The sequence below is a fragment of the Taudactylus pleione genome, unplaced genomic scaffold, assembly GCF_031769625.1.
Source record: "Taudactylus pleione unplaced genomic scaffold, aTauple2 ptg000171l, whole genome shotgun sequence".
Lineage (NCBI taxonomy): Eukaryota > Metazoa > Chordata > Amphibia > Anura > Myobatrachidae > Taudactylus > Taudactylus pleione.
Window position 1 is genome coordinate 1,715,355 of NW_028284573.1, and position 144,179 is coordinate 1,859,533.

Genomic DNA, 144,179 nt, shown 5'->3' on the forward strand with positions numbered 1-144,179 from the left:
TCAGGCTTTTACATAAACACAAATCTATTACCATATTTACAAAGCCGAATATAAGATAAATTATAATGACTGTATAGCACAATTATAAATAGAGATGAGCGGGTTCGGTTTCCAGAGATCCGAACCCACCCGTATTTAGCAGAACCGAGTCGTATCCAAGCAGGCTCGGAGTTTCCCGCCTGACTCGGATCTCGAGACCGAGGCAAAATGATAGAGTCTGAAATCACGCGGTTCGCAGAGCTTTCGTCTCTATGATCAATGTAGTATATAAGGGACCACACGACGGACGCCATTTCACTCCGGCTGTGGAGACTGAACAGGGAGGGTGGGTAGTTTAGGGCTGGGAGAGGTGCTGGTGCTGTCTGCTGTGTCCTGGGCTGGTGACTGCTGATCCATTCTGGGCTGGTGCCTGTGACAGCTGTCACTGTGCTGTCTGCTGTGTCCATCTGGGCTGTCTGTGCTGTCTGCTGTGTCCTGGGCTGGTGACTGCTGACCCATTCTGGGCTGGTGCCTGTGACAGCTGTCACTGTGCTGTTTGCTGTGTCCTGGGCTGTCTGTGCTGTCTGCTGTGTCCTGGGCTGTTGCTGATCCATCTGGGCTGTCTGTGCTGTCTGCTGTGTCCTGGGTTGTTGCTGATCCATCTGGGCTGTTGCTGATCCATCTGGGCTGTCTGTGCTGTCTGCTGTGTCCTGGGCTGGTGTTTACATGTCTGCTGTGTCCATCTGGGCTGGTGCAGAACTGCAGATACATCTGGGCTAGTGCTGTGTCCATCTGGGCCCAAGTTCTGGACTAAAAAAACATATATATATAATAATAAAAAAAAAAAAAAAATCAATCAAATTGTCTTTTATATTTGCGTGCAGTGGCGGGCTGGGCCGGGGGGCAGGGTGCCATGTGCCCCCCGGGCTGCAGCGTCATGCGGGCCACGGGCAGTCTGTGTCACTGTGACACAGGCTGCACCGCGTGTGTAGCGCTGACTGGACGGAGTTCGGTCAGCGCTACACAAGCGACAAACACACAGCCGCCGGCTCCGGCAGCTGTGTGTTTGATCAGCAGCCAATCAGAGTCTGTCAGACTCTCATTAGCTGCTGCTGCGCCCACTGCGGGAGCCGCTCCATCTTCCGGCTCCCGCAGTGGGTAATGGGAGAGGCGTCATGACGTCATATGACGTCTCTCCCATAATGCAGAGTGGCCCAGCCCGGGAGGACAGACGGAGGAGTGGATGGCGGCGGCGGGAGCGGGGATTCAGGTAAGTGTTTTTTTATTTTTTTTTATATTACGTGTGTCTACTGGGGGAGGTCTGGCACTACAAGGAGGAGACCACTGCTGGGGGCACTACAAAGGGGGGACAACTACTACTGGGGGCACTACAAGGGGGGGGCTACTACTGGGGTCACTGCAAGGAGGGGGGACTACTACTACTGGGGGCACTACAAGGGGGGACTATTACTACTGGGGGCACTACAAAGGGGGGGGACTACTACTACTGGGGGCACTACAAGGGGGGGACTACTACTCCTGGGGGCACTACAAGGGGGGCTACTACTACTGGGGGCACTACAAAGGGGAGGGACTACTACTACTGGGGGGCACTACAAGGGGGGGACTACTACTGGCAGCACCGCAAGGGGGGGACTACTACTACTGGGGTCACTGCAAGGGGGGGACTACTACTACTGGGGGCACTACAAAGGGGGGGACTACTACTACTGGGGGCACTACAAAGGGGGGACTACTACTACTGGGCTCACTACAAGGGGGGGACTACTACTACTGGGGGCACTACAAGGGGGGGACTACTACTGCAGCACTGCAAGGGGGGACTACTACTACTGGGGACACTACAAGGGGGGGACTACTACTACTGGGGGCACTACAAGGGGGGCTACAACAACTGGGGGCACTACAAGGGGGGCACTACTGTGGTGGACTACTACTAGGGGCACTACAAGGGGAGGGGACTACTACTCGGGGCACTGCATAGGGGGGAGGGGACTACTACTAGGGGCACTACATAGGGGGGAGGGGACTACCACTGGGGGCACTGCATCGAGGGACCACTGCTGGGGGATCTATATAAAGGGCAATACTGGGGGTACAGCATAGGGGGAAGACTACAACTGGGGCCACTATTTAAGGGGCACTGCATAAGGGTTACCACTATTGGGGGCACTGCATTGGGGGTGGTCTGCTACTGGGGGCACTATATAAGGGGCACTGCATAGGGGGGGCCACTATTGGGGGCTCTATATAAAGGGCTTACTACTGGGGCCACAAGGGGCACTGCACAGGGGGGGGCACTACTGGGGGCACTATATAAGGGGCTTACTACTGGGGGCACATGGGGGCACTGCATAGGGAGGATCACTACTGGGTGCACTACTGGAGGCCTGCATGGGTGTCCTCTCCTGTGGCACAGGGGGGCACTGCATATGGGCACTACAACAGGGTGCTGCCCCTAATCTTTATTTTTACCTTACATTAATCCCATATGGACCCGCCTCCTCCCTAGAACACTTGAGGGGGGGGCGCCGTAGCACGCATGGTCTTCGGGCACCCTGGCTACACGCTACTCCTCTTCCAGGGCCGCCTGCATGCATTTGCCCCCCAGGCTAAAAGTTGCCAGCCAGCCCGTTTGTGTGTGTGTGTGCGTATTAGGCTTTACCGCAGTACCGCACAAGATCCAGCCAGCCACGCAAGTCGCAACCTAGTGCTGCCCGACTTCAGCCGTGATCAATCTGTACCCTGGGCCCAAGTTCTTGAGCATAAAAAAATGTAAATCAATTGTCTTTTTTTTGTCTAATATTTTTGTGTGTGCGCACGACTGCACGTGTGTGAGTTATGTAACCGCACGTTGGCTACACTATTGGTGATTGTGACACTGCTTCAAGACCGCAGAAAATATGGAGGGCTGTCACATGACAGGAGAGCAAGGCCAAGAACCACATGTTGTAGCAGCCGCCAGCAGTGCAAGGCCGTCAACTTCCTCGTCCTCTATGAAGGCCCATGCCCCAGGGCTTAAGTCACACCATCGGTATGGTAAAGCTACTTGTACTGAAGTTAAGCGCAAAAAATTGAAAGGAAATTTGCCTTTAGATAAACAAAAAATTGGCAATATGCCATTCACTACACGAAGTGGCAAGGAAAGGATAAGGCCTTGGCCTTTCTTTAGGAAGACCACTGATTCTGATAGCCCTTTGGAAAAACAACTGTGTGCCCTGAGAAATCGAAATCACAAATCCCCGAGGAGAGTGCAAGTGTGTCCGCGGTTACCATGTGTGAGCCAGACCTAAATACTATTGTACTGGAGGATCCTCCAAGTTCCAACATTTGTGTGCCCTCTGTAAATGTGGGGAAGGGCAGTCAACATCTTGCAGACGTAGTCAGTGAGGATGCTTCTGTGGAATTGCACATGGAGGAGGATATTTTAGTAGTTGAAGATGCCAAGGATGATGAGGATGTTGATGATGAAGATGTTGGTGATGAGGATGTTGATGCCGAGAATGTCCTTTGTCTAAGTAAGGCAACAGCTGTTGCCCATGGATTGAAAAAGCCAAAGCCCATTGTTGTCATGCCGGGGCAAAAGACAAAAAAATCCACTTCTCATGTGTGGAATTATTTAATCCCCAATCCGGACAACAGTTGTCAAGTCATATGTAACCATTGCAAAGCAAGAGTGAGTAGAGGGAGGGACCTAAATCACCTAGGAATCACCTCCTTGTTACGTCACTTGGAGCGCATTCATCAAATATCAAAGTGTACGTCGCCAAGTTCCAAAACTCAAAACGTAACAAGTCCAGTGTCACCTACCTGCTCCCTCTCTGTGGGATTCAAGTGCCTTCGATCTCTAACACCAACACCTGCATCATCATCAACATCCTCATTCGTGATCGGAAGTAATTTAAAAAAACAATTGACTATTAAACAGTCCTTTGATAGAGGAAGTAAGTATAACAGCTGTCACCCAGTTTCACAACGGATCACTGACGCCATGATGGCTGTGCTAGTATTAGATGGTGAAATAATAAAAAATGAGGATGATAGTGTGGAGGAAGTGCTTAAGGATGTGGTTTACGTAATTCAGCCACCAGTGGCAGCAGTTCTTGCTAATGATAAAAAAGCCAGAAAAGCCACGTCTTGGGTGTGGAATTATTTGAATCTAAATTCTGACAACAGTTGTGAAGGCATGTGTTCTATTTGTAAAGCCAAAGTTAGCAGAGGAAGGGACGTTAACCATCTAGGCACCTCCTCCTTGTTACGTCATTTGCAGCGAGTTCATGCAATTTGTTTAACAAAATTATAATTTGTAAATTAATAACAAGCAGTCCAGTATCAGCTACCAGCAGTTTGGACCAGCACATGCAATCTCCACCACCAACACCCTCATCATCAACCCCCTCATTAATAATTGAACGTAGTCCTTCCAAAAAAATTTTTTGTGGGGGGCCCAAACAAACAAAGGAGTTCATCCGCGAAAGTGTCAGTCCTAGTGGCTAACGTGCTTGGTTTGTTAAACTGTGCATGTCCTTTTTAATATCCCACATAGGAGCGTGTGGGAGGGACAATTCCATCTTGCACCTATTTCCTTTACATTTGGCACAATTTGGGGCATTGCCGACTTACATTATTATAGTTTATTAAACTGCCATCCTGTCTGCCACTGCTGTGTGGCAATGTTTCATAGATGTCCTATATTTTTTTAAACTGCCGTGCATTTGTGCTGTTGCTCAGTGGCGTAACTTCATCCCAGGTGCCCAGAGGCAAAATAAATGTTAGTGCCCCCGCCCCCCAAAAAAAATTACAATTAACCATGCCCCCCAGCACCTATGTCAGCCCCAGCTGCCGTCGCCCCCTATGCAGTTCCCCCAGTAGTGGTCCCCCTGTGCAGTGCCCTCTATAGAGGTCTCCCTATGCAGTGTTCGCCTACGTAGTGCCCCCCAGTAATGGTCCCCCTATGCAGTACCTCCAGTAGTTGTGCCCCTATGCAGTGCCCCTGGTAGTAAGGGCCCCTGTAGTGCCCCCAGTTGTAATGCCCTTGAAGTGCCCCCAGTAGTAAAGGCCCCTGTAGTGCCCCCAGTTGTAGTGCTCCCAATAGTTCCCCCAGTAGTAAGGCCCCTGTAGTGCCCCCAGTAGTAAGCCCCCTGTAGTGCCCCAAGTAATAAGTCCCTGTAGTGACCCTAGTAGTAAGCCCCCTGTAATGCCACCAGCAGTAAGCCCCCTGTAATGCCCCCAGTAGTAAGCCCTCTGTAGTGCCCCAAGTAATGTCCCTGTAGTGACCCCAGTAGTAGGCCCCCTGTAGTGCCCCAAGTAATAAGTCCCTGTAGTGACCCCAGTAGTAAGCCCCAGCAGAGCCCTCAGTAGTAAGCCCCAGTAATGCCCCCTGTAGTGAGCATCCCCCCGCGCACACGCACACACACACAAAAAAACAATACTTACTTTGAACCCCGCTCTAGTGATGCTGCCATCCATCCCCAGCGCCCGCTCCTCGGAACTATGTGTGTCATGACGTCACTCCCATAGTGCATTGCGGGACCCGGCAGCCAGAGCTCAGGAGTGAGCTCCGGCAGCCACTGGCGCCAGGGGGGGGGGAAGAGAAGGAGCCGGGCGCCCGCTGGTAGCACACTCAGCGGGCGCCCGGCATATGGAGGGTGCAGGGGGTGCTACCGCATCCCCTGCACCGCCCATAGTTACGCCAATGGAGGTGGAGCGCCGATCAGTGACGCTCCTTCTCCATGCAGTGCCCGGAGCGGCCGGGGGACAATGGAGCTAGGTGCCCCCTTCAGGGCTGGCGCCCGGCAGCAAATGACTCCATTGTCTCGGGGAGTTCCGCCACTGCTGTTGCTTACATTAGCCAGCCAGCTTGCTGCAGCCATTGGCCTATATTGGTGAAAAATAGTGAAATCAATATTGTGAGCTGTGAGGTGGTTAAAAATGCCTAGAAATGCCTGAAAATGATTGTTATTTAGGCTAATAATACCGTAGGAACAAAAACAGGCCCAAATTATGTGGTTTTAGCTGTTTATATCATTTTTTGGAAAAAATACAGATCCAAAACCAAAACCTAAAAACAAAACACAAAGGTAAAAAATCCAAAACCGGATTCAGATCCATAACCAGGGGAGATCCAGATCCAAAACCAAAACACGGGGGTCGGCGCACATCTCTAATTATAACACAATTCTTTAAACATATTATATAATATAAGCAAATAATAAAGGAAACATGTTTTGGACAACTTTTTTTTTCTGCTCTTCCTAGATTTTTTTTTTTTTGTTAATTCGCCCCAAGTGGCGGCTTCTGAGTCACACGGATCTCTCTTAACGAATGCAAATGGGGAGTTTTGTGCATGAAGCTCATGCGCAGATGTGAATGTATGCAGCTCTACGTATGTCTATCCTATTCTGAGTCCGACGTACGTATATGTCTTTCCGTGAAATAGTGCGTTTCAGGGCAGGAACTTGTGGTGACAATGCGAGGGCACGGAAACGCCCTTACTTCATACTTACCGACTTTGCTGTCAGGTCGGCAGAGAGGGGGCATAGAGGTCGGGAAAGTGAGCGGTACAGGGGGAGGCGTGGTGCCACAATCGCATCATCGAGGCCCCGCCCCCGCTATCCAGTGAAGAAAACAAAGGAATTATATTGTGGGAGGCGGGACTACGATGACACAATTCACAGCAAATTGCGTCATTGGACCCAACTGGACCGCCTACTTGTGCTCTTTAAGTGGGCGGCCGCAGCGGGATGCACTCGGTTGGAGGGGGGCGTGGGGGGATCCGGGCAGTGCGGGAGACTTGACTACTTTTCCGGGTGGCCGGGAGCACCACCCAATTTTCGGGAGAGTAGACAAGTACGCCTTAATTATGGTACCGTGGTGGGTGTGTATTAATAACTCTGTGAGCTTCTGCGTCTGCCCACATCAGCCAACCTGTGCTAGGAGTGGCTGGAGGCGCAGGACAAGCCACCAGCATGTGCCTGGTGGGCACAAGGCCACAGCCCCTTTTGTGCGCGAGGGGTCAGTAGGTGCCGTACAGGGTGCCACCACGCGTTGTGACGCCTCGGCCAGGGGGTAAATGTTTCATCGTGTGGCATTACCTGTGGCTTCTCCTATAGTATATGAAATGGCAGGGTACTCTGTCCAGCAGTTTCTATTTTTCACATGTAAAAAAATCAGGATGGTGATTTGCGACACGTTGGGATTTGGAATGGCGGTTTTCTGGCGCATTTGCTTCATTTAATCCAGTTTCAATGGAGTTTATTCTATTAAATGAACTGTATATTATTACAGCTATTGGTGTAAAAGTTTTACTTGTGCATTGATTTACGTTACATTCATACCTGCTGCTATACTTCGTTCTTGCTGATATGAAATGATAATAAATATATGTGGTTAGGTAACTATGAGATCATGGGTAGAACTACATACATACATTTATGATGGGTGAAATATACTGCATTTATTACCATAACCATTGCTGGGACAGCCACATATATATGTGGATTTATTATGTTGTTTACGCACCATTTTGTCTCCAGTTCCAGGGCCTATTGGGGGGAGCAGGTGTCACCTAAGCCGAGTCCTATTTAGGAATTGTCCTCATTTATGCAACTATGAGGGGTGAAAAACAATTAAATGCTCTAATATGAATTCTACAAATGAACAAAGGATAATGCCGCCGACCTCACTGGACCCTGCATCTAGCCCTGCTTTTCCTTTGTAAAAATTATTATATATAAAAGAGATATCTATCGTTTCTTGGGCCCTATGCCTGCGTCATACCTTAATTATATAAAATACATATATTTGTTTTCTGACACCTGGGGGAACTAATATTTTTTTAAAATATTTTCATAATTCTACCAAAAGCAAAACCTCTCTGTGTCCTGATCCGAGCAGTGTGACACTCCCCAGGCACACGCCGTAGTTAGGAATTATTCTTGGCTTAACGGACACTTGGAAAACTTGGGAAATTTGTTTGGATCACGAAGGTATAAGACAATGGGGTAGGCAACCTGTGGCACTCCGGTATGTAGTCAGGAAGCCGGCTTCCCGACTGTCAAATCCCGGCATGGGACTAATGATAGGTGTCGAAATCTCAACGCCTATCATTATCCACCCGCCGAAGTCCCGACGCCTGGTATACCGAACGAAGGTAAGCCGGGCGTCGGGACCTCTTAGCCTCGGTAGGGGGGGTTAGGTTTAGGGACTCCCGGGCAGACTTAGAGTCAGGCACCCCCCCCGGGAGGGTTAGGGTTAGGCAAGGGGAAGGGGGTTTAAAGTTAGGCACCCCCCCCCAGGAGGGTTAGGGTTAGGCTAAGGGAAGGGGGTTTAAGGTTAGGCACCCCTCCCCCCGGGAGGGTTAGGGTTAGGCTAGGGGAAAGGGGTTTAAGGTTAGGCACCCCCCCCGGGAGGGTTAGGGTTAGGCTAGGGGAAGGGGGTTTAAGGTTAGGCAACCCCCGTGGGGAGGTTAGGGTTAGGCACCCAAGGGAGGGATAGGTTTAGGGTGTGGGGAGGGGGGTTAGGTTTAGGCACCCATGGGTGGAAGTTAGAGTTAAGCAGTAGGGGTAGAGGTTAGGGTTAGGCACCTCTAAGGGAGGGTTAGGGGGGGAAAGGGGAAGGGATAGCCTACTTATCTCCGCTGTCGGGATCTTAACCCATCAGGCGGGCGCCGTCCATATGTATTTCATACATACCGATTTCAGCACTCCAGCTGGTGAGGAACAATACATTTCAGCATACATGTCCTGCCACAAGTTTGCTGTTATGGCATGATACAACTGTGACAGGCCATGCTGAGATGTGTAGTCCCACAGCAGCAGGAGTGTCACAGGTTGACTTATAAATGCAAAGTTGTAACAAAATAAGCCCCGTCCACACAAATATGGTCAGGATTCACCCAACTATTATCGTACAGTAAAAATCATGGCCACTGCCCGGCTAGCAGAGAATGTCATGGGCCGACGCCGAGTACTTACTTAGCTGCCCTGGCGCAGGATCTCTGTCCCCACCACGTTGGTTCTCTGCTGCCGTCTCAGCGATCGCTTCCAGTGATGCTGTTGGCATTTGCTCTAGTACTCTCTGCTGGTGTGCCATACGGGCGTGGTATAAGAGCAGTGTTCTCCCCAGGCTGTTTTCTGCGGGCGCATCGCCCGGCAGAAACAGCCTACTGCCAGGCACTTTCCCCCGCCGACCCCGGCTGTGGAACGCTGGTCTCTGAAGTGACCGGAGGCTAAAGAAGCCTTCGATCGCTTCAGAGGCCAGCGTTCCCATTGATGCACTGCGCGGGTGATGTCATGACGTCACCCGCGACTTGAGGAGCCTACTCGCGCGCCTGCTGGATCTAGTTAGATCCAGTCAGCGCAAGGCAACGGTAGTAGGAGCGCGAGCGGCTAGCGGCCAGCAAGTAAAGGTAAGTGCTGGGCTGGGACCAGGGCCAGGACCAGTCTGGGGGCACTGCCTAAGGGGCCAGCCTGGGGGCACTGCATAAGGGCAAAGCTAAACTACAGGGGGCAATGCATAAAGGGGAAAACTACAGGGGTCACTGTATAAAGGGCACAAATACAGGGGGCACTGCATAAAGGGCACTTTTGACTGAGAGCCAGTGGGGGAGCAGCCTGAGACCTGTAGGGCTGGATTGGTAAGGGAGACCCCTTTTCCCGGCACGCGCATAATTGCGAAGGCCCCCACCCGGCTACTTTTTGATGCCACCCGGCTGGAAAAAATTTCTTGGGAGAACACTTAAGAGATAGACAGTAATTATATATAGACAATGTCTAGACTGACACCAGATGTTAGACAGACCATAGTTAGGCAAGGACAAAAGGTCGACAGGGAGAAAAGTCAGACACACTAAAGTTAGTCATGTAAAAAGGTCGACAGGTACAAAAGGTCGACAGGGTCAAAAGTTCAACATGGAAATGGTCAACACAAAAATGGTCGACAATTTTTTTCTTTCTTTTTTTAGCCCTAATCTTCACCCTAACCCTCCCCATGGTGCCTAACCCTAGCCATGGGCAGTAAGTGTCTAACCCTAACCCTCCAGTAAGTACCTAACCATAACCCTAAAAATAAATAAATAAAATATTGTCATCCATTTTTGTGCCGGGCACTGGAGTTGAGGATGCCAATTTTTGAGTATTTAAACATTCTGTAACCCCCGGAATGTACTGAGAGGGTGAACCTCTATTTTGGAATTGCACAAGCAGTCCCCATAGCCAACTGCCAAATTTACCAGACTCAGCTTGCCGATTGTGTAGCCTATAAGCTACTTCAGAACCCTCTCCAGTAACTAACACACTTGCACTCGGGCAGTCAGATGACCACTCACGCACATATAGCGAGGCAAGCCCGACCCTGGAAGCAAAGACATAGCCTAGCCTTCCTTTTCCAGGGATTGGCCCTTATCGGAGCACGTGTCCCTGTAAGATAATATTGATACATTATTGATAAATCATTTCTCATACAGTGGTAAGAAATTATGCTTATCGGGGCAAAAATGCAGGACCTGATAAATATGCGCATTAATGGCTTCCATGGTGAGAGAGGACCGGTGGATAAGTTTGAGCTGTTTTGCCTGCCGGTATATTTACACCCCCTCACCCTAACAGGCCATGCTACATAGCGCTGGTCTTCTAGGGGCACTCACACATGGGGATGCCTGGTCCATGCCAAGTAGCATTGTACCCCTCCTGGATCCTCTGGTCTGTGGGCACTAGGGATAGAATGTAAATACGTTCTCCTGTAGTTATTTTAGCTAAAAAATAGCGCCCACTTAGTGTTTTCTATGACTTATAGTGCCCCCTCATTTCTTGTTAAAATTATTATTGCTTCCATCTTATTATTGTTATAATTAATATTGCCTCCTTATTATTGTTATAATTAATAATACCCCTTTATTGTTGGTATCCAAGGGCTGCTCCAGGGTTAGCCGTGCCCTGTGCCGGATGGGTAAAATGCGCCCTATAGTCGCGTGCAGCGGAAATGGGGGTGTGACCTAATTACCATAGGCCACAACCCCCTAAGTGCCATTATTTGGAGGCGTGCCCGCATGGCATGCCTCCCGTGTAACGTCAGGCTGGGGGAGAGACCAGCAGTTCGTCACTAGCTGGGCTGCCCCCAGCCCTCGCCCAGCACTGAATGGATACCGCGTGCATCCATTCAGCTTCTCTGGTGTCTGGCACTGCGTGCCCAACCTCCCGACTAAACCACCCGTAGGACACTTCGGCCCATGGGTGCAACAGTGGGACAGTGCTGTCCCGCTGAAATCGGGATGTTGGGAGAGGTGCTCCCTCTATGGGGTGGTACCCTCGTTCGAAAGCACTGGTTGACCACCCCAAGAGCCGGCCCTGTTGGTATCAGTAAGTACGTACCTGCACTCCTCTTCTTTGCTTGATCCGACGTAATCTGTTGACTAAAAAGAAAATCTCCATTGCAGTGAGTCGGAGGCTCGGACCACCTACTCAGCCTGCCCTATGCGAAATGCGTTACCATCCAGTATTCCTGTCTACTTAATAGATGGGCAGCCAATGGGGAGTGGACTGTCACCTGTACCATTTCGGTGCTCTGGCCTTGTCCCAAAATCATAAATAGTAATTCAATAAAATATAATATTTCATTAAAGATTTTTGAAAACTGTTAACTGAATAAAAAAAGAAAATGTTTTTGTAGTTTAATTGTATAATGAGGTTTGAAGGCATTATTATTACTGAGCGTTACGTTTCTTTTTTCTATAGTAAGTTGAGCAGAGGGTGGCGCAGATACGGACAATTATGGTTATTTAAGGACATAAATATAAAGTGTTCAGTCTGTCATCAGCATGTTAGTAAGATCTTTGGACTTTCACCTCACGTGGGGCACTGTGCAGGAACTCCAGGGTGTGTGGCCGTCATATAACTGGTTATCTACTGTATTTTCCTGCTGCTGGTTCACATTTCCTTATAAGTTAAACAAGTACTTTGCCAATACTTACTGTCATACCCATGAAAATAAGGTGTCACTACCCAGATGAAGCTTTAATGCCGCCTATCCACTTGCCGATTAAAATGAGCGATTGAACGATATCGTTATCGTTCAATCGCTCATTAATCGTCCATGAATCGGGCACGTCGGAAACGACCAGTGATGCGCGCTCCCGCTGGTCGTTTTCGACATCAATCATCGCCTGAACATGCCGGTTAATCTGCCCATAACGACAGATAGGCCATGTTCAGGGGTAGAGGAACGACTGTACGGTTACAATGTTGAAATCGTACTGTCGCTCCACTATCTGCTAGTGGATACGCACCTTTAGTTGTTACATGATGTCTTCAGATGCTTTTTATAATCATTTCTGAAATAATGTAACTGATTTATTCTTGTTTCTGGAACTAGTCATAATGAAATTATACAGCAGAAAGGTGCAAAATACTGCGCAAAGCCGTAATTAGAGTTTTTGGTGCCCTGTACCAGAAAGAGCATTGGCGTCCCCCCCCTTATTTTTGAAACCGTGACATAAGACGCGCACCTGAAGGAGGGCCATGGCCTCATGGGGAAGCGCCAGGGAAGAGATAGGGGAGGCCAGGAGATGCTGGGGATAAATAGGGACATAATATAGTGCACCTGAGAGAGGGCCATGGCCTCATGGGGAAGCGCCAGGGAAGAGATAGGGGAGGCCAGGAGATGCTGGGGATAAATAGGGACATAATATAGTGCACCTGAGAGAGGGCCATGGCCTCATGGGGAAGGGTCAGGGAAGAGACAGGGGAGGCCAGGAGATGCTGGGGATAAATAGGGACATAATATAGTGCACCTGAGAGAGGGCCATGGCCTCATGGGGAAGCGCCAGGGAAGAGATAGAGGAGGCCAGGAGATGCTGGGGATAAATAGGGACATAATATAGTGCACCTGAGAGAGGGACATGGCCTCATGGGGAAGGGTCAGGGAAGAGACAGGGGAGGCCAGGAGATGCTGGGGATAAATAGGGACATAATATAGTGCACCTGATAGAGGGCCATGGCCTCATGGGGAAGGGCCAGGGAAGAGATAGGGGAGGCTAGGAGATGCTGGGGATAAATAGGGACATAATATAGTGCACCTGAGAGAGGGCCATGGCCTCATGGGGAAAGGCCGGGGAAGAGATAGGGGAGGCCAGGAGATGCTGGGGATAAATAGGGACACAATATAATGCATCTGAGAGAGGGCCATGGCCTCATGGGGAAGGGCCAGGGAAGAGATAGGGGAGGCCAGGAGATGCTGGGGATAAATAGGGACATAATATAGTGCACCTTAGAGAGGGCCATGGCCTCATGGGGAAGGGCCAGGGAAGAGATAGGGGAGGCCAGGAGATGCTGGGGATAAATAGGGACATAATATAGTGCACCTGAGAGAGGGCCATGGCCTCATGGGGAAGGGCCAGGGAAGAGATAGGGGAGGCTAGGAGATGCTGGGGATAAATAGGGACATAATATAGTGCACCTGAGAGAGGGCCATGGCCTCATGGGGAAGGGCCAGGGAAGAGATAGGGGAGGCCAGGAGATGCTGGGGATAAATAGGGACATAATATAGTGCACCTGAGAGAGGGCCATGGCCTCATGGGGAAGGGTCAGGGAAGAGACAGGGGAGGCCAGGAGATGCTGGGGATAAATAGGGACATAATATAGTGCACCTGATAGAGGGCCATGGCCTCATGGGGAAGGGCCAGGGAAGAGATAGGGGAGGCTAGGAGATGCTGGGGATAAATAGGGACATAATATAGTGCACCTGAGAGAGGGCCATGGCCTCATGGGGAAAGGCCGGGGAAGAGATAGGGGAGGCCAGGAGATGCTGGGGATAAATAGGGACACAATATATATAATGCATCTGAGAGAGGGCCATGGCCTCATGGGGAAGGGCCAGGGAAGAGATAGGGGAGGCCAGGAGATGCTGGGGATAAATAGGGACATAATATAGTGCACCTTAGAGAGGGCCATGGCCTCATGGGGAAGGGCCAGGGAAGAGATAGGGGAGGCCAGGAGATGCTGGGGATAAATAGGGACATAATATAGTGCACCTGAGAGAGGGCCATGGCCTCATGGGGAAGGGCCAGGGAAGAGATAGGGGAGGCTAGGAGATGCTGGGGATAAATAGGGACATAATACAGTGCACCTGAGAGAGGGCCATGGCCTCATGGGGAAGGGCCAGGGAAGAGATAGGGGAGGCCAGGAGATGCTGGGGATAAATAGGGACATAATATAGTGCACCTGAGAGAGGGCCATGGCCTCATGGGGAAGGGCCAGGGAAGAGATAGGGGAGGCCAGGAGATGCTGGGGATAACAGAAGAGGAAGTTACAAGTGAGGATGATAATAAACAGAAAATTGACAGATCCAAACAGCGCCCCCTGCCCTGCGGTGCCCTGTGCCATGGCACTGGTCTCACTACCCTAGTTACAGCCCTGCTACTGTGTACCACTGAGAACTGCCAGAAAATGGGCACTGGGCAGTACCAGACAAAATGAACAATACCTTGTGAACAGTAGGCGTTAGTTATAGCTGATGTTATGTCATGTGCCCATATTTGCACAATTGCAGTTGTTTTATGGGCAGCACATAGGCCTGTGAGCTACGATGGGCACCTGCGATAGGAGGACGGGTAGATTGGGAGTGATCCTTGATAAATGCAGATAAGCACTGAGTTGAAAAAAAAGAGATTTACATTTGTTGGATGGTATGTGAATAGATATTTCCCAGATCACACCTATAGTAGGCGCACCGTTTCATCCTCCCCTGTAAAATGTGACTGAATTTTCGTTGGCTGGTAACATGTTCCAAAATCCCAACACCGCATCTATACTTGTAATTGGTGGCACAAATATGACACATGTCATAATAACAGTCTTGGGGGTCTATTTACTAAACAGTGTTAGGAGAAGTGAAAAGTGATAAGGTGCCAGCCAATCAGCTCCCGACTGTCATTTTTCAAACACAGCCTGTGAGATGACAGTTGGGAGCTGATTGGCTGGCACTTATCACTTTTCACTTCTCCTAACACTGCTTAGTAAATAGACCCCAAAGTTACCTGTGTAGGAAGCAGATAGATATAGGGCCAAATGTAATAGGTAGTCTGTTTTAGTAACAGTATAAACTCGCACTTTCTCGCACTTTTAAAAAGTGCGAGTTTGTACTGAAACTCGCAAATTCAATAGCCTGCGAACTTTTCAGCTCGAGGCTACTGCATTTGCGAGTGCAGGCGAGTTTAGGACTATGTAAACTGACACCTTTTAATGCGAGTAGCATTAAAAGGTGCGAGTTTTAGAGAAGCCATCACAGATCAGTGAGATCCGTGATGGCTTCTGTGTGTATGTTTTATTAAAATTATACTTTCACAGTGTAAGTTTGTTTATTTACGTATTTCTTTAGTTGTGGAACTACAAGTGCCAGCGGGCCCGTAATGCCCCACATGCTGGTATTTGTGGTTCTCCAAATACCAGCATGCAGGGGAGGCTTGCTGGTACTTGTGGTTCTACAAATAAAGACAATATGGTAAATTTAATTTGACACTTTACACTTTACACTATCAACCCGGCACCCACCGCCCAAGGGTACTGGGGATAGCCCCGGGCTATCAGTCTAGGCCTGGGGTGCCCTGGAGAGGGGTACCCCTTTATTGGGGGGATACCCAACTCCCCAGGGATCCCCGGCCTGGACTGACTAGCAGTCAGGGATAATGCTTTGGCCGGGGAAACCGGTGAAAGGTTTTCCCTGGCTGTGGCATTATCCCCCTGCTAGAAAGAGTTCGGTGCTGGTTCAGGAATTTTCAGGGTACCCCTACTCGTTTTGTCCCCTGATTTTCCAGAACCAGGACCAGCTCAACAAAGCCCTGTGCTGGTTCTTAATATACAGGGGCCCCCTACGCATTTTGGCCCCTGTATTTTTAGAACCAGAACAGGCTTTATAAAGCCCAGGGCTGGTTATGCTTTTGGGGAGGGGGTGCAAGTCATTTTTTTTTATTTTATAACATTTAACATAAGTACACACAGAAAGTCAGAAACATGTACATATCTCATGGATACGTGCATGTTTCTGTGTTAATCTGACCTGCTCAGGATGTACTCGCTAGCCTGAAGCAGGTCTAATATTTGGGGACTTTTGGTAATCTTTTTTTTGCGAGTCTGAAACAGACACTCTATTACATTGGGCGAGTTGATTGTTTTCAATGTGAAAACATCTGGATGCGAATTTGAGAATGGAGAGTTTTAGTAACTCTGAAAAATGCGAGTTTTAATGAACAGACACCCTACTACATTGGAGAGTTTTGAAAAATTGCGAGTTTAGCACCAAACTCGCAATTTACCAAAACAGACTACCTATTACATTTGGCCCATAATCTGTGATTTGATATGACCTCATAAGTAACTTTCTTTTTTCCTGATGCCATAACATCATCAATATCAGCATTACCCAAATATTTAGTATTACTGTAACGAACGTTATAGGATGCAGTGACCATTAGCAACCAATGAAGCATTCACTTTCCTTACTGTAATATAGAGCAGAGGAAAAACAAGATTTCATTTCCAGGACTGGGATTATAAAAGGGAGACAATGAGGCTGAGGGGCTTATTCATCATATGAAAAATGGCACATTAACCATGCGGAAACGCTAGTTTCCGCATATTTAAGTAACTGGGCCGTTCATCATCAGGGGTCTGAATAGGAACACCTGATATTCAGTAAACTCTGAAAACGGAAAGTTTTTGGAGTTTGCCTCTGAGAACAAGCGCCATCTTCAGACCACGCTTATTCTCGTAGCCCCGCTCCTTCCTATGGGAAGAAGTTCCAGGGATGCGAAGAGGGATTCGAGCAGTGTCGACCATTTCTTTGTGCCGACATTTTGACCCTGTCGACCATTTGTACATGTCGGCCTTTTTACATGTCGACCATTAGTGTGTAAAATGTTGTCCCTGTCGACATTTTGACCCTCTCGACAATTTGTACTGTATCTGTCGACCTGACCTTTTTACATGTCTACAGTTAGTGTGTAAACTTTTGTCCCTGTCGACCTATTGACTGTCTAACACCTGGTGTCTGTCTAGACATTGTCGACCTTTTTACTTTAGATCTTTAGACCAGGTCCCTATTCAGACTAAATAGTGGCAGAAGTGAGTAAGTGACTATAGTTACAGATAAAGAGGTGTTTACCAGACACTAGTGAAGCTCAGGAAGAGAATTGCAGGGGCCTATAAGGTTAGAATAACTTATTAAAGCCAACACTCCCTTCCCCTGATACAGAACACTCCCTGGTTGGAGATAGAAGGGAGTGCCCTTATATAAGTGACACCTGCAGCTCTGAGACACCTGAGCCCGGCTGATCCTGCTCTGTGTGTGGTCACTATGGGGCTGTGGTCCCTTATATCATGGGCCTTCCTGCTGCTACTGGGCCTGGCTGCTGTCAGCTTCCTCCTGTACTGCGCTTACATCCAGTACATCCACATGAAGTACGACCACATCCCGGGGCCCCCCAGGGACAGGTGAGGGGTCTGCACTTTTATTTATTCTAGCACACACTGTAGATTATTATATAGGTTTATAATATTATATTAATACTTTAGCATTTATAACCTCACACGTCTATGTACATGACTTATATATACAGGGGCTGATGCCAAGTGTATAGTATGACAGGAGGCGCGATGTATCTTACATGAAGTCACACAAGTTCCCCTTGCGCATGCAGATTTGTATGGTTCCGCAACTTACACGCCTACTGGCGCCTAGATCGGCAGGACGTAGCATTTTAACGTAGGCTGAGTGCAATAAGGGGAACAGATGCAGAACGGGACAAAGACACCTGTGGAAAAGCTGTATTATTTGCGGGTGGTCGGGGTAGGTGCGAATAGCATACGATGATGTCGCCAGCGCTGGTGAACCACATGTGACTGACTTCCTTGCAAATGTTCAGCTGACGCCGTTTGGTCGATTTCTTAGTTGCCCACATTTTGGCTTCACACACTGCAGTTAAAGTGCAGAATATAACATTAAGTTAAGGGCCATATTTAATGTGGAGAAAAAAGTCCATTGCCGGACTCTTCGCCGTCATCGGAGGTTTTGCCGTCGAAAACTTATCGCGCGCGTCCCCGCGTATCCCCGTATTCAATTCCAAATTGGCGAAAACGGGAAGTCCTGTCATTTTTGGGAAAATCAGCCTGACACCCCCCTAAAGATGCTATGACATGGGGGTTCACTATGGGTACCTCCGATTAGCCCTGCTAAAGTTATTTGGGGTCTTTGAATGGTCTCAATAGCTGCTATTTAGCTTCTTTGTGAGAGTGGTGAAGAATAGCATTTAGCAATTTTTATGGGCCAAAATAAGTAGTCCCATCAAATTTGGTGTACATGAAAATGGGTGCAAGCATAGTTTCAAAGTCAAGCTTTAAAGTGCACCAACAAACGCAACTTCAGCAAGCACCTGCAATAAAAAAAAAAACCTCCCCCATACATGCAGACCCCCCCCCAAAAGGCTATTTCACTAGTTTTTGAAGTTGTACCCCCACTTTGAAACTTTTTGCCCACTTTATTCAAAGTGCTTTTTTGGGGTACCCTTTGTTGTTGTTTTTTTAGCGTTTTTTGACACAGTTAGCGTCAAGGGGGGTGTACAAAAGGTGCAGAGTGGTTTCCCCAACTCTGCACCCCAAAACCCCAAATCTGCACTTTTTTCTGCTGGGTATTCAAAGGCAAAACTTTTTTGCCTACTACTTTGCATTCCGTTATCGCACCAGCGAAAAGACGCTAAAATTGAATACAGGGATAAGTTAAATCGTCGAAAATTACGTCATCAGCGAAAAAGTTTTTCCCGAAAACGGCTTTTTCGCTCCAAATTGAATATGGCCCTAAGTGTGTGTATATGGTTCTTACAAGACAAAACGCAAAAATATCACAGCGCTGCAATAGGAAATATTCACACATTTCATTCAAAATAATCATGAGATAATATCGAATGGAAACAAACAGCCATGATTATAAATATAAAAAAATGATTTATTCAATAAGATAACCATTTGACTTTAAAAAAATGTATGCAGCACTATGAACTTATAAGCATGAAACCACTGATATCCTTAAATAATACAGATGGTGCTACACGTATTCACATTTGCAGATATAGGGCCATATTCAATTTGGAGCGAAAAGTCCATTGCCGTACTTTTCGCCGTCATCAGAGGTTTTGCGTTGAAAACTTATCGCGCGCGTCCCCGCGAAAACAAAATCGCCCAAAAGGCCTGTCGTTTTTGGGGAAATCAGCCTGACACCCCCTAAAGAAGCTCTAACATGGGGGTTCACTATCGTACCCCCGATTAGCCCTGCTAAAGGTATTTGGGGTCTTTGAATGGTCTCAATAGCTGCTACTTAGCGTTTTTGGGAGAGTGGTGAAGAATAGCATTTAGCAACTTTTTTGGCCAAAATAAGTAGTCTCATCAAATTTGGCGTACATGAAAATGGGTGCAAGCATCGTTCAGAATCACTAAAATCAAGCTTTAAAGTACACCAAAAAACGCACCTTCAGCAAGCACCTACAATAAAAAAAAAACCCTCCCCCATACTTGCAGACACCCCCAAAGGCTTTTTCGATAGTTTTGAAGTTGTACCACCACTTTTAAATTTTTTGCCCACTTTTTCAAAAGTGCTTTTTTGGGGTGTCCTTTGTGGTTTTGTTAGCGTTTTTTTTTTTTTACGCAGTTAGCGTCAAGGGGGGTGTACAAAGAGTGCAGAGTGGTTTCCGCACCTCTGCACCCCAAAACCACAACTCTGCCCTTTTTTCCGCTTGGTATTCATAGGTGAACCTTTTTCTCCTATTACATTGCATTGTGTTATCGTACCGGCGAAAAGACACCAAAACTGAATATGGGGATAAGTGAAATCGGCGAAAATGACGTCATCGGCGAAAAAGTTTTGCCGAAAATGGCTTTTTCACTCCAAATGGAATACGGCCCATAATCTTGCTTAATCGCTTAACTGAGGATTTTTTTCCCCAAAAAATCAGTCAGAAATTGTCTTTTTATTTATTAAATAAAGTTTAGAAAACATTAAAAAAAATATATATATATTTAAATATATTACTGAAAAAAAAAAAATATATATTAGATATACACCTAGGGGGTGTCTCACACTACCCCGTGTCCATAGGCCCCCATTGTAAATTTACTTCACACCCCCATTGGCAATAGACTCCGCCCCCTAATTGCAGAGATCAGCCAGATAGTGCTCGGTGGTAACTGATTTCTCCTCCTTGCTCATGCACTCCAGGATACCAGCATTCTGGGACACAATTCCGGGAGTGATGTTGGGGGTCAAAGACCACCGCACCACTGCCTGGGGGTCCCGAGAGTCAGAGGAGATCCATTCTGCACATGTGCACAGATCTCCCCTTCAAAAGCCGGGGGACGCAGTGGGGCGGCGCGGTCGCATGGGAGACGACCTTGTCAGCTGAAGCACCGCTGGCTGTGGTCGTATCCAATGCGTCAACACCATTTAGGTGGTTACAGGAAAAGGATTTGTATGTCACACATATGCAAAGGATGGAGCGTGTCCAGCACCACGTGTATTCTATAATAAGTGCGTGTAATATGTCAGACCCACCCACTGTAGGAGAACTAAGTATTTTATAATAACTAACGCTAAATCTTTGTGTGGTGTTTTCCTTTATAAACGCTTGGTGCAGGGGCGTCAGAACGGTGTTATGTTGAGGGGGTGTGCAGGAGGAGGAGGAGATGCAATATGCGTTTTTTAACTTAAAGACCCCCCATTACACCTCCTCTGTGCAGTGCTGGGGCCGTGCAGCCTATCGCTATAAAACACAGCCCATGACGTCCGCGGCCGCTGCTCCGCAGTCAGTGGTGCCTTTAAAACGTTTTCAGGGGGGGTGAGTCGCCCCCTTGCCCCCACCCCCCACCCCCGTTCCAACGCCTATGGCTTGGTTTAAACCATATATGCATCACCTGTGTAATAACCTGTGCTAGTGTTATATATGAGGCTGGTTTACGTTATTCTGTGTCACTCGTACTCTGCTCTTGAATATATATTATTGGTGCTTTATTTAACAGTTTCTTAATGGGACATTATCCAACAATATGGAAGCTGACCAAGAACAATGAAGTCATCTACGATTATTTCCTTAATTGGTAAGTGGAGATTCACTTCGTACATTACAGACTTTGGCACTAATGGACTCTGAGCCTGATCATTCAGCTTTGGGAATAGCCAGTAACTGTGCATCTTGGTAACACCATGCTGCACTGCAGGGGGGGCAGATGTAAGATGTGCAGAGAGAGTTACATTTAGGAGGGGTGTCCAAACTGAGAACAAAATGACAGTGGAAAAATAAAGCTGTCCAGCAGGTGTGGGCCACATGCAACAGCAGCCGGTATTTACCCCGCATGCAAACAATTATATGAATTTGCACCCTCGGCATTGCTACATGGTTTGTCCAATTACACAGTTACTTGCTCTATTCCCAAGTCTGAATCATGTTCCCTATTGGTTATTTGTAAAAAAAAAAAAAAAGGATCAATACATGTGAGATGTTAAGTGGACAGACAACAGCCTTCAAAGCTAACGGTAATAAGACACAGTTGGGCCTATTTATCAAAAATGATTTACAGAATATCCCCCGAAAACACAAACAAATGTAACATGGAGGGAGATCGGCAAAATCATCCGCGGTCCTTCCATTTCCGAAAGATTTACAAAGCATTCTGGAGTTCGACCCCAGCAGCTAACGCCATCTCCAAAGCCTGAATACTACACTGCGCAGACATTCCCAAGAGAGAGTTCCGACAGAGAAGTGAAATGATCGCTTAGTAAGCATCTCAGTATCTTCTTATGTGTAGCTGATTTTCTACCCATTAAGTATCCATTAATATCTCCTTTGTCTGTCGTAAATTAGATTAATAATCCATAGTAACATTGTGGGTCTGATTTTGAGTTGGGAGTACAACAAAATAAATAAAGTGACTTTGGGGTTAATTCAACATTGCACTTAAGTGCAATACTGAACACAGATTCCCGATTATGGTGGAATCTACAGGAGCACAGGACCCATTCTGCGAATGCGCACAACAGGTCCTGCGTGATCGCACGCAGTCCCTGCATTTAAGGGGTGGTGCAGTGACGGACGGCATTCCAGGAAACAGGGGCGTGCCGGCCCGGTTTTCCGGGAGTAGCAAGAACAGGATCTGTGTCCGCGGATCATAAGCTGAGGCTCACTCCGCAGGCCGGCGCCGTCCATCTTCGCGACCGATGGTCTCGATGGTTATTTCAGCCTGCGATCTCGGTCGCAGTGCTGGGATTGCAAATGCATACAGGGGGTGCATACAGGGGGTGTCATATAGGGGGTGTCGTACAGGGGGTGTCAGACACCTCCTGCTGCATTTGCATATTAGTAAGGACGGAATTGCAGAGCTGGTTGTGTGCAGCTTTGCAATTCCGTCCTAAGCTGAATCACCGCCTTTGAACTGTGGCAAAACCATGTTGCACTGTGGGTGGGACAGATGTAATATGTGCAGAGAGGTTTAGATTTTGGAGAGTGTGTCCAAAATGCCATCTGTATTGCAGTGTAAACATAAAGCTGTCCAGCATTTGTGGGCTACATGCAAAAGCAGCCAGTATTTACCCTGCATGACAAATGTAATAAATGTATTTGCACCTGTTGTATATTGCATCATGGTTTGTCCATATAGCAGAAGTGAATATAGTACAGGTTGAGTCTCCCATATCCAAATATTCTGAAATACGGAATAATTTTGGCATGACTGAGATAATGAAACCTTTGATTTTTGATGGTTCAATGTACACGAACTTTGTCTAAGGCACAAATTATTAAAAATATTGTATAAAATTACCTTCAGGCTGTGTGTATAAGGTGTATATGAAACATAAATGAATTTCATGTATGTACACAAACTTTGCTTGAGCAACAAAAATATTGAAAATATAGTATAAAATGACCTGCAGGCTGTGTGTATAGGTGTATATAATACATACATGCATTCTGTGTGTATATTTGGGTCACATTCCCAAGATATTTCATTATAATATGCAATTATTCCAAAATACGGAATATTCCGTTATCCAAAATACCCCTGGTCCCAAGCATATTGGATATGGGAGACTCAACCTGTATATTCAAATGCATAACTCCCAGGAGCAATAAAAAAAATTATTACATATTCTGTATGTGATCTGCAACATCTAACCGTCCTTTATTGTCCTAATAGCTCCCATCCCTTAGACAATGAAGCTGGAGACATGTATTCATAGCTTTGGAAGTGCTAAACTAGGACACAACCAGGTCTAACACTCGCACCTACGATAATGACCAATAGCAAGATGATGGGCCAAATGTAACAACCTGCGGGATAAGGATAGCGACCATGCCGCCTCCTCGGCCTTTGCACCCTGGGCGTGTCAAGGGCCGAATGCCCCTTTGTTAAGGCACTGGGTTATATATTCCTATTGGGACCAGTAGGAAATAAAATCTATGAATACATGTATTACCAAGCAATGTTACCGCATGTTTATTTCTAATTATTTAGGGTGGTAGAGTATGGCCCGGTTGTGCGCATCAATGGTTTCCACATTGTCTACGTACTTGTGGCTAGTCCTGATGGCATAAAGGTAAGTGCTGTCTCTGAGTCTACACTGGTAGAGAAAGAGACAAGACCCCGACAAGATCTGGAGTAAACAGAGGACATATCAGACATTATAGCTCAGGTGAGAGGAACCCAGAACCTGCGCACAGTATAACTCAAAAGAAACTCAGAGAATAACTGCAGAACACTAAAGAACAACAAAGTTGACCATACTTCCGCTATATGCCCAGGTCTCACCCCGATAGACCCATCTTATGCCAGTAGTATTTTTAATATGTGGTCCCCATATTAGTCCCCAAGTTCTCTTTGGAAATTAGGTCCATGGTTTGTATATGTGCCCCCCCATAAGTACTCCGTACCTGTCCTGCGCCAGCTATGGCGTCCCGGAGCACCACCTAACTTATCTCTAATGGTGCGTACACACTGGGCGATTAAAGTGGACGACTGAACGATAACGATATCGTTATCGTTCAGTCGTCCACTTTATCGTCCATTTTTAACACAAAAAAGATGAACGATGACGACGACGCGCGTTCCCGCGGGTCGTTCGTCATCCTCGTTCATCGGGCTGACATGCAGGCCAACCTGACGACCTCGTCAGGTTGCTGCATGTCAGGGAATGGGTGAGAGAGCCCGGCGCTGAACGATATCGCTAATGATATCGTTCAGCGGCTGTGCTCAATGTCATGAACAACATTGAGCACAGCCTGCCGGGGACACACTAGACGATATCGCTCAGGGAGCATATCGTCTAGTGTGTATGCACCTTATGTCGCAGTGTAAGAATAGATCTGGCCAGTATATACATATATCAGAGGGGGAGAGGCTATCTGTGGGTGCACGCAGTGTAAGAATAGAGCTGTCCAGTATATACATATATCAGAGGGGGAGAGGCTATCTGTGGGTGCACGCAGTGTAAGAATAGAGCTGGCCAGTATATACATATATCAGAGGGGGAGAGGCTATCTGTGGGTGCACACAATGTAAGAATAGATCTGGCCAGTATATACATATATCAGAGGGGGAGAGGCTATCTGTGGGTGCACACACTGTTGTATAATCAATGATAAAATGTAACATTTATGGGGTATGCATCAAAATTAGCAAAATATTTATCACCTATCAAGTCAGTGGATGTTAACCAGAATAATATTTAAAAATGTTTATAGCCTGAATGTTATTGGCATTATCATATAACATAAGCAAATAAGAGTAAAAAGTGAAAAAGAATAAAGAAATGTCGTGTTTTAGAAAAGTCTGTACCTTGTCCTCCAACATAGGCCCGTATTCAATTTGGAGCAAAAAGCCATTTTAGCGTGTTTTTGGCGAAAACTTTTCACCGATGACGTCATTTTCCCCAGTTTTGATTTTACCGCGTATTCAATTTGAAAGACTTTTCACCTAGGCGGAAAGTCAATGCAATGTAATAGGCGGAAAAGTTTCGCCTCTGATTAGCAGGCGGAAAAAAGTGCAGAATTGGGGTTTTGGGGTGCAGTGTTGCGGGAACCCCCCTGCAGCCTTCAGTCAGTCCACCAAAGGTAAACTGTGTCAAAAAATTTAAAAAAGACACACAAAATGTTGGGGGACAAAGATAAAAACTAGCGAACTTGACTCTGGGGGGGTCCCCAAGTATGCCCCAGGTGTTTTTTTCATTGCAGGGGTTTGCGGAAGGTGGATTTTTCACGATTTTTTCAACTTCATTTTAGCAACTTTATAATATGCTGACCCCCATTTTCATGTACCCCAAATTTGCTGAGATGTTATTTTCAGCAAAATATACTCCAGAATACTATTCTGCACCACTTATACAACAACGCTATTTAGCAGCTATTGAGCCCGTTTAAAAACACCAAATACCTTCAGCAAGTCAAATCGGGGGGTACCATAGTGAACCCCCATGTGAGAGCATCTTATGGGGGGTGTCAGGCTAATTTCCCCAAATCTGACAGGACTTTCCGCCTATTCAAGTGTCGCCGGGTCCCGTTTTCGTGTACTTCCATATTGAATACGGGGTAAAGCGGGCACACGCGATACTTTTCCGCCTGCAATACAGGCGAAAAGTCTGGGAGCCGAAAAAGTATTGCGGCTGAGCTCAAATTGAATACGGCTCCTAGATGTATACTGAATGGTCCTTAATTTGAATGGTATAATGTGATTATTACATTCAGAAATCCAACATATTAACTGCGGACGTAGCAGCTGTAACTAGGTAGTAACATGTTAGGTGGCGATTCAATTCAACGCAATGTTAATAGCATCGGGAAGGAGTTCCCAGCTATTCAATTGACCGCGCTAAGTCCTCCTGAGGTGCGGTCAGATATCCGACTTAAGTGCCGGCTGCGATGCTGCTTTCCAGCTGAGCGCGGTGCTAACAACATTGTGGTCGGCACTTTAGTCAGAGAATGCTGATTAGCGTGACTATACGCCCAGCTTAAGTCGTGGTAACCGGCATTCTCTGGCTGAAGTGGTTTTAGTCGCACTTAGCGCGCTCAATTGAATAGCTCCGGGACCAACTCCTTCCCTGGGGCTATTCAGCAATGCGCTGGAATGAATCGCCCCCATAGAATATACATAAAGACCGCAATAAATAGATATGAGTAACAATGTATTGTAACAATTCATTGTATCAGTGTATTAGTGGCTACATACTAAGGGGGTTATTGAACTAATGTGACATAAGGGTCTCAACAAATTGTAATATTTGCGATTCCCATACAGGTAATCTGCTATATGGGAATTTAGCTGTACAATCATTTTTGTAAAATAAATGTTCAATCTCTCTCTATTATAATATCAAAGCACTGATCACATAACAGCTTTTCCTTATTGTTGAGTTTGAACCCAGAACTTTGTAACTTTTGAAACACTGAATCCGTGTGACCTGTAACAGGGTGCGAGCAGACAATGTATCATTAATAAATCCCAGCTCTCTGTATCAGAGCTAATATTGAACGGGCGCCACTAACAATAGATACACTATACACCCCAATATCCATGTTTTCACAGGCAATATACATTTCAATAATATGTTTATCTCCACACTTGTGTCAAAATGTGCCGCTCCTAAGGGGATGATTCAGCTTAGGACGGAATTGCAAAGCTGCACACTACCAGCTCTGCAATTCCTTCCTTGCTAATATGCAAATGCAGCATTAGGTGTATGATGCCCCCTGTATGATGCCCCCTGTATGGCACCCTCTGTATGGCACCCCCTGTATGACGCCCCCTGTATGGCACCCCCTGTATGGCACCCCCTGTATGGCACCCCCTGTATGACGCCCCCTGTATGATGCCCCCTGTATGGCACCCCCTGTATGACGCCCCCTGTATGGCACCCCCTGTATGACGCCCCCTGTATGGCACCCCCTGTATGGCACCCCCTGTATGATGCCCCCTGTATGACGCCCCCTGTATGGCACACCCGTATGGCACCCCCTGTATGACAACCCCTGTATGGCACCCCCTGTATGACGCCCCCTGTATGACACCCACTGCTACATTTGCTATCCCAGCACCGCGGCCGAGGGATCAGCGATGATGGCCGGCTTGCAGGGCCAGGACACTGCGCCCGTGGATGCAGCCCCTGGCCTTGCCACTTCCGGAAAATGGGGCCAGCACACCCCGTTTCCGGGAACACCAGCCGCCCCCGCACCACCCCTTAAATGCCTCTGCTTGTCAATCAGGCAGAGGCATAGAAAGGTCTGCGTGCGGTCATTCAGAACCCGTTCTGCACATTCACAGAACGGGGTCCTGCACACGTGCACATTCCCGAGAATCGTGAATCTGGGTTCAGCATTACACTTGCGTGCAATGCTGAATTAGCCCCATACATCATATACTTTTCCATAAATGTTCCATAGCAGGGACAGTAGTATCAGTGTACCCCAGCGCTCCGTGCAGTGATAGTAGCTGTATTGTATGACGCCGATCCCGCCATCTTTATAAGCTCAGTCTGCCGCTCACAGTGGCGATATTACACCTAGCTGCTCTGTATCAGACCTTCCATCATAAAATGAATTTGAAAATGAGTTACAGTATTCTATTCACAGCCTGATCTCCAGCAGTACAAGTTGTTTTGTCTTTTTGAAAAAAATTTTTTTTTTAAATTATCTTAAATCCCGACATATATTTTGTTCTAGGAACTTTTGATGTCAACCAAACACCCAAAGGACAAATTTTATGAGGAAATATTTAACTTGTTTGGAGTCAGGTGAGTGATACCGTAGTCTGCGCTGCTCTGGCGCCATTGTTCAACTGCGCTGGGCCAGTTACACACACTGGGGCCGATGCACAGGTCAATGCAAGTCGGCTGTAATTGCTCGAGATGTGCAGGGAACTATTTACTAAACCTTTAATGGGAAAAAGTGGACGGAGGTAAAGTACCAGCCAATCAGAGCCTAACTGTCATGTCACAGGCTGTGTTTGAAAATGTCAGTTTGTAGCTGGTTGGTTGGCATTCTATCTCCGTCCAGGGGGTATATTTACTAAAGAGAGAGTTTTTAGAAGTGGAGGTGTTGCCCATAGGAATCAATCAGATTCTTCTTAACATTTAACTAGCACCTTGATAATAGCTAGAATCTGGTTGCTATGGACAACATCTCCACTTCTAAGCTCTCACTTTAGTAAATTTACCCCCAAGGCTTAGTACATAGACCTGTTTGGGCCTGATTCAGAGATGTACTCTAATAGCAAATAAAATATGCTAATGGCGCAGGAGGCGTCTTTTGTCAGCATAGCTGGTCCGAGTTCTGCATCCAAAGACGTAACATTGGATCGCAGGTTGCGATGGCTGCAATCATTGACCATCTCAGTAAATCTATGCTAACTCATAATGGCGGACAGAACTCCTCTGCCGTGGCCGGGAAATCTGCAACAGAAGACACAGACCCTGGCCTCGGCACTCCCACAAAAAGGATGTGACATGCCTCCGTTTTGGGGAACAGGGTCCGTCTCTGCCCATTCCCCGCCCTCAAACGGACTGGGTTCGCAGTGGTATGGCAGTACATGCGCATACGCAGTCCCCTAAACATCGTTCAATTGCGACCAACAGGGAATTGCGTACTTCTCAGGCCCTAAATGCATGTATATACAGTGCATCCGGAAAGTATTCACAGCACTTCACTTTTTCCATATTTTGTTATGTTATAGCCTTCTTCCAAAATGGAATAAATTCATTTTTGTCCTCAAAATTATACACACAATACCCTATAATGACAACGTGTAGAAAGTTTTGTTGCGATTTTTGCAAATTTAATTTAAAAAATAACAAAACTAAGAAATCACATGTACATAAGTATCACAGCCTTTGCTCAATACTTTGTTGATGCACCTTTGGCAGCAATTACAGCCTCTAGTCTTTTGAATATGATGCCACAAGCTTGGCACACCTATCTTTGGGCAGTTTCGCCCATTCCTCTTTGCAGCACCTCTCAAGCTCCATCAGGTTGGATGGGAAGCGTCGGTGCACAGCCATTTTCAGATCTCTCCAGAGATGTTCACTTGGATTCAAGTCTGGGCTCTGGCTGGGCCACTCAAAGACATTCACAGAGTTGTCCTGAAACACTCCTTTGATATCTTGGGTGCTTAGGGTCGTTGTCCTGCTGAAAGATGAACCTTCGCCCCAATCTGAGGTCAAGAGCGCTCTGGAGCAGGTTTTCATCCAGGATGTCTCTGTACATTGCTGCATTCATCTTTCCCTCAATCCTGACTAGCCTCCCAGTTCCTACCACTAAAAAACATCCCCACAGCATGATGCTGCCACCACCATGCTTCACTGTAGGGATGGTATTGGTCTGGTGATGAGCGGTGCCTGGTTTCCTCCAAACATAACACCTGGCTTTCACGCCAGAGTTCACTCTTTGTCTCATCAGACCAGAGTTTCTCATGGTCTGAAAGTCCTTCAGGTGCATTTTGGAAAACTCCAGACGGGCTGCCGTGTGCTTTTTACTAAGGAGTGGCTTCCGTCTGGCCACTCTACCATACAGGCTTGATTGGTGGATTGCTGCAGAGATGGTTGTCATTCTGGAAAGGTTCTCCTCTCTCCACAGAGGAATGCTGTAGCTCTGACAGAGTGACCATCGGGTTCTTGGTCACCTCCTTGACTAGGACCCTTCTCCCCTGATCGCTCAGTTTAGTCGGCTGGCCAACTCTTGGAAGAATCCTGGTGGTTCTGAACTTCTTCCATTTACGGATGATGGAGGCCACTGTGCTGATTGGTACCTTCATAGCAGCAGATATTTTTTTGTACCCTTCCCCAGATTTGTGCCTCGAGACAATCCTGCCTCGGAGGTCTACAGACAATTCCTTGGCCTTCATGCTTGGTTTGTGCGCTGACATGCGCTGTCAAGTGTGGGACCTTATAAAGAGTCAAATGTATGCCTTTTAAAATCATGTCCAATCAACTGAATTTACCACAGGTGGACTCCAATAAAGCTGTAGGAACATCTCAAGGATGATCAGTGGAAACAGGATGCACCTGAGCTCAATTTTGAGCTTCAAGGCAAAGGCTATGGATACTTATGTACATGTAATTTCTTAGTTTGTTTTTTTTGTTACTAAATTTGCAAAATCTCAAAAAAACGTTTTACAGGTTGTCATTATGGGGTATTGTGTGTAGAATTTTGAGGACAAAAATGAATTTATTCCATTTTGGAAAAAATTTTCAGACTGTCAGTTCCTGATTGGTTCTCTTGAATATCAGGTCATCCCACAGAAAAACTGCCTTCACTTCCAACTTTAAAGAGACATTATACTGATACGTAACTTATTTTAAAAATGTCTCCTGTTTCCTAGCGCTTGGTCCTGCTCACAAAATGGCATAGTCTTCAGTGTGTACATATTGGGAAATCTCGCTTTATATCAGCAATGATACACAGTAATCAGGTCATGCTTGCAATGTACTGAAAACTATATATAAAAATATGTTATAAATGAAGCATAATAAATAAAAAAAGAAACTTAAGTAATGGGGCCCATACAGCTGCGATGGATTGCCCCAATTCCCTGTTAGGCCGCAGTCGGGTGATCGGAGAAATCCAAAATGTTAGATAATCTCGATTTCCATATTCCAACCTGAAAATGGTCGGAATCAGCGAGTCAGGGATACTTAACATTTTGAATTTCCCCAATTATCCTGACGGATCGACGATCATCAATAGATCCTGACCGCCAGGATCCCAAGCACAGGCATCCCCTACCCAACCCATCATGGATAAACAAAATTTAAACATAAAGTCATCTTCACTGTTGTAGACAACAACGGTTATACGGAATAATAAATATACAAATATTTTAAAAACACAATAAAGTTAAATATCAGGCTTAAAAAATAAAGTTGAAAGAAATATGAAATTCTCACTTAAATCTGCAAAGCGTTTCGCAACACCTGCCTGCTTCCTCACAGCACCTCGCCACTTCCTCACAGCACCTGGCCGCTCCCTCACAGCGTCTGCACGCTCCCTCACGGCACCTGGCCGCTTCCTCACGGTGCCTACCCACTCCCTCACGGCACCTGGCCGCTCCTTCATGGCGCCTGGACGCTCCCTCACGGCGCCTAGCCCCTTCCCCTTCTCTGGACACAGGCTGTTCGACGCAGAGTCGGACAAGATTGTGGCTACCATGGCAGCCTTAAAATCTGCCTCTGCCATTTGCAGCTGCCCCTAAGCCTCTGGCCACTTCCTCACGCACCTGGCCGCTCACTCACAGCACCTGGCGGCTCCCTCACGGCACCTGGCCGCTCCCTCACGGCGCCTGGCCGCTCCCTCACGGCGCCTGGCCGCTCCCTCACGGCGCCTGGCCGCTTCCTCACAGCACCTGGCCGCTTCCTCAGGCAGTGTTGAATGAATGTAACTATTAAATAAATAGATTATTGATTATCAATTTTTTATTATGGGATCCCTGAACGCACCCGAGTGCGGGCGAGCCAGAGTTATATACATTTCATTTGTACCTACACTTATGACCGATGAGGTGTAACTGGGCTGTAATGGAAGATTCTCTTGTCTTAAATTTTAATGAGGATGTACCAATGTAAATGCAAGCTATGCATTTACATCCATATTTACAATTACAATTTACAATTACAATTACAATTATATGCCTGTTTGGAGGCGTGTCCTTTGCACCTAGTACAGTGCAATATGCACTGATGATGATGATAGTAGCACGGCGCACGCATAATTAATTGAAATGTACTTAAAATAAATATTACATTTGCTAGTTTTTCAGATTTCGTTTGTTTTGTCAGCTTACACAGTGTATTACTTTTTGTTTTAACTCTTTATGTTCACTATGGCAGATTCCTGGGGAAAGGATTACTGACTGACAGAGACTACGACCACTGGCACAAACAGCGAAGGTTCATGGAACCTGCGTTTAGCAGACCGTAAGTACAATAAGGAGGCAAACAAGAGCTATCTCTATTGTAGGACTGGCACAATGATCATTAATCTGCAACGGTCGTATCCTGAGAGGGTATTAAAAAGCAGTGAGCGACGCAGCATATTTATAGTGATTGGCACTTCAGAATCACACTTTCCTACTCACTGGTATGTGGTTCTAAGCAAAACCTGGGCTATTCCTGACACCCTGCAAGCCAAATACACCCTACAAGCCAAATACACCCTAATAGCCAAATACACCCTAATAGCCAAATGCACCCTACAAGCCAAATACACCCTAATAGCCAAATGCACCCTACAAGCCAAATACACCCTACAAGCCAAATATACCCTACAAGCCAAATGCACCCTACAAGCCAAATACACCCTACAAGCCAAATATACCCTACAAGCCAAATGCACCCTACAAGCCAAATACACCCTGCAAGCCAAATACACACTACAAGCCAAATACACTCTACAAGCCAAATGCACCCTGCAAACCAAATACACCCTAATAGCCAAATGCACCCTAATAGCCAAATACACCCTACAAGCCAAATACACCCTAATTGCCAAATACACCCTAATAGACAAATATACCCTAATAGCCAAATACACCCTACAAGCCAAATACACTCTACAAGCCAAATACACCCTACAACCCAAATACACCCTACAAACCAAATACACCCTACAAGCCAAATGCACCCTAATAGCCAAATACACCCTAATAGCCAAATGCACCCTAATAGCCAAATACACCCTACAAGCCAAATACACCCTAATAGCCAAATACACCCTAATAGACAAATATACCCTAATAGCCAAATACACCCTACAAGCCAAATACACCCTACAAGCCAAATACACCCTACAACCCAAATACACCCTACAAACCAAATACACCCTACAAGCCAAATACACCCTAATAGCCAAATACACCCTAATAGCCAAATGCACCCTACAAGCCAAATGCACTCTACAAGCCAAATCCACCATAATAGCCAAATCTACCCTAATAGCCAAATACACCCTAATAGCCAAATGCACCCTACAAGCCAAATCTACCCTAATAGCCAAATACACCCTAATAGCCAAATGCACCCTACAAGCCAAATCCACCCTAATAACCAAATCTACCCTAATAGCCAAATACACCCTAATAGCCAAATCCACCCTAATAGCCAAATCTACCCTAATAGCCAAATACACCCTACACGCCAAATACACCCTACAAGCCAAATCCACCCTACAACCCAAATACACCCTACAAGCGAAATACACCCTAATAGCCAAATACACCCTAATAGCCAAATCCACCCTACGAGCCAAATTCACCCTGATAGCCAAATGCACCCTACAAGCCAAATACACCCTAATAGCCAAATACACCCTACAAGCCAATGCACCCTACAATCCAAATACACCCTAATAGCCAAATGCACCCTACAAGCCAAATGCACCCTACAAGCCAAATGCACCCTACAACCCAAATACACCCTACAGGCCTAATACACCCTACAAGCCAAATACACCCTACAAGCCAAATACACCCTAATAGCCAAATGCACCCTACAAGCCAAATGCACTCTACAAGCCAAATACACCCTAATAGCCAAATCCACCCTACAAGCCAAATCCACTCTAAAGCCAAATGTACCCTATAAGCCAAACACACCCAACAAGCCAAATACACCCTACAAGCCAAATGCACCCTACAAGCCAAATGCAGGTGCCGTGACGGTGCTGCCCCCGGGGCCCTGTGCCCTGAGTGACAGACCCACTAACGCACCCCTAGTTCTCTCCCATTCCCCTTACACTTCTATCTGTCCTTGATTTCAAATGGTCAGAAAATAAAGTTCTCTCTGGTGCAGGTACCTGATGGGTCTGATGGGAACGTTCAATGAAAAGGCGGAGGAGCTAATGGAGAGACTCGCGGAGAAGGCAGAGAGGAAATCCGAGGTTAGAATGCATAACTTGCTGAACAGAGTGACTCTGGACGTGATTGCCAAGGTGAGATTCATGCACTTGTCTGTGCTGCTATGCAGACCTCAATCAGATGGGGCTAAGGGGGAGATGTACTAAGCCTTGGGGAGTGATAACGTGAGGAGAGATAAAGTACCAGCTAATCACCTCCTAACTGCCAAGTTACAGGCTGTATTTGAAAAATCACAGTTAGGAGCTGATTGGTTGGTACTTTATCTCTCTCCAATGCTTAGTACATCTACTCCTAAGACTCAAGTGGGCAGAGCTTTGAAAAATGGCCATGATCGGGTAAAAGTGGTCAGGATTGTGTGGGTGGGACACGGTTTTAGTGGATGGGGGGGTGGGGATTATTTTTGTCCTGAATATTGCAAAGTTGAGTAGTGTGCCATGAACTAAGGAACTGCAGCATAGGCTGCGAACGTCTAATGGAGCATACACACGTAGCGATCAGCCAGCGCTACAATATCGTTATGCACCCTCCATGGTGTGCTGGATGATCGTTATCGATCATCCAGCACACCACCTACTTACCGACGACTATAGCGACCCGCGATCAACGATCGTGGGTCCCTATAGTAACCTGCTCGATATCGAGCAAGTTGACCGGCATGCAAGGCCGATGGACGATATTGCTAAGGTTCATATGTGGCCGCACATCGCTGGTCGATGGCAAGTTGGTAGGGTCCATTTAAATGAGCGATTTGAATGATAACGATATCGATATCCTTACCGTTCTTTTAAATCGCTACGTGTGTACGCACCATAAGAGAGCTACAGAATCCTTGTGGTGCTATATATATATACGATAATAATAACTGGGTGCCTCATCTGCGCTATGCTGACCATACACAGTGCAGTATGTCAGCTGTGATGCCAGATAATTGAATTGGTCACTTAATGAACATATTGATGACTGCAGTTACAAGATTACCGCCATTGGTCAGTCTGTGTGTGATGTACCGACTGGTGCACCACTAGCACCAGGTTCAGGTGTGTTCGGAATACTTCGGTGGTCGATTTCCCCATAGCTAAGATAGGACACACCGTGACAGAGAGGCAAGCCTGTATTCCCCTTTTGCAGACACAATGACCAGTCAGGAGGGAAGGTGCAATGCAATTTTATTGCTGCCAATCAAAGAATAACAATTGATACAGGAAAGGTTACCATTCACAGTTTGAATGACATGAATTACACTTTTCAGTATAAAGGGGTTTACTTATTACCTCCCGTCCTCTACCGGTGACCCCAGCTGGCAAGCAAGTGTAACCATAAGTAAACACGATTTCTGCAGAACTTTACTTTCACTAAAAGCAAATGAGAGAACTGAACATGAAATCTGCGGGTCAAGATTGTATCAGTAGTGCACCAGCAACCTATAGCTTTGAAATACAATCCGTGCTAACGCTTCCTTTTGCTGAGAAAAACGTGGGAAAAATACATGCAGGTTAGGCTTGTATCAGTAGTGCATCAGCAGCCTATAGCTTTGAAATACAGTCTGTGTTAACGCTTCCTTTTGCTAAGAAAAACGTGGGAAAAACACATGTAGGTTAGGCTTGTATCAGTAGTGCGCCAGCAACCTATAGCTTTGAAATACAGTCTGTTTTAACGTTTCCTTTTGCTAAGAAAAACCGGAGAAAAACACATGTAGGTTAGGCTTGTATCAGTAGTGCACCAGCAGCCTATAGCTTTGAAATACAGTCTGTGTTAACGCTTCCTTTTGCTAAGAAAAACGTGGGAAAAACACATGTAGGTTAGGCTTGTATCAGTAGTGCACCAGCAGCCTATAGCTTTGAAATACAGTCTGTGTTAATGCTTCCTTTTGCTAAGAAAAATGTGGGAAAAACACATGTAGGTTAGGCTTGTATCAGTAGTGCGCCAGCAACCTATAGCTGTGAAATACAGTCTGTGCTGATAGCAGTAGTTCACCAGCAACTTGCAGTAATTTAAACAGTCTTTGAGCCTTGAGAAAAATAGGGACAACACTGAGGTTATGTTGATAGCAGTAGTTCACCAGCAAATTGCAATAATTTAACACAGTCTTTGAGCCTTGAGAAAATAGGGACAACACTGAGGCTATGCTGATAGCAGTAGTTCACCGGCAACTTGCAATAATGTAACACAGTCTTTGAGCCTTGAGAAAATAGGGACAATGCTGTGGCTATGCTGATAGCAGTAGTTCACCTGCAACTTGCAATAATTTAACACAGTCTTTGAGCCTTGAGAAAATAAGGACAACACTGAGGCTATGCTGATAGCAGTTCACCGGCAACTTGCAATAATTTAACAGTCTTTGGGCCTTGAGAAAATAGGGACAACAGTCCTCCTAAATGCCTATGCCACAAATTACTACCACCAGAATTGCCATCCGGGGTTACACAGGGCTAACTAAACAATTAATGTACATTACAGCACAGAAATTGACAAGGGTGAAAAATCACAGCTGACATGCATCTTGTGCTAAGAGATGATAGCAAAGGTGGTATACATTACATCAGCATGAATGTACTTTAAAACGGATACCGGCAACAAGCAGTGTATAAAAGTCACTTTACATTAACACCAATACCAGCAAGTGATCGAACATTTCATGGCAAGCAAAATAATAATCAGCATTGACAGCAATAACACAGCGAGCAGTGAACAGCTTTACAGAGTGTTATACCAGATAAAGGGCCACGGAGGGCCACTATCAACTACTTAATTGACACAAATGGCCAACACCGAACAGAGAAAAATACATATCAATAGCATTGCATTTAGTTTAAAGATAAACATAGGACATATTATACATCACCCACGGTGGCATCGGACATGAGCCGACACCCATAAATCACGTCCCCTCCCGGACATGAGCCAGAGGTTCACAGGAGAGAAATAACCACCAATACAAATCTTGGGGGGACAGAAGAGGAGACCTATCTTTCACTTCCCCCCTATTTTCACACTTTACCTCTTTAAGGCACTATCAATAAGAGGATAAATGGCAGGCTAGTATAAACTGAATAACCCCCTGTGTGGGCCTAAGAGTAGGTACTGGGCACAACTGCATGGCGAGAGCTTAGCAGAGGGAGGTCTGGTGTTCTTACCCCTGGCAGTGGCTGTTCAGCCCCTCCACGATGTCCAGGGAAACTCTGGGATGCTAGGCACCGCACCAGAGCTCCCAGCTGTAGACCTCCGGCAGGTATTTTACAAGGGGCCACAGGTGCAAAATCCCTTTCCACAGGGGCTCTGTCCGACAACCAAATAGCAGCAGGAGGAGTCCTGAAGCACTCTTCCTCTGGGGCTGTCTTTTCTTCTGCCTGTGCGGGTGCCAGCAGGGTTTTCGTCACTGGCGGGATCTTTTCCTCAGCTGGGGCTTCATCTGCGATGATGGAGCGACGAGACCTCCTTCCCAGGCAGCTCCTCTTCTCTCCCAGCATGCGCAGACTTCCACATGCGGCACCTCCTGATAACAGGCACTTAGGAAGGCAGTCCTTTACTCAGAGGGGACTTCTTTCAAAGCAGGGTTTCCTATGCAAGTCCCAAGGCAAGCTTCCTCCAGGGACTCGCATCCAGCATCAGAGCACCTCTCCGGGCAGGTTGGATAGGTAGTTTTCAGGGTTAATGTGAAGTCTGGTAATTGTAATTCAGGCAAACATATTTTTACAGATCCAAGGGCACTCCACAGCAACTCCTTACAGACAGCACACCAGGTGCAGTATTTGTAATCCAGGGTAAATGAGAGGGGTTACTGCTCCCCTATTTGTACAGATCCAGGGACAATCCACAGCAACTCCTTACAGACAGCACACCAGGTGCAGTATTTGTAATCCAGGGTAAATGAGAGGGGTTACTGCTCCCCTATTTGTACAGATCCAGGGACAATCCACAGCAACTCCTTACAGGCAGCATACCAGGTGCAGTATTTGTAATCCAGGGTAACACAGGGGGAAACTCTCCCCTATCGTATGACCAGACTCTGAGCACTCCACAGACAAATCCTCTCTGACTCAGCACTGACAGCCCTGGGGAGGGTATTTTATAAACTCTTCAATATTCTCCTCCCTGTCGGTCCGGCATCTATGAGTGGGCAGGGGGACCCCAGCAACAGGCCGCCTACAGGGATCACCCAGGCTACCAATCAATGGGGCAGGATTTTCCCTCCTAAATGGGTCGCAGACCAAGGGGCACTTTCTACCTCCCTGTCTGCACATGCTCAGTAAGGTTCAGGGAGAGCAGGGTCAGTCAAAGTTCACTATACCTCCCTATTATAAGGAATGGGGCTGCAGTATATCTATGTGTACATACATAAAAAAAATATTGGGGAACCCCTATTTGGGACACAAATATGGGGGTACCACATGTGCAAGGGGATATAAGCGGCTGGATTGAATTCAGTTTAACCATCTACATGTGTGGAAGCTGAATAACTATGTGTAGTCCTTGCAACTAGGGCCGGCTCTTGGGGTGTTCAAGCCAAATAGAGGGCACACCCCCTCCCAACATCCCGTTTTCAGCGGAACAGCACTCTGGCCCGTGGGTGGTCAAATCGGGAGGTTGGGCACCTCCAACGCCGCAGCTGTGACCCTGAGTAACTGAATGGATGCTGTGCGCATGCGCGTGGCAACCATTCAGTGAGGGGAAAGGGCTGAGGGAAGCCCAGCTAGTGACGATTGCAGAGCTCGCCCCCAGCCGGACGTTACACGGGAGACGTGCCATGCAGGCACGCCTCCAAGTAACGTCACTTAGGGAGCGTGACCTATGGTAATTAGAAAATGCCCCCATTTTTGCCGCACATCACTAGTAGGCACTTTCCCCAACTCCGGCACAGGGCGTCCGAACCCAGGAGCCGGCCCTGATTGTAACCCTGTCCCACCGCTGTAACTTATAACTTCTATGTCCACATGTAGTTTCAGATATACAAGGTAAATTGTAATTAAAATAAAATCAGACTTTATATGATTAGTATTGACACAATAGTCATGGTCATCGGAAGCCGATGGTTAGCAATCATCAATGGTCCCGGCTCAATGGAATTAGTTAGCCCATTTGATGCTGGGATTGTGATGTTTGCCAACCATCGCACGCCTCCTTCCGATGCCCATCCGATGGTGTGTATCTTCAGAGCAGCCAGGGACACCTTGTAGCGTTATCCGCAGCACAGCACCTTTTGTGCATGTTCGAAAACCTGATGACAACTGCGCATATGCAGCAAATAACCATCGATGTTTAAACTACTGATCATTACCTTGTGATGGCATCTTGCAATGGCCATCCTTACCTCACACGCACAAAATAGCTGTCACCTCCCCAGTACTGATAATGTGGGTGCACTTTAATTACTTAACCGTGGTCTCCAAATGGCCGTAATGGCGCCAGACCACACTACTCTCTCCTTGTACCCCTCAGACTGGTATTGATGGACCTCTCCGGGGAACTTTGTATTTGCAGCGACTTTAACACTCACACAGCCTGTTCCAAACAGAGAATAGTGCAGCTTTGGGTACACTACAGACATCACGACCACTGTAGACCCATTAACTGATGCGTACGCAGTGTTTCACTTCATCCTAAGTGGTCAGCGATCTACATACAGAATATGGGGTCTATTTAAAAAGCAGTGTTAGGAGACAGGGTGAAAAGTGATAAGGTGCCAGCCAATCAGCTCCCAACTGTCATTTTTCAAACACAGCCTGTGAGATGACAGTTGGGAGCTGATTGGCTGGCACCTTATCACTGTCTTTTCACTTTTCACTCTGTCTCCTAACACTGCTTAGTAAATAGACCCCTAAGTCTCTTGTTACTAGTCTAGTTATGTACTATATGAGTGCTGTGACTCATTGTACATTGCAACTTATTTAGACTATGGCCCTCATTCAGAGCCGCTCGTTAACAACAGTACGCTCGTTCCGAGCGATGTTTGCACATCTGCGCATGCGTACGCTTTTTAGTACGCATGCGCGAACCAGTCAGTGCGGCCGAAAATCCTTTGTACGCTATATAGCGAGTGCCTGCTATTTTGAGTGACAGAATGAGGCGTATGTGGGTGGTAACAGGGGAAGGTGCTTGAAAATGGGGAGTGGAGATCCGAACGCAGGCGTGCTTAAAGGTCAAAACGGGCGTTTTATGGGTGTGTATATTTAAAACAGCAGCGTCATTGACCACGTCACTGGGTTATTTTATAGCCAGAACTGCACGCAAATTTGTGGTAGCAAACACCAACCACAAGAATAGCGAGCAGTTCATACGCTGGTCGATGTACTCGATTAATCTAATAAATAGCGGACATGACGTAGGATGCGTGCGGCCAGGGGGCGTTTTTAACAAATAAACGAGCGTATGTTTTGCTCGTTCGTTCAGACTTAGAGGTGTGACCACACTGCAATGTGCGTACGGATCATTTAAATAGCCACCCCTTGATTTTAAACGAACGACCGCAAATAGCGTGCGGCTCTGAATGAGGGCCTATGTTAGCATGCACTAGGTCAAAACTTATTGCTCAGTGGGGGAGATGTATGAAGCTCAGAAGCGGCATCAGCGCATGTTATGTGCGCTGATACCGCTTCTTCCCGATGTATGATCGGGGGTCTCGGCGGTAAATGACAGAGGCGCTATGCGCCCCTGTCATTATCGGCGCTGCTATCTACAAGATAGCAGCGCCGATAGCCTGGGCCATGTATGAACAGTAAGATCGCCTGACCGTTCGGCCCGCTGTAGGACAGCTACAGCCTGGCGCTGCTCTATACAAACAGCACGGACAGCGCTGTCCCTGCTGCAATGGCTGCCAGCTCCAAGCTGCACGCGGGGATCTTGCGATAATTGTGAGATCCCGCGCATGCACAGTGGAGCCGGCCGGGACTGACACACAGTGCATCAGCACTAGGCTGATGCGCTGTGGTCTCTAGCGGGTAGCGCCGAAGGGGGGGTTAACGATCCACCTCTCCGGCCGATGAGATGTTCATACATCTCATCGGTAGTGCTTCCTGCTTCGCCTCAGTAAAGAGGCGAAGCGGGAAGCATTATAGTGGCACGTTAAGTGCGGCTATAATACATCTACCCCAATGAGAGTTAATTCTAAACCTGACAAAATGCAAACATCCACAGTTACCACCATCTTGACCTTCTAACCCAAAGGCTGCAGTAACATGAAATGTAGACCCTGCGCTAACTCTGCATTGCCAATTTTGACGCAATATAGAATTAAATTGCAGGGTGCAATTGGTGCAGAGGGGATCCTGTAAAGCCCCTATACACAGGTATAGGGTAACAATGAGGAGCAAAGCTCTTTCTTGCTTGTTATTGCAATAAGCCTGTGTCCCCATCCCCATACATGTCTATGGGTATAGTGATAAGCAGCAAGCTCTGGGGAAATCTGGCCCTGATTCAGAGCCGGTCACTCTGACAGAGCGCTCGCTCTGAATCAGGGCCGGGCTATTTTTATTTTTAGAACGGCCTCCTGGCCGCTCGCATAGCTGTGTGACCACCCACAGCTATAGCGAGCGGCCAGGAAGATGGTCGCGATGATCAAGACCATCGGGCTTGCGATGAGACCCTTCTGGTAGGGTCTCGTTGCCGCAAGCCCCAGAGAGATTTCGGCTCTAACAGAGCCAAAATCTCTCCCACTGACATCACTCGTGATGTCAGTGGGGCCGCCCCCAAACGGAGGCGTTCACATGGGAACACCTCAGTTTGGGCAGCCACTCCCCCAGCCCACCCACCAAAGGGGGCGTGCTGTCACTCAACATCGACAGCACGCCCCCTTTGGTACGAGACCCGGAGCGACGGATTGCCCGTCGCTATCCGGGTCTCGTGCATGCGCACGACGGAGCCGGCTCCGTCGTGCGCATGCGCTCTGGGCCACCATCGACCCGGTTGCGAGCACTCAGCGCTTGCGACCGGGTCTGAATCAGGCCCTCTGTTAGTAAATAGAGAAACGTTGAGAATAGACCTTTCTGGTCCAGTGGAAAAAAACAGAGCAAGAGCTTTTCCCTACTTAATAAATGCGCCACTTATTCAAATAAGATTCATGAGTGCAGAAATGCAGACAATCACGTTTGTATCTAATTTATTGTATACTGTTTCTTCATTGTCTTGTATGTTATGTTGTTGTGTGTTTTTCACAGGTGGCGTTTGATATTGACCTGAATTCCCTACACAATGATCAAACCCCTTTCCCAAGGGCCATTCTCATGGCTCTGAAAGGAATGGTTGTAATGAGAGATCCATTTGCACAGGTGTGTATATCTTATTACTTAAGGCCCCCATACATCAGAGATGGATTGCAGCAATCGTGCAATTTGCAATCGATTGTGTATAAAAATCTGCAATGTATGGGCTTCACAGATCGCAGATTGCAAACAAAAAGTGATTGGAATTGTTTAATCAGATTGTCCAACATGTTGGATTTCACAGATCGATTGGGGCTGTAGATTGCTAGTATATGGACATGGGCACTACGCTCGCAAGTGGGTCGATGTTCCCCACTGCGCATGCGCACGACAGAGGGAGCTCCGTCGTGCGCATGCGCGAGACCCGGGGAGCGACGGGCTTTCCATCGCTCCGGGTCTCGCACCAAAGGGGGCGTGCTGTCGATGTTGATTGACAGCACGCCCCCTTTGGTGGGCGTGCCGGGGGCGTGGGGCCAGACGGAGGCGTTCCCATGGGAACGCCTACCCTCTGAAGCCGGCCCCACTGACATCACTAGTGATGTCAGTGGGAGTGATTTTGGCTCTGATAGAGCCAAAATCACTCTAGGGCTTGTGGCAGGGAGACCCTACCGCAGGGTCTCCATCGCAAGTCCGATGGTCGCGATGGTCAAGACCATCGCGACCATCTTTTTGGCCGCTCGCATATGCTGTGGGTGGTCACCCACAGCTATACGAGCGTCCAGGAGGACGCTCCATTTTCATGGAGGAGGGCCCTGATTCAGAGCGAGCGCTCTGGTCAGAGCGTCCGGCTCTGAATCAGGCCCTTAACCAGCAGATTTGCAGACCGTTTCTAGCAAATTGATGGGCCTTTCAAGATTGCCAGATCTGTGTTTGCTGCAATCGATCTGCAAATCACTGAAAAAGATCTGTAGTGTATGGGCGCAGATTGCTCGATTGGGAAATCCTAAGATCGGGCAATAAATCTTCAAATTGTTCAATTGTGGTTTTCAGATTGCTGATGTATGGGGGCCTTCAGATTTAGATTGGCGTAGAGTATTTTAAACCAAACCATTGGAAATAATCCTTACCCTCTGTCCCATGCTCACTATCTACCCCATCTGTGTCACCCCTGTCTGTCTGCCCCTCCCCTTTAGGTTGTAAACTCCCACAAGCAGGGCCCTCTCCCCTCATGTGTTTCCCCTTCCCCTACTTACAAGTGTACTATCATCTACTGCATACGCCCTACAATGGCACTTAACCGTTGATAGTGTTCACTCTAGGTCCGGCGGCGGACAGGGTGCCAGACCTAGAGCTAAGGCACATCTGCGCACATTGGTGTCGCGCGTGCCTGAAAAGGGGGCGTGGCAAATGAAAAGGGGCGTGTGTTTATGACGCGTCCCGTTTTCGTCACTCTTGGGGGCGTGCCCAGCACTTACGGACATGCCGGGCAGCCCCCAAGCGCTGCGGTCACTGTGAATGGATGTGAAACAGCCTAGCGGGAACGCTACATTGATTTCTGACACCCTGCTGCTTATTTGGGTCTTACAACGGCTGTTGCAGCAATGTTTATATACCATGGACTTTTCATGCCATTTTCTGTTCTGTAAGTCACCGTTTTCATGCTCACTCATTTATTTATGTACTTTGTTAGGCGTTGTGGAACCCTTGTGGCACCGTATATTTAAAGTATTATAATATTAATAATATTATTATTACACAACTATTTGATTCCTGACTGAATAAGTTCCTGTGTCATCCACTGTATTCTAGTCTTCTAATGGTAAAAATGAGTTGCACCATTAATCTGCATTCTATTTTTATTTATAGATTCTTCCTTCAAAAAGAAAAGTTGTCCAAGAAATCCGGGACTCTGTCCTCCTGCTCCGTAACACAGGGAGGGACTGTATAGAGAAGAGGCAGAGGATGGTACAGGAGGGAGCAGAGGTCCCTGGGGATATACTGACACAGATACTCAGAGGAGGCGGTAGGTGTCTGTGAGATAATGACATACTCGGGTGCATGCAAAGATTCATTGTCATCCGTATATAAACTATAGCACGATAGTCCCTCTGTGCAGAACGCCCCCTTAGCTATTTATGATAATATATTTCTAGTGATCTGCAGAACATTTTGCTTTTATGTTATACTGATACATATTTAATTTTTTTCCAGAGCATCGCATTTGGAGACTAGGGATAATTGTAATATTGGATTTATTTTGGTTCGGCTATCTGTCTATATTTAACTACCTGGATTTACATGGCTGCCAAAATATGTCAGACCCTGGTATTAGGGAAGGGGGGGCGGGTTTCCAGTCAATAGATAGACATTAAAAAAGTTGACAATGTCTAGATAGACAACAGATGTTAGACAGGAAATAGGTCAACAGAAACAAAAGGTCGACATAGAAAAGGTCAACATGGATGAAGGTTGACATGTAGAAATATATGGCAGGGTTGACACAAAAATGGTTGACAGCTGGGAGCTGATTGGCTGGAGCACCATTATCTTACGCAACGAGTTTTAAAACTCGTTGCGTATGATAGAACTCATTGATGAATGAGCCCCTATATGTTCTGCCTATATAAATGCTCATTAGTTCAAACTTTTTTCCTAACCAATATGGTTGCAGTTTGGTCTTCTGCGCATGTGCTGCGCCATCTTGTCACTGTGTAATAGCTCCACAGTGGGACACGGACGTGTTCCACTTAGCTCCAGAGACCCTGCCCATTATCCTGCCTCATGTCCTGTATATACTGCGTATACTGTATGTCCTAGCCGCGCTACCAACATACATCACCGGCTGGTGCTCTGTATGCTCCGCTCCATCCAGATTACCAAGTGTGTAATTACGGCTGTACCAGTAACAGTAACCAGGGCCGGCTCCAAGGGTCAGAGCACCCTGTGCCGCCTCTTTATGGTGCGCCCCGACCGAAAATGGTGCGTGGCCTGATTACCACGTTATTTGGAGGCGCGCCCGCATGGCATGCCTACAAATAACGTCAGGCTGGGGGGACTCTCACTAGCTGGGCTTCCCCCCGCCTTCTCCCATCACTGAATTGATGCCACGTGCATTTGCGTAGCATCGATTCAGACTCCGGGGTCCGGCATAGCTGCGGCGGTGTGGGTCCTCAACCTCCCAATTTCACCACCCGCAGACCACTTCGGCTTACGGGTGGAACAGCGGGACAGTACTGTCCCATTGATATCGGGATGTTGGGGAGGGGTGCCGCCCTCTATGGGTGGCACCCCTGTGTGACCGCACTGGTTGAACACCCCTAGAGCCGGCCCTGCCAGTAACTACTACACTACAATAAACCTGTCACTGGGTGAATACCAGGACTGTCTGGTGTATCTGCAATTCCACTGGTGTCGCTATGTAACTGCATCCACCACCAAATAGCGCACACATATCCGATCTATAAAGAATTGTATAAGCTGCATAAATGATGCATAAATGATGCATAAAACGTGATATTTAGCAAAGTTTGAGCTCAATATTTCATCTCCATTCAATCAATGGGGGTAAATGTCATAGTCTGCGCAATGCAGGCGACGGCGAGCTCCTTTAAAAGGCAAAACCAATACATTTAAAGAAAAAAAAAAAAACTATATGGCATTGGAAATCATTATGTTTAATTTATCTGTGCTGGTCTGTATTCTGATTTCTTATATATAAAGGTGCGCATTGTGAGTCAGACGCAAAGCGAGCATGATGCCGCGGCAATCTGATTTATTAACTTATGCCAGTGTGAGTTTCCATAGGGCAAATGTGAGGGTCCATGTGGCATTACACAGCTGGAACACGCTCCGCCCGCTGTTTTACCGTCCACAGCCGCCATCATTAGTACCGGCGCGTGCACCAGCCCCTTGCTGGGTGCAAGAGACCCGTCAGATACAGACCTCCCTTGTCGCTACGTGCGACTCAGAATAACACAGAACCAAAGTGACAAGCCCACAACGCTCCTATGACACGCAACAAGAAGGAACAGCTCAGTGCGATCGCGTTGTCGCCACCCAGATGGCGCCCGGAAATGCCCATTTGATGGAAACGCAGATCTGGCCAAGTTCTGTCCGACTCAGAATCAGATGGGGACATGCAAACGATGTGTAAATTCTCATCTGTGCATGCGCGGTATACAAAAACTTGCTATTTGCATCCGTACAAAAAGATCCATCTGTGGTTTTCTGAGGACGCTCGGGGCAGTGCCGTACTTACTGGCGTTTGCGGCTCCGCCCCCTCGGCATGACGTCATGCACTCAGGGGGCCTGCACAGGGCGCAGTGCCTCCATGTTACAGCATTGGAATGTCCTATCAAAATCAAGACAAGTGGGCGGTATAAACCTATAGGGGTCTAGTTAATTAAGAGGAAAATATCCCCTGTGATAATTAAGGATAATTAAGGATTGAACTCGCTGCAAGTTTAATCCCAGTATTGGAGGCATTCATCATACCATCGATACTTCATTAACACTTCCGAAAAGCTGCATCATTTGCGGGGACAGCTTTTGGGAATAAGGGGGCTTTTCACCTGCTGCTTTGACTTTTCACAGCCTGTCTTGAAGCTGCGCATGCATGTAAAGAGACAGTGAAAAAGACGGAAGTGTCCAGGGCCCCTCCCCCCCGGTCTACCCCGCTGCCTGTGCCCTTACCCCCCTCCTGCTAGCACACTCGTCTGCTTGCTTCCTCCCGCTCGCACCCAGACAACCCTGCTGCCTGTCCCCTGATCCCCCGCCACCACAGAGCTGCAGCCACCAGGGGAGTCAGTAACCCCTGCTCAGACCTCCGCAGCCCTACAGCCTCAGTCCCCCGCTGCCGCTGCTGTGCCCCCACTCACAGGAGGAGAGCTCGGGGAGCCGGGGGGGAGCTTCAATAAGGTAAGAGGACACAGCAGGGAGGGGTCTTTTCAGATCCCTCTGCTGCATCTAGTGCTGTACGCCATCTCAGGATGGCGTACAGTGGGCCTCATTCAGTACGTATCACAATTGCGATCACAGGTGTGAAACTGCATGCAACGCAGCTGCGAAAATATGCTAATACCTGCCACAGCTCAGCCAGCATAAAGACGCCCATTGCTGCTTTCTCATATATGTTCAACCTCGCACTTCTGCGTATACATTGGTAACATCGATGCACATTGCTCCATCACGCACATTTACAGCAGGTCTGACCAGCCGCAGAAATTGCAAGGCTTTCACGCAGTGAGTACTCAAGCTGCGTAGGCAATCGCAGGGGATAATTTATGCACGCCCATAAAACGGCGTTAAAATGTACAGGAGGGCCTGCGTTTATCTGACACTCCCTCGTCGCCACCCCCAAACGGTGACAGGTTGTCACTCTGCAATGGACTCCTTTGTGCGTCCATAATCGCAATGCGATCGCTGCGCATCCTCAGTACGGCTTGTACGCATGCGCAATGGCAAACAATCGATCGACTGCATGCGTAATCGCTATTGCGTGCGCTGATGAATCAGGGCCAGTATAACCGTCACATTCCGAAAAAAATGGAACTTGATGAATAGTATAATTTCCGCATCCCCTTAGTATGGGAACTTTGGAAATTATCGGGAGACCATTGTAACCAGGAGATATCTGTGATATGAATGATGAATTACCCGGGCACTTCATTTCTGCAAAAATCTGTGAAAATCTTAATTTTTTCCCCTACTTTTGTAGAAATGAAGTGATGCTGAATAGACCCCTTAGTGTTTTACTAACTTACTCTGAAATACATTTTGATCATCATCCATATAAAAGTTTAATTTAATTTGACTACTATTTACCAACGTTGTTATACAACAGTATTGCCCGTATCAAAAGTATCGTACATGTGATACAACCTGACATATTGGCATGAACTGACCGGCAGTCCGAGTGTTACTCTCATGTCTGACTCCACTTTCCACAGCCCTGGAAGACGACTGCGACACCGAGGTCATGATAGACAACTTTGTCACTTTCTTCATCGCTGGTTTGTATTCAATAATACCGAAAAACAATGAGTATTTCCATGTATAGATGCCATACATGGTGCCATTGATAACTACACAGGTGGCACTGGTAGGTCATTATAATTATTTATAGTAGAGACAATGGGACTGGGGATGCATTCTCTCTGTTTCCTAAATTATATAACAGTGTTGTTCTTCAGGCCAGGAAACAACGGCCAATCAGTTGGCATTCGCTGTCCAGGAATTGGCGCTGCATCCTGAGATACTTCAAAAGTGAGTCCTTTATCATTAACTGTATATTGTACGGATACATTTAGACTCTGTATATCAGGCTTGGGTAACTTTAGTACCTTAGCTGTTGGGGAACTAGAAGTCTCAGTATACACAGGCTGGTAGGGTAGACTTTGTTTGCGTTCACCTCTAGCCACCTCCCAAGCCAACGCCCCGGGAACGCCCAACACTTTTACTTCCCATTTCTGAAACCTTCTGCCGCGATTGCGCCTTGGTGCCGTAGGGGTTTTCAGAATTTTGTGCACATCCGAACATATAATGAACATCTGCAGTGCATGCGAATGCATGCACCACAGAATCAGGTCTTTTATCTGCTATAGAAACAAAGTATAGGGGTCCTCTGCGCACTTAGGTGGCTGCTGTCGAAAAAAATCAAAGGTGGGTCACCTACCACCGAACTAGGCATTGGCAAAAGATCATATATGATAATGTCTAACTGCGCTCTACCTGTACCTTTAACATATACAATCAAAATCAATGAGGTAATACGAGAAAATAGATAACATTATAATGTACTATTATAATAAGACTCATAAGAAATAAGGGTCTCTATAAAAAAAAACCTTATCCCGGGTTTTATAATATATTATTTCTGTGTGTCCCCCAAATTTCTCCTCCCAAACAGGTCACTCTATGTGACGATCCTCAGAGGGGTGCGAGAAGGAAAAGAAGGACCAATAGTGTCGTTCATAAAGGTTTCTTTTGAATCCTCGGACCACTCTATCCTTCTCCTGCTATATTCTCCTTTCTCATGCACAGTCACGGTAATATGTGAATTCTGGTGCTTGTTGGACCACAAACATCAGCATGCCTTTCCAGTTAGTGGCTACCAGAGCAAGTAGTTCCAGAAAAGAAAAGAAAACTGAAGGTAAACTAGGGTAAAATCTTTTATTCTGCACTCAGTTGGAAGCAGCACCCACCCTAGTTTATAGAGTGGTCCGATGATTCAAAAAAAGCCTTTATGAACACGTCACCACACGTCTTATTGGAAGTAGGATACGTCCCTCCTTATCTGTGAAAACTTGTTTTCACACAGGTGTCCAGATAGTTTCTCCGAATACCACTTGTGGGAGATAGTGTCCCTTATATAAAGATTCCGTTATGAGAGTGTATGGTATGGTACAATCCATCACCTGATAGATTTATTACCACCTTGAGGTTATCCCCTGTTGAGAATAGGGATGTGCAGTCTCGGATTAGTTCGGATTTTCCCGCCAACTTCTGATTTTTTTCCGCCAGAAATCGGGTCTCAGAAAGTGGCAAAATATCATCTTTCATGGACAAACATCATCAATCCTGGACAAAAGTCCATGAAAGATGACGTTTGGCCTATTTCTGAGACCCGATTTGTGGCGGTAAAATCTGAATTTGGGGGGAAAATCCAAACTAATCCGAGTCCGCACATCCCTAGTTGAGAATAACCTACTACACTATTGCTGCTTCTTCTTTTCCTTTTCGCCCCTCTCTGAGGATCGTCACATAGAGTGACCTATTTGGGAGAAGAAATTTGGGGCACAGACAGAAATAATATATTTTTCGTCACACATCACAGATGAACTTGTGGATTAACAAAGAACTGTTGTAACTATTCTGCACACAGAATAGTAGTAAGTATTTATTATAAAAACCGGGATAAGGTTTTATTATAGAGACCCTTATTTCTTATGTATGACGTCATAGTACATTATAATGTTATATATAATTCTCTCGTATTACCTCATTGATTTTGATTGTATATGTTAAAGGTACAGGCAGAGCGCAGTTAGACCTTATCATATGATCTTTTATCTACCATGCCATTCAAGACTTGGGGGGATACTTCAGAAATCACTGCTAAATCTGGTTAGTTTAATACAGATTCCTGTTGCCGTTTTAAAACTCGGTCAAAGCCACCGATGACCGTTGGCTCACCATCACCGATGATGGTTTCTTTTGGTCTCCCAAATTCCCACGCTAGTCCTATCTCAGTAGGGATGTGGGGTAGCCTGGGGAAATGGAGCTAGTGGTTGTCCTTATTTTGTGCTGACCAGTCGTAGGAGATGGAGACTTGGTGTCACTTCATTGATAACCTGCTTTGATTGGCTCCTCCATATCGGGTAGAGAGGTTTTGGAAACGATAGGGGACAATGGCCCAATTGGTTGGGAAGGTTGATTACTTATCCCAGTTTAGACAGTTACTTGTCATACCATGTGGTTGTCCCGCCTATCGCTTCATGTACATGATCCCTATGCCGCACTCTGGGCCTGATTGTGACCCGGTCGCAAGAGCTGTGCGCTCGCAACTGGGTCGATGGTGAGCCAGTATGCATGCGCACAGTTTGTTCTGTATTTGCCAAGTTTCTGCGCATTGTCCCAACTAAATCTCTTTGGCTTAGCAGCGGGTTCTATAGAGTTCATTAATAATAACATTGTTCAATCTGCACTAAAACCATAGTAACCAATCAGAGAAATGCTTTTATTATCTCAATTGATGGATAAATTAACTGCTGATTGGTTGTTGGAGAGACCTGGTTAATACCTGTTTTTAACGCTGTTCCAGCATCCCTGCGTCACTACCCATAAGCAGCATACACTCACCAGCTGGTGAGCTGTATGGAACCCCATGTCACTCAATTCTGCTCCATCATCAGTATGCATGTAACAGTGAGTACGGCTGTACCTGTTATCTATCAATAAACCAACACCACTGGTTAAGTAACTGGGCTGTTCATAGAGTCAGCCGCTAGTGTGTGCCTACATAACTCTGCAATATCAACACACATCATTTCCAACAATAACACTGTAGCAGATTTGCATATTATAAGATAGCACATGGCCTAGGGAGCTCATATGTATTAAATGTTTTACTTATTACACTTAATAAATGAAAACTATTACAATGGAGTTTGGAAGAAACAAAAATCTGATTATTGGAAACGTTTTTTTTTTACTTCTGCAAAATCATACTTATAAAATGATAAAGTGTACATTGTGCATTTCAGGGCGAGGGCGGAGGTGGATGAGGTCATTGGTTCAAAACGAGACATTGAGTATGATGACCTAGGAAAACTAAAGTACCTATCCCAGGTAAGGTCATAGGGTTTATAACTGTACGGAGAATTCACAATGTCAGAATAAAGTTTATGCGGTGCATGACAATCTCCAACCATTTTGTAGCATGAAAACACTTTGAGAAGTATTTACAAAAAGAAAAGTCGTTTCCATTCATCAGTACTAGAAAAATTGCACTTATGGGGGTACTCAATTAGCCATGGGGTTTACTCCGTGACTAATTGCTAGTCAAAATAAATAGCCTTTTTCCTGCGCCGAATAATCGTGACTCACGTGCGGAAACCCACTGATTCCGCGTAAATTGCGGAATCAATGGGGTTTTTTCCCACGCACGAGCCCAATTTGGTGTTTTTTTCCACTGACTTTACCTCGCACCTCCATTGCTGCGAGGTTCAGTCAGACTGCGGGGACTCATGCGTGCTGGGTAATCCCAGCTAATTGAATAGCTCCAGCGCGGCAATAATTGAATACCCCCCTAATTAGACATTCTCTGTAGTGCTAAAAGTTTTCATAAATGTGTCAATTTTTGTCAGAAATAAATCTAGTTGATGCATAACAAATGTATTCTCAAATCAACACAGCTAAGAATTACAGCCAGCATTTTCTTTTTTTTAAAACAAACCTACTGCAGTACCACACTGGACCAGCAGGTGATGCAATAGCACTATATATTTCATTGTATACTAATAGTATTTATGAAAATAGTAACACCGCTAAGGGTCTATTCATCATCACTTAACCACTTAACTGACAAATTTTTTCCAAAAACCGCTCCGAAATTGTCGTTTTTTTTTTATGATTGAATTAGGTCAAGAACATCTTTTTAAAACTATTTCAAAGCTATTTTTTTTAAAACACCTTGGGCTCTATTTACTACAATCCGCATATTGAATGTGGATTGTAGTGTGATATTACCGAGTGAATTTGCATTGCGAATTCAGGCAATATCACAGGGATTTACTATAAATCCCTTGCAGGGACAGAGCTTGTGATAAAGCTCTGTCCCTGCGGATCCCATCCGCACTCTAGTCGTGGTATTTTCGGAAAAAATACAGCGACTAAGAGCCCACGCATGCGCCGACCCACCGTCGCTGCTACCCCCCACCGACGCTAAGCCCCGCCCCCCGCGATCCCCCCTCCCTTCATTACACTTACCTGCATCCTTCTGGCCTCCGGTGATCTTCTCCGGGCTTCCCGATCAGGTGATCTCCCATACTGCACTGGGACCCGATCACCTGATGACCGGGCCGCAGTGCACTATGGGAGACCAGCTGACCGGAGAGGAGCCATCACCGGAGGACCGATCACCGGTCCCTGGATTCAGGTAAGTAAAAAAAAAATGTTTCAATTTTTTTTTCTTTTTTTTACAGCAATCAGCTTGCGGTCTGTTTAGACCACATAGCTGATTACTGGTACCGGCTCCCGCCTCTGCTCTCCCCGTTAGACCCTGGATAACGCCACCTCCAGGTGGCATTATTATCACAGGGCTTCCCCCGGTATTTTTTTACAATTTTTTTACAATTTTTTACAATTTATTTTTAGTAACTCTGGTCGGATCACATTTCCCATTACAATTATGGGAAATGCGATCTGCTTTACTAAAAATAAATGATACTTAGGGGTTGGAGTAGAATTTTACTAATTCTACTCCAATTGCCCTGTAATAACTACAGGTGAAACTAAAATAATGTGAAAAGGGTGTGAAAACACCCTTTTTCACTTTATTTTAGTAAAAATAATGTTAATAAATAGAGCCCCATATGCCATAAAAATGTAAATTTTTATGGTATACTGTAGTTCTGGTCATTGACAGCTGTACCATCGATGGCCGATTGGTTCAACCATCGATATAAACAATCGATTGTTTAACATCGATAGGGGGGCTCCACACACACTATATATATGTATATATATATATAGTATATATGCACGCATACACACATATATATATATTGTATATACACAGTATATCTATATCCATGTCAAAAGATCACACGTGTATATATATATATATATATATATATATATACACACATATATATATATAGTGTGTGTATGTATGTATATATATATATATATATATATATATATATATATACACAGTGTGTACATATATACACAGTATATATATATATATATATATATATATATAAAACATACATATACATACACAGTATATATATATATATATATACTGTTTATATATGGCTTTGCTGTTTATATATGGGGTGGGGTTTGCAAAAATGGAGGAGGGAGAGAAGGGGTTGGCTCTTTGGCCAGCGGCTGCTCCCTCTACTATTTGCAGCCGCTGGGGAGCCGCTAACAGGGCGGTGGGTGGGGGGGCAGAGAAAAGATCAGCGCTGATAGCGCTACCTTCTATTTGCCCAGCGGCTGCTCTGTCTAGTTTGCAGCCGCCGGGCTGTTGCTAGTGGGGGTGGAGAGAGAAGGACAGCGCTGATAGCGCTGTCCTTCTCTGCCCGGCGGCTGCTCTGCTCTGCCATCAGCCGCCGGGCTGCTGCTAGCTCCGGAGGAGGGAGAGAAGGACAGTGCTGATAGCTGATAGTTATCACCCTTCTGCGGTATTGGCCACAACCTGTGCCATGCCCCCTGCCCAGGAATCTGAAATGACAAGGTGGTAACTCTACCCGCGTGTGACGATATATGAGGGGTGGGGAGGAGAGATGGGGGTGACTGCGGTTTGGTGTTTGCACTGTGGACTGTGGTGGCCACAAGAAAACAACTCAACCTATGTCCTTGTGTCCCAAGTACAGTGTGTTATGTACTGATAGGGGAGAGTGGAGCTTTCTTTTCCATTTTGTGCTATTACTGTCCCCTTTAGGCACAATGCAAGAAAACTCCCTGTAATAGCGCGTGCTTGCAACGCCAACAATATATCTGTTTTCCTCTTGAATTTTCACTGTCTATCCAGGTACTGAAAGAGACCCTGAGATTGTACCCCAGCGCCCCAGGAACCTCTCGGCTAATAGAAGATGATCTTGTTGTTGAAGGAATCAGGATTCCAAAACATACAACAGTGCTGGTAGGAAAAAAGTTACAATATATAATTATTATTATCCTTATTTATATGGCTCCACAAGGGCTCCGCAGCGCCTTACACAGTACAGAAGCCGTATGAACAAAACTAGACAAAAGGTGACTTAAGTGCAGAACATTGCAGGACACAGACATGGTTTATAAACATTGATCCAGCAGCCGTCATAATATCCAAATATGCCGCGGGGCGGCCGATCACAAAGGTTAGGTGCTGTTGTAGGCAGTAAGGAGATGATGATATAAATGAGAGAAGGAAAAGCACATGAGGGTAGAGGGCCCTGCTCGTGAGAGCTTACATTCTAATTTCCTTAAATGAAACCACAATATACCTGACCTCTATATATAACCACACTTGAGGATCTCATAAAGATCTTCCTTTCACTAAAATCACTAGTGCCATATAATGATTTTCACCAAATCATAGCAACCAATTGGATACTTGCTTTCATTGTCTAACTTGATCCTTACTGATAAAAGCGCATTGCTAATTGGTTGCTGTGGTTCAGTGGAAGTTTTGCAGCTAAATGCAATGTTGGAGATCTAAATCCAAATGGAAAGTATTGTTGCTGGTTAGGGATTCTGGGCACTAAGTGATGGGCATTGGTGCATATTTGTCTACTCTCCTGGAATGTCCATGAGGCACACTGGCATCTGGCCACTTCCCCATTGGCTTGGGGCTTCATGATGCGATTTGTGGTAAATTCAGTCACCCTGGCCCCACCCAACACTGCTTTAAATTGCATCAGTTGGTGGTTGGGCAGCTTTGACGCAAACTACCTCCTCACTCCATACACACCTCCCTCCAGAGGGCTTTTGATAAATGGAGGCAAGTATACTACAGTGACCCTGTACTATGTTTTTACTTTTTATTGGCTGGCTGCTAAGACACTGATAGCTTATTGGCTGGCTGCTGAGACACTCTGACGGCTTACTGACAGTCTGCTGAGACACTATGACAGCTTATTGGCTGGCTGCTGAGACACTATGACGGCTTATTGGCTGGCTGCTGAGACACTCTGACGGCTTACTGACAGTCTGCTGAGACACTATGACGGCTTATTGGCTGTCTGCTGAGACACTATGACGGCTTATTGGCTGGTTGCTGAGACACTATGACGGCTTATTGGCTGGCTGCTGAGACACTCTGACTGCTTATTGGCTGGCTGCTGAGACACTGACGGCTTATTGACTGGCTGCTGAGACACTATGACGGCTTATTGACTGGCTGCTGAGACACTCTGACTGCTTATTGGCTGGCTGCTGAGACACTGACGGCTTATTGGCTGGCTGCTGAGACACTATGACAGCTTATTGGCTGGCTGCTAAGACACTATGGCAGCTTATTGGCTGGCTGCTGAGACACTCTGACGGCTTATTGGCTGACTGCTAAGACACTATGACAGCTTATTGGCTGGCTGCTGAGACACTATGACGGCTTATTGGCTGGCTGCTGAGACACTATGACGGCTTCTTAGCTGGCTGCTAAGACACTATGGCAGCTTATTGGCTGGCTACTGAGACACTATGACAGCTTATTGGCTGGCTGCTAAGACACTATGACAGCTTATTGGCTGGCTGCTGAGACACTATGACAGCTTATTGGCTGGCTGCTAAGACACTATGACAGCTTATTGGCTGGCTGCTAAGACACTATGACAGCTTCTTAGCTGTCTGCTGAGACACTATGACGGTTTATTGGCTGGCTGCTGAGACACTCTGACGTCTTATTGGTTGGCTGCTGAGACACTATGATGGCTTATTGGCTGGCTTCTGAGAAACTATGACGGCTGATTGGCTGTCTGCTGAGACACTCTGACGGCTTATTGGCTGGCTGCTGAGACACTATGACGGTTTATTGGCTGTCTTCTGAGACACTATGACGGCTTATTGGCTGTCTGCTGAGACACTATGATGGTTTATTGGCTGGCTGCTGAGACACTCTGACGTCTTATTGGTTGGCTGCTGAGACACTATGATGGCTTATTGGCTGGCTTCTGAGAAACTATGACGGCTTATTGGTTGGCTGCTGAGACACTCTGATGGCTTATTGGCTGGCTGCTGAGACACTATGACGGTTTATTGGCTGTCTTCTGAGACACTATGACGGCTTATTGGCTGTCTGCTGAGACACTATGATGGTTTATTGGCTGGCTGCTGAGACACTCTGACGGCTTATTGGCTGTCTGCTGAAACAACATGACTTATTGGCTGGCTGCTGAGACACTGACGGCTTATTGACTGGCTGCTGAGACACTATCACGGCTTATTGGCTGGCTGCTGAGACACTCTGACTGCTTATTGGCTGGCTGCTGAGACACTGACGGCTTATTGGCTGGCTGCTGAGACACTATGACAGCTTATTGGCTGGTTGCTAAGACACTATGGCAGCTTATTGGCTGGCTGCTGAGACACTCTGACGGCTTATTGGCTGGCTGCTAAGACACTATGACAGCTTATTGGCTGGCTGCTGAGACACTATGAAGGCTTATTGGCTGGCTGCTGAGACACTATGATGGCTTCTTAGCTGGCTGCTAAGACACTATGGCAGCTTATTGGCTGGCTGCTGAGACACTATGACAGCTTATTGGCTGGCTGCTAAGACACTATGACAGCTTATTGGCTGGCTGCTGAGAAACTATGACAGCTTATTGGCTGGCTGCTAAGACACTATGACAGCTTATTGGCTGGCTGCTAAGACACTATGACAGCTTCTTAGCTGTCTGCTGAGACACTATCATGGCTTATTGGCTGGCTGCTGAGACACTCTGACGTCTTATTGGTTGGCTGCTGAGACACTATGATGGCTTATTGGCTGGCTTCTGAGACACTATGACGGCTTATTGGCTGTCTGCTGAGACACTCTGACGGCTTATTGGTTGGCTGCTGAGACACTCTGATGGCTTATTGGCTGGCTGCTGAGACACTATGACGGTTTATTGGCTGTCTTCTGAGACACTATGACGGCTTATTGGCTGTCTGCTGAGACACTATGATGGTTTATTGGCTGGCTGCTGAGACACTCTGACGGCTTATTGGCTGTCTGCTGAAACACCATGACCGCTTATTGGCTGTCTGCTGAGGCACTATGACGGCTTATTGGCTGTCTGCTGAGACACTATGACCGCTTATTGGCTGTCTGCTGAGACACTATGACCGCTTATTGGCTGTCTGCTGAGACACCATGACGGCTTATTGGCTGACTTCTGAGACACTCTGTTGGCTTATTGGCTGTCTGCTGAGACACTCTGACGGCTTATTGGCTGGCTGCTGAGACACTCTGACGTCTTATTGGCTGTCTTCTGAGACACTATGACGGCTTATTGGCTGTCTTCTGAGACACTCTGACGGCTTATTGGCTGTCTGCTGAGACACTCTGACGTCTTATTGGCTGTCTTCTGAGACACTATGACGGCTTATTGGCTGTCTGCTGAGACACTCTGATGGCTTATTGGTTGGCTGCTGAGACACTCTGATGGCTTATTGGCTGGCTGCTGAGACACTATGACGGTTTATTGGCTGTCTTCTGAGACACTATGACGGCTTATTGGCTGTCTGCTGAGACACTGTGACGGTTTATGGGCTGTCTGCTGAGACACTCTGTTGGCTTATTGGCTGTCTTCTGAGACACTCTGACGGCTTATTGGCTGTCTGCTGAGACACTATGACCGCTTATTGGCTGTCTGCTGAGACACTATGACGGCTTATTGGCTGTCTGCTGAGACACCATGACGGCTAATTGGCTGGCTGCTGAAACACTATGACGGCTTATTGGCTGGCTGCTGAGACACTATGACGGCTTATTGGCTGGCTGCTGAGACACTATGACGGCTTATTGGCTGGCTGCTGAGACACTATGACAGCTTATTGGCTGTCTGCTGAGACACTCTGTTGGCTTATTGGCTGTCTGCTGAGACACTATGACGGCTTATTGGCTGGCTGCTGAAACACTATGACGGCTTATAGGCTGGCTGCTGAGACACTATGACGGCTTATTGGCTGGCTGCTGAGACACTATGACGGCTTATTGGCTGTCTGCTGAGACACTCTGTTGGCTTATTGGCTGGCTGCTGAGACACTCTGTTGGCTTATTGGCTGTCTGCTGAGACACTATGACGGCTTATTGGCTGGCTGCTGAGACACTCTGTTGGCTTATTGGCTGGCTGCTGAGACACTCTGTTGGCTTATTGCCTGTCTGCTGAGACACTATGCCGGCTTATTGGCTGTCTGCTGAGACACTCTGTTGGCTTATTGGCTGTCTGCTGAGACACTCTGTTGGCTTATTGGCTGTCTGCTGAGACACTATGACGGCTTATTGGCTGTCTGCTGAGACACTCTGTTGGCTTATTGGCTGTCTGCTGAGACACTATGACCGCTTATTGGCTGTCTGCTGATACACTCTGTTGGCTTATTGGCTGTCTGCTGAGACACTATGACGGCTTATTGGCTGTCTACTGAGACACTCTGTTGGCTTATTGGCTGTCTGCTGAGACACTATGACGGCTTATTGGCTGTCTGCTGATACACTCTGTTGGCTTATTGACTGGCTGGTGAGACCCTCTGACGGCTTATTGGCTGTCTGCTGAGACACTATGATGGCTTATTGGCTGGCTGCTGAGACACTATGACAGCTTATTGGCTGGCTGCTGAGACACTATGACAGCTTATTGGCTGGCTGCTGAGACACTATGACAGCTTATTGGCTGGCTGCTAAGACACTATGACAGCTTCTTAGCTGTCTGCTGAGACACTATGACGGTTTATTGGCTGGCTGCTGAGACACTGACGTCTTATTGGTTGGCTGCTGAGACACTATGACGGCTTATTGGCTGGCTTCTGAGACACTCTGATGGCTTATTGGTTGGCTGCTGAGACACTCTGATGGCTTATTGGCTGGCTGCTGAGACACTATGACGGTTTATTGGCTGTCTTCTGAGACACTATAACGGCTTATTGGCTGTCTGCTGAGACACTATGATGGTTTATTGGCTGGCTGCTGAGACACTCTGACGGCTTATTGGCTGTCTGCTGAGACACCATGACCGCTTATTGGCTGTCAGCTGAGACACTATGATGGCTTATTGGCTGTCTTTTGAGACACTCTGAGGGCTTATTGGCTGTCTGCTGAGACACTATGACGACTTATTGGCTGTCTGCTGAGACACTATGACCGCTTATTGGCTGTCTGCTGAGACACTATGACCGCTTATTGGCTGTCTGCTGAGACACCATGATGGCTTATTGGCTGTCTTCTGAGACACTCTGACGGCTTATTGGCTGTCTGCTGAGACTCCAAGACCGCTTATTGGCTGTCTGCTGAGACACTATGACTGCTTATTGGCTGTCTGCTGAGACACTCTGACGTCTTATTGGCTGTCTGCTGAGACACTATGATGGCTTATTGGCTGTCTGCTGAAACACTCTGACGGCTTATTCGTTGGCTGCTGAGACACTCTGATGGTTTATTGGCTGGCTGCTGAGACACTATGACGGTTTATTGGCTGTCTTCTGAGACACTCTGACGGCTTATTGGCTATCTCCTGAGACACTCTGTTGGCTTATTGGCTGTCTTCTGAGACACTCTGACGGCTTATTGGCTGACTGCTAAGACACTATGACAGCTTATTGGCTGGCTGCTGAGACACTATGGCAGCTTATTGGCTGGCTGCTGAGACACTATGACAGCTTATTGGCTGGCTGCTAAGACACTATGACAGCTTATTGGCTGGCTGCTGAGACACTATGACAGCTTATTGGCTGGCTGCTAAGACACTATGACAGCTTCTTAGCTGTCTGCTGAGACACTATGACGGTTTATTGGCTGGCTGCTGAGACACTCTGACGTCTTATTGGTTGGCTGCTGAGACACTATGATGGCTTATTGGCTGGCTTCTGAGACACTATGACGGCTGATTGGCTGTCTGCTGAGACACTCTGACGGCTTATTGGTTGGCTGCTGAGACACTCTGATGGCTTATTGGCTGGCTGCTGAGACACTATGACGGTTTATTGGCTGTCTTCTGAGACACTATGACGGCTTATTGGCTGTCTGCTGAGACACTATGATGGTTTATTGGCTGGCTGCTGAGACACTCTGACGGCTTATTGGCTGTCTGCTGAAACACCATGACTTATTGGCTGGCTGCTGAGACACTGACGGCTTATTGACTGGCTGCTGAGACACTATCACGGCTTATTGGCTGGCTGCTGAGACACTCTGACTGCTTATTGGCTGGCTGCTGAGACACTGACGGCTTATTGGCTGGCTGCTGAGACACTATGACAGCTTATTGGCTGGTTGCTAAGACACTATGGCAGCTTATTGGCTGGCTGCTGAGACACTCTGACGGCTTATTGGCTGGCTGCTAAGACACTATGACAGCTTATTGGCTGGCTGCTGAGACACTATGAAGGCTTATTGGCTGGCTGCTGAGACACTATGATGGCTTCTTAGCTGGCTGCTAAGACACTATGGCAGCTTATTGGCTGGCTGCTGAGACACTATGACAGCTTATTGGCTGGCTGCTGAGAAACTATGACAGCTTATTGGCTGGCTGCTAAGACACTATGACAGCTTATTGGCTGGCTGCTAAGACACTATGACAGCTTCTTAGCTGTCTGCTGAGACACTATCATGGCTTATTGGCTGGCTGCTGAGACACTCTGACGTCTTATTGGTTGGCTGCTGAGACACTATGATGGCTTATTGGCTGGCTTCTGAGACACTATGACGGCTTATTGGCTGTCTGCTGAGACACTCTGACGGCTTATTGGTTGGCTGCTGAGACACTCTGACGGCTTATTGGCTGGCTGCTGAGACACTATGACGGTTTATTGGCTGTCTTCTGAGACACTATGACGGCTTATTGGCTGTCTGCTGAGACACTATGATGGTTTATTGGCTGGCTGCTGAGACACTCTGACGGCTTATTGGCTGTCTGCTGAAACACCATGACCGCTTATTGGCTGTCTGCTGAGGCACTATGACGGCTTATTGGCTGTCTGCTGAGACACTATGACCGCTTATTGGCTGTCTGCTGAGACACTATGACCGCTTATTGGCTGTCTGCTGAGACACCATGACGGCTTATTGGCTGTCTTCTGAGACACTCTGTTGGCTTATTGGCTGTCTGCTGAGACACTCTGACGGCTTATTGGCTCGCTGCTGAGACACTCTGACGTCTTATTGGCTGTCTTCTGAGACACTATGACGGCTTATTGGCTGTCTTCTGAGACACTCTGACGGCTTATTGGCTGTCTGCTGAGACACTCTGACGTCTTATTGGCTGTCTTCTGAGACACTATGACGGCTTATTGGCTGTCTGCTGAGACACTCTGATGGCTTATTGGTTGGCTGCTGAGACACTCTGATGGCTTATTGGCTGGCTGCTGAGACACTATGACGGTTTATTGGCTGTCTTCTGAGACACTATGACGGCTTATTGGCTGTCTGCTGAGACACTGTGACGGTTTATGGGCTGTCTGCTGAGACACTCTGTTGGCTTATTGGCTGTCTTCTGAGACACTCTGACGGCTTTTTGGCTGTCTGCTGAGACACTATGGCCGCTTATTGGCTGTCTGCTGAGACACTATGACGGCTTATTGGCTGTCTGCTGAGACACCATGACGGCTTATTGGCTGGCTGCTGAAACACTATGACGGCTTATTGGCTGGCTGCTGAGACACTATGACGGCTTATTGGCTGGCTGCTGAGACACTATGACGGCTTATTGGCTGTCTGCTGAGACACTATGACGGCTTATTGGCTGTCTGCTGAGACACTCTGTTGGCTTATTGGCTGTCTGCTGAGACACTATGATGGCTTATTGGCTGGCTGCTGAAACACTATGACGGCTTATAGGCTGGCTGCTGAGACACTATGACGGCTTATTGGCTGGCTGCTGAGACACTATGACGGCTTATTGGCTGTCTGCTGAGACACTCTGTTGGCTTATTGGCTGGCTGCTGAGACACTCTGTTGGCTTATTGGCTGTCTGCTGAGACACTATGACGGCTTATTGGCTGGCTGCTGAGACACTCTGTTGGCTTATTGGCTGGCTGCTGAGACACTCTGTTGGCTTATTGCCTGTCTGCTGAGACACTATGCCGGCTTATTGGCTGTCTGCTGAGACACTCTGTTGGCTTATTGGCTGTCTGCTGAGACACTCTGTTGGCTTATTGGCTGTCTGCTGAGACACTATGACGGCTTATTGGCTGTCTGCTGAGACACTCTGTTGGCTTATTGGCTGTCTGCTGAGACACTATGACCGCTTATTGGCTGTCTGCTGATACACTCTGTTGGCTTATTGGCTGTCTGCTGAGACACTATGACGGCTTATTGGCTGTCTACTGAGACACTCTGTTGGCTTATTGGCTGTCTGCTGAGACACTATGACGGCTTATTGGCTGTCTGCTGATACACTCTGTTGGCTTATTGACTGGCTGGTGAGACCCTCTGACGGCTTATTGGCTGTCTGCTGAGACACTATGACGGCTTATTGGCTGGCTGCTGAGACACTATGACAGCTTATTGGCTGGCTGCTGAGACACTATGACAGCTTATTGGCTGGCTGCTGAGACACTATGACAGCTTATTGGCTGGCTGCTAAGACACTATGACAGCTTCTTAGCTGTCTGCTGAGACACTATGACGGTTTATTGGCTGGCTGCTGAGACACTGACGTCTTATTGGTTGGCTGCTGAGACACTATGACGGCTTATTGGCTGGCTTCTGAGACACTCTGACGGCTTATTGGTTGGCTGCTGAGACACTCTGATGGCTTATTGGCTGGCTGCTGAGACACTATGACGGTTTATTGGCTGTCTTCTGAGACACTATGACGGCTTATTGGCTGTCTGCTGAGACACTATGATGGTTTATTGGCTGGCTGCTGAGACACTCTGACGGCTTATTGGCTGTCTGCTGAGACACCATGACCGCTTATTGGCTGTCTGCTGAGACACTATGATGGCTTATTGGCTGTCTTTTGAGACACTCTGAGGGCTTATTGGCTGTCTGCTGAGACACTATGACGGCTTATTGGCTGTCTGCTGAGACACTATGACCGCTTATTGGCTGTCTGCTGAGACACTATGACCGCTTATTGGCTGTCTGCTGAGACACCATGATGGCTTATTGGCTGTCTTCTGAGACACTCTGACGGCTTATTGGCTGTCTGCTGAGACTCCAAGACCGCTTATTGGCTGTCTGCTGAGACACTATGACTGCTTATTGGCTGTCTGCTGAGACACTCTGACGTCTTATTGGCTGTCTGCTGAGACACTATGATGGCTTATTGGCTGTCTGCTGAAACACTCTGACGGCTTATTCGTTGGCTGCTGAGACACTCTGATGGTTTATTGGCTGGCTGCTGAGACACTATGACGGTTTATTGGCTGTCTTCTGAGACACTCTGACGGCTTATTGGCTATCTCCTGAGACACTCTGTTGGCTTATTGGCTGTCTTCTGAGACACTCTGACGGCTTATTGGCTGGCTGCTGAGACACCATGACGGCTTATTGGCTGTCTGCTGAGACAACATGACGGCTTATTGGCTGGCTGCTGAAACACTATGATGGCTTATTGGCTGGCTGCTGAGACACTATGATGGCTTATTGGCTGGGTGCAGAGACACTATGACGGCTTATTGGCTGGCTGCTGAGACACTATGACGGCTTATTGGCTGTCTGCTGAGACACTCTGTTGGCTTATTGGCTGTCTGCTGAGACACTATGACGGCTTATTGGCTGGCTGCTGAGACACTATGACGGCTTATTGGCTGGCTGCTGAGACACTATGACGGCTTATTGGCTTGCTGCTGAGACACTATGACGGCTTATTATCTGTCTGCTGAGACACTCTGTTGGCTTATTGGCTGTCTGCTGAGACACTCTGTTGGCTTATTGGCTGTCTGCTGAGACACTATGACGGCTTATTGGCTGGCAGCTGAGACACTCTGTTGGCTTATTGGCTGTCTGCTGAGACACTCTGTTGGCTTATTGGCTGTCTGCTGAGACACTATGCCGGCTTATTGGCTGTCTGCTGAGACACTCTGTTGGCTTATTGGCTGTCTGCTGAGACACTCTGTTGGCTTATTGGCTGTCTGCTGAGACACTATGACGGCTTATTGGCCGTCTGCTGAGACACTCTGTTGGCTTATTGGCTGTCTGCTGAGACACTATGACCGCTTATTGGCTGTCTGCTGTTACACTCTGTTGGCTTATTGGCTGTCTGCTGAGACACTATGACGGCTTATTGGCTGTCTGCTGAGACACTCTGTTGGCTTATTGGCTATCTGCTGAGACACTATGACGGCTTATTGGCTGTCTGCTGATACACTCTGTTGGCTTATTGGCTGGCTGGTGAGACCCTCTGATGGCTTATTGGCTGTCTGCTGAGACACTATGACGGCTTATTGGCTGGCTGCTGAGACACTCTGCGTCTTATTGGTTGGCTGCTGAGACACTCTGATGGCTTATTGGCTGTCTGCTGAGACACTATGACGGCTTATTGGCTGGCTGCTGAGACACTGTGACGGCTTATTGGCTGTCTTCTGAGACACTGTGATGGTTTATTGGCTGGCTGCTGAGACACTGTGACGGCTTATTGGCTGTCTACTGAGACACTCTGACGGCATATTGGCTGGCTGCTGAGACACTATGATGGTTTATTGGCTGGCTGATGAGACACTGTGACGGCTTATTGGCTGTCTGCTGAGACACTCTGATGGCTTATTGGCTGGCTGCTGAGACACTATGACCGCTTATTGGCTGTCTGCTGAGACACTATGACGTCTTATTGGCTGGCTGCTGAGACACTCTATTGGCTTATTGGCTGGCTGCTGAGACACTATGACGGCTTATTGGCTGTCTGCTGAGACACTCTGTTGGCTTATTGGCTGTCTGCTGAGACACTCTGTTGGCTTATTGGCTGTCTGCTGAGACACTATGACGGCTTATTGGCTGTCTGCTGAGAAACTCTGTTGGCTTATTGGCTGTCTGCTGAGACACTCTGTTGGCTTATTGGCTGTCTGCTGCGACACTATGACCGCTTATTGGCTGTCTGCTGAGACACTATGACCGCTTATTGGCTGTCTGCTGAGACACTCTGTTGGCTTATTGGCTTGCTGCTGAGACACTATGACGGCTTATTGGCTGTCTGCTGAGACACAATGACGGCTTATTGGCTGTCTGCTGAGACACTATGACGGCTTATTGGCTGTCTGCTGAAACACCATGACGGCTTATTGGCTGTCTGCTGAGACACTATGACGGCTTATTGGCTGGCTGCTGAGACACCATGACGGCTTATTGGCTGGCTGCTGAAACAACATGACGGCTTATTGGCTGGCTGATGAGACACTCTGACGGCTTATTGGCTGGCTGCAGAGACACCATGATGGCTTATTGGCTGTCTGCTGAGAAACTATGACGGCTTATTGGCTGGCTGCTGAGACACTATGACGGCTTATTGGCTGGCTGCTGAGACACTATGACGGCTTATTGGCTGGCTGCTGAGACACTCTGATGGTTTATTGGCTGGCTGCTGAGACACTATGATGGCTTATTGGCTGGCAGCTGACATACCATGACGGCTTATTGGCTGGCTGCTGAGACACTCTGACGTCTTATTGGTTGGCTGCTGAGACACTCTGATGGTTTACTGGCTGTCTTCTGAGACACTCTGACGTCTTATTGGCTGTCTGCTGAGACACTATGATGGTTTATTGGTTGGCTGCTGAGACACTATGACGGCTTATTGGCTGGCCGCTGAAACACCATGACGGCTTATTGGCTGTCTGCTGAGACACTATGACGGCTTATTGGCTGGCTGCTGAGACACTATGACGGGTTATTGGCTGGCTGCTGAGACACTCTGTTGGCTTATTGGCTGGCTGCTGAGACACTATGACGGCTTATTGGCTGTCTGCTGAGACACTATGACGGCTTATTGGCAGTCTGCTGAGACACTATGACGGCTTATTAGTTGGCTGCTGAGACACCATGACGGCTTATTGGCTGGCTGCTGAAACACCATGACGGCTTATTGGCTGTCTGCTGAGACACTATGACGGCTTATTGGCTGTCTGCTGAGACACTATGACGGCTTATTGGCAGTCTGCTGAGACACTATGACGGCTTATTGGCTTTCTGCTGAGACACCATGACGGCTTATTCGTTGGCTGCTGAGACACCATGACGGCTTATTGGCTGGCTGCTGAAACACCATGACGTCTTATTGGCTGTCTGCTGAGACACTATGACGGTTTATTGGCTGGCTGCTGAGACACTTTGACGGCTTATTGGCTGGCTGCTGAGACACTCTGACGGCTTATTGGCTGGCTGCTGAGACACTCTGATGGCTTATTGGCTGGCTGCTGAGACACCATGACGGCTTATTGGCTGTCTGCTGAGACACTATGACGGCTTACTAGCTGCCTGCTGAGACACTATGACGGCTTATTGGCTGGCTGCTGAGACACTATGACGGCTTATAGGCTGGCTACTGAGACACTATGACGGCTTATTGGCTGGCTGCTGAGACACTCTGACGGCATATGGGCTGGCTGCTGAGACACTCTGACGGCATATTGGCTGGCTGCTGAGACACTATGACGGCTTATTGGCTAGCAGCTGAAATACCATGACGGCTTATTGGCTGGCTGCTGAGACACTCTGACGTCTTATTGGTTGGCTGCTGAGACACTCTGACGGTTTATTGGCTGTCTTCTGAGACACTCTGATGGTTTATTGGTTGGCTGCTGAGACACTATGACGGCTTATTGGCTGGCTGCTGAAACACCATGACGGCTTATTGGCTGTCTGCTGAGACACTATGACGGCTTATTGGCTGGCTGCTGAAACACCATGACGGCTTATTGGCTGGCTGCTGAGACACTATGACGGCTTATTGGCTGGCTGCTGAGACACTATGACGGCTTATTGGCTGTCTGCTGAGACACTATGACGGCTTATTGGCTGTCTGCTGAGACACTATGACGGCTTATTGGTTGGCTGCTGAGACACTATGACGGCTTATTGGCTGGCTGCTGAAACACCATGACGGCTTATTGGTTGTCTGCTGAGACACTATGACGGCTTATTGGCTGGCTGCTGAAACACCATGACGGCTTATTGGCTGGCTGCTGAGACACTATGACGGCTTGGCTTATTGGCTAGCTGCTGAAACACCATGACAGCTTATTGGCTGTCTGCTGAGACACTATGACAGCTTATTGGCTGTCTGCTGAGACACTCTGTTGGCTTATTGGCTGGCTGCTGAGACACTATGACGGCTTATTGGCTATCTGCTGAGACACTATGACGGCTTACTGGCTGTCTGCTGAGACACTCTGATGGCTTATTGGCTGTCTGCTGAGACACTATGACGGCTTATTGGCTTGCTGCTGAAACACTATGACGGTTTATAGGCTGGCTGCTGAGACACTATGACGGCTTATTGGCTGGCTGCTGAGACACTATGACGGCTTATTGGCTGTCTGCTGAGACACTATGACGGCTTATTGGCTGTCTGCTGAGACACTCTGTTGGCTTATTGGCTGTCTGCTGAGACACTATGACCACTTATTGGCTGTCTGCTGATACACTCTGTTGGCTTATTGGCTGTCTGCTGAGACACTATGACGGCTTATTGGCTGGCTGCTGAGACACTATGACAGCTTCTTAGCTGGCTGCTGAGACACTATGGCAGCTTATTGGCTGGCTGCTGAGACACTATGACAGCTTATTGGCTGGCTGCTGAGACACTATGACAGCTTATTGGCTGGCTGCTGAGACACTATGACAGCTTATTGGCTGGCTACTAAGACACTATGACAGCTTATTGGCTGGCTGCTAAGACACTATGACAGCTTCTTAGCTGTCTGCTGAGACACTATGACGGTTTATTGGTTGGCTGCTGAGACACTATGACGGCTTATTGGCTGGCTGCTGAGACACTATGACGGCTTATTGGCTTGCTGCTGAGACACTATGACGGCTTATTGGTTGGCTGCTGAGACACTCTGTTGGCTTATTGGCTGTCTGCTGAGACACTCTGTTGGCTTATTGGCTGTCTGCTGAGACACTATGACGGCTTATTGGCTGTCTGCTGAGACACTCTGTTGGCTTATTGGCTGTCTGCTGAGACACTCTGTTGCCTTATTGGCTGTCTGCTGAGACACTATGTCGTCTTATTGGCTGTCTGCTGAGACACTCTGTTGGCTTATTGGCTGTCTGCTGAGACACTCTGTTGGCTTATTGGCTATCTGCTGAGACACTATGACCGCTTATTGGCTGTCTGCTGATACTCTCTGTTGGCTTATTGGCTGTCTGCTGAGACACTATGATCGCTTATTGGCTGCCTGCTGAGACACTCTGTTGGCTTATTGGCTGTCTGCTGAGACACTATGACGGCTTATTGGCTGTCTGCTGATACACTCTGTTGGCTTATTTGCTGGCTGGTGATACCCTCTGATGGCTTATTGGCTGTCTGCTGAGACACTATGACGGCTTATTGGCTGGCTGCTGAGGCACTCTGCGTCTTATTGGTTGGCTGCTGAGACACTCTGATGGCTTATTGGCTGTCTGCTGAGACACTATGAAGGCTTATTGGCTGGCTGCTGAGACACTGTGACGGCTTATTGGCTGTCTTCTTAGACACTGTGATGGTTTATTGGCTGGCTGCTGAGACACTGTGACGGCTTATTGGCTGTCTGCAGAGACACTCTGATGGCTTATTGGCTGGCTGCTGAGACACTATGATGGTTTATTGGCTGGCTGCTGAGACACTGTGACGGCTTATTGGCTGTCTGCTGAGACACTCTGACGGCTTATTGGCTGTCTGCTGAGACACTATGACCGCTTATTGGCTGTCTGCTGAGACACTGTGACGTCTTATTGGCTGGCTGCTGAGACACTCTGTTGGCTTATTGGCTGGCTGCTGAGACACTATGACGGCTTATTGGCTATTTGCTGAGACACTCTGTTGGCTTATTGGCTGTCTGCTGAGACACTCTGTTGGCTTATTGGCTGTCTGCTGAGACACTATGACGGCTTATTGGCTGTCTGCTGAGACACTCTATTGGCTTATTGGCTGGCTGCTGAGACACTAAGACGGCTTATTGGCTGGCTGCTGAGACACTCTGTTGGCTTATTGGCTGTCTGCTGAGACACTCTGTTGGCTTATTGGCTGTCTGCTGCGACACTATGACCGCTTATTGGCTGTCTGCTGAGACACTATGACCGCTTATTGGCTGTCTGGTGAGACACTCTGTTGGCTTATTGGCTTGCTGCTGAGACACTATGACGGCTTATTGGCTGTCTGCTGAGACACCATGACGGCTTATTGGCTGTCTGCTGAGACACCATGACGGCTTATTGGCTGGCTGCTGAGACACCATGACGGCTTATTGGCTGGCTGCTGAGACACCATGACGGCTTATTGGCTGGCTGCTGAGACACTATGACGGCTTATTGGCTGGCTGCTGAGACACTATGACGGCTTATTGGCTGGCTGCTGAGACACTCTGATGGCTTATTGGCTGGCTGCTGAGACACCATGATGGCTTATTGGCTGTCTGCTGACAAACTATGACGGCTTATTGGCTGGCTGCTGAGACACTATGACGGCTTATTGGCTGGCTGCTGAGACACTATGACGGCTTATTGGCTGGCTGCTGAGACACTCTGACGGTTTATTGGCTGGTTGCTTAGACACTATGACGGCTTTTTGGCTGGCAGCTGAAATACCATGACGGCTTATTGGCTGGCTGCTGAGACACTCTGACGTCTTATTGGTTGGCTGCTGAGACACTCTGACGGTTTATTGGCTGTCTTCTGAGACACTCTGACGTCTTATTGGCTGTCTGCTGAGACACTATGACGGTTTATTGGTTGGCTGCTGAGACACTATGACGGCTTATTGGCTGGCTGCTGAAACACCATGACGGCTTATTGGCTGTCTGCTGAGACACCATGACGGCTTATTGGCTGGCTGCTGAAACACCATGACGGCTTATTGGCTGGCTGCTGAGACACTATGACGGCTTATTGGCTGGCTGCTGAGACACTCTGTTGGCTTATTGGCTGTCTGCTGAGACACTATGACGGCTTATTGGCTGTCTGCTGAGACACTATGACTGCTTATTGGCTGTCTGCTGAGACACCATGACGGCTTATTGGCTGTCTGCTGAGACACCATGACGGCTTATTGGTTGGCTGCTGAGACACCATGACGGCTTATTGGCTGTCTGCTGTGACACCATGACGGCTTATTGGCTGGCTGCTGAGACACCATGACGGCTTATTGGCTGGCTGCTGAGACACTCTGACGGCTTATTGGCTGGCTGCTGCTGAGACACCATGACGGCTTATTGGCTGTCTGCTGAGACACTATGACAGCTTATTGGCTGGCTGCTGAGACACTATGACGGCTTATTGGCTGGCTGCTGAGACACTCTGTTGGCTTATTGGCTGTCTGCTGTGACACTATGACCGCTTATTGGCTGTCTGCTGAGACACTATGACCGCTTATTGGCTGTCTGGTGAGACACTCTGTTGGCTTATTGGCTTGCTGCTGAGACACTATGACGGCTTATTGGCTGTCTGCTGAGACACCATGACGGCTTATTGGCTGTCTGCTGAGACACCATGACGGCTTATTGGCTGTCTGCTGAGACACCATGATGGCTTATTGGCTGGCTGCTGAGACACCATGATGGCTTATTGGCTGGCTGCTGAGACACCATGACGGCTTATTGGCTGGCTGCTGAGACACTATGACGGCTTATTGGCTGGCTGCTGAGACACTATGACGGCTTATTGGCTGGCTGCTGAGACACTCTGATGGCTTATTGGCTGGCTGCTGAGACACCATGATGGCTTATTGGCTGTCTGCTGACAAACTATGATGGCTTATTGGCTGGCTGCTGAGACACTATGACGGCTTATTGGCTGGCTGCTGAGACACTCTGACGGTTTATTGGCTGGTTGCTGAGACACTATGACGGCTTATTGGCTGGCAGCTGAAATACCATGACGGCTTATTGGCTGGCTGCTGAGACACTCTGACGTCTTATTGGTTGGCTGCTGAGACACTCTGACGGTTTATGGGCTGTCTTCTGAGACACTCTGACGTCTTATTGGCTGTCTGCTGAGACACTATGACGGCTTATTGGCTGGCTGCTGAAACACCATGACGGCTTATTGGCTGTCTGCTGAGACACCATGACGGCTTATTGGCTGGCTGCTGAAACACCATGACGGCTTATTGGCTGGCTGCTGAGACACTATGAGGGCTTATTGGCTGGCTGCTGAGACACTCTGTTGGCTTATTGGCTGGCTGCTGAGACACTATGACGGCTTATTGGCTGTCTGCTGAGACACCGTGACTGCTTATTGGCTGTCTGCTGAGACACCGTGACGGCTTATTGGCTGTCTGCTGAGACACCGTGACGGCTTATTGGCTGTCTGCTGAGACACCGTGACGGCTTATTGGTTGGCTGCTGAGACACCGTGACGGCTTATTGGCTGTCTGCTGAGACACCGTGACTGCTTATTGGCTGGCTGCTGAGACACCGTGACGGCTTATTGGCTGGCTGCTGAGACACCCTGACGGCTTATTGGCTGGCTGCTGCTGAGACACCATGACGGCTTATTGGCTGTCTGCTGAGACACCATGACGGCTTATTGGCTGGCTGCTGAGACACCATGACGGCTTATTGGCTGGCTGCTGAGACACTCTGACGGCTTATTGGCTGGCTGCTGCTGAGACACTATGACGGCTTATTTGCTGGCTGCTGAGACACTATGATGGCTTATTGGCTGGCTGCTGAGACACCATGACGGCTTATTGGCTGGCTGCTGAGACACTCTGACAGTTTATTGGCTGGCTGCTGAGACACTATGACGGCTTATTGGCTGGCAGCTGAAATACCATGACGGCTTATTGGCTGGCTGCTGAGACACTCTGACGTCTTATTGGTTGGCTGCTGAGACACTCTGATGGTTTATTGGCTGTCTTCTGAGACACTCTGACGTCTTATTGGCTGTCTGCTGAGACACTATGATGGTTTATTGGTTGGCTGCTGAAACACCATGACGGCTTATTGGCTGGCTGCTGAAACACCATGACGGCTTATTGGCTGTCTACTGAGACACTATGACGGCTTATTGGCTGGCTGCTGAAACACCATGACGGCTTATTGGCTGGCTGCTGAGACACTATGACGGCTTATTGGCTGGCTGCTGAGACACTATGATGGCTTATTGGCTGGCTGCTGAGACACTCTGATGTCTTATTGGTTAGCTGCTGAGACACTCTGATGGTTTATTGGCTGTCTTCTGAGACACTCTGACGTCTTATTGGTTGTCTGCTGAGACACTATGATGGTTAATTGGCTGGCTGCTGAGACACTCTGACGGCTTATTGGCTGGCTGCTGAGACACTATGACGGCTTGGCTTATTGGCTAGCTGCGGAAACACCATGACAGCTTATTGGCTGTCTGCTGAGACACTATGACAGCTTATTGGCTGTCTGCTAAGACACTCTGTTGGCTTCTTGGCTGGCTGCTGAGACACTATGACGGCTTATTGGCTGTCTGCTGAGACACTATGACGGCTTATTGGCTGGCTGCTGAGACACCATGACGGCTTATTGGCTGGCTGCTGAAACACCATGACGGCTTATTGGCTGGCTGCTGAGACACTATGACGGCTTATTGGCTGGCTGCTGAGACACTATGATGGCTTATTGGCTGGCTGCTGAGACACTCTGACGTCTTATTGGTTAGCTGCTGAGACACTCTGATGGTTTATTGGCTGTCTTCTGAGACACTCTGACGTCTTATTGGTTGTCTGCTGAGACACTATGATGGTTAATTGGCTGGCTGCTGAGACACTCTGACGGCTTATTGGCTGGCTGCTGAGACACTATGGCAGCTAATTGGCTGGCTGCTGAGACACTATGACGGCTTATTGGCTGGCTGCTGAGACACTCTGACGGCTTATTGGCTGTCTGCTGAGACAGTATGACCGCTTATTGGCTGGCTGCTGAAACACCATGACAGCTTATTGGCTGTCTGCTGAGACACTCTGTTGGCTTATTGGCTGGCTGCTGAGACACTATGACGGCTTATTGGCTGGCTGCTGAGACACCATGACGGCTTATTGGCTGGCTGCTGAAACACCATGACGGCTTATTGGCTGGCTGCTGAAACACCATGACGGCTTATTGGCTGGCTGCTGAGACACTATGACGGCTTATTGGCTGGCTGCTGAGACACTATGACGGCTTATTGGCTGGCTGCTGAGACACTATGACGGCTTATTGGCTGGCTGCTGAGACACTATGACGGCTTATTGGCTGGCTGCTGAGACAATCTGATGGCTGCTGAGAAACTCTGACGGCTTATTGGCTGTCTGCTGAGACACTATGACAGCTTATTGGTTGTCTGCTGAGACACTATGACGGCTTATTGGCTGTCTGCTGAGACACTCTGTTGGCTTATTGGCTGGCTGCTGAGACACTAAGACGGCTTATTGGCTGGCTGCTGAGACACTATGACGGCTTATTGGCTGTCTGCTGAGACACTCTGTTGGCTTATTGGCTGTCTGCTGAGACACTCTGTTGGCTTATTGGCTGTCTGCTGAAACACTATGACGGCTTATTGGCTGTCTGCTGAGACACTCTGTTGGCTTATTGGCTGGTTGCAGAGACACTATGACGGCTTATTGGCTGTCTGCTGAGACACTATGACGGCTTATTGGCTGGCTGCTGAGACACTATGACGGCTTATTGGCTGTCTGCTGAGACACTATGACAGCTTATTGGCTGGCTGCTGAGACACTATGACGGCTTATTGGCTGGCTGCTGAAACACCATGACGGCTTATTGGCTGGCTGCTGAGACACTATGACGGCTTATTGGCTGTCTGCTGAGACACTATGGTGGTTTATTGGCTGTCTGCTGAGACAATATGACTGCTGAGACACTCTGACGGCTTATTGGCTGGCTGCTGAGACACTATGACGGCTTATTGGCTGGCTGCTGAGACACTATGACGGCTTATTGGCTGTCTGCTGAGACACTATGACGGCTTATTGTTTGGCTGCTGAGACACTATGACGGCTTATTGGCTAGCTGCTGAAACACCATGACAGCTTATTGGCTGTCTGCTGAGACACTATGACAGCTTATTCGCTGGCTGCTGAGACACTATGACGGCTTATTGGCTGTCTGCTGAGACACTATGACGGCTTATTGGCTGTCTGCTGAGACACTATGACGGTTTATTGGCTGTCTGCTGAGACACTATGACGGCTTATTGGCTTGCTGCTGAGATACTATGACGGCTTATTGGCTGTCTGCTGAGACACTATGACGGCTTATTGGCTTGCTGCTGAGATACTATGACGGCTTATTGGCTGGCTGCTGAGACACTCTGACGGCTTATTGGCTGGCTCCTGAAACACCATGACGGCTTATTGGCTGGCTGCTGAGACACTCTGATGGCTTATTGGCTGGCTGCTGAGACACTATGACGGCTTATTGGCTGTCTGCTGAGACACCATGACGGCTTATTGGCTTGCTGCTGAGACACTCTGATGGCTTATTGGCTGGCTGCTGAGACACTATGACGGCTTATTGGCTGTCTGCAGGCATGCCTTGGCCTCTCTTCAGCCTGTTCAGCTCTGCTTTGTCCAGCGATTTTCAGGACTGACTGATATATCTGGCACTGCCACCTGTTGGATGAGGAGAGCTCTGCGCTGCCTCTAGCCATATTGCAAGCAGAGTCGGTAGTCTCAAGGACCCGCTGTCACTCTGTCAGGAGGTCTATCATCCGACATGTGCTATTGTGCATGAGCGGCTTCTGCGCGGTGTCCTTAGTGTATGGACGTGCCCCTGAGACTCCCAGCTACTTGTTCAACCATACAAGGCACCGCAAGTGCCCTGTACAACCACCACTTGTACTGTAGAGCACAGCGCCACACACCACTAGGGTGTATGCTCCAGCTATTTTTGGCACACAACAATGCCCAGCATACCCTTATCACTCCAAGCTGCATCCGGTGCTAAAACCGCCGTAAAACTGTTTAACCCTGTGTCCAAACCACTTGTTATTCTACCTGGTTAATAAACCTAAAACCTGGTTAAGCTGTTTCACGTGTGGACTAACCGCCACCAGCACCCCTGCTCACTTAACATCTGTATACACGTATGACCCCTTGTACTGCCCTCGTGTACTGCCTTTGGCTGGATATACTCTGCTAATTCCACTATCATAAACTGTATGGACAGGTGCTTCCGGGATAATGGGGTCTAATTACTAAGCTGTGTTAGGAGATAAAGGGAACGGAGGTAAGGTACCAGCCAATCAGCTCCTAACTGCCATGTCACAGGCTGTGTTTGAAAATTGACAGTTAGGAGCTGATTGGCTGGTACCTTATCACCGTTCACTTTATCTCCTAACAAAGCTTAGTAAATAGACCCCAATGTGTCATGAACATAACATTTATATTTAACCACTCACATCCCACTGTCCCGTAGTGTTTTTCTGTGGCACAGTGGATCACATCTGTGGCTTTCTGTCCCCTGTAGACCTACTCCTACGTCACTGGGAGGATGGAGCAGTTCTTTACAGATCCAGCCACCTTTGATCCGGACAGATTCAGTCGTAACGCCCCAAAGTGAGTTATGAAGGGAAACAGTCTGCGCTCACTAAAGTTTGTCACCTGTGTGTAGATTTTCTGTTCACCCATGTAGCAGCAGGAGCTGGCAGCATGTGCAGTATTGTATGACCTGGAACCGGAGGAAGAGGTCCTATATATGTGCCACTGCCTGTGTTCCTGTAACTGCAGAGGCTGCAGACCTCCCTACCAGCACACCTCCAGCCCCTAAGCACCTCTCCCCTACCATAACTGCAGTCATGTGACACACCTCCAGCCCCTAAGCACCTCTTCCCTACCATAACTGCAGTCATGTGACACACCACCAGCCCCTAAGCACTTGCACCTCTTCCCTATCGTAACTGCAGTCATGTGACACACCTCCAGCCCCTAAGCACCTCTCCCCTACCGTAACTGCAGTCATGTGACACACCTCCAGCCCCTAAGCACCTCTCCCCTACCGTAACTACAGTCATGTGACACACCTCCAGCCCCTAAGCACCTCTTCCCTACCATAACTGCAGTCATGTGACACACCACCAGCCCCTAAGCACCTCTCCCCTACCATAACTGCAGTCATGTGACACACCTCCAGCCCCTAAGCACCTCTTCCCTACCATAACTGCAGTCATGTGACACACCACCAGCCCTTAAGCACCTCTCCCCTACCATAACTGCAGTCATGTGACACACCTCCAGCCCCTAAGCACCTCTTCCCTACCATAACTGCAGTCATGTGACACACCACCAGCCCCTAAGCACCTCTCCCCTACCGTAACTACAGTCATGTGACACACCTCCAGCCCCTAAGCACCTCTCTCCTACCGTAACTGCAGTCATGTGACACACCGCCAGCCCCTAAGCACCTCTTCCCTACCATAACTGCAGTCATGTGACACACCACCAGCCCCTAAGCACCTCTCCCCTACCATAACTGCAGTCATGTGACACACCTCCAGCCCCTAAGCACCTCTTCCCTACCATAACTGCAGTCATGTGACACACCTCCAGCCCCTAAGCACCTCTTCCCTACCATAACTGCAGTCATGTGACACACCTCCAGCCCCTAAGCATCTCTTCCCTACCATAACTGCAGTCATGTGACACACCTCCAGCCCCTAAGCACCTCTTCCCTACCATAACTGCAGTCATGTGACACACCTCCAGCCCCTAAGTGAAACTGAAAATAATCAAGCCAGGTTTGCAGGTAGTGAACTGAAAATAATCAAGCCAGGTTTGCAGATAGTGAACTGAAGCGCAGGATGTCAGCAGGCTCAGGCACTCAGGTATGGGCAAGGGTGATGGAGGTAGCGGGGTAGTCCAGTGGGAACTAGGAGCTGACAGGCAGACTGGCAGACAGCGAATTCACAGGAACAGGAAAGCACAGAGAACTCCCTCTCAGCTAGGCTGAGATACACGTTGCACTGGCAAAGAAGGAAGGCACTGACCCTTCCTATATACCCCATGCCGTGCTGTTACTGGCCGGAGGGAACATGTGACTCACCAGGATTGGCCAGCCTCATCACATGGCCAGAAGGCAAGATGGCGGCGCCCATGCCAAACGGAACGGAGACGCCGCCAGGCCTCACCAGCGCAGAGTGACAACAGGGCCGCACAACAACGCGCGCAGCCAAAGCCCCCCGCCAGACACCAGCTCCACCACCAGACAGCCCGCGCCACAACGACCTCACAGGTAACACCCGCCTAGCGCCATGCTGAAATACCCTGGCCGTGACACTAAGCACCTCTCCCCTACCATAACTGCAGTCATGTGACACACCTCCAGCCCCTAAGCACCTCTCCCCTACCGTAACTGCAGTCATGTGACACCTCCAGCCCCTAAGCACCTCTTCCCTACCATAACTGCAGTCATGTGACACACCACCAGCCCCTAAGCACTTCTTCCCTACCATAACTACAGTCATGTGACACACCTCCAGCCCCTAAGCACCTCTCCCCTACCATAACTGCAGTCATGTGACACACCTCCAGCCCCTAAGCACCTCCTCCCTACCATAACTGCAGTCATGTGACACACCTCCAGCCCCTAAGCACCTCTTCCCTACCATAACTGCAGTCATGTGACACACCACCAGCCCCTAAGCACCTCTTCCCTACCATAACTGCAGTCATGTGACACACCACTAGCCCCTAAGCACCTCTTCCCTACCGTAACTAAGTCATGTGACACACCACCAGCCCCTAACCACCTCTTCCCTACCATAACTGCAGTCAGGAGGTAGGGATGCTGAGCACAGTGGTTAGTGTTACAGTGGTGCAGTGCCTTCTCCATCTGGAACTTCTAACGTGACTGAGCATGATCTGACCCTATTCACAGCTATGAGCGTCAGCATGGGCCTGGTCTGAAGGGAGAGGCAGTATCTCATGAGGGGGAAATCTCTCTATGAAAAGGGACATATCACTGTGCAAAGGGGGTGTCTGTGCTTTGACTGTATTTCTGTGTAAAGGGGGTGTCTCTGTGTAAAGAGGGTGTCTCTGTGCCGAGGGGGTGTCTCTAAGGGTATTTCCGTGCTTTGAGTATTTCTCTGCAAATGGGACGTGCTTTGAGGGTGTCTCTGTGCTTTGAGGGTGTCTCTGTGCTTTAAGGGTGCCTCTGTGCTGTACGGGTGTCTCTGTGCTGTGCGGGTGTCTACAGAGACTCTGGGCCTGATTCAGAGATGGACGCTAATGCGAGTGCAGTTGCAATTTTGTAAGCAACGCAGCTGCGAAAATATGCTAATGGTTGCAAAGATCACCTGAGCATAGAGACGCCCACTGCTGCCTTCTCGTCTGCGTACACTTTCACTTACTGGCGTAAATTTCGGTAAAATCGACACACATCGAGCCTCCATCTTGCCTTTGCGGAAGGTCGGACCAGTCGCAAACACTGCAGCTCTCCTGACATGCAGAGGACTCTCATGCTGCTCATGCAATCGCAGTGGCTAATTTATTATACACGCCCATGAAACAGCGTTCAAACGGTCAGACACGCCTGCGTTTTTCTGACCACCCCCTGTCCCCCGTTACCGCCCCCAATCGCTCACTACCTGTCAAGTGCATCCTCCGAGCAAACATAGGCCCTGATTCAGAGCCGCTCGTAAGCGGCCGCTCGTTCGTTCTGACCGATGTTCGCACATCTGCGCATGCGTATGGATTTTAATCCGCATGCGCGAACCAGTCAGTGCGGACGAAAATCGTTTGTTAGCTATATACGAATGCCTGCTATTTTGAGTGACAGAAGGAGGCGTATGTGGGTGGTAACAGGGGAAGGTGCTTGAAAACGGGGGAGTGGAATTAGAACGCAGGCGTGCTTAAAGGTCAAAACGGGCGTTTTAAGGGAGTGCATAATTAATACAGCAGCGTCATTGACCACATCACTTGGGGCCTGATTCAGAGCCGGACGCAATTAGCGCTCGCTCGTTCAGAAAAAGAGGGTGGCTATTCAAATGATCCGTTCGCTCTTTGCGGTCTGTTGACGCCTCCATATCTGAACGAGCGAACAAAACTTGCGGACGTTTATTTGAAAAATACGCCCCCTGGCCGCTCGCATCATATGTCATGTCCGCTATTTATTAGATTAATCGAGTACATCGAACAGCGTATGAACTGCTCGCTATTCTTGTGGTTGGTTTTTCCTACCACTATATTGCGAGCAGTTTTGACTATAAAACAACCAGGTGACGTGGTCAATGACGCTGCTGTTGTAATTATGCACACCCATAAAACGCCCGTTTTGACCTTTAAGCACGCCTGCGTTCTTAATTCCACTCCCCGTTTTCAAGCACCTTCCCCTGTTACCACCCACATACGCCTCATCCTGTCACTCAAAGTAGCAGGCATTCGTATATATAGCGAACAAACGATTTTTGGCCGCACTGACTGGTTCGCGCATGCGTATTATAAACCGTACGCATGCGCAGAAGTGCGAACATCGTTCGGAACGAGCGTACTGCTGCTTACGAGCGGCTCTGAATCAGGCCCTTGGTTTTTTTTTACTCAGAACTGCTCGCAAAATAGCGGTTGAAAAAACCAGCCACAAGAATAGCGAGCAGTTCATACGCTGTTCGATGTACTCGATTAATCTAATAAATAGCGGACATGACGTATGCTGCGAGCGGCAAGGGGGCGTATTTTTCAAAATTACAACCGCAAGTTTTGCTCGCTCGTTCAGACTTAGAGGCGTGAACAGACCGCAATTAGTGAACGGTTCATTTGAATAGCCAGCCCCTTGTTTTAGAACGAACGACCGCAAATAGCGAGCGGCTCTGAATGAGGGCCATAATCTCAAAGCAATTGCGGCGCATGCTCATTGCGACATATTCGCATGCGCATCGGCCAACAATTGCTCGATCTGCGTCCTTCTCTGAATCAGGCCTCCTGGCTCGAGCTGCTTCATGTTCTTGTTTTCAGATAATTTTTAAGTCTAATTCTGTATATACAGATCTGATTTATTTGTGTGCAAAATGTTGTTTCCTAACAGGCCGTACTTCACCTATTTCCCGTTTTCCCTCGGGCCGCGCTCGTGTATAGGACAGACATTTGCACAGGTATGTAATCATTCTGAATTGCAACGTTTATGCTTTGGGGCTTAAATATTATTATATCTGGAGGCAGAGAAATAACGGGACAGGTGCAGAGTTGAATGCAAATGAGTCTTGCAATGTGCGCACTCTATAGAGCTGAACATACGCACCTGTGTGTCATGTGGGGTTGTACGCTAGTCAGGCGCAATGCCGCTTGAAGCTGAAGGGAAGGTGGCAAGGGGCCGTTTCATGGGCGTGCTATGGGAGGGTCACGTTGCTACGTTCCCAATCGCAAATTCACAGCATCAGAGGCCATGATTAGTTGGATAAAAGGGGAGTAGTTAGATTAGACTCTCGTGCACCAAAGGAAGCCTGAGGTCATCATTTGCATATTCCCTCTATGGCAAGAGTGGCTGCGATGGCGGCTGCATTACCAGCCGTCTCTGAATCCCGATTCTTAGCAGCTGTCTGCCGTCGCTTTTCCCTATGGCCGTGGTATGGTACTCACTTTCATATGCTAATGTGACAATCGGACAAACTAAATAGCAAATCTGTGCCTCTGACAAGTGCAGATAGGCGTGGAAATACATTTAACCTTATTATTTGTGGGTGCTTGAGGTCACGCGCAAATACACAATGATGGCGATTGCGGTCACCTGATCTAGCAAACCACTTGTGATTGGCTGACTGTTATTGCAGCGCTGTAGGTGATAGGCGCTCTCATTGCTGTTTATACTTATGTTTCTGTGTGTATTTTTTGGCCATGTGTATATGATGTATTAGAATTTATTTTTATTTTTTTAAAGCCTAATATTATGCGTATTTCTCAAGCTAATCAAGTCTCCTTCTTCTAGCACAGCTCTGCAGAACTATTCCTAATGATGTAATAAGTGTAATAGATAAGCCCTATCGGACTCCTTATTTTCTTACTTGAATGCAGATGGAGGCCAAAGTCGTGATGGCGAAACTGCTGCAGAGGTTTGAGTTCCGGTTATTGGAGGGTCAGACGATCAGGATTCTGGATGCAGGAACTTTGCGCCCCATGGACGGAGTGAAGTGTCGTCTTACAGCCCGAGCAGAGCAGTAACGAAACAAAGAGTTGGCTTTCGATAAATATTGACGGATAACATTACTTTATTCATTATTACTATGATAGGTCTGATCTCGAAGCATTATACGTTAATCATATTTAAATAAAAAATAAAAAAAGTACAAATTACCTTTGAAGTTAACCGATTTGCTTCTGTGAGAGACTAAACTTCTTAATATTATATCTAAAAACCTGTTCAATTCTTTCAGTCATTATCAATGAAAAAACTACTGCCTTTACTGCAAAGAATCCTTTCCTGATGGAAAGATGTCCCTCTATTATCATGTTTTGTGCACTCCTCATTAATGGCCTTTTCTTCTTTGGGTGCCAGACGGCCCTCGTTTATTAAGTATCCAACTTGCCACAAGTTCTGGCGGTGGATATTTAAGTACCAGAGCAATTCAATATTGCTCTGGTGCGTAGAGAGCTGTCCCGAAAAACAGCTGTCCCCGTGATCAGTAACAAAGCTGGTGAAGGAGCAGCGTCAATTACCCCTCCAGAGCCGGCCTTCTGTTCACGTGTGACCTGAGGTAATGCGTGTGCACAGCCGCCGATCTCGCAGCGAGGAGGCGGTGGAGGGATCTTCACAGCCCTAGATCTCCTTCCTATAGGAAGAGGCGGGGCTAAGAGAACCAGCGCCATCTGAAGAGGGCTTTGGTTCCCATAGTTCCCGGAGTTTGCTGGAGAATAGGCGGCCCGACTGGGCCCATAATAATCAGTGGGTCTGTTACGTAAAACATGAGGAAACTGGAATTTCAGCATGTGTAACAGGCCCATTAGTGATGATGAATAGGTCCCATAGAATTTCATGCATCTCTCAAGATCTTAGCACCATAAAGGCCCTATTCTATTCCATGTAAATGAAAAGTAGGGCATTTAATCTCCTATAGGTCACTGGGTACATGTGGAAGTTGTACACCCAGGAATCTAAGAGCTTTACAATGAGTTTTCAGATTTTTTATATTTTTTTCTGCATTAAGAAAATTAGCATTTAGCAGTTAGATGCCTCAATATTCACCTCTCTTTGCGATCGGATTCACTTGCACCTGGGGACCAGGAGCCAAATAGAGCGACTGTAATATGATGTAACACATTGAGCAATGGATCACAATTGAAACCAGAGGAGGAATTTCCTTGGTAACACCATGAAAACCTGGGACTGCTCCTAGACTTTATTGTATGAAGAGAACCGTGACCAGACCGGTCAGTAACTATATCAGCCTGAGGTCACAGCAAGGACCCATTATGGCCCAGGAGCCCGTTAGAGCTAATTGTTAGGTGGTCCTGTAATAAGCTCTCACTCATCAGTGCTAGTTACACAATGACAGAGTTTTGGTGCTTTGAAGTCTCTGTACAATTGAGCTGCTTTTATTAACCCTTTCTCAACTGTAGGCTTCTTCGCTGCGCCTGTCAGGACCTTTGTGATGGAAGTGATGTGATAATAGCTGCTAGTACCATTAGCAGAGGCAATTACAGTGGATTGGAAGCTTACTGGGCTAGTGAATGGCTGGAAAAACATACACTAATATTGTTATTATGCACATTGAGTCACGTACAGAGGAAAAAAAACAAACGTACTACAGTGCAAAAACCAATCTAACGTGACTGAATTACAGGCGCTGCGCCATTTCCGCTGTTATACGCTGCCATGTGCAGCAATGTGATGTCTCTTCAGAGGCAGCCATTTCTTTCACATTTGACAGTAGGTAAATAAGGGAGGGACAAACTTTGTCCTTCCATACGGTGTCTTCTGGTTTTCCCAGTTGGTCCTCATCTCTGCACCCAAAACATACTCACTGACTCCTTGCTGGCCCCCTTAAGGAGATTTTGTGGGGAAGGTCCAGGGCTACAGTGTGGGGGGCTTGCAGAATGACATCATGGGGTAAGAGCCGAGACTAGAAGGATGCAAATCACTAGGAATTGTGCCGTCACACTTTGATCGTGGACGGGGTCCGGGAGGGCCGGCTACTATCCTGGGAGTCCAGGGGAACTCACCCTAGGGATCCGAGCGCCCCTGTCAATGTAATGGACTGGCGCCCCCTCCCCCCATAATTTCTGAATAATTACACTATACATTAAATAAGTACTTAAAATGTTTCTCCAGCTACCCCCTTCTGTTTCCCCAGCCAGCCCACATGTTTCATCAGCCATCCCCCTATGACTTGCCCCCAGTAGTAACCGCCTATGCTGCACTGCCCCCAGTAGTAGTTCCCCTTATACAGTGCCCCAGTAGTAATCCCCCCCTATGCTGCATTGCCCCCATTAGTAATCCCCCCATAAAGTGCCCCCAGTAGCGGCCCCTCCTATACAGTGCCCCCAGTAGCGGCCCCTCCTATACAGTGCCCCCAGTAGCGGCCCCTCCTATATAGTGCCCCCAGTAGCGGCCATCCCCCATATAAAGTGTCCCCAGTATCGGTCACCCCCTATGCAGTGCCCCCTACTAGCCAGCCCCCCCCCCCCCACTGTGCCATACACACACATAAAAAACCCCCCACAACTTACCTGATCCCCGCTCCTGCCGACGTCCGCCGCTGTCCACTCCTCCCGGCTCGCTCTGCACTATGGGAGAGACGTCATGAAGTCTCTCCCATCACCCGCTGTGGGGGGAGCCGGCTCCCTCGTGGACGCAGCAGCCAATGAGAGTCTGTCTGATACTCATTGGCTGGCTGCTATAACAAACACACAGCCGCCACTGTGTGTCTGTTACTGTGTAGGGCAGACCGCTCTCACTGCGGTCTGCCCTACACTTGTGGTAGCGGTGGCTGCACCGCCACTAGTTCCGGTGCTGGTAGTCCCGGCCTGATTCCACCCCTTGGCTGCTGGTGGCACTGCCGGACGGCGCCCCCCTTTGGCTGGTGCCCATGGCGAGGGCCATCCTGGCCAATGGGTAGATACGCCCCTGCTCACCAAACTTCCAGAGTCTCCTGGACATCCCAGAGAGTACTGTAGGTAACTATGACTGACTCTACCAAAATATACCATGTTTCTGTGTCTTTTTTCAGGAACTCATATACAGCTCGAAATAAAATAAACTAAGCGCCGGGGCAGCTTTGTGTACCTGTGCCAGAGGAGCTTACAATCTACGTTCCCTGCCACAGTCTGCCATCACGTCCCAATTCTCCACCATCTGTGCAGCAATCTGACTTCCGCTTCATTTTGCCATAATTAGATTTTGTTCTCTGCAAAATTAAACGATCTTCAATGCGTGCGGATTAGGGCAAACCTTAACATGTCCTCTATTCTGCTGGTGTCTGGGAGACGCCCTAATGTCACCGCCATCTTGGAAGCAGCAGTAGCTAATGCTTTAGTGGGAACCGATGGTCACTCAGAGGAGTAATCTGGAAAGTCACAGGTTAGTGCTCCGTGGCCCTGAGACAGAAAGGTCTGTCATTGTCCTCTTTATCTTCTGGACGGGTTTATTGGGCCTCACACAAGCACAGACTCTCCCTCCAGCGATGCATCACTCCTGTCTGCCTTACACTAACAGATGTCTGCTTTCCCTTTCTTACTAAGACAAAACCAAAAGCAGCTAAATCATAGTAATTCTAGTGATTACAGTAACACATGTGGCACGTGGTTGGGAAACGGCCACGCAGCGCTAGAGAAAGGGTAGGTTGGCGAGCCAGAGAACAGAGATTCTACCAAATGTAAATTCCAGCCTTATGTTACCTCGGTCAGACAGGATAGTGGTGGCAGCCGGCAGGCTAAGGGTTCTATTTACTAAGCAGTGTTAGGAGATGGAGTGAAAAGTGATAAGTGCCAGCCAATCAGCTCCCAACTGTCATCTCACAGGCTGTGTTTGAAAAATGAAAGCTAGGAGCTGACTGGCTGGCACCTTATCACTTTTCACTTGGCCAGAAAGAGCATTGGCGCCCCCCTTATTTTAAATAAGGAGATAACACACCTGAAAAAAAGCCATGGCCTCATGGGGAAGGGCTGGGGAAGAGATAGGGGAGGCCAGGAGATGCTGGGGATCAATAGGGACATAATATAGTGCACCTGAGAGAGGGCCATGGCCTCATGGGGAAGGGCCAGGGAAGAGATAGGGGAGGCCAGGAGATGCTGGGGATAAATAGGGACATAATATAGTGCACCTGAGAGAGGGCCATGGCCTCATGGGGAAGGGCCAGGGAAGAGATAGGGGAGGCCAGGAGATGCTGGGGATAAAAGAAGAGGAAGCTACAAGTGAGACTGATAATAAATAGAAAATTGACAGGTCCAAACAGCGCCCCCTGCCCTGCTGTGCCCTGTGCCATGGCACCGGTTGCACTACCCTAGTTACAGTCCTGAATAGCACCAACATTTAAAAAATAGGCCTCCTTATCCCAATCTGTCTGACATTAAGTTAATAGAGTTTTATGCTGGCCATACACTAGTGCGATTTCGGTCCGATTGCCTGATTTTAGACGCGTCTAATGATGAACCGTGTGGTAATCGTGTAGTATTTAGGTAGGATACGATCCGATGCATGCTCCTGCCGCTCTTAAAAAGTATTGTATGATCAGATGTGCAGCCCATATTATCTATCGTAATCGTATGCAGATCGTGCCGTGTATTTGTGCATTTTGAAGAAGTGTGTGTTCTTTCAATGACCTTCCTTCCTATACTGCAGATCAATCGTATCGTGAGATGTATGTACATCGTGTGTCAATCGTGCGGCCAGGACTGCCAGGGAGCTGCCGGGGAGTTCAAGGGAAATGGTAAGCTGAATCTCACCTTATGCTGGACGCACTAGTGTATAGCCAGCATAAGTTCAACAAAATGGCCTTCTCCCAAAAAAACACACTTACCTGCTCTCCAGTTGTGTGGATTGCGTTATTTGTTTCCTATTATAGTGGGTGAGCTGACCTACAGTGCCAATATGTTTCAGAAAAAGGTGACCCTAAAGCAAAACCCACATAAATATGGGAGAACGTACAGACTCCAGGCGGAATCGGTATGATTTACCGCCGGACCCATGCACGGCGGTTGGAATCCCGACAGCGGCATCCCGGCAGAGGAGGAAATCCTGATCGTCCAAGGTAAGTATTCTCTAACCTAATTCTACCCCCTAACCCTTCCTTAGGGGTGCCTAACCCTAACCTTCCCCCCAGTGCCTAACCCTAATCCCCTCTCTAAGTGCCTAAACCTAAACCCCCTTCCCCGCCGCCTAACCCTCACGGGGGGTGCCTGACCCTAACCCCCTCTTCCCCTAGCCTAAACCAAACTCTCGGGGGGAGTGGCCTAACCCTAGATCTCTCCGCGGCTATCCACGCTCGGTGCCCGGCGTCCCTTCGTTCGGGATACCGGGCGCCCGGTCTCCCGGCGTCAGTAAAATTACAGGCATCTAGATTTAGATACCTGTCATTTAACCCTTGCTGGGATTAAGCAGTTGGGAAGCCGGCTGTCGGGATTAGGTCCGCAGGCTTCCCAACTGCATACCCTCCAGGTGGATAGCGTCCCAAGCGTTCTGAGGGCCTGATTTACTACCGATCGCAACTGCGATTGCAATAGCGATTACACACGCAGTTCAACTGCGATAGTATGCTAATCCATTACATTACTTTACACATCTGTAATGTTTAGCAAGACTGCAAAACCATCGGTAACATGGAGTACCATCGCAGCCTCACTCACACTTGCACAAGCTCTGACCTTACTCTGAAATTACTCATTTACGCACGCCCCAGCAGTAGCGTTGAAACGCACTGGCACTCCAGCGTTTCACTGCCAACCCCCCCCCCCGTCACCACCCACAAACAGCACTTCCTGTCACTCACTGTGCGATGGGTCGGCGTAGTCACTGTGATCGCAGTCCAGATCGAAGTGACCAGTTCGCGCACGCACTCTGCGAAGCATGCGCAGATCGGCAATTGGTCGATTGCGTACGTATTAGCAACTGCGTTCCTTTCTGAATCAGGCCCTGAGGCAGCTATGCTTCCCCTGCGACAGGGGCTGGGGGTCTCCTACACAGGTGCCCCTGGATGAATGACTTGGGGTAAATTGGAATAACACTGGCAGCACATTTGCGCTGAAATTCATGTATCTATATGTACTTGATTCCTACGGGTTGAAGTAACAGCATAGATGTTATATATTTTGTTATTACATAAATAAGATATAATGAGCTCACTCTTCTTAGCACTTGGCCAAATATTATTGTGAAGATAAAATGCCATCATTATATAATCACTTGTATAAGTAGCTCCAGGGGATGACAGCAGCAGCATCCAACATGATTCACATGGAATGAGATCATGGGAGGTAACCATCCGGCATGAACCCGCAGCCGCGTCCGCCTGTAGTATAATAATGTTCGGGGATACAGCCTCTCCTAAACTATAGTGGGAGTTCTGCTGGTCTGGCACATAATACAGCCTCATGCACTGTAAGGAAATATAATATTTAGGGGATGTAGTTATGTGGCCGGTGGCCGTGATGACGCCCGTCCAAATCCCAACGTGGGAAGCCCGACAAGGGACTTAAGATAGGCATCAAAATACTGACATCTATCTTAATCCTGATGCCGGAACTCAGAAGGATGCCAGCGCGTCCTTAGTTGTTAGCCGCGGGGTGCGGGTGGTTAGGTTTAGGTAGCATATACATCGCAGGGCGCGAACCGGCCAGTGCAATCGGTACTGCGATGGCAGTGACTACGCAGACCCATCGCAGAGTGATTGACAGGAAGTGCCGTTTGTGGGTGGTAACGAGGGGATGATTGGCGAAATGCAGACGTGCCAGTGCGTTTGAACGCCGTTGCGGGGGCGTGCATAAATTAGCCACTGTGACGCCGTACGCAGCCTGAGCTTTGACTGCATACGGCAGCAGTTCCTGAGTAAGGTCAGAGCCTGTGCAAGTGTGCGTGAGGCTGCGATGGTACTCCATGTTACTGATGGTCTCTCAGTCTTGTGTAGTCACTGTGTGTGATGAGGTTAGTAATTCCTGAGTAAGGTCAGAGCCTGTGTAAGTGTGTGTGAGGCTGTGATGGTACTCCATGTTACTGATGGTCTCTCAGTCTTGTGTAGTCACTGTGTGTGATGAGGTTAGTAATTCCTGAGTAAGGTCAGAGCCTGTGCAAGTGTGCGTGAGGCTACGATGGTGCTCCATGTTACCGATGGTGTCACAGTCTTACTAAGGATTACGGATGTGTGTAAGGTAAAGTGGGCGTCCTTATGTTGTGCTGCATTGGCATAGCGATCGCAATGGATTAGCATATTATCGCAGTTGCGATCCTTACAGAATCAGGCCCATAGTGCACACATATTAACCGGTGCTTCCCAGAGTATTTAGTCATTCACACCCGTCTTTGCCTCGCCCATAATCTGTGCAGGCAGCTGGGATGTGTCCAGTAACATAGGCACAAGTATTACCCCTGGATTACGGCAGGGAATGTGGCCTGACAGTAGTAACTGCTAAAGCTACAAAAAATAATAACAAAAATTCTTTGGGGCGCTGTGAGCTGCAGGGGGGCGCTGTGAGCTGCAGGGGGGCGCTGTGAGCTGCAGGGGGGCGCTGTGAGCTCCTCAGCCAGGAGCAGATCCATGGGTGATGCGATCAGTGTGATCACTCTCCCCACGGGCCAGTCAGTCAAAGAAGAGGGATGATCATTGGTTGGTGAAACCATTGATGGTCATCCATTGCATAGCTGGTAACCATCAATGGCCACTTGCTATATCATGGTCATCCCTACTGCACACCTGACACACAGCATATACACTCAGCCACTAGGCGACGAGCCTCTGACGCACTGCGGCGTTGCAGCCTTAGACTCTCGGGATCACAGTTTTTGTTTTGATAGGGGGAGCCCATATCGTGCGGCCGGAGAGGGTTAGAGAGCGGTCATCTCGTTTTAATCTTTTTCACCACGTAAGTGACCATGGTGTATCTTACATTAGGTGACTAACTCGCGTGTGTTTGAACCAGAGACGGATTTAGACCTCATGGGGCCCTAGGCAAGATACCGACTTGGGGCCCCCCTTCCTCAAACAATCCTGTTCATAAATTACAGTAGGTGTCGCTGGAGCAAGATACACACATATTATATACACACGTCAGTATATACTGTATATATATATATATATATATATCAGGGGATAAAAAACGGCACTCGGAGACATCTTCATATGCAAAAATATGGTGTATTAGGAGCAATGTTTTGGGTTGTAACCGCCTTTGTCAAGCCCACACCACTCACTGTGACAGACAGACATAGAACACTTACCCCAATAAATACTCACATGGGTACATGCGTTCAGGGCCATCTCTTCCATTGGGCTTTTTGGGCAGTTGCCCAAGGGCCCGAAGCTTGTAGGGGTCCGCCAACCCACCCCCTGCAGCCACGGCCAGTTGGTAAATTTGTGATATTTTTATAAGCCGGCTGCTGGTGCTCTGTACTCTGATCTTTTACTTATTTTATGTCTGAGATTTTCAGCATTAAATGTATTCATGTGTATATCTTTGCAAATATGTGATTTTTCTTTTCATTTTGACCAAAGCTTAATCTGTCTTTTGCTCCTATGTTTATTTGTCTGAATGAGCTCTGACAGTGGAATGATATGAATATAATTATAAATACAGTCACCTGGAGGTCCCCACTTCTAAGGGAACACTGGGTCTCATTCAGACCCGCTCGCGAGCGCAGGACGCTCGCAAGCGGGTCGATGGTACCCAAATGCGCATGCGCACGACGGAGGGAGCTCCGTCGTGCGCATACGCGAGACCCGCATAACGACAGCCAAGCTGTCGCTCCGGGTCTCGCACCAAAGGGGGCGTGCTGTCGATGGTGAGTGACAGCACGCCCACCAAAGGGGCGTGGCTGCAAGACGGAGGCGTTCCCATGGGAACGCCTACCGTCTGAAGCCGGCCCCACTGACATCACTAGTGATATCAGTGGGAGTGATTTTGGCTCTGATAGAGCCAAAATCACTCCAGGGCTTGCGGTCACCGAGACCCTACCGCAGGGTCTCGTCGCAAGCCCGATGGTAGCGATGGTCTTGACCATCGCGACCATCATCATGGACGCTCGCATAAGCTGTGGGTGGTAACCCACAGCTATGCAAGCGTCCAAAAGGCCACTCCAAATTTAAATAGGACGGCCCTGATTCAGAGCGAGCGCTCTGGTCAGAGCGTCCGGCTCTGAATTAGGGCCACTGTTTGCACCAAATAAATGGTTTATCCTGTCAATATTTGCCTCCAAGACCTGATCAGCTCATGCAGCGAGTCTGGTACACACAGAGGTCAGTCTCAAAGGGGCTAATGACGGAGAAGAAAGCATGGACGGAATATAAAAGCACTTATCACCTACACACATCGGGAGCGGCCACTCATGGCCTTAAACAATATTTATCTGACTACTGCCTATAAAGATCCCTTGCAGTAAATGTGTGTTTACTTACAGATGATTGGTTCTTTTTTGGCTGGGATCTTCCAAGATCATATCTCAGAACGAGGCAAAGCGTCATCTTTCACGGACATCTCAGCACAGAAAAAGCACGTTGTGGCTTGTTATGAGATCCGAACTTTGGTTGGAAGATCCCAGCCAATACAGTACCACTCATGTCTAGTGTTTACAGAGCTGAGAGTGTCCTGACACCAGTCTTTGGGTGGCATGTTGGGTTTGCCAGCCTGTAGTTACTACCACTTTATATACTCTTGAGTTTCCCAAGTCCATGAAATGCGCTTGGGAATCCCGACCCTGTCCCACATCTGAGAATTATTTGGCCACAGACAAGAGAGAACCCTACCATGTTTCCTTGTAAACTTTTTGCAACCCGGACAATGCAGAGGACAAGGGATCACCAATTGCACATATAAGAAAGATGTTTTGGCAGCAGCATCGGAAGAAGTCTTTACTGTAAGGGGAGTTAAGCAGCGTAAATCTCCCCCACACACATGAGGTGATGATGGCAAATTCAGAACTACAAATTGGATTCTTACAAGAAACGTTATAGGTAACTATATTTATCAGAGGGCATTATAGACAGAGCCATTTGGAGATGGAGCTGAGTGATTTTTTTATCTACTGCACGTGTGTGATAATCTCTAAAGACCCGTCTGTCACATGCGTCACACAGAGTGCAGGCACAAGGGCGCTGTTGTGATTTAGATGCACCATATCAAAGATGTCTTGGAAAAGTGCCGGGCGGTCCTGGGGGGTGACAGGAGATGGCTTAGTAGACGCACAGAGATGGTCTGTATTACGGGCGTATTATGGAAGTGTCGCTGATAGCAGTTGCATACACTGATGCTCATTTGTTCACTGTGTAGGCCCCACACAGACGGAAAATCTGCCCCTGCCATAGAGCTGGTGCAAGTCGTGGTGGTACAGCTGATGGCGGCATCTAAAGACGCAACTGGAAAGTATAATGGTGACTGCGGACGCTGACCATGGCCGTCTCAGTCCTTGCCCATTCATACGCAGGGATGTACACCAGTGAAGGTCTTTGTAGCACCAATTACATAAAGTCGCAGACAAGCGACCACCAATAGACGCGGCCGTGGCTACGCCCACTTCTCAATCAGGCCCTATGGCAGTGACTAGCCCTGGAGATTTATTGGATTTTCCATTTTGGGCACTGAAAGAATTATTTTCCTCCTGTGAGGCGGAATTGGCAACTATCATACTGCGATCGTCTTGGCTTCCTCTGGAATAAAACAATTGAAATTTATTAAAGGTTGAATTTGATGGGACTGTGGAGCTCATTCAGACCCGTTCGCTAGATGCGTACGCTCGCTCATGGCGTATGGAAATTCGGCTGTGACAGCACAGCAGGCGATCGCATGGCAAGGCATAAGCACGCCCACTATGTCCTGGTGTGCGATCGCTTTGTGTATGTAGACGCCCACCACCCACTTGCGCACGTCATCTCCAGGAAGTGTATGCAACCATCGGTACATCGGGTACCATCGTAAGCGAACGCAATGCTTGAGGTTGACTATACCTTATCGTAAGCACTGCGAGCACTTCAGTGTGAAATACAACTAGGTGACGTGTACTATGACACTGCCTGTTAATTATGCACGCCTGTGAAACGGCGTTAAGACGCTCAGGCACGCCTGCGTTCGCACCTCCACTCCCCCGTTTCTAGTGGCCAGCCCCTGTCACCACCCACAAACAGCTTCTCCTGTCACTCTGCTGGGCAGTCTATGCGCAACGAGCGAACGCTTCCCGATCTCACTGGTTCGCGCATGCGCACTGCGATGCATATACATGCGCAGAATGCGAAAATCGTCCAGCTACGAACGAACGTTTCTTAGCAACCGGGTCTGAATCGAGCCCTGTGCCTTTTTTTTTTAACCTTTGTATGTGTCATGATAATCTGGCCACTAGGGGGCTCTGTTCACCTGGGACTTTGATTATATTATACCTCAGTCCAGTTGATCAAGTAACAGTCATAGGGGCATATTCAATTGGCATCGGGAGTTCACCCCGCGGCTAATTGTCGCGCTGATCCAATTCAATTAGGGGGGATAGTCCCCGAGGTCGGACTTTACCACGCACCTCATGGAGGTGTGCGGTAAAATCCACGTAACAACGGCCTAATGGGCCTCGCGCACGAATGAAAAACCACACTGATTCCGCAGTTTTTGCGGAATCTGTGTTTACGTGCACGAGTCCCGATTTTACGACGCGGCGGAAAACTATTTAATCGAATAGCTAATCCCCGCACCGCGGGACTTTGGGCCGGCAATTATTCGCAGGTGAACTCCCGCGGCTAATTGAATATGGCCCATAGAGGGTGATTCAATTGATCGCAATTTGAATAGCGCCGGGAAGGAGTTCCCGGAGCTATTCAATTACCATGATGTTAAGTCCGACTAAAGCATTTCTTCTCGCACCCTCCTGAAGGTGCGAGAAGATAACCGGCTAAAGTGCCAGCCGCGAGGCTGTTTTCTGGCCTAGCACGGCGCTAACAGCCTAACAGCCGGCACTTCAGTCAGAAAATGCTGGTTCTCGTGACTAAGGCCGGGATGTACTAAAGGAAAAAATGCAGTAAAAACCCAGTTTTCAGGGTTCTTACCGCATTTCCATATGTATTAAGCCCCGGCCGCTATTATCGGTGCAGAGGGTAAATGTCAGAAAAACCTGGCGTTACCCTATAGAAGCCTATGGGCTTCATACCGCATCCCTCACCCGATGCTTTGCCACCGCCACGCAGTCGCCCAGCGCTGGCCCCCACTCACCTTACTCTCCATGGTCACGGGCCGTGCTCCTCCTGGGTCCCCCACCTCATCCTCCTCCTAATCTTCCGGGTGTAGGGAGGAGGAGGAGGCCGGTGCTTCCGGCACAGGTCACCAGCAGGAAGTTCCCGGGGCTCGGAGGGGGCAGGGTCACACGCAGGCCCCCTAACCTGGCGTCGGCCTAATTCGCAAAGGGCAGCTCTAATCGCAAGAACTGTCCTTTGCGATACTAATCACATATGCTAGTACATATGCGATTAGTAAGGTTGAGGTGACTGGCGGTAAGTACACCGCAACCTTAGTACATCCCGGCCTAAACACCCAGCTTAAGGCACATGAACTGGCATTCTCCAACTTAAATGAGATTAGTCGGACTAAACAGCGCAGTGAATTGAATAGTTCCAGTACCACATTTTAATAAATGCAGATACTGTGTTTATGCTAATATATTCTGCTGAAGTTTAAATAAAAGGATTAATGAATAGGAGGGAGATGTATTAACGGCAAAAATGCGGTAAAACCCCCGAAAATGCAGTTTTCGGGGGTTTTACCGCATTCCCCGTATGTATTAAGCAGCAGAATGCGCTGCATTCTGCTGCTTTGCGTTGCTAGGTGACATTACCCAATAGAAGCCTATGGGCTTCTTAGCGCGACGCTTGGGGCTGGGAGCTTCCGGCTGTTAAACCCAGAAGTCCCTCTGCCCGGCAGCATTGCAAAGGATAGCTCTCATCGAGAGAGCTGTTCTTTGCGATATTCTTGGTACATACCGCGGTAATTAACCGTGGTATGTACGCAAAGTCGGGGGGGATGTACCGCATCGGCGATGTCGCTGATGATACATTTCCCCCTAGGTTACAATTCTTTGATAGGACAAAATTTATGTTTCATTAGACAATTCCTCCTGCTTACGTTTTTTTTTTTGTGTAATTACAACTTTATTTGTAGGTGACATAAAAACTATTGGTATCTTTATCACCAGGGATGTAATTAGGGGTGTGTGACCGCTGCCACCGTACATAACGCAAGGGCTCTGTAGGTGGCACCATCCCCGCCTCACAGTTCTTGCTCCTGGCTGGCACGGTGCCTGGAATGGTGTCCTGTGGATGGTCCGAATGGGCACACTGCGTTCTGTGCAACCAACCAGGCGTCTTCAGGACTCCCGGTCAGTGCAGCACTTACCGCTGCAGCCTTCCCCTGCCGTATTGTGCATCATGAAGTACATACCCTGTACCCATCCAATAAACTCACCGGCCAGCCTGAGTAAGCTCATACTTGCCTACCCTCCCGATTTGGTAGGGAGCCTCCTGAAAATCGTGTGCCACTCCCGGCCTCCAGCATGCTGCCGACCCCTCCTGCCCCCCTCTGTGATTACATGAGAATCCCCGGCAGCACCAACAACTGCTGGCCACGCCCCTCGATTTTGCCGCTCTGGATGCCCCCGCCAGAAGGGCAGCCAGAATGTCGGCATCTCTGAGTAAGCTCGGTCGCATATGCAGCAGGGGGTGTATTTACATATTAACAAGGATGACAAGCTGCTTGGGTGCAGCTTTGCAATTCCGTCCTAAGCTGAATCACCCCCTCAGCCCTTTAGTTGAAGAGAGTCGTCAGTCAAACTTGAGACAAAGAAAAGGTCGTGGAGTGCAAACACATGCATGTGCGCAGTGTGAAAAATCCTGAAGAGTCTCCCGTCTTGCAGGTACTGCTGTCAAATCCCTTCATCCCGCCGGCCGATCGTAAAGTGGGTGTAATGATGCTATTTGCGATATCTCATCATCGCAGCCCCAATTATTATGCGTTTCGCATTGCTCCGCTCCATCCCGTCCCCGCCCACACAAAGCTGGAAATACATGCAAAACATCAAGGGGGCTGAGACGCGATGACACGTATCGTGGTGCTCCGCCCCTTCCCACCCGCCTGCCTCCTCCCCCTCCCAGGCTCAGACTTGCCAAAGGCAGCAAGAGTGATTAAACCTTAAAACAAAAAAAACTAAAAAAGTCATAGAAACTTGAAATTAAATGAAAGTAATACAAAGGAGAAACCTGTCTTACTCTGCCGGCATGTCTTGTGGATCTGCATGTCAGTCTGTTAAATGTTTTCAAAGAGATGGACTAGCCTGACAGATAGAATTACACTTACATTAGACCCGTCTCCAGAATTCCTGCATCTGCTCTTATAATAAGAACACCTGGATTTTCTGACTTTTCCTGGGTCACAACCTGGCTGTTGCCTGCGGGGCGCAGGGGAAGGACATATGCGATCATGGATGCATACATCCTGGCATCCAGACTCCTTTTTGGACAAAAGACAAGAACAGTGTTATTCAGATAGTATTTAAGCACTTTTAGGGCCTGATTCAGACCCACTCGCGAGCGGCTGTCCGCTCGCAAGTGGGTCGATGTTATGCACTGAGCATGCGCACGACGGAGGGAGCTCCGTCGTGCGCATGCGCCAGACGCGACGAGCGAAGGAAAGTCCTTCGCTCGTTGTGTCCGATCAAAGGGGGCGTGCTGTCAATGTTGATTGACAGCACGCCCCCTTTGGTGGGCGTGCCGGGGGCGTGCCTCCCTGACGGGGGCGTTCCCACGGGAACGCCTCCCGTCAGAAGCCGGCCCACTGACATCACTAGTGATGTCAGTGGGAGTGATTTTGGCTGTGATAGAGCCAAAATCACTCCGGAGCTTGCGGTTGAAAACCTCAACCGCAGGCTCCGGCTCGCAATTTCGATGGTCGCGATGGTCTCGACCATCGCGGCCATCAAAAAGCACGCTCGTATAGCCTGTGGGTGGTGACCCACAGCTATACGAGCGTCCAGGAGGACGCTCCATGAAAATGGAGCCCGGCCCTCATTCAGAGCGTGCGCTCTGCTCAGAGCGTACGGCTCTGAATGAGGGCCTTAGTCCCACACGGTTCTTATCAAACGACTGACAGGAATAAGATAAGGTAAGGGCCCTGACTACCAGACAGCCTGAGGACAAAGCACATCAGGGGATTTTAGAGAAATAAGAGAAATGTGTTTATATAACTGCTTTATAAAATACATGTTTATGTCATGTGAATGTGACGACTGCACCGTGCGCTCTGTGGGGCTTATTCTAAGGCGGACGGATCTCTGCGCACGGAATGCTGAGTTTCTACATGCAGCGCATGCATGGGTGTGAATTTAAGCGTTTTTACTTATTTCCCTCCTATTCTTAGTCGTATGGAACTCAGGGGTCTATTTACTAAGCCTTGGCTGGAGATAAAGTGGACGGAGAAAAATTACCAGCCAACCAGCTCCTAACTGCCATGTCACAGGCTGTGTTTGAAAAATTACAATTAGGAGCTGATTGGTTTGGACTTTGGTCCTGATTCACTACGGAATGCAACTGCGAATGCAATAGCGATTACACACACAGTTCAACTGCGATACTATGCTGATCCATCGCGATCGCTATGCTGCCGCTGCACTACATAAGGACGCCCTCTTTACCTTACACACATCCGTAATGTTTAGCAAGACTACGAAACCATCGGTAACATGGAGTACCATCACAGCCTCACGCACACTTACACAGGCTATGACCTTACTCAGAAATTGCTAACCTCATCGCACGCTATCAGGCCTAAGACTGCGTAGGGAATCGCAGTGGATAATTTATGCACCCCCCTGCAACGCCGTTGAAATGCACTGGCACGCCTGCATTCACCCGGCCACTCCCCTGTTACCACCCACAAACGGCGCTTCCTGTCAATCACTCTGCGATGGGCTTGCGTAGTCACTGCGGTCGAAATCCTGATCGCAATGGCTTGTTCGAGCACTGTGATGCATCTGTATGTGCAGTACGCAACAATGGTCCGATTGCGTGCGTATTTGCAACTGCGTTCCTTGCTGAATCAGGCCCATTATGTGTAGTCACAACTTGTAAAAATAAAATAAAATAAAAATGTCTGCTGCACATTGCAGACCTCAGGTATGTAGAGACGAGTTTAGAGCCAGTCGATGAGTATGTACAGTACTTGCGGGTGGCTTAATGCCTTCCAAAGGCTTATTACCCGCGCTTCATTCACCATCAGCAATTTTCTAAATACTCTGCTTATATCTGGAAGGTACACAGAATGTGCCAAGGGCAAACAGTAAATAAATGTAATTAAAAAATCTGCGTGTAATGATTCACATGGGGACATACTGTGCTCTAAGCAAGAGTGATCTTATTCCGATTATGCCTGAATTCCTTATCTGATTACCTGTGGTTTATGTACAGCTGGAAACGAAATCACATGGAGACGACAAACGCCTTTACTCAACGCGGACCTGCTAGTGAGAACGTAGTGAGGAGACGATGCGCGGGGAGGCAAGGAATGGGGAACAGGGGAAATGTGGCTGTAAAGACAGTATTACAGACAGATAGAGGGGCTGATGAGGACATATTGGGGTCTCCAATCAGCTCCCAACTCTCATCTGTTTGAAAAATGAAAGTTGAGAGCTGATTGGCTGGAGCACCATTTATCATACACAGCGAGTTTTAAAACTTGCTGCGTATGATAAAACTCGTTGATAAATGGGCCCTTAAGGAGCGTATCCACTGGACGATTAAAATGAGCGATTGAACGACGACATCTTTATCGTTCAATCGCTCATTAATCGTTCATAAATCGTGCATTAAAATGTCGAAAAATTATCAGAGAAGCGCTGGTCGTTTTCGACATCTATCATCGCCTGAACATGCAGGCCAACCTGCCGATAACGACTGACTGTACATGTTTGGGGATGAGGGAGAGTGCCTGCACTGAATGACATATCATTCAGTGTAGGCACAGCAGCTCTGATTCAGACCCACTCGCTGTGGGCGTTTTTTTTTTCTCCTGCCGCTCGCAAAGCTGTGGTAGACCTCCTACAGCTTGTGCGAGCGGCATGGAGACCATCGCGATTATCGCTACTATCGGCCTGGGTACAAGACCCTGTGGCAGGGTCTAGGCTTCCGCAAGGCCAAGTGGACTACATGCTCCAATAGAGCAGGAAGTCCACTACTGACATCACTAGTGATGTTAGTAGATCCTTCCACAAACGCCAGGCGTTCCTAAGGAAATGCCTGCGTTTGTGCAGCCACCCCCCCTACCTGCCTACAAAATGGGGCGAGCTGTCACTCACCATCGACACCCGCCCCGTCTTGTAGCTAGGCCCCGTAGCGACTGAACTTCAGTCGCTCGGCGGGGCTCGCGCATGCGCACGCCGGACACAGAGCATGCGCAGTGGCCAAACATCGAGCCGCTCTCGAGCGGCTCTGAATCAGGCCCATTATCCACTGCACAGGATGGTGAACGACTGTACGATTACAATGTTGTAATCGTACAGTTGTTCCAATCTCGTCTAGTGGATACGCACCTTAAGTCTGCTCCTTTGTGTCCCGGAGCAATTCTGAGTCCTGGCTCCTTGGTGAACTTGGAAGCATCAAAGTGTCCGGCTTGGTATATAATAATAGATGTCCTCAGCTGATGCAGAAGTCCTATAAACTATAGCTGTAAATCAGTTCCATTGTGTTAAACTATTCCCGAACTTCCATCATGGTGCAAATATTCCTGTTGTCGCCGCCTCATATACTTTATTGCGAGCTCCTTGAACAAATGTTGTCATTTATTTTCTTATTGTGGGAAGTGTCGCAGCCCATCAGCGGGATTTGCAAACAAATGGGCCTGAGCACATCCGGGTGACAAATCGTGTGGTTATCTCATAGCAGATCCAGGACTTTGTTCTTCTCTTGTTTGCGGCGGAGATAATCCCTGTGTACAGTGGGTCCTGGGCTGTCTGCAAACAGACCTGCTCACCTGTACTAACACCTATACCAACACAGGTTTACGTACCTGACACAGCAGGATGTCAGAGAAATCAACCCTTTAGAAAGCTATGCACAGCAACGCTCTGCGAGCCGCTTCACTGCTCCTTTTGGAGCAGTGAGACAAGTGCGCATGCGTGACCTACACAGCGCGATGTCCGGTGGAAGGAGCCGGATCTCTTTTCGCGACCCGGGACTCCTTCCCATAGGAAAGGAGCGGGTAGCTGGAGCATTCGCCATCTGAAGATACTAGTGTATGGGGACAGCGGACCATTCCAGGAGAGGAAGGTAAGCAGGAGATATCTGTGATACTAGTGTATGGGGACAGCGGGCCATTCCGGGAGAGAAAGGTAAGCAGGATATATCTGTGATACTAGTGTATGGGGACAGCGGGCCATTCCGGGAGAGAAAGGTAAGCAGGATATATCTGTGATACTAGTGTATGGGGACATTGGCCATTCCAGGAGAGAAAGGTAAGCAGGATATATCTGTGATACTAGTGTATGGGGACATTGGCCATTCCGGGAGAGGAAGGTAAGCAGGAGATATCTGTGATACTAGTGTATGGGGACAGCGGGCCATTCCGGGAGAGACAGGTAAGCAGAAGATATCTGTGATACTAGTGTATTGGGACAGCGAGCTATTCCAGGAGAGGAAGGTAAGCAGGAGACATATGTGATACTAGTGTATGGGAACAGCGGGCCATTCCAGGAGAGGAAGATAAGTAGGAGATATCTGTGATACTAGTGTATAAGGACAGCGGGACATTCCGGGAGAGGAAGGTAAGCTGGAAATATCTGTGATACTAGTATATGAGGACAGCGGGCCATTCCCGGGAGAGGAAGGTAAGCAGGAGATATCTGTGATACTAGTGTATGAGGACAGCGGCCATTCCAGGAGAGGAAGGTAAGCAGGAGATATCTGTGATACTAGTGTATGGGGACAGCGGTCCATTCCGGGAGAGAAAGGTAAGTAGGAGATATCTGTGATACTAGTGTATGGGGACAGCGGGCCTTTCCGAGGGAGAGGAAGGTAAGCAGGAGATATCTGGATACTAGTGTATAAGGACAGCGGGACATACCGGGAGAGGAAAGTAAGCTGGAGATATCTTTGATACTAGTATATGAGGACAGCGGGCCATTCCCGGGAGAGAAAGGTAAGCAGGAGATATCTGTGATACTAGTGTATGAGGACAGCGGCCATTCCGTGAGAGGAAGGTAAGCAGGAGATATCTGTGATACTAGTGTATGGGGACAGCGGGCCATTCCGGGAGAGGAAGGTAAGCAGGAGATATCTGTGATACTAGTGTATGGGGACAGCGGGCCATTCCGGGAGAGGAAGGTAAGCAGGGGATATCTGTGATACTAGTGTATGGGGACAGCGGATCATTCCGGGAGAGGAAGGTAAGCAGGAGATATCTGTGATACTAGTATATGAGGACAGCGGGCCATTCCGGGAGAGGAAGGTAAGTAGGAGATATCTGTGATACTAGTGTATGAGGACAGCGGGACATTCCGGGAGAGGAAGGTAAGCAGGAGATATCTGTGATACTAGTGTATGAGGACAGCGGGACATTCCGGGAGAGGAAGGTAAGCAGGAGATATCTGTGATACTAGTATATGAGGACAGCGGGCCATTTCGGGAGAGGAAGGTAAGCAGGAGATATCTGTGATACTAGTGTATGGGGACAGCGGGACATTCCGGGAGAGGATGGTAAGCAGGAAGTATCTGTGATACTAGTGTATGGGGACAGCGGCCATTCCGGGAGAGGAAGGTAAGCAGGAGATATCTGTGATACTAGTGTATGAGGACAGCGGGCCATTCCGGGAGAGGAAGGTAAGCAGGAGATATCTGTGATACTAGTGTATGGGGACAGCGGCCATTCCGGGAGAGACAGGTAAGCAGGAGGTATCTGTGATACTAGTATTTGGGGACAGCGGCCATTCCGGGAGAGGAAGGTAAGCAGGAGATATCTATGATACTATTGTATGGCGACAACGGGCCATTCCGGGAGAGACAGGTAAGCAGGAGATATCTGTGATACTATTGTATGGCGACAACGGGCCATTCCGGGAGAGAAAGGTAAGCAGGAGATATCTGTGATAGCACTGTATGGGGACAGCGGGCCATTCCGGGAGAGGAAGGTAAGCAGGAGATATCTGTGATACTAGTGTATGGGGACAGCGGGCCATTCCGGGAGAAGAAGGTAAGCTGGAGATATCTGTGATACTAGTGTATGAGGACAGCGGGCCATTCCCGGGAGAGGAAGGTAAGCAGGAGATATCTGTGATACAAGTGTATGGGGACAGCGGCCATTCCGGGAGAGACAGGTAAGCAGGAGGTATCTGTGATACTAGTGTATGGGGACAGCGGCCATTCCGGGAGAGACAGGTAAGCAGGAGGTATCTGTGATACTAGTGTATGGGGACAGCGGCCATTCCGGGAGAGGAAGGTAAGCAGGAGATATCTGTGATACTAGTGTATGGGGACATTAGCCATTCCGAGAGAGACAGGTAAGCAGGAGATATCTGTGATACTAGTGTATGGGGACAGCGGCCATTCCATGAGAGGAAGGTAAGCAGGAGATATCTGTGATACTAGTGTATGGGGACATTGGCCATTCCGGGAGAGGAAGGTAAGCAGGAGATATCTGTGATACTAGTGTATGGGGACAGCGGCCCATTCCAGGAGAGGAAGGTAAGCAGGAGATATCTGTGATACTAGTGTATGGGGACAGCGGGCCATTCCGGGAGAGGAAGGTAAGCAGGAGATATCTGTGATACTAGTGTATGGGGACAGTGGGCCATTCCGGAGAGGAAGGTAAGCTACCTTCTTAATGAATGGCCCAGACACTTAATTTCTACAATTGCAGGTGAAAATGTGATGAATAGACCCCTATGTCACCCAGGGCAAATATCAAACTAGCCCCATGTCCTACTGGAAAACACAAAGGGTAACTTGCATATGTATGGGAGTAGGGTCCTTGCCCTGCTGGGCTCTGAGCAAATACCCCTTTTGCGGAATGGGTATGTAATGCCGGCTGTCACAATGCCTCCTGTCAAAATACTGACAGCGGCAGCCCGATGGTTGGTATCTAGACAGGAGTCGGGTAAGTATTCTTACCCTCCCCCCTTCTCCCCCTAACCCTCCCTTATAGCCTAACCCTACCCCTCCCCACCCCGCACCCTAACCTTCCCCGTTAGTGCCTTAACCTAACCCTCCCCCCTTAGTGCCTAACTCTAACCCCCCCAGTGGTGCCTAACCCTCCCCCCCAAAACCTTACCTTAATCCAGCTACTCTGCCTAAACCTAACACTCACCCCCGTGCGGCTAACGCTAAGGGAACCCCGGACTTTCCTCGTTCGGGCTGGTGTCCTACTGGATTCCGGCGTCGCAATTAAGATAGGCGTTGGTATTTTGCGGCTTATCTTAAGTCCCTTGTCGGACTTTCAGCGTCGGGATTCAGACCGATGGCATGCCGTCCGCCCAGGGGCGTCTTAAGAGAGGAGGGGGCCCGTGTGCACTCCCCATGCGGGGCCCCCTCCTCTCTCCCCAGTGGTCTAGAGTGTGCCTGGAGTCTACTGCGCATGCGCAGAACACCGGAAAAATGCCCGCGGTGGCCATTTTCCGGTGTTTTGAGCAGTGCTGACACCCGACGCGGGACCACGGACAGGTGAGTTTAAAATAATATGGGTACAGGGTGTGCGGTGCGGGGCCCCCCTGGACCAGGGGGCCCGTGTGCCCCACACACACTGCACCCATAATAGATACACCACTTTGTCCGCCGGTCTGATAACTATATCCCCCCTTTTGCCACTTTATTGAAATGTCCTTCGCTGTTTCTCTAGGCTGAATGACATTCCACTTATTGCAGCTTTGTATCTGCAGCCGAGACCACTTCTGGAAACTTGGACCCTATTATATAACCCACTAGGTCTCTGCTGCGCCAGCGTCATTGCCTTTGTAAATCATGGTGGTAACTGTTTACCTTTCAAAATTCAGCCTTATGGCCTGAGATGAAGTCATCTGTGTTATTCCTAACAGCCAATAAGGGCCCTGATTCACAGACGGACGCAATGGCGATTATTTTCACACAATGAGCGATTGTTTGCTATTGCGCATACGCAGCGATTGCAATACGGTTATGTTCATACAGAGGAGCCACTTGCAATGTGGGAGACAGGTAGTCAGCATTTGGGGGTGGAAACGAGGGTGGCGGTTAGAACGCAGGCGTGTTGGGACCGTTTATACACTGTTTCATGGGCGTGCGTAAATTAACCATTGCGTTCTCCTGTGCAGCATGAGACCTCTCTGCATGTCAGGCGAGACGCCGTGTTTGAGGCAGGTCAGATCAGACTTACCTGCTGCCTGGCTGCTCGATGTGCATCAATGTTCCCGATGTTTATGCTGTTGCACGTCGTTGGGCATATATGAGAATCCAGTAGTGGGCATCCCTATGCTCGTCAGCAGTGGGCGTCCCTATGCTCGGCAGCGGGGGGTATCCCTAGGCTCGGCAGCGGTGGGCATCCCTATCCTCGGCAGTGGTGGGCATCCCTATGCTCGGCAGCGGTGGGCGTCCCTATGCTCGGCAGCGGGGGGCATCCCTATGCTCGGCAGCAGGGGGCATCCCTATGCTCGGTAGCGGAGGGCATCCCTATGCTCGGTAGCGGTGGGCGTCCCTATGCTTGGCAGCAGTGGGCATCCGTATGATTGGCTAAGCCTTGGTAAGCATTAGCATATTTTAGTGACTGTGATCCGTGGGAGAATGCACTAGCGATTTTATTACCGTCCATCTCTGAATCAGGCCGAAGGTCTACAACCTATAAAGCAGCTGTTATAATACAAACAGCCAGTAGATGGCGACATATAAATCCACATGGGCAGAATTTTCTAAACTTTATGGTATTTTCAGCTCATCCCACATATGGATGCAAAATACGAATATAAAAATCCATAGTGTAAAATGGCGATCTGCAGAGCTGCAGCATCGGAACTGGACAGTCTAAGTGGGAGGGACGGGGGGCATAACGCAACAATTTCCATCATTGTGGCAGGAGCAGGGGCATGATGATACTTCACAGGAGAATTGAGCAGCAGCACGTGGGACAGTTGCCCACTATAGGGGAGCCGGGAGAACTCTCCCTAAATTTGGGGAGTCTTTCAGATATTCTGGGAGAGTGGGTAACTGTGCTGTGCTTGTTCCCAATTATAAAGGCGTATGGAATATGCTGGGCTTACATAAATATACGTTATTAATAATAATAAAAATAATAATAATAATTATAATAATAAAATAAATAATAATAATAATAAATAATAATAAAAATAATAATAACAGCCAAAGAAATAAATCTAGCTTTCGTGCAACCTTTGGTTATGAACTATGGGCCTGATTCAGATTTGGGAATAGAGTAAAGCTGGGTACAGCATCGACCCGGGTTACGCGTTCACACTGCATCACGAGCCCTTCTGGTGACCAGGGTTGAAATGCTGGGTCGCTCGACCTGGCCCTTTCACACTATACAGTAACCCGGGTTATTGCTGCTAGTGTAAAAGGGGTATTAGATTTGGGAGGGGTATGTCCAAACTGACATGTAAATTGTAGTGTAATAAAAGAACTGTCCAGCATGTGTGGGCTACATGCAACTGCAGCCGGTATTTACCCTGCATGCAAAAAAAATGAATGTATTTGCACCCCTTACATTGCAACATGGTTTGTCCAGGTGCACAGTTTCTTGCTATAACTTATGGTGCGTACACATGGGACAATCGTCAGCGATAACAATATCGCTGAACGATCTCCCTGCACCTTCCCGGTGTGCTGGATGATCGATATTGATCATCCAGCACACCACCAGCCCACCAACGACAATCGCGGGTCCCTATAGTAACCTGTTCGATGTCGACCAGGTTAGCCTGCCTGCTCGGCCGATGGACGATATCATCCATACGTGCCAGCACATCGCTGGTCGTTTGTGGGTTGGAAGGCACCAATAAATGCAAGATATGAATGATAACGATATGATCAATATCGTTATCGTTCATATCGTGCATTTTTATCGCAGCGTATGTGTACGCACCATTACTCTATTCCTAAATCTGAAACACGCCCTATGACACAATGCACTGAGAGTATCAATATCCTCAACCAGCCACAGCTGTACAGATTGCATTGTATGTGTTCAAACCGCATCCTGAGACTTGTGGTTCCACGGCAGCTGGAGATACCGCCAGCCTACTATAGTTTGTGTTTACTGATGAGCTTGCAGATTAGGAGCTCTCATATACCCAGTGTAAGTCAATTACCTCTGTGAATGGGAACACTGATAAGAGGGGGAGAGAGATGAGTAATGTGCTGCCTGTTATCTCTCAGGGTAATGACACAATGGGTCCTGCAGCCTGAAGCCCCTCACCCTGCCCAGCAGGTATTATCCGGGACAAAAGCCTGACCCTCCCCCATTACCTTCCTATTTAATACTACTAATGTATATTCACTGAATTAATTAAGGCACTTCCCAATTCATGTGCTAAGCAGGCAGGGTAATGGATTCTGCCAATGGTGTCTTTCATTACCTTCTCATTTAAGTAACTGGCTCTGTGAAGGACATACAGGAGTCAGTGTAATGGGTAACCTTCTGTTGATTCTGCAGTGGGATAAAACAATAGGACCTGAATGCACTAATTACACGATACATGACTAGGAATTACAGTAACTGGGAGCTTTTGTTCTATCCCACAATGCTGGACGGCAGTTGGTGGCACAGATGATATTAACATCATTAACATTTATTTATATCTCTGTCTCTCTGTTATTGTCCAGTCTTGCTTTATTACTGGATAAATGTTAGATCTTTATTTTACCCATCCGCATGTTTCAGAAGAATTTTTTGACAGCAGCGCTTTCGATCGTTGAATCCATATTTACTGGTTAGAGGATTGACACCCCCTCGGACAGCAGCTTTATCACATGGTTGGCGTTTTATAAGCGTGCACAGAAGCTGGCACATGCGGTGCCACAACGAGAACCCCCCCTCTCTGCCAGTACATGGACTACCCCGTTCGCCCCCCCCCCCCTCTGGGACATAGACTACTAACCAGAGGGAGGACGAGGTAGTCCATGGCCCTGCGGAGGGGGAGGTTCCCCTACGGCACCACCTGTGCCGGTTTCTGCGCACGCCTATGGCTGCCTTTACTCATTTCGACCTCTTGTTTTAGTGCCGCTTGTTGTTCCCAATTGTTAAGCACAAAGGAATATGCTGGTGATCTATGAGAAAATATTAATATATAAGTAAATAAAAGTGAAGGTTGGAATTGCCTTGGTTGTCCGGAGGCATTGGGAGCGGACCCGACATGAAGGGGGAGGAGGGGGCTGTGACGTGATGGGAGTAATAATGTTGTGCCTGGGTATGGCCTGACCTCTAAGTCCGTCTGAGACTTCAATTCCGTGGCCACAGCTACCCCCATCTAACCACCCACTGGAACATTCCCGATTGTCTAATATTAACTACACAGCAAACCCCGCGCCTCAAGCTCCAAATTCCATCTGATTTAAAGGACCGGACCGGTAAACGCTATATATATATATATATATATATATATATATATATACTGTATATATTTTCCCAACAAAGTTCTCACAGCATACCCACACTGCCCTCCCTTCTAGTGGGGTAAGTTTGTTACTCCATATGAAGAAGAAGCCCATCTTCATCTTCCGTTTTTATACCAGAGGGGAGGCAGTGGGGCAATTGCGGCTCTGCAGAGTATCTGCGCCCACACACAGAAGCTAAGGTGCGGCCGTCACGCGCTGCGAGTCTCCACCAAATAAGCCTCGTAGTGCAGCAGTGACACTCCCTGCCACCTCCGCGTTGGAAGACAAGGTGTGAGAGGGGCAGGCATTCCGAACATGTCACCCAAGTGTGACCAGCTGAGGACGGGCCTGTTGCTGCAGTGTTAGCCCAGCAGGCCTTCTCACTCTGTGCTACCGAGTACTGAGTAGGTCTCTCTAGAGTAGACCTTGCCCAGATTTCTTTTGTCCAACTGATAAGTCACACGTACTCTCACATCCCCAGCCCCAATTATTAATAAATTATGGTATTTGGACAACAAGAAATACTCTGGTCAGAATGACTCATACTTGTCTAACTTTGGGGAGCCCCAGTGTCAAAAACAGAATTTTTAGGAGGAGGGGTTCCCAAATGCTTGATTTTAGAGTGAGTGTGGCCAGTCTGTGAAGACGGCATCAATAGCACCAGCTTTAGTATGCATCATACAAAGTGTATTGTGTGTGGCATAAATAGGTTGGGTATGGGATGCAGGTGTCATGCTTGATACTGGAGTATTGGAAGCAGAGGTCCGAGGTTGTGGAAGGAATCGAAGGCGAGGAGTCTGAATATATGATCACCTCATCCACAGAGATTGGATGTTGACGAGACCTGATCAAAGGTGCAGAGTCTAACCTACTGGGAGGTGTTCACCAGTGACCCCACCAATCGGGATATTGAGTTTTACCTGCACCCAGCAAGCAGGTCGCAGTCCTTTGATCAGGTATCCAATATCCGTGGGAATGGAGACTCACACAGACGGTGGCCCGAGGAATGTGTCTCTAAAGAGACACTACTGCGTCAGGAGATGGTACTTGAGGTACCCACAAGTTGAGATGGTAAACACACTGTTGCACTAGGAGATGGTATGAGATCCACTGGCAGGGGTGTTCAGACGCACTGTTGCGCTGAGAGACAGCAATTGGGGTTGTCCACAGGCAGAGGTGATATGACGCACTGTTGTAGAGGTGGTATGATGCACTGTTGCACTGAGAAGTGGCACGGAGTGCACACAGGCAGAGGTGGTATGACGCACTGTTGCACTGAGAAGTGGCACGGAGTTGCACACAGGCAGAGATCGTATGACGCACTGTTGCACTGAGAAGTGGCATGGAGTGCACACAGGCAGAGGTGGTATGACGCACTGTTGCACTGAGAAGTGGCATGGAGTGCACACAGGCAGAGGTGGTATGACGCACTGTTGCACTGAGAAGTGGCACGGAGTGCACACAGGCAGAGGTGGTATGAAGCACTGTTGCACTGAGAAGTGGCACGGAGTTGCACATGGGCAGAGATGGTATGATGTACTGTTGCACTGAGAAGTGGCATGGAGTTGCACATGGGCAGAGATGGTATGACGCACTGTTGCACTGAGAAGTGGCACGGAGTTGCACACAAGCAGAGATGGTATGACGCACTGTTGCACTGAGAAGTGGCACGGAGTTGCACACAGGCAGAGATGGTATGACGCACCGTTGCACTGAGAAGTAGTACTTGCAAAGACTCGAGGGGAGCCACAAGGGAACCTGGAACGAGGACACGACTAGCATACACCAGAAATGACAAATGTTGTTCAGGCAACTTCCTGGAGTTCTGGGGCCAGATATTTACCCATAGGTAGCAGTTGATAGGAGGACAGCGTTAGCTGACCAAGACCATGCTACCATTGGTGGAGATACTGTCACATGAGAAGGACTGTCATGGCGGTGCCCATGATGAAAACCACAATCTCCAAGACACAGGGCCGCCCATGGAAACCCTAGCACCTAAGGCAGAATCCTCAGTGCAACGTGACAAAAACTTCAACAAAAAGTGTGTAGTAAGAGTCTCTGTGGACTATCTCCGTAGTCACAATAGGAGGGTTGCTTCGTTATGTTCAGGATGCTTTTTTCATGAAGGTCTCCTTAATCCCATGTCACTCACGTGCACATAAAAGAAAGGAAAAGAAAGGGACCTTCCTGGTGTATTACCATTTATTAAAGTAAGACATGTAAATACAAGACATATAAAATCCACCGTATTTTGATAAAAATCAAGGCGTACCGGAAAGTGGGGGTGTAGACAAAGTACACCAAAAGCGCTATAGGTAACCTCTATCAGGCAGGTGTTAGGATCTGTGTTTGTTGTGGACCCAGGGTGGTGACAGGAGCAGACACCGGAACAGATTTAAAGTGAAAAGTACATTGATTAATGTGGGTTGCAGATCGTTTTGGGACCCCCTGTTCCTGTTCCTCAGCAAGGACCCCTATAGCGCTTTTGGTGTACTTTGTCTACACCCCCACTTTCCGGTACGCCTTGATTTTTATCAAAATACGGTGGATTTTTTATGTCTTGTATTTACATGTCTTACTTTAATAAATGGTAATACACCAGGAAGGTCCCTTTCTTTTCCTTTCTTTTATGTGCACGTGAGTGACATGGGATTAAGGAGACCTTCATGAAAAAAGCATCCTGAACATAACGAAGCAACCCTCCTATTGTGACTACGGAGATAGTCCACAGAGACTCTTACTACACACTTTTTGTTGAAGTTTTTGTCACGTTGTATATGAGTATATAGTGGCAGCATTTATCATTCTAACTCTATGTCCTTGTTCTTTGTGCGCTCTGGTGACTACATTGTGTTTTATATATCTCTTTTGGGGTAATTTTAGGGATTACCTTTTGCCATCAGCAGCTGCCTACTGTGAAGCGCAGATCCATATATTTTTATTGTTTAGAATCCTCATTGCGTTATCCGCCGCACCCGACATCTAAACGCACGAGCAGTCAGGGGAAGGCGGTGCAGTGGTGAGTAAAGACCGATCCTAGGCTGAACCCTGATCCTAGGCTGAATCCTGGTGGTCAGAATCCCGACGCCGGCATCCTGACAGGGTTAGGGTACCGACACCTGTTGGTCGGTATCCTAACCCTCCCTTCCTGGGGCCTAAACCTAACCTCCCCTAGTGCCAAAACCTAACCATCCCCCCTAGTGGCTATCCCTAACTCTAGTGCCTAACCCTTAACCCTCTACCTAACCGCGCTACTTACCTCCATCCCTGCGGTCGGCATCATGACTGCATCCCTTTACAATTCCAGCATATACAGGACCAGCGATCACAGTAAGCCATTAGATGCGGCAGTAGGTCCATCCTGCCTGAGCTGAATGTTTTTATTTCAGATGTGGGCAACATTCCAGAGCATTGGAGCAAGTCCTGGAGTCTGGGGGAGCAGCAGAAGAACCCAGCACTGCCCTGGACATATATGTACATATTAGTATCCTTATGCACTGGATAGTGTATTATTAAACAGTATTAATAATGAATTCTATTGATGGTCGGGAAGCCGATGGACGGAATCTCGACCGTCGGCTTCCCGATTGTATAATCCCGGCAAGGGTTAAATGACAGGCGTCGAAATCCCGACACCTGTCATTTTCCCTACGCCGGGAGCTCGACACTGATCGAAGGTAAGCCGGACGCCGGGCGCGGACAGCCTCTGGGGGGGGAGGGTTAGGTTTAGGGTTCGGCCCCCACCCCGGAGGTTAGGTTTAGGCTAGGGGAAGGGAGGGTTAGGCACCCCCGGGGGGAGGTTAGGGTTAGGCTCCCTCCCTAGGGACTTAGGTTTAGGCGGCGGGGAAGGGGGGGCTAGGTTTAGGCACTTAGAGGGGGAATTAGGGTTAGGCATTTGGGGGGGAGGTTAGGGTTAGGCACCCCTAAGTGAGGGTTAGGGGGTAGAATAGGTTAGTCAATACTTACCTTTCGACCATGCGACCGGCGGTAAGTCATACTGAATCCCCCTAACAGTGCATGTTTTCCAGATCTCCTAGTTGGTGCACATGTGTATTTATTACTGACTGACACGTGTTAAAAGATCCACAGGTGGTGCTAATTATTTTATCTGGGATACTAAGAAGAACAGGCAACAATAGTAACATTCTATAACATTACTACTACTATTGTGGTCATGTTGTGGGCTGGGGAGGGGGGTTTCCAGGCAACCAGAACCCCCCCTTGCGTTTGCCTATGAGTTCTCCCAGAATTCTAGGAGAGCAAACATTCCACACGAAACCCCCTCCCCACCCCCCCCCATTGCCCCACACAATTCCCCGTACAGGATATCGGCAACTAGGAAATTATTGATGTTCTATTACACAGAATTTTTTACATCGCTCTTCCTTGTCCAGGATCTCCTATGGTGGGGGGGTCCCATAAAGTTGGCGATTTTTAAATGGTTAATGTTTCATCACGCGGATTTCATATACGTCAGCTCTGACTCTGCAGGTCACAAGCAAACGGCATGGGAACAACTGCAATATATTTAGATTTTTCTAGAACAAATAAATAGTCAAGAATAAAAGTAAATGAACTGCGCTAGATATGTCTATATAGCTGCTCAGTTAAAAAACATCAACTATGGAAAGGGAAAACGAGCGCTTGTGAATACTATATCGGGGAAAACAAAAAAGTTATCGGACAAACAAACAAACAAACAACTATAATACACTGAAACCATATGTTTAAGCTCTTTTAGGAGAAAATTGATGGCAGGTCCAAGCAAGCGTGCAGTGGTATATTAGTACCTAGGCAGGTACGAAACGCATTGGACCCCAGGGTTAGCGTGGAGGAAGAACAGTGAAGCATTACTGGACTACAACTTGACGATCTCCACGATCCGCTGACGTCATCCTGTGCCGCTGCTCACGACCACCGCTACCCCACTTATACCTTGTGCAGCTTCCCGTGTAGTGCAGACAACACAACACACTGCCAGCACTAGAAGCTACAGACAAAGGGCCTGATTCAGACCCACTCGCGAGCGGCTGTCCGCTCGCAAGTGGGTCGATGTTATGCACTGAGCATGCGCACGACGGAGGGAGCTCCGTCGTGCGCATGCGCCAGACGCGACGAGCGAAGGAAAGTCCTTCGCTCGTTGTGTCCGATCAAAGGGGGCGTGCTGTCAATGTTGATTGACAGCACGCCCCCTTTGGTGGGCGTGCCTCCCTGACGGGGGCGTTCCCACGGGAACGCCTCCCGCCAGAAGCCGGCCCACTGACATCACTAGTGATGTCAGTGGGAGTGATTTTGGCTCTGATAGAGCCAAAATCACTCCGGAGCTTGCGGTTGAAAACCTCAACCGCAGGCTCCGGCTCGCAATTTCGATGGTCGCGATGGTCTCGACCATCGCGGCCATCACAAAGCACGCTCGTATAGCCTGTGGGTGGTGACCCACAGCTATACGAGCGTCCAGGAGGACGCTCCATGAAAATGGAGCCCGGCCCTCATTCAGAGCGTGCGCTCTGCTCAGAGCGTACGGCTCTGAATGAGGGCCAAAGGTAGGGACAGCTAGGTCGCATTGGATCTAATATACCACTGCACGCTTGCTTGGACCTGCCATCAATTTTCTCCTAAAAGAGAGTAAACATATGGTTTCAGTGTTTTATGGTTGTTCGTTTGTTTGTTTGTTTGTCCAATAACTTTTTTGTTTTCCCCGATATAGTATTCACAAGCGCTCGTTTTCCCTTTCCAGATTAAATAAAGTTAACATCAATAAATTTTAAATCATCTTACATGAATTTATACATTCTGCTCTGTTGCATAAATTAGGTATATTTTTAATTGAAATAGAATATATATATTTTTTTATTTCCTGTGCCTTGATATTTTCTTGTTCCTTTCACTATTTGTATTAATAACAATTCCCATACACTAGAGCAGTACTGTCTGTCTGGGAGGTAATGCTGAAATAAAATAGTTTAAGTAACGAACAGCAAGTACAGTCCCACCAACAACACAGCGACTGCCCACTGGAACGTTGGCTCTCCCAGGTTTACCTTGGCGACAGTCATTCCGCAGAAGTGCTGTCCTGGAACCGTTAAAAATGCTTCCTGCGCCAACGTGGAAGGTTTTGAAAAAACAAAGAGGCACTTGGATGTTTGTCTGCAGAGAGAACAGCCAATGCATTGCTTATATAAAGAAAATGAATGGTAATGAAAAGTAATCCCCACAATATAGTTTACATACAAAGGGCCTGATTCAGCAAGTATCGCAGTTGCTAATACACACGCAATAGTCTGATTATTGCATTCTGCGCATGCATATGCAAACCAGCCACTGTGATTGGTAGTGCGATCGCAGAGGCTACGCAGACCCATCGCAGAGTGATTGACAGGAAGTGCCGTTTGTGGGTGGTGACAGGAGGGTGATCGGATGAACGCAGGCGTGCCAGTGTGTTTCAACGCTGTTGCAGGGGCGTGCATAAGTTATCCACTGCAAAGCCATACGCAGCCTGAGGAATCATAGCGTGCGCGGCTGTTAGCAATTTCTGAGTAAGATCCGGGCTTGTGTAAGTGTACGTATGGGTCCGATGGTACTCGATTGTACCGATGGTTTCTCTATTCTGCTAAGTATTACGGTTGTGCGTTTGGTAAAGTGGGCGTCCTTATGTAGTGCTGAGCTTGTATTGTGATTGCAGTGGTTTGGCTTTCTATCGCAGTTGAACAGCGTGCGTGCGCAGTATTGCGATCCGTAGTGAATCAGACCCAAAGACATGGGATATGTTACCAGATATCAGCATTGTGGCCGGAAGTGATATTTTCTAATCATTGAACAAACACTGACTTTGTCAAACACACAAATTATATTTTGGCATCCCTGACCCTAACTACATCACGTCTCGCTCATTATTATGTAAGAAGGTAAATGCTGCGTGACACGTGATTTACACGTACGGCTGGGGAATAACGGACCTGTGCGCTGGGTGCCAGCTATTGCAACGATAAAAAGACTGCAAAATATTTTATTATTTCATATATCAATTTTCTTTTCTCAGCGCTGCATAAACTACAAAAGAATAAACACAAATTCATTTAGCACAATTTTATTTAAACCTGTTTCTTTTGATAAAAAGATAATATATTATACATAGATTATACAGATTATACATATAACAGCCCCTCCCAGCAGGGCTCGGTGTAATGTGCATGCGTGACGGTCCGTCTGCACACGTGTATGACACGGGATCCCACAGTGCCTGGAAGGCTTTGCTGAAGCCGGGAGGGCACCGCCATCAATGGGTACAGCATCTAAAGATGGCGAGAACGATGCTGTGCCAAACAGCGGTAATCCGCTGTTTTTCTTGAATACAGAAAGGATGACATGACCCCTTTAGCGAACGCTAAAGTGGTTGTGCATCGTTAATCTATAGGACCCCTAGACTGTAATCTCCAGTGGGGCAGGGGCTGATGTGAAGAGCAAATTATCTCTTTACAGTACTGCATAAAATGTGTTATTTAATAGCATGGAGTTGTGTGCATCAATATGGTGGTACCCATTGTAACCGATCGGATGTTATCTTACATTTAAAAATCTACTAGAGAAAAGAAAGCTGCAATCTGATTGGTTGTCATGGGTTACAAAAAGTGTGCATTGAAAATGTTTCTGTAAGAGGTATTAAGTATGTAGATTTGGACATAATAATAATAATGATGATGATGATATATATGTCGCAACGTGCTCTCGGCTGTAGGGCATGATTAAGTCAGATTAATAGATGTACATGCAAGCGCTTGAAAATTTTAGCCTCTGGCCAGTAATTAAATGAGATTAAAGAATTAAACGATAACCTCCCAAACTAGCAATGATTAATAGTGTAACCACATCCTTTCCAACTGTTCCTACTAATCCTCTTACATTATGTCCCAATGTCCTGCCATCCATCCTCTCTACCCACCTGTGTACTCTGGGCGTTTTATTCTGACGTGTATTGAATAGGAGACCAGTAAAGGTCCTATAATGGGGATTGTCATCATGAAATGTCTACTCAGACCGTATCCCACCTGACACACGAAGATGTCTCTCTCATTAACGAAAATTTAATTATTTTAAAATGTTGACACCTAGGTGACCGTGGGATATAATTCCGGGCTTTTCCTTCCTCCAAGTATGTAAGCCGCTGATTCCACCCTATATATGTGAATAGGCCCCTAATGTACTCGGGTTATGCCGCCTTATTTTAATCCTCTTTGTTTTGCGTCAGTCATGTTTGATAGCTGGACCCCTATTTATGCCGTAAAACTATTTTGAATTCATGGATGTGAGAGGTTCCCAAATTCCATTCTAGGGTACATATAGTCACAAGGAGATACAGCTTGGCTGGTTCTATACATTCTGAGGCCCCAGAGCGATAGGGTGAGGTAATACTCATGTGACTGCACCGTCAGTTCTCTAGAAACTAGTCACCTCCGCTGTATGTACAACCGGACGGAGCCACAAACCCCAAAAAAATTGCGTGAAGAATTTTACGGGGGCCGTTCTTAAATCCGGGGTGAAGGCGACCGAGCTGAGAACAAGCTCTTCATTATACACAAAGTGGATCTTTAAGTGCCTTATAGGCCGCTAAGACATGAGGTGGGCCCGGGTATTAAGGGACGGGGCTTCTGGAGAGGGCATGGCCACTCCCTGTAGCGCTGTAAATTCCAATGGTTTGAGCAGCGTGAGGCGTGGTCATAGTTATACCTCTCCTGTCCCTACAGAGGTCCACGTCCGGGTCATTTCTACATGTGCTCCTGACTCTTGGGTGTGGTCATGGTTATACCTCTCCTGTCCCTACAGAGGTCCACGTCTGGGTCATTTCTACATGTGTTCCTGACTCTTGGGTGTGGTCATGGTTATACCTCTCCTGTCCCTACAGAGGTCCACGTCTGGGTCATTTCTACATGTGTTCCTGACTCTTGGGTGTGGTCTTGGTTATACCTCTCCTGTCCCTACAGAGGTCCACGTCTGGGTTATTTCTACATGTGTTCCTGACTCTTGGGTGTGGTCATGGTTATACCTCTCCTGTCCCTACAGAGGTCCACGTCCGGGTTATTTCTACATGTGTTCCTGACTCTTGGGTGTGGTCATGGTTATACCTCTCCTGTCCCTACAGAGGTCCACGTCCGGGTCATTTCTACATGTGTTCCTGACTCTTGGGTACAGTTGCACAAATATACATTTATTGCATGATTTACTGAGTGTAGTGTAAGAGATCACATCAAAAATAAAATGCTCAATAAAAACCATTTCACATTGGTAGCTGGGTACCAGCAAATGGCTGATGCCAGTGCATTTGGGCAACTGGAAAACTTTCATTTATCCCCACCAGCTTAAAGCCGCCAAGTTTATTTCAGAATTGAAAACAAGCTTCTCAGTAATGAACCAGCGACCTCTGTTCATGTCTCCCCTTTACACGTCCTCACAGTTCTGTTTATCCCCCAGTGGTTCGCCCCCAGCTCAACTTATTTTCAAGTGTTTGCCAACCTTGCCAGCTGGCAAATACGGCTTACTGCTGTCTGTCCAATACATTTTCCAGTGTCTGTAAACTGGGTTTACTGAAATAATGAAAGTTTATTTTACCATCGATAATTTAATTTAGCCGATGTTAATTAACTTACATCCTGTGGTAGAGAAGAGAAACAGAAGGGGGAGGAGAGGAAATAATGGTGAAATCAGCAACGGGGAATATTCACGGGGAAAAGCAATTAAACACATGCTATAATGGTGCCAGATTTCCCCGTCAGTAGGGTTGCCAGCCTCTTTAGGTAACATTTTCCATACAATTATCAGCGACGCTGTAACGATCAGAAGCATGAAATAGGTCTTTGCATACGAAAAGAATTTATTGTCATTTCAAATATTTATAAATATATTGTTACAGGGAACATCTTTCATTGAAAGTACGTTTTCTGCCTATAAGGCAATAAGTTATAGTATAAGGTAATACGACACCTACAGTACACACATACTCTATATGTAATATGTCATTGTATACAGGGAAAGTCAGTGCACAGTCCACGGGTTGGACTCGTGTACAGGAATTTAATTTAATTTTCCAGACCACTCCACTGGCACAAGCATCCTTTTCCCCAGAGAGTAACATTAGTGCCAGGGCATTTAATTAAACCTCCAAACTTTCTTTGCAGCAGGTATGTTCCCAAGAACTTTGGGGGGTAGGGAGGGGGTGGTCATTCTTAGTCTCGGTGCATGAGAGGACTCCTATACGCCCAACTCTTATGCACGCAGCCGAAAACATTTTTATGTGCGTTTGGTGCAGTTATGTAATACTATCATTATGAGGCATTAGGTAAATATGCTGTAAGGAATTTAGCATTGGTTTTTTATTCATTCCCTGCTGCCCCTCAGGTTGCCCCATGCTACAAACCCAAGCAGATTATCATTAGCACAGACTACTACAGGTTTATGCCATGTAAGACAGACACTGAGGGGTAAACTTACTAAGATGAGAGTTTTTAGAAGTGGAGATGTTGCCCATAGCAACCAATAAGATTCTAGCTATTATCTTCTAGAAGGTGCTAGATAAATTTTAAGTAGAATCTGACTGGTTGCTATGGGCAACACCTCCACTTCTAAAAACTCTCACTTTAGTAAATGTATCCCCCAAGAGTGATTTACTAACGCTGTGCATAAAGTGCAGTTACCATAGCAACTGGTCACCCAATAGCTTTAATGGAACTAGTGCAAATAGGACAATGGGACAAGATGGCTGACTTGTTGCTATTGGTTACTAAACGTTTACAATTGCCTACTTTGTTATTAAATAGCCCTCATTATAATCGGAGTATAGAAAGATGTAAAAGGCAGTTACAGAGTCCACTCTTTTCGGAACGATTCTGGTACATGGTCGCCATCTTGGTGGTAAATGGGACTTCTCTGTGAGCTAGTGCTCATCTACTTTGCCCAGCTGCAGTTTCTAGCAATACCCATGTTCTTCCTCTTTACATTTACCAACTTTTGAAATAAACGTCATATCTAGTCCATATGTATTCTGTCAGGATAGAAGCTCCAGCAACACTTTAATACACTGGTGGGCATCAGTCAGCCCTAGGGCCCCCAGCTCCTACCTGTGTTATTGTCAGACATGTTTGTTATAGCTGTAACCCTTGTGTAAAATGCCTGCTGATTTGTTATTACACATAAGTGGCTCTTTCTTTGATTAATTGTATTACTTCAACTTATAACTGAGATGAAGGGTAATGTTTGGCCCTTTGGAAGGTGACCGGGCAACCCATGTGGCCCCTGAGGTGTATCAGGTTGCCTGTCACTGCTCTAAATCATATCCAAATGTCACAGTTATGTAACCGAGCCGCAGCTCTTTCCATTTCCATTTCCCAGCAATTGCTTCACAAAGACATCGGCCCCTCGGAATTATATAATAATTGAAGCAGGCAATTGTCCCATAATGCTTCAGTGCACTGAGCGATGTTCCAGCGAGTGATACTTCATCCTTGTTGTATGTCCTGGACAGTGAGCGTTTCCCCGTCACCCCCATCGTTTCACGTAGGCGCAGGAGTCCTCATCGGGAACCAGTTGTGCTGAATTTCTTGTGAATGAGGCAAGATAACGACCTGTGTGGATAACATGAGATATCGTTACACTCAGAACTGGGGGTAATCACTTTACATTCACTCATAGGGGATCAAATCTTGTGTATTCATCACTTTTAGCAAAATAATAGATATAATTCATACCCTCAAGTGGAGGAGTGTATACATATATGCAAAGCTTGGAGAGTGATAAAGTAACAAGCAATCAGCTCCTGTTATTCTACAGCCTGTGTTTGAAAAATGACAGTTAGGAGCTGATTGGCTGGTAGTTTATCTCCATCCACTGTAACTCTCCCAAAGCATTGATAAATCTCTCCCACAGTCTTTGAAATGACAGATGCTGATTGGCTGCTCTGGGCAACGTCTATCTCTCTCCACGGCTCGATACATTTCCCCCAAAGTGAGCAAGTTCTTACTAAACACTCATTAACCGCTTGTCTGAAAAAGCCCCCCCCCCCAAAAACCAGGTATTCCCAACAAAAACATCCTGGACCCCAGCCCTGAGATCCCTATCAGTGCATTACAGGGACCTTATCTATTCCCGGCCTCTCTCACAGTCCTCAGTAACCCCTGTGACGGGGGCAGGGGGCACATGTAATGTGTTGCAGTGTTTCTGGACTAAGCACTTTCCCAAAGACCTAACAGTGTATACAATGAATTCCCAGATATCGTCACCACTACAAGCCCTGGGGCACATCACGTGCTGGCATTCAATAAAAGCCTTTATAATATAATCATAATGTCCCACTGCCGAGGCTGCATTTATCTGCAAGGACCATCGTACAGCCAGAGTATACCAGGGGGGAGATAACTGGTCAGATACGGGTCTTATGAGCAGAGAGATGCTGGGAACGTCAGCCGCAACAAACGGGAATGTACGGGGAACTTGCGCAATAAGGCTGGAGATCAACCGCAAACATAAAAAGGAAACTCTAGGCAAGGTACAAGCTGTATTTAGAAGAGTAAATAAGTTTGTCACTATCAGATTTGATGTAGAGAGGGACCCTGATGGGGGGGGGGTGTTAGTTTTTAGACGTCAGTTACTAGAGTTCGGGAATCTTGGTACATGTGTCGTTTTTAGGTCTGTTGATCCAAATGATGGAAAAACTGAGCGAAAAACAAAAACTGATTTTGCCTGAGGAGACTCGCTGCAGATTCTGCTTACAGATCACATGTTTCTATAACAGCCAAACATGGCCAAGAGTGCTATTGTCACGATCCCTAATACCAGCAACAGGTCATATTTTCCAGATTTATTTAATCGTGTAAAACAATTGAATTTATTTTGCTGGGCAAGTATTTATTCTTCCTTTTCCACAGACAGAAATCCTGAAAACATGTCCTGCTGGGAGAACTTGAGGACTGGATTTGAAAACCCTGATAAACATGTGTATGGTTAGCGGTAGGCACTATCACAGAGAAGTACATTAATATATTTAGTTTATGCTACACCTATTAGACTTACAAAGTAAGGACCAATACTGCAGCCCTAGGGTACGTACCGGTCCATGTCCTTTGCCGGCCAATAACGAAGCTCTGACAGTGAGGACGACGGCTGCAGAACTCCGCGGCCTCAGCCGCATTGTGCACAGACAGCAGACATCCCTGGTAGTGATAGGAAGACCAGCACCTGAAATCACCAGCACTTTCATTCATCCGAAATCCTCTCAGCACAGTATAGTCTGGGATATAAAGCACAATTTATGTCACTTATGTCATTAGTGTAACGTCTGCCGCACTGATCAGAGCTCATCTGTGTATAGGGGACTGTACTGCACCATATTAGCACCTGCCTTATGCCTACATGCCTCATGCTTACATGTTTTATGCCTACATGCCTCATGCTTACATGTTTTATGCCTACATGCCTCATGCTTACATATTTTATGCCTACATGCCTCATGCTTACATGTTTTATGCCTACATGCCTCATGCTTACATGTTTTATGCCTATATGCCTCATGCTTACATGTTTTATGCCTACATGCCTCATGCTTACATGTTGTATGCCTACATGCCTCAGGCTTACATGTTGTATGCCTACATGCCTCATGCTTACATGTTTTATGCCTACATGCCTCATGCTTACATGTTTTATGCCTACATGCCTCATGCTTGCATGTTTTATGCCTACATGCCTCATGCTTACATGTTTTATGCCTACATACTTCATGCTTACATGTTTTATGCCTACATGCCTCATACTTACGTGTTTTATGCCTACATGCCTCATGCTTACGTGTTTTATGCCTACATGCCTCATGCTTACGTGTTTTATGCCTATATGCCTCATGCTTACGTGTTTTATGCCTACATGCCTCATGCTTACATGTTTTATGCCTATATGCCTCATGCTTACATGTTTTATGCCTACATGCCTCATGCTTACATGTTTTATGCCTACATGCCTCATGCTTACATGTTTTATGCCTATATGCCTCATACTTACATGTTTTATGCCTACATGCCTCATGCTTACATGTTTTATGCCTACATGCCTCATGCTTACATGTTTTATGCCTACATGCCTCATCCTTACATATTTTATGCCTACATGCCTCATGCTTACATGTTTTATGCCTACATGCCTTATACCTACATGCCTTATACCTACATGCCTTATGCTTACATGTTTTATGCTTACATGCCTTATACCTACATGCCGTATGCTTACATGCCTTATGCCTACATGCCTTATACCTACAAACCTTATACCTACATGCCTTATGCTTACATGTTTTATGCTTACATGCCTTATACCTACATGCCGTATGCTTACATGCCTTATGCCTACATGCCTTATACCTACAAACCTTATACCTACATGCCTTATACTTACATGCCTTATGACTACATGCCTTATGCTTTCATGCATTATACCTCCATGCCTTATACCTCCATGCCTTATACCTACATGCCTTATACCTCCATGCCTTATACCTACATGCCTTATGCCTACATGCCTTATACCTACATGCCTTATGCCTACATGCCTTATACTTACATGCCTTATACCTACATGCCTTATACCTACATGCCTTATACTTACATGCCTTATGCCTACATGCCTTATACTTACATGCCTTATGCCTACATGCCTTATGCTTACATGTCTTATACCAACATGCCTTATGACTACATGCCTTATACCTCCATGCCTTATGCCTACATGCCTCATGTTTACATGTTTTATGCCTACATGCCTCATGCTTACATGGTAATGGGTGGGTAGGACTGCGCTCTGCTGTGTGGGCAGATGTGATATGTTAGTGGGCTGTAAGGTGTGCTATACGAGTGAGTGGGGCGCTGCACTTCCTGATCGCAGGCGCACCGGGTCCTGCGTAAAATTGGATATAGACGGTGGGGTACGGAAGGTGCGCTCGCCCTGTGGGTGCAATGATGATGGGGGAGTGTTGGACTGTGTATGTGGTTGCTAGTGTGTGTGGTGTGAATGAGTGGGGAGGGGTGGACCAAAGGAATGAGAGAGGCGGACACAAGGTGGGAGTAAATGGTTTTATTGGAGTAGTCACATTGCTTCTCCTATATAGTCCCGGGCAACAAGGTGGGTGTGGTGGTGGGTGGGAGGGGGGAGAGGGAAAAGATATTGGGTGTGGTGGGTGGGTGTAATCACCTGGCGGCGTCCCGCATGTGAATCAGAGTCTCGAAGTCTTATACCTACTGGTAGGTGTGGCCTGAAGTCGGTAGGCCATAGGTGTGTTGCGTTGCTGCAGTTCTTATTGGCTGAGTGGAGATGCTGCAGTGGTAAAGATGAGTAGCTGTTGTTTACGATGATCTCTTATTGTGCGGCGGTCAGCGACCGGGTGATGCTGGTGGTCGGGATGCAGCAGTGGGGGTAAGCTGCTTGTGGAAACTGCCGCTGGTGCTGGGTCACTGGTGTAAGGGGTCGGCTCCCCTGTAAGAGCCGGGGTGTGGTGTGAGTCACCCTTCTGGTAGGTAGATGGACTGCCCAGGACGGGCTCGAAGTGTAACACTTCTGCGGTAAGTATGGTTGGGGTGCAGGCGCTTGCACCAGCAAGTGCGGGGGTGGTGAGGATGGTACGGCTGGGGCCAACCGGAGGTCCCCATGGGGATAAGGAACTTCGGTGGGAGTAGGCCATGGGTCTGGAGTGTGGGCGTAGTGGGGTCCCCAACGCGTTTCAGCAGGGGTTCTGCCTTCTTCAAGGCATTTCCACTCAGCCAATAAGAACTGCAGCAACGCAACACCACTATGGCCTTACCGACTTCAGGCCACACCTACCGGTAGGTATTAGACTTCGAGACTCTGATTCACACGCGGGACGCCGCCAGGTGATTACACCCACCCACCACACCCAATATCTATTCCCTCTCCCCCCTCCCACCCACCGAGATGTCCTAGACCTAGACTGTCGACCATAGTGTCCAGCAGGGGTAACGTGCTAGTTAATTGAACCGCACGGAAAGGAGCCCCCTAAAAGGGTCGACCCACCTCCCCAGTCTCTCCCCCTCTCTCACCCACCACCACACCCACCTTGTGCCCGGGACTATATAGGAGAAGCACTGTGACTACTCCAATAAAACCATTTACTCCCACCTTGTGTCCGCCTCTCTCATTCGTTTGGTCCACCCCTCCCCACTCATTCACACCACACACACTAGCAACCACATACACAGTCCAACACTCCCCCATCATCATTGCACCCACAGGGCGAGCGCACCTTCCGTACCCCATCATCTACATGCTTACATGTTTTATGCGTACATGCCTTATGCTTACATGCCTTATACCAACATGCCTTATGCTTACATGCCTTATACCTACATGCCTTATCCTTACATGTTTTATGCCGACATGCCTTATGCTTACATGCCTTATGCCTACATGCCTTATGCTTACATGCCTTATGCCAACATTCCTTATACCTACATGCCTTATGCTTACATGCCTTATGCCTACATGCCTTATACTTACATGCCTTATGCCTACATGCCTTATACTTACATGCCTTATACCTACATGCCTTATACCTACATGCCTTATGACTACATGCCTTATACCTCCATGCCTTATACCTCCATGCCTTATACTTACATGCCTTATGCCTACATGCCTTATACTTACATGCCTTATACCTACATGCCTTATACCTACATGCCTTATACTTACATGCCTTATGCTTACATGTTTTATGCCTACATGCCTTATACTTACATGCCTTATACTTACATGCCTTATACTTACATGCCTTATCCTTACATGTTTTATGCTTACATGCCTTATACCTACATGCCTTATACTTACATGTCTTATGCCTACATGTTTTATGCTTACATGCCTTATGCCTACATGCCTTATGCCTACATGCCTTATACTTACAAGCCTTATAACTACATGTTTTATGCTTACATGCCTTATGCCTACATGTCTTATACTTACATGCCTTATACTTACATGCCTTATAACTACATGCCTTATAACTACATGCCTTATACTTACATGCCTTATACTTACATGCCTTATAACTACATGCCTTATACTTACATGTTTTATGCCTACATGCAGTATACTTACATGCCTTATAACTACATGCCTTATACTTACATGCCTTATACCTACATGCCTTATACTTACATGTTTTATGCCTACATGCCTTATGCCTACATGCCTTATACTTACATGCCTTATGCCTACATGCCTTATACTTACATGCCTTATAACTACATGCCTTATACTTACATGTTTTATGCCTACATGCCGTATACTTACATGCCTTATAACTACATGCCTTATACTTACATGCCTTATACCTACATGCCTTATACTTACATGTTTTATGCCTACATGCCTTATGCCTACATGCCTTATACTTACATGCCTTATGCCTACATGCCTTATACCTACATGCCTTATACCTACATGCCTTATACTTACATGTTTTATGCCTACATGCCTTATGCCTACATGCCTTATACTTACATGCCTTATGCCTACATGCCTTATACCTACATGCCTTATACCTACATGCCTTATGCTTACATGCCTTATGCCTACATGCCTTATACCTACATGCCTTATACTTACATGCCTTATGCCTACATGCCTTATACTTACATGCCTTATACCTACATGCCTTATACTTACATGCCTTATGCTTACATGTTTTATGCCTACATGCCTTATGCCTACATGCCTTATACTTACATGCCTTATACTTACATGCCTTATAACTACATGTTTTATGCTTACATGCCTTATACTTACATGCCTTATACTTACATGCCTTATACCTACATGCCTTATACTTACATGTTTTATGCCTACATGCCTTATACTTACATGCCTTATACCTACATGCCTTATACTTACATGCCTTATTCCAACATTCCTTATACCTACATGCCTTATGCTTATATGCCTTATGCCTACATGCCTTATACTTACATGCCTTATGCCTACATGCCTTATACTTACATGCCTTATACCTACATGCCTTATACTTACATGCCTTATGCTTACATGTTTTATGCCTACATGCCTTATGCCTACATGCCTTATACTTACATGCCTTATACTTACATGCCTTATAACTACATGTTTTATGCTTACATGCCTTATACTTACATGCCTTATACCTACATGCCTTATACTTACATGTTTTATGCCTACATGCCTTATACTTACATGCCTTATAACTACATGCCTTATACTTACATGCCTTATACCTACATGCCTTATACTTACATGTTTTATGCCTACATGCCTTATGCCTACATGCCTTATACCTACATGCCTTATACTTATATACCTTATGCTTACATGCCTTATGCCAACATTCCTTATACCTACATGCCTTATGCCTACATGCCTTATGCTTACATTTCTTATGCCTACATGCCTTATACTTACATGCCTTATACCTACATGCCTTATACCTACATGCCTTATACTTACATGCCTTATACCTACATGCCTTATACTTACATGCCTTATGCTTACATGTTTTATGCCTACATGCCTTATACTTACATGCCTTATAACTACATGTTTTATGCTTACATGCCTTATGCCTTACATGCCTTATAACTACATGCCTTATACCTACATACTTTATACTTACATGTTCTATGCCTACATGCCTTATACTTACATGCCTTATAACTACATGCCTTATACTTACATGTTTTATGCCTACATGCCTTATACTTACATGCCTTATAACTACATGCCTTATACTTACATGCCTTATACCTACATGCCTTATACTTACATGTTTTATGCCTACATGCCTTATGCCTACATGCCTTATACCTACATGCCTTATACTTACATGCCTTATGCTTACATGCCTTATGCCAACATTCCTTATACCTACATGCCTTATGCTTACATGCCTTATACCTACATGCCTTATACTTACATGCCTTATACTTACATGCCTTATACCTACATGCCTTATACCTACATGCCTTATACTTACATGCCTTATGCTTACATGTTTTATGCCTACATGCCTTATGCTTACATGCCTTATGTCTACATGCCTTATGCCTACATGCCTTATGCCTCCATGCCTTCAGCCTGCATGCCTTATACCGACATGCCTTATGCTTACATGCCTTATGCCGACATGCTTTCAAAACTACAACATAGAAATTATCCCCTAATTGATGTTACAGAAGCACTATAATTGTACAATACTATAAATGCCCTGAAATGGTACTTCCGCTGTTCATATCCCAGCTATGGCGATGTTCTGTTCTGGTACAAATAGGGCTGGATTGTGAGTTGGACGCTGCAGCACCCGTGTCTTTTGCCGGTCGCACTTTATAATGCGAAAGCTACTACAAAGCCCTTCCCTGGTGTAAAGCGACTAACACGCCCACTGCCAGTGTCTGCAGACGCTGATATCTCGTTAGACGCCACCATCGGCCGCAGCATCAAAACGTGCACCAGCCCTATAGATACTCAGCAATATAATGACTGCGAGATTGCGCTATATCCTGTAGTGCGGAAAGGTGAGAACCAGTCTTATATGGGCTACTGGGTACCTCACCTCTCAGGGTAGGGTTCTGGCTCCGATTCATCCCTGACTTGTAAAAATCCAATACAGCTTCAAACGCCTTCAGGGTTTCATGTATCCCAAAGCGTAAATCACCTGCAATAAAAGCTACATGAATGGGCCCATACATAACATACCATACATAACATACATACATAACATATACATAACATACCATACATATATATATATATACATATATATATAAAACATACATTACATACATAACATATACATACATAAAACATACATATACACATAACATACATGCATATATACATTCATACCATACATACATTACATGCATAACACATACATACATAACAAATACCATACATACATAACATACAATACATATATAACATACCATACATAACATATATACATTACATACCGTACATGCACATTTATATATATATATACACATACATATATACATTACATACATAACACATATATACATACATAACAAATACATACATACATAACATACATACATACATACATAACATACATACATAAAATACAATATATACATACATTACATACAGTATATACATACATTACATACATAACATACATATTGGGACACAACCAAACTGTTTCATCTAATACCTGTGGCATTCATGATATCCTGGAGCATAGGTCGAAGGGCAGGAGGTGAGGCATGAGGTAAGAGGTAAGTGAAGAAGAATCTGAAACATAAAATGAGGCATGTACGTTACTTATCCGAGAACTCCATTTTAGACAAAGGGAAACTGTCGCCAGAGCCCGTACAGAGCGCCCACTGCAGTAGCGGCCACTTTGTGCACCAGACCCATGGTTATGACTGACTAGGAACTAGCAACAAGACTGAGCCACGAGGCACTAGTGGATGAGGCACAGAGTGTCAAACTAATGCCTCTAAACTGATACTATAGGCTAAATATTGCCTAAGCAGCCACAGTGGAAACACCATGTATACTACAGTTTTTTTTCTTTAAAACCATATTTAAAGGCGTAGCTTCTGCCCGTCATTGTATCATTATATAATGTCTGTCAAATGAAAGCACTTTAATTAGTGCTTAGCTCAGAAGTTCCCAAACGCGGTCCTCGGGGGAACCCCAACAGCTCAGGTTTTACAGATATCCATGGTTGAGCACAGGTGGTTAAATCAAATTGACTGGGGCACTAATTAAGTCACCTGTGGTCAGGCATGGATATCTCTAACACCTGAACTGTTGGGGAGCCCTGAGGGCCAAGTTTGGGAACCTCTGGCTTAGCTGGAATCTAGAGCTACTACATATACCAGAGGAGTAATGCAGCTATTATACAGCCACTACCAGTACAATACAATAGTTATCCTCGCCTATTACCTGTATGCATTGTAGAGGTTCCTCTTCTCGTTGGCCCCTGTACACACCCCGGTGACGGAGCACGGGACAGCGAACGTTCTGGCGGGGAAGGTGAGGGCGCAGTCAGCGTCTCTGCTGCACGCCAGCTCTTCGCTGGTGGCGTCATCCATGTCCGTCACTTTCAGACTTCCGTTCACCAAGACGAACTGCCTGGGCTGGAAATCCAGAAGCGCGATGGATCCCATGGGGGAGGTGGCCAAATAATGCAGCAACTGCACCAATTCCAAACAGATCTGTCCGCAAGTGAGAGAGGTACAATGTTATGTAGGTTCCCTGTCCGTAGCATCGTGCAGCCCTGGCTGGTGACACAAGTACAGGGGGATCGTGGGTGTAGAGGAGCAGTAAGGTATATTGTGGGGTAGTATGGGCGCTGATAACTCTGTATTGGTCTATATTCAGCACCTGTTACAAAACTCCATATTTCAGGGGCTCATTCACTATTAGCAATACAGACCCTTTTCACTGGCATGTATAGAGTCATATAGTGTACAGTGTCAGGCAGGGGCTGTGGTCAGCATGTCTACAGTTAGAATGTAGACAGTCAAAATGTCGACTCAAGAATTACTAATTGTATTATGTTGACATGGTTAATATGCCGACACCTGCAAAATCTCAGTACACTTGAAATGTCAACACACAACATGTCTACATGGTCAAAATGTCGTCAATAGAAATGATAGGGTTAACGTTAGGGTTAGGGATAGTTTTAGAGTTAGCGTTAGGGTTAAGGTCAGCGTTAGAGTTAAGGTTAGTTAGGGTTAGCATTAGAGTTAAGGTCAGCGTTGGAGTTAGGGTTAGTTAAGGTCAGCATTAGGGTTAAGGTCAGCGTTAGAGTTAAGGTTAGTTAGGGTTAGCATCAGAGTTAAGGTCAGAGTCAAAGTTAAGGTTAGCATTAGGGTTAAAATTAGTGGTAGGATTAATGTTAAGGTAAGGATTAATGTTAGGGTTAGCATTAGGATTAAGGTCAGTGTTAACGAGTTAAGGTTAGTTAGGGCAACCATTACGGTTAAGGTCAGCGTTAGGATTAATGTTAGGGTAAGGATTAATGTTAGGGTTAGGATTAATGTTAGGGTAAGGATTAATGTTAGGGTAAGGATTAATGTTAGGGTTAGGATTAATGTTAGGGTAAGGATTAATGTTAAGGTAAGGATTAATGTTAGGGTTAGGATTAATGTTAGGGTAAGGATTAATGTTAGGGTAAGGATTAGTGTTAGGATAAGGATTAATATTAGGGTTAGTAATGTATTAGTGTTAATGTTAGAGTTAGGATTAATGTTAGGGTTAGGATTAATGTTAGGGATAATGTTAGGGTAAGGATTAATGTTAGGGTTAGGATTAGTGTTAGGATAAGGATTAATGTTAGGGGTAGTATTAGTGTTAATGTTAGAGTTAGGATTAATGTTAAAGAGTAAGGATTAATGTTAGGGTAAGGATTAATGTTAGAGTTAGGATTAATGTTATAGTTAGGATTAGTGTTAGGGTTAATGTTAGGGTAAGGATTAATGTTAGGGTTAGGATTAGTGTTAGGGTTAATGTTAGGGTAAGGATTAATGTTAGGGTTAGGATTAGTGTTAGGATAAGGATTAATGTTAGGGTTAGGATTAGTGTTAGGATAAGGATTAATGTTAGGGTTAGTATTAGTGTTAATGTTAGAGTTAGGATTAATGTTAGAGTAATGATTAATGTTCGGGTTAGGATTAGTGTTAGGGTTAGTGTTAGTATAAGGATTAATGTTAGGGTTAGTGTAGGATAAGGATTAATGTTAGGGTTAGTATTAGTGTTAATGTTAGAGTTAGGATTAATTTTAGAGTAAGGATTAATGTTAGAGTAAGGATTAATTTTAGGGTTAGGATTAGTGTTAGGGATAGTATTAGTGTTAGGGTTAGAGTTAGGATTAATGTTAGAGTAAGGATTAATTTTAGAGTAAGGATTAATGTTAGGGTTAGGATTAGTGTTAGGGTTAGAGTTAGGATTAATGTTAGAGTTAGTACTAATGTTAGAGTTAGGATTAATGTTAGAGTTAGTACTAATGTTAGAGTTAGGATTAATGTTAGGGTTAGGATTAGTGTGTCGACATTTTGAACATGCTAATTTTTTATGCTTGTTGACAATATCAACATGTTGACATCTCAATCGACATGGAGTATCTGTTGACACAATGTAGTATAAATTATGACTGCTGAGATTCTGAGGGCCAAATGTAAAAGGGTGAGAGTTTAGAAAATATCAGAGTATAGCAGTAATCTCTCAGACTTTTTAAACTCAGAGAACAGGAAAACTCACATTTTTTAGACTCAAAAAATCTCATCCAGATGTTTCCCATTTTGAAGATAAAACTGGACCAATGTGAGAGGTTACTGCTAAACTCCCATATATTGTAAACTCTCACCCTATTACATCTGGCCCCGAATGTCAACAAAACCTACTGAGCCCGGCAGGCAACATACTACATAAAAGACACGTATACCCTGACACAACACATAGGTCAGTATATAGTAGGTGTGAGCAGTATACAGCACCACAGGACAGTGCAGGTAACATACTACATAAAAGACACCTATACCCTGACACATCACATAGGGCAGTATATAGTAGGTGTGAGCAGTATACAGCACTACAGGACAGTGCAGGTAACAGACTACATAAAAGACACGTATACCCTGACACATCACATAGGGCAGTATATGGTAGGTGTGAGCAGTATACAGCACCACAGTATAGTGCAGGTAACATACTACATAAAAGACACCTATACCCTGACACAACACATAGGTCAGTATATAGTAGGTGTGAGCAGTATACAGCACTACAGGACAGTGCAGGTAACATACTACATAAAAGACACGTATACCCTGACACAACACATAGGGCAGTATATGGTAGGTGTGAGCAGTATACAGCACCACAGGACAGTGCAGGTAACAGACTACATAAAAGACACGTATACCCTGACACAACACATAGGGCAGTATATGGTAGGTGTGAGCAGTATACAGCACCACAGGACAGTGCAGGTAACATACTACATAAAAGACACCTATACCCTGACACATCACATAGGGCAGTATATAGTAGGTGTGAGCAGTATACAGCACCACAGGACAGTGCAGGTAACATACTACATAAAAGACACGTATACCCTGACACATCACATAGGTCAGTATATGGTAGGTGTGAGCAGTATACAGCACTACAGGACAGTGCAGGTAACAGACTACATAAAAGACACGTATACCCTGACACATCACATAGGGCAGTATATGGTAGGTGTGAGCAGTATACAGCACCACAGTATAGTGCAGGTAACATACTACATAAAAGACACCTATACCCTGACACAACACATAGGTCAGTATATAGTAGGTGTCAGCAGTATACAGCACTACAGGACAGTGCAGGTAACATACTACATAAAAGACACGTATACCCTGACACAACACATAGGGCAGTATATGGTAGGTGTGAGCAGTATACAGCACCACAGGACAGTGCAGGTAACAGACTACATAAAAGACACGTATACCCTGACACATCACATAGGGCAGTATATGGTAGGTGTGAGCAGTATACAGCACCACAGGACAGTGCAGGTAACATACTACATAAAAGACACGTATACCCTGACACATCACATAGGGCAGTATATGGTAGGTGTGAGCAGTATACAGCACCACAGTATAGTGCAGGTAACATACTACATAAAAGACACCTATACCCTGACACAACACATAGGTCAGTATATAGTAGGTGTGAGCAGTATACAGCACCACAGGACAGTGCAGGTAACATACTACATAAAAGACACGTATACCCTGACACAACACATAGGTCAGTATATAGTAGGTGTGAGCAGTATACAGCACCACAGGACAGTGCAGGCAGCATACTACATAAAAGACACGTATACCCTGACACAACACATAGGGCAGTATATGGTAGGTGTGAGCAGTATACAGCACCACAGGACAGTGCAAGCAGCATACTACATAAAAGACACCTATACCCTGTCACATCACATAGGGCAGTATATAGTAGGTGTGAGCAGTATACAGCACTACAGGACAGTGCAGGCAGCATACTACATAAAAGACACGTATACCCTGACACAACACATAGGTCAGTATATAGTAGGTGTGAGCAGTATACAGCACCACAGGACAGTGCAGGTAACATACTACATAAAAGACATGTATACCCTGACACAACACATAGGGCAGTATATGGTAGGTGTGAGCAGTATACAGGTAACATACTACATAAAAGACACGTATACCCTGACACAACACATAGGGCAGTATATGGTAGGTGTGAGCAGTATACAGCACTACAGGACAGTGCAGGTAACATACTACATAAAAGACACGTATACCCTGACACAACACATAGGGCAGTATATGGTAGGTGTGAGCAGTATACAGCACTACAGGACAGTGCAGGCAGCATACTACATAAAAGACACGTATACCCTGACACAACAAATAGGTCAGTATATAGTAGGTGTGAGCAGTATACAGCACCACAGGACAGTGCAGGCAGCATACTACATAAAAGACACGTATACCCTGACACAACACATAGGGCAGTATATGGTAGGTGTGAGCAGTATACAGGTAACATACTACATAAAAGACACGTATACCCTGACACATCACATAGGGCAGTATATGGTAGGTGTGAGCAGTATACAGCACCACAGGACAGTGCAGGTAACATACTACATAAAAGACACGTATACCCTGACACAACACATAGGGCAGTATATGGTAGGTGTGAGCAGTATACAGGTAACATACTACATAAAAGACACATATACCCTGACACAACACATAGGGCAGTATATGGTAGGTGTGAGCAGTATACAGCACCACAGGACAGTGCAGGTAACATACTACATAAAAGACACGTATACCCTGACACAACACATAGGGCAGTATATGGTAGGTGTGAGCAGTATACAGGTAACACACTACATAAAAGACACATATACCCTGACACAACACATAGGGCAGTATATGGTAGGTGTGAGCAGTATACAGCACCACAGGACAGTGCAGGTAACATACTACATAAAAGACACGTATACCCTGACACAACACATAGGGCAGTATATGGTAGGTGTGAGCAGTATACAGGTAACATACTACATAAAAGACACATATACCCTGACACAACACATAGGGCAGTATATGGTAGGTGTGAGCAGTATACAGCACCACAGGACAGTGCAGGTAACATACTACATAAAAGACGCATATACCCTGACACAACACATAGGGCAGTATATGGTAGGTGTGAGCAGTATACAGGTAACATACTACATAAAAGACACGTATACCCTGACACATCACATAGGGCAGTATATGGTAGGTGTGAGCAGTATACAGCACCACAGGACAGTGCAGGTAACATACTACATAAAAGACATGTATACCCTGACACAACACATAGGGCAGTATATGGTAGGTGTGAGCAGTATACAGGTAACATACTACATAAAAGACACATATACCCTGACACAACACATAGGGCAGTATATGGTAGGTGTGAGCAGTATACAGCACCACAGGACAGTGCAGGTAACATACTACATAAAAGACACGTATACCCTGACACAACACATAGGGCAGTATATGGTAGGTGTGAGCAGTATACAGCACCACAGGACAGTGCAGGTAACATACTACATAAAAGACACGTATACCCTGACACAACACATAGGTCAGTATATAGTAGGTGTGAGCAGTATACAGCACCACAGGACAGTGCAGGCAGCATACTACATAAAAGACACGTATACCCTGACACAACACATAGGGCAGTATATGGTAGGTGTGAGCAGTATACAGCACCACAGGACAGTGCAAGCAGCATACTACATAAAAGACACCTATACCCTGTCACATCACATAGGGCAGTATATAGTAGGTGTGAGCAGTATACAGCACTACAGGACAGTGCAGGCAGCATACTACATAAAAGACACGTATACCCTGACACAACACATAGGTCAGTATATAGTAGGTGTGAGCAGTATACAGCACCACAGGACAGTGCAGGTAACATACTACATAAAAGACATGTATACCCTGACACAACACATAGGGCAGTATATGGTAGGTGTGAGCAGTATACAGGTAACATACTACATAAAAGACACGTATACCCTGACACAACACATAGGGCAGTATATGGTAGGTGTGAGCAGTATACAGCACTACAGGACAGTGCAGGTAACATACTACATAAAAGACACGTATACCCTGACACAACACATAGGGCAGTATATGGTAGGTGTGAGCAGTATACAGCACTACAGGACAGTGCAGGCAGCATACTACATAAAAGACACGTATACCCTGACACAACAAATAGGTCAGTATATAGTAGGTGTGAGCAGTATACAGCACCACAGGACAGTGCAGGCAGCATACTACATAAAAGACACGTATACCCTGACACAACACATAGGGCAGTATATGGTAGGTGTGAGCAGTATACAGGTAACATACTACATAAAAGACACGTATACCCTGACACATCACATAGGGCAGTATATGGTAGGTGTGAGCAGTATACAGCACCACAGGACAGTGCAGGTAACATACTACATAAAAGACACGTATACCCTGACACAACACATAGGGCAGTATATGGTAGGTGTGAGCAGTATACAGGTAACATACTACATAAAAGACACATATACCCTGACACAACACATAGGGCAGTATATGGTAGGTGTGAGCAGTATACAGGTAACATACTACATAAAAGACACGTATACCCTGACACAACACATAGGGCAGTATATGGTAGGTGTGAGCAGTATACAGGTAACATACTACATAAAAGACACGTATACCCTGACACATCACATAGGGCAGTATATGGTAGGTGTGAGCAGTATACAGCACCACAGGACAGTGCAGGTAACATACTACATAAAAGACACATATACCCTGACACATCACATAGGGCAGTATATGGTAGGTGTGAGCAGTATACAGCACCACAGGACAGTGCAGGTAACATACTACATAAAAGACATGTATACCCTGACACAACACATAGGTCAGTATATGGTAGGTGTGAGCAGCAGTATACAGCACCACAGGACAGTGCAGGTAACATGCTACATAAAAGACACGTATACCCTGACACAACACATAGGGCAGTATATGGTAGGTGTGAGCAGTATACAGGTAACATACTACATAAAAGACACATATACCCTGACACATCACATAGGGCAGTATATGGTAGGTGTGAGCAGTATACAGGTAACATACTACATAAAAGACACATATACCCTGACACATCACATAGGGCAGTATATGGTAGGTGTGAGCAGTATACAGGTAACATACTACATAAAAGACACATATACCCTGACACAACACATAGGGCAGTATATGGTAGGTGTGAGCAGTATACAGGTAACATTCTACATAAAAGACGCTTATACCCTGACACATCACATAGGGCAGTATATAGTAGGTGTGAGCAGTATTGAGCACCACAGGACAGTGCAGGTAACATACTACATAAAAGACACATATAACCTGACACAACACATAGGGCAGTATATGGTAGGTGTGAGCAGTATACAGCACTACAGGACAGTGCAGGTAACATACTACATAAAAGACATGTATACCCTGACACAACACATAGGGCAGTATATGGTAGGTGTGAGCAGTATACAGGTAACATACTACATAAAAGACACGTATACCCTGACACATCACATAGGGCAGTATATGGTAGGTGTGAGCAGTATACAGGTAACATACTACATAAAAGACACATATACCCTGACACAACACATAGGGCAGTATATGGTAGGTGTGAGCAGTATACAGCACCACAGGACAGTGCAGGTAACATACTACATAAAAGACGCATATACCCTGACACAACACATAGGGCAGTATATGGTAGGTGTGAGCAGTATACAGGTAACATACTACATAAAAGACACATATACCCTGACACAACACATAGGGCAGTATATGGTAGGTGTGAGCAGTATACAGGTAACATACTACATAAAAGACACATATACCGTGACACAACACATAGGGCAGTATATGGTAGGTGTGAGCAGTATACAGGTAACATACTACATAAAAGACACATATACCCTGACACATCACATAGGGCAGTATATGGTAGGTGTGAGCAGTATACAGCACCACAGGACAGTGCAGGTAACATACTACATAAAAGACACGTATAACCTGACACATCACATAGGGCAGTATACGGTAGGTGTGAGCAGTATACAGCACCACAGGACAGTGCAGGTAACATACTACATAAAAGACACGTATACCCTGACACATCACATAGGGCAGTATATGGTAGGTGTGAGCAGTATACAGCACCACAGGACAGTGCAGGTAACATACTACATAAAAGACACGTATACCCTGACACAACACATAGGGCAGTATATGGTAGGTGTGAGCAGTATACAGCACCACAGGACAGTGCAGGTAACATACTACATAAAAGACGCATATACCCTGACACAACACATAGGGCAGTATATGGTAGGTGTGAGCAGTATACAGGTAACATACTACATAAAAGACACATATACCCTGACACAACACATAGGGCAGTATATGGTAGGTGTGAGCAGTATACAGGTAACATACTACATAAAAGACACATATACCCTGACACAACACATAGGGCAGTATATGGTAGGTGTGAGCAGTATACAGGTAACATACTACATAAAAGACACATATACCGTGACACAACACATAGGGCAGTATATGGTAGGTGTGAGCAGTATACAGGTAACATACTACATAAAAGACACATATACCCTGACACAACACATAGGGCAGTATATGGTAGGTGTGAGCAGTATACAGCACCACAGGACAGTGCAGGTAACATACTACATAAAAGACGCATATACCCTGACACAACACATAGGGCAGTATATGGTAGGTGTGAGCAGTATACAGGTAACATACTACATAAAAGACACATATACCCTGACACAACACATAGGGCAGTATATGGTAGGTGTGAGCAGTATACAGGTAACATACTACATAAAAGACACATATACCGTGACACAACACATAGGGCAGTATATGGTAGGTGTGAGCAGTATACAGGTAACATACTACATAAAAGACACATATACCCTGACACATCACATAGGGCAGTATATGGTAGGTGTGAGCAGTATACAGCACCACAGGACAGTGCAGGTAACATACTACATAAAAGACACGTATAACCTGACACATCACATAGGGCAGTATACGGTAGGTGTGAGCAGTATACAGCACCACAGGACAGTGCAGGTAACATACTACATAAAAGACACGTATACCCTGACACATCACATAGGGCAGTATATGGTAGGTGTGAGCAGTATACAGCACCACAGGACAGTGCAGGTAACATACTACATAAAAGACACGTATACCCTGACACAACACATAGGGCAGTATATGGTAGGTGTGAGCAGTATACAGCACCACAGGACAGTGCAGGTAACATACTACATAAAAGACGCATATACCCTGACACAACACATAGGGCAGTATATGGTAGGTGTGAGCAGTATACAGGTAACATACTACATAAAAGACACATATACCCTGACACAACACATAGGGCAGTATATGGTAGGTGTGAGCAGTATACAGGTAACATACTACATAAAAGACACATATACCCTGACACAACACATAGGGCAGTATATGGTAGGTGTGAGCAGTATACAGGTAACATGCTACATAAAAGACACATATACCGTGACACAACACATAGGGCAGTATATGGTAGGTGTGAGCAGTATACAGGTAACATACTACATAAAAGACACATATACCCTGACACAACACATAGGGCAGTATATGGTAGGTGTGAGCAGTATACAGGTAACATACTACATAAAAGACACATATACCCTGACACAACACATAGGGCAGTATATGGTAGGTGTGAGCAGTATACAGGTAACATACTACATAAAAGACACATATACCCTGACACATCACATAGGGCAGTATATGGTAGGTGTGAGCAGTATACAGCACCACAGGACAGTGCAGGTAACATACTACATAAAAGACACGTATAACCTGACACATCACATAGGGCAGTATACGGTAGGTGTGAGCAGTATACAGCACCACAGGACAGTGCAGGTAACATACTACATAAAAGACATGTATATCCTGACACATCACATAGGGCAGTATACGGTAGGTGTGAGCAGTATACAGCACCACAGGACAGTGCAGGTAACATACTACATAAAAGACACGTATACCCTGACACAACACATAGGGCAGTATATGGTAGGTGTGAGCAGTATACAGCACTACAGGACAGTGCAGGTAACATACTACATAAAAGACACGTATACCCTGATACATCACATAGGGCAGTATACGGTAGGTGTGAGCAGTATACAGCACCACAGGACAGTGCAGGTAACATGCTACATAAAAGACACGTATACCCTGACACATCACATAGGGCAGTATATGGTAGGTGTGAGCAGTATACAGCACCACAGGACAGTGCAGGTAACATACTACATAAAAGACACGTATACCCTGACACAACACATAGGGCAGTATATGGTAGGTGTGAGCAGTATACAGGTAACATACTACATAAAAGACACGTATACCCTGACACAACACATAGGGCAGTATATGGTAGGTGTGAGCAGTATACAGGTAACATACTACATAAAAGACACGTATACCCTGACACAACACATAGGGCAGTATATGGTAGGTGTGAGCAGTATACAGCACCACAGGACAGTGCAGGTAACATATGGGGCCAAATGTAATAGGGTGAGAGTTTAGAAAATGTGAGAGTTTAGCAGTAACCTCTCACATTGGTTGAGTTTTATCTTCAAAATGGGAAAACATCTGGAGGAGATTTTAAATCGTGAGAGATTTTTAAGCCTGAAAAAACATGCAAGTTCATTCTGTTACTTTGTTTTTGGACTCTATTACATTGGCAAAGTTTTAAAAGTGTCAGAGACTCTCACTTTTCTAAACTCTCACCCTATTACATTTGGCCCATAGAGGCTGATGCCCTGTTGGGGGATTATGTAATAGGTTCCTGAGATTACAGAGAGTTTCGCTGCCAAATTTAAAGTCGGCAACAAATATAAGCAAAACCAGCAACTCACTGCAATCCCGCCGGGTCCTTAATCCCGGAACCTATGACATCACTCCCTTGGTCTCAAGTGCAGAACGACCAAAATGTGTATGGCAGGCCTGGCCAACCTGAGGCTCTCCAGTTGTTGTGATACTACATGTCCCAGCATGCCCTACCAAAGTTTAGCTATTTTGGAATGCTAAAACTCTGACAGGACATGCTGGGATGTGTAGTTTCACAACAGCTGAAGAGAGCCCCAGGTTGGCCTAGGCCTGGCGTATGGCTCTGCATAGCCCGTACCAGAGTGCGCCCAGCTTTGGAGCATGCGCAGGGCGAATACAACCAAAGACACAGTCCCCAAATGGATGTATGTTCAACTCTGTGTCACAGAGAGGTATAAAGGGATGAGCAGCAATTGGAGGCACAAGGCACCACTAAAGAGGATTTTGTGCCAGTGCTTGCCCCATTTTGCGCCCTGTATTTGTACTGTACAGTGACTGGCTGGGTGATCTCTGACCTCTGACAGTCATTTAGGTAATGGGGGGGGGGGGGATCTCAGATGTCCTCTGTGACTGAGTGACTGAGCTGTGACCTGTGCCTGGCAGGGACACCTCCTGTGCTTAATCCCTTTTGCTCATTAACCATTTCACAGCTGGAGAGGGATGCACTGAGCTTAAAGGCATCACAGCCAGCCCCCAGCTTCCAGCAGGGGATGCGTTAATGTCGCCCAGCTGGGAAGTCACTGATACAATTCCTATTGTTTGCTTTTTTTTTCTTACTTTAAATCTCTCCTCCCAGGGGGTCTGAAGTAGCTGAAGCATATCAAGGGGGGACCCGAGTTCCAACATAGCTGTGACCCGAATGCCGGAGGATGGGCTCTCATCATAGCACTGGCCATGTAACTGCAGGGAGCAGAGAGAGAATTGTAATTACAATGCACATGAGAAGGTGGGGCTACAAACATCATTTACATTTAGAAAGCCCATTAGTGGACCTACGCATAGTGAAGGCCGCCATGCTGTGGACTGAAGTGGCATTAGTAAGAACTACACTAGAAATGAGTCACATTACTGAGGCACGAGGCACTGCTTCCTAGGGAGCTGAATGCTGGTCCCATTTTATACCTCTAAATGCCGCATAACAATGTCTAATCGGGGTCTACGCAGATGATGCCAGATGTTTATTCATTGTCCAGTAATTCACATAATTCTGTATCGTCCTGGCCCATTCACAGACAGCGATTACTCACGGCTTAGCCACTCACTCCACAGGCTGATGACAGCACGGTCACTATATTTTATACCTCTAAATGCCGCATAACAATGTCTAATCGGGGTCTACGCAGATGATGCCAGATGTTTATTCATTGTCCAGTAATTCACATAATTCTGTATTGTCCTGGCCCATTCACAGGCTGCGATTACTCACGGCTTAGCCACTCACTCCACAGGCTGATGACAGCACGGTCACTATATTTTATAACAACCTGTAAAATAACTTGTAACAAAGTAAGGTACTTGTGTACTTTACAAACTCATTGCAGAGAGAACCCAAGTGTCCTACACGCATTATTATTATCCATTATGGTAATGTCTAAATCCCCTTCACGGAGAGGACCCTGACGTCATCAGCCAGTGTCCAGCGTCATTCCCAGTGTCCAGCGTCATTCCCAGTGTCCAGCGTCATTCCCTACCATCCAAGTGGGCATAGAAGGGGGAATATAACCTTCTAGCGAGCCACCGAGCCGAAGCGTGGCGAGCGGACAACTTTCTTCTTTAGGTGGGGACAACTTTCTTCTTTAGGTGGGGATAACTTAAGTTTCGGTACATGTGCACGTAAAGTACACAAGTACCATTTAAAACATACATTGGGTTTTCTCTGCAGTGAGTCCGTAGAGTACACAAGTACCCAAAGTAATAAAGCTACAAATATTTGACAACCTAAAATGTCTGACAGTACAAAATTGGATATAGAGACAGAGCAGGGTGCTGCGCCCCTCCACACGTGATGTCAAGAAAGTAGAGCACTGCTCCAGGCACTGTGGAAGCCAAATGTAGGTGCTGTGGGGTACTCTGGCACAGCGAAGGTGTGGACCCCTGGGCCCTGTGCCCTGGTCCTGCTCGCGTACCCCTTGTTACAGCCTTGATATCACAGAGAATGGACTAGACTATGGGACAAATGCAGCGTTGAGCGTATGTCCGCCGTGCTTGGAAACAAATGCGTATAATCGCCTGTATGCCGAGTTACGTGTATTTCTGTGTTCGGACCTCCCCTAGGCGCACACGTGGCGTCAGAGCTGCCAGCGTTATCAGCGCAAACTTGCACTAGCCCTATTCTTAATGCAGAAGATCCATTGGGAAACGGGTAATCACAGGCACGCACAACTACGTGTAACCCGCAAATTCGTTGGCGCGCCCTCGCTGAACTTTTCTACGTACGGGCGCCCGATTACAGCCCAGATGCGGCTACTTATTGCCACAAGTGGAGATGTGAATGATTTGCCTAGCAAGCCGCAACGACTCGTGCTTGTATACATCAGGCCCCTGAGCAAGCGTAGTGTGCAAACACACAAGTTGCGCCCACTAAACTGACTTGCGCTTAACTCTGCACAGCCCCTCTACATTGATGCTGTACGGGTATTTCCAGGAGTGCGTAGCCCTAATACTATTCCGAAAATGACATAATCCGACCGGGTTTAAGGAGCTGCAAGGAGCTGGGGAGGCCTGATCTATACATATAGCAATTGGGATCTACAGGCTGGAAAAATCCCAGCTTTGGGAGCCCTGAGCATGTATTTGGTGAGGTAGCAGGCTCGGGTTTCTGGGTTTCTCCTGTAGAATGTGACACATGTAAAGTAGCCGGGCTCCATGTTTATCTAAGGAGCTGATGTGTGTGGTGAGGTCAGGTAGAGATGAGGCCGCTTGTTACAAATGTCCCCTGTGTCAGGTTCTGGTCACTTCCCACATTGGGCAATCTCAGGTCACTTAGCACCTTCCCTGCCATGTCCTGCTAATAGTATATTGTATTTTGCAGCATAAGGTCTGCTGTATGTACAGCCCGGCCCAGAGCTGAGTTTCACCAAAGAGCTGGCAATCTTATTTCTTATTTTTATTTTCAACAGTTCTAAATCTCTGATGTACCCCGATGAGTAGCAAATTTCCCTCTGGCTGCCCAAAGAAAGATTGGGTGGGATTTTCAGGCCTATTCATTACGAAATGATGGAAACTAGCCTAGCGGCAGAGTCACGCTGCATATCTGTACCATACAGAATCTGAGGGGTATGGTACGAAACGTCGCCATTCAGAATGACGACATGATTATGACAAAATGTGACATTCATATAGCCCTAACGTCGACTATGTGCATGTCAATAGGCAGCATGTCGACATAGCGTTTTGGGTATTTGAGCCTAACCTAAACCTAACATGGACTGTCATCATTGTGCCTGTCGACATCACCAATATCGACATGCTGACATTGCGAATGTCGACATTTTCACCGTTGAACTTTCAACCAATGTCGACATTCAAAACGTCAGCATTCGGAGTGCCGACATAATAACTGCGTGCCGAATCTGGGTGACCCTCTGGAGAAAATAATCCCTCTTAATGCAGAGATTCCCACACTCTGCCATTGCCGGTCAGGTTTTAAGGATATCCATGCTTGATTCCAGGTGGTCAAATAAAATTGACTGAGGTACTAATTAAGTCGCCTGTGCTCAAGTATGGATACCCTTAAAACCTGGACCGTAATGGCAGAGTTTGGGAACCTCTGCCTTAATGTGTTGAGCATTTTATATTCCAAACCACTCACAGATTAATTTGGAACAAACAAATTTGCTAAGGGAACTCCTTTCCCGAAAATAATTTCTTCCTACCTGGATGATGCCTGGGGAACGGAGGATCTGCAATAGGGCGATCTCCTTCTGCAGTTTATACGTGGCCAGTCGGTGGCACCCAGCGTGGTCACCGTAGAGCTGTACGCAGCGTTTCATGTCATTGCCTTCAGCGTGGACAGACTTTAGGGCAACCGCCCCGCCATTCAGTAACGTTCCCCTCAGCACGAGTTTGGTAAAACCAGATCCGATATAATCAATTCCTGTTATGTGGGAGAGATCCTCGCACGTCAATGTCCCAGATTCCGGGGGGACCTTGAGGTCTATTTCTGGTTCCAGGAACCCCAGGATATCCTCCTGCTCCAGGGTAGGATGTCTAAGCCCCAATAGAGTTTTATAAAAGAAGAGCAAGCTCTTCTGCCGCTCCACAATTTCCCTTCTCATTTCCCTGCTGGGGTGGGAATGCAGAAGTGACCTGTACTTGTCATTAAAGGTGCATCTCCCATGGGATGATAGCTTCAGGTAGAGCACCATCAGGGTGAGAGCAATTCCAGAGAATATAAAGTGCCCTTTCATAGTGCTGTGTTCTGGGCAGCTTCTCACCTCTGGCCTTTTACTGTAAATGAGTTAATTAGGAGGGGACTGTCCCTGTTTGGCTAATGGGTGGGTTAATAGGACTGGTGGACACCCAGTGAGGAGTGTCTCCAGAAGCACGCATCCCATGTCTGACCTCACCCTGCAAGCTCTGTAGTACCTTAGTACCTTAGTTTAACTCTCTGCTGCCATCTATTGGTCAATATGCAACAATGTAGCTCTCACGTTTGCAAAGGTAGATTATACTGTAATGATATTCCAGACTGCTCTCTGACACAGGGCCTGAT

At 47.1% G+C, this 144,179-nt stretch overlaps 2 protein-coding genes across 2 annotated transcripts; one reads left to right on the top strand and one right to left on the bottom strand.

Moving 5' to 3' along the window:
• Nucleotides 1–17,346: 17,346 nt before the first annotated feature.
• LOC148521284 (cholesterol 24-hydroxylase-like) lies at nucleotides 17,347–81,784 on the top strand. The gene is made up of 15 exons (XM_088475407.1): nucleotides 17,347–17,483; nucleotides 21,054–21,131; nucleotides 23,544–23,625; nucleotides 27,740–27,810; nucleotides 31,897–31,983; nucleotides 33,856–33,994; nucleotides 42,071–42,181; nucleotides 43,922–44,078; nucleotides 48,004–48,066; nucleotides 48,247–48,319; nucleotides 51,319–51,403; nucleotides 54,318–54,428; nucleotides 76,040–76,128; nucleotides 80,588–80,654; nucleotides 81,571–81,784. The coding sequence occupies exons 1-15, from the start codon at nucleotides 17,347–17,349 to the stop codon at nucleotides 81,715–81,717; spliced, it is 1,497 nt and encodes a 498-aa protein (XP_088331533.1). The 3' UTR covers nucleotides 81,718–81,784.
• A 37,024-nt stretch (nucleotides 81,785–118,808) lies between these two features.
• Nucleotides 118,809–143,874, bottom strand: LOC148521285 (extracellular tyrosine-protein kinase PKDCC-like). Its single transcript, XM_088475403.1, has 7 exons — nucleotides 143,341–143,874; nucleotides 140,243–140,365; nucleotides 128,268–128,539; nucleotides 127,528–127,607; nucleotides 126,907–127,008; nucleotides 120,376–120,555; nucleotides 118,809–118,894 (listed from the first exon to the last, which is right to left on the bottom strand). The coding sequence occupies exons 1-7, from the start codon at nucleotides 143,872–143,874 to the stop codon at nucleotides 118,809–118,811; spliced, it is 1,377 nt and encodes a 458-aa protein (XP_088331529.1).
• Between the last annotated feature and the right edge of the window lie 305 nt (nucleotides 143,875–144,179).

What these genes read in the sequence shown, in the direction of transcription:
- LOC148521284 (XM_088475407.1), top strand. Translation starts at nt 17,347, where the DNA reads ATGGGGCTGTGGTCCCTTATATCATGGGCCTTCCTGCTGCTACTGGGC. An exon ending in TGAGAGATCCATTTGCACAG is followed by an intron (nt 42,182 to 43,921) that starts GTGTGTATATCT and finishes TTTTATTTATAG; the next exon opens with ATTCTTCCTTCAAAAAGAAA. An exon ending in AACTAAAGTACCTATCCCAG is followed by an intron (nt 51,404 to 54,317) that starts GTAAGGTCATAG and finishes CTGTCTATCCAG; the next exon opens with GTACTGAAAGAGACCCTGAG.
- LOC148521285 (XM_088475403.1), bottom strand. Translation starts at nt 143,874, where the DNA reads ATGAAAGGGCACTTTATATTCTCTGGAATTGCTCTCACCCTGATGGTG. An exon ending in GGATATCATGAATGCCACAG is followed by an intron (nt 127,009 to 127,527) that starts GTATTAGATGAA and finishes CTTTTATTGCAG; the next exon opens with GTGATTTACGCTTTGGGATA. An exon ending in CCAGAACCCTACCCTGAGAG is followed by an intron (nt 120,556 to 126,906) that starts GTGAGGTACCCA and finishes TTTATATCCCAG; the next exon opens with ACTATACTGTGCTGAGAGGA.